This window comes from Saccopteryx bilineata, chromosome 8, assembly GCF_036850765.1.
Source record: "Saccopteryx bilineata isolate mSacBil1 chromosome 8, mSacBil1_pri_phased_curated, whole genome shotgun sequence".
In the NCBI taxonomy this organism is placed as follows: Eukaryota; Metazoa; Chordata; class Mammalia; order Chiroptera; family Emballonuridae; genus Saccopteryx; species Saccopteryx bilineata.
Window position 1 is genome coordinate 50129008 of NC_089497.1, and position 144179 is coordinate 50273186.

General features: G+C 40.0%; 2 protein-coding genes across 3 annotated transcripts; one reads left to right on the forward strand and one right to left on the reverse strand.

Moving 5' to 3' along the window:
* Window positions 1-13981: 13981 nt before the first annotated feature.
* Window positions 13982-55487, reverse strand: RABL3 (RAB, member of RAS oncogene family like 3). 2 transcript variants are annotated; one of them, XM_066241433.1, is made up of 9 exons: window positions 55411-55467; window positions 51993-52084; window positions 42325-42439; window positions 33285-33414; window positions 27965-28079; window positions 23896-24046; window positions 19721-19792; window positions 15802-15840; window positions 13982-15231 (listed from the first exon to the last, which is right to left on the reverse strand). In XM_066241433.1, the coding sequence occupies exons 2-9, from the start codon at window positions 51998-52000 to the stop codon at window positions 15166-15168; spliced, it is 696 nt and encodes a 231-aa protein (XP_066097530.1). In that variant the 5' UTR covers window positions 52001-52084; window positions 55411-55467; the 3' UTR covers window positions 13982-15165. The 2 variants fall into 2 exon arrangements, with proteins under 2 accessions (XP_066097530.1, XP_066097529.1); XM_066241432.1 differs by lacking the exon at window positions 42325-42439 and having other exon boundaries at window positions 55411-55487.
* Window positions 55488-55631: 144 nt separating this feature from the next.
* On the forward strand, window positions 55632-112320 carry GTF2E1 (general transcription factor IIE subunit 1). The gene is made up of 5 exons (XM_066240764.1): window positions 55632-55741; window positions 60596-61073; window positions 88666-88867; window positions 93614-93855; window positions 110552-112320. Exons 2-5 carry the CDS (start codon window positions 60626-60628, stop codon window positions 110971-110973), a joined length of 1314 nt encoding a protein of 437 aa, XP_066096861.1. The 5' UTR covers window positions 55632-55741; window positions 60596-60625; the 3' UTR covers window positions 110974-112320.
* Window positions 112321-144179: the final 31859 nt, after the last annotated feature.

Consider the following 144179-nt stretch of genomic DNA (forward strand, 5'->3'; position numbering starts at 1 on the left):
CAGAATGGAACGCAGAAAGCCAAACAACGCTGGGAGCGTTGGAGAACCAGTTTATTGCGCCGGCGGTCTCAGAGGAGGTTAATACTCCAAAGCCTGAGCCCCGCCTGGCGGGATCTTTGGGGTTTTAAGGTCACACGGTGGGAGGGGGTTATAGGGTATGAGGAGTGTGGAAGCGGGTTTACAGAAGCTAAAATGGTGGAATTAGTAAAAGCAGAACAAAGAAGCAGTAGCAGCCATATTAAGGTGAGGCATTTTGCTTTGTCATTATGGAGTCATAGCCATGTCATTCCCCCTTTTGATGTCCTATTATTCCATGGGGCATCATTATACATGTCTGAAAACACTCATTAGGACATGAAGGCGTGGGGGCACTTAGGGGCAGGGTAAGGCTTACTAGCATGAGTTTGATTAGGATTTTGTAAGGAGTTGTTTTAACAGAAAATTTCCAAAAGAGTATATAGTAACAACACATCCTACCATTAGTATGTAAGTGACTATTAATAACAGTCTCTCTAATCGACACCAATCCGCTAGAGCACTTGTAGCTAGCCCTATGCCCAGAAGTAGAGTCAGGGTCCCAACCATGATCAGGAATGGCAGCTGGCAGCTCATTACAGTCCTGGTTGCTCCTTGGCCTCCGTGGTCCTTCACAGTGTCACCTGTAACAACTTTGTGGGGTCACTGTGTGCGGCCTAGGTCTCTGGTGGGTCCTCATTGTTGGCGTTTTTGACTTGGGTATGGTGAATCCAGGGTGCCGTAACTGCAATTTTAATGGCAATCTGAGTAGCGAAGACAGCTATATGTGGGCCGGTCCAAACAGGTGGGAGTGGTTTCTTTTTCTAATCCTTTACCCAGACTAAGTCCCCAGGTCAATAGGGGTGGATCTAGTTTCCCAGTGGAATGGGGCCCTCTCTAGAACATCCCGGGCTGTCTTACGGAACATTTTGCCTAGCATCTGGAGTTGGGTCGAGAGGCTTAATTCTCCTACCGGACAGGGGTCTCCTTTTAGCTTATTAATGATGGATGGGGGCCTCCCATATAAAATCTCAATGGGGGAGTGTCCTGTGGGTCCAGGAGTGCGTCACAGCCACAGGAAGGAGAGGGGTAGCATGTCTACCCATGGGAGGCCTGTCTCCTGGCAGAACTGAGCTAGGGTGGTTTTTAGGGTTTGATTCATGTGTTCAGCTTTCCCTGAGCTCTGAGGCTGGTATGCAGCATGTAGCTTCCAGTTGACTTTTAATACTTTTGCTTTTGCCTGAACAATGGCTGACACAAAGGGAAGCCTTTTTTTCCGCTTGGTCAGTGAAACGGTTTCCCAAAGCTTATTGAGTCGGTTCCTGTTTTTGTTTGTTTGTTATTTTTGTTTTGTTTTGGTTCCTTTTTGATATCCTTTGCAGTGTATGACTGCTACTCTTTTGGGTTTCCACACTGCTTCCAGTAGTTGAAGAATTTCTTCTTTGTGTTTGATTTCTTTACCCCTGGCCATAAGTAGTCCTCTTCCCTTATAAATCGCCCATGCACATGTAGAATTGCGAAGGCATATTTAGAGTCAGTGAAGATGTTGACCTTCTTCCCCTCTGAATATCATAGTGCTTGGATTAGCACTCATAGTTCTGCTCTTTGAGCAGACCATCCCTGTGGTAATACCTCTGCCTTGATGACGCGTCACTGCATATCCAGCTTTCCATTCCCCATTTGGATGAAGCTACTCCTGTCTGTGAACAGTTCTGGTTCAGGTTCAATAAGGAGAGGGTGTCTGTCAAATCAGGTCAGTTTGAGTAGCCCTCATCTGTGGTTTCTTCACAGTCATGATCTGGCAGTCCGGCCTCCGTGGGGAAGAATGTAGCTGGGGTCAGTGTGCATACTGTTTCTAGTGTCACCCACGGGTTTTCACACAATCGTCTCTGGTAGTGGGCCATCCTGGCATTGATGAGCCACTGGGACTCCCAGCTATTCATCAAGGTTGTCACCCGCATGAGGGACTTCTACATGGATGTTCTGGCCTAAGGTGAGCTTGTCAGCCTCTCTGACAAGTGTCACCATGGCGGCTTGTGCCTGGAGGTAAGGGAGCCACCTGGCGGCCACTGGGTCAAGCTGTTTAGACAGGTCGGCAGTGGTCTCAGCCATAGCCCGACAGTCTGAGTGAGGACCCCGAGTACTACATGGTCTTTCTCGCAGACGAAGAGATTGAATTCACGACTTACATCCAGCAGTCCCTAGCGCCAGGGCACTAGTGAGCAGTCTCTTTAGTTCCTGGTATGTTATCTCCTTTCTTTTGCACTAGTCTATGGGTTTCTCTTCTAGCCTGTTGAGAGGTTCATATAGGGGCTTCGCCTTTCCTGAGAACCCAGGGATCCAGATGCGACAGAACCCCGCTGCTCCGAGGAACTCTCAGACCTTCCTTTTGTTGTCCGGTCTAGGGGTTGAGTACATGGTTTGCTTCCTCTCGGGTCCTAAGGACCTTCAGTGATGATGAACCCGAGATATTGGATCCAGAGCTGGCATATTTGGGGCTTTTCCTATGATATAATACTTTATGCTCTGCATCGGTCAGTAACTGTAGCAGAATTCTTGTGCCTCTCCAGCAGTCTTCTAGGGAGTCCCCGGACAGGAGGAGATCATCTACATATTGTAAGTAGGGCAAAATTTAGTTCTTCCCCTGGAAAGGTCATGAGGTCAGCAGCCAAAGCTTCACCAAGCAGAGTGGGTGAGTTCTTGAATCCCTGGGGCAGGCATGTCCAGGTTAGCGGAACTTTCCTGCCCATGTGAGGTTCTTTCCATTTGAATGCTAATAGGGGCTGGCTCTTTGGGGCCAATTGTAGGCAGAAGAAGGTGTCCTTAAAGTCCAGACAGATGAACCAGCTCGCTCCCGGGGGAAGAAGACTTGTGAGGGTATAGGGGTTTGGAACTGCTGGGTGCAGAGGAATAGCTGCTCTATTGACCACTCGCAGGTCCTGGACTGGCCAGGACCCCCCACCCCCATTTGGCTCTTTCACTGATAGTAGAGGAGTGTTCCAGGGGGACTGACACTCTGCTAGAATCCCGGCTTCTTTGAGTTTCTTAATATGTTCCTATGTCCCGATCCAAGCTTCCCTGGGCACTGGGTATTACCTTTGCCTTGTTGGGATGACTCTAGGCTTTAGATCTACCACAACAGGGCATGTGGTCCTTAGCTAGTCCAGGGGTGGGGGGTGTTTTCTTGGCCCAGATCAATGGAAATTCTCCCAGCAGTTTGAGAGGGTTTTCTTCATTTATCTCTTGAGTATGGAGTTTCCACTCAGTCTCCCTGGGAACTGTCACAGACATTATCAGGGTTTCCTTTGCTCCCAGAGTCAGGTTGGCAGACTTCCCAGGAGTAAAAGCTATTTGGGGTCTGGCTTGGTCAACAGGTCCCTCCCCAGAAGAAGGATCGGGCATTCAGGCAGATACAGGAACTCATGAACAACCTGGTGTCCTCTAAGTTGGCACACCCAAGACCCACAGAAGGGGCAAGCGGTTTGAGTGCCATGGCTCCAACTATGGTAGCCTCCCATTCAGTAAAAGGTGCAACCGGCATGGTAACTACGAGTGTTCTGTTCCTGTGTCCACCATAAAGTCATTGGCTGGCCCCCCACTTTTGGGCTCTGGGGGCCTAATTTCATGGAGCCCTGTCTCACCTAGTTGGAACCAATCCTGGCTAGCCTGGGTTCTGGTTGATCAAGTCACGGACCGCTGGTTCTGGTTGACACTTGCCTTTTCTTGACTGAGCAGCTTTGGCAGCAGGGCCGGCTTTCCGGTTGGGGCATTCATTTTTCCAATGTCTGGTCTCTTTGCAGTATGCACGCTGATCAGGTCTCAGGGGCTGGCCTCTCCTGGTTCCACCCTTCCGGGGAGGTCCAGGCCTCTTAAATCGGGTCAGGGTTCCCCAGAGCCATAGCCAAGAGGGAGAGCTTTTGTTTCATTCTTTTATCTGCTTCGTCCTGAGCTTCCCGGTCCTGGTTGACGTAGAACTTGTTGTCAACCTCTAACAACAGGGTGCCATTCATTCCAGCAAAGCCTTCTTATTTCTGGAGCTTGTGGCGGATGTCGGGATAGGATTGAGCTACAAAGGCAGCGTTGATCATTTGTTGATTTTCAGCTGTCTCAGGGTCGAATGAGGTGTAAACTCAGAGTGCTTCAGAGAGCCGTTGGTAATAGTCAGTGAGAGGCTCAGCAGGGTTTTGAGTCACGGAGGTGGTTTTGGACATATTGGTGGGCTTCTTAAGCCCCGCCTGGACTCCGCAGAGAAGTGCCTTGCGGTACTTCCTTCCTCTGTCAGTGTTAAAGTCCCAGTGTGGTTTGGTGTCCGGGGCTGCAGCCTTCCTCCATGCCTCCACACCGAGGGTTCCTGCAGGAGCTCGATCTTATAGCCAATTCCGCGTTTTGGTCAGGATTCACCTTCACTTTTCAGTGTTGGACAGGGTGAGAAGCAGCTGGCGGCAGTCGTCCCAAAGGCTGATGAGTTTGGAAGATGGACTCTAGGAAGTTTACGAGAGTCCGAGGCTTCTTAGGAGAGCGTGTGGTGCTCCCAGTTCAAAAGTTCCATGGTGGTGAAGAGTTGATAATATAAGACGGGCTTTCCCGGTAGGATGTTGACATCTGTTTTTAGTTGCTGGGATCTTCGGGTCTCCCAGAGAGGTATCTGGTAGGCAGATGTTTGTTGGGTCAATCGCAGGCATCTCCCGATGGTTCTGGGTCTGGCTGGTCAGGCTCGGGGTCGGGTGGTGGGGAGACCCATGGTGGTGGACTTTCGGGCAAGGTAGCTGGTGCTGGTGGGGTGGCTGGGACCTAAGGTGGAGATGTGGGGTCCTCTTCTGGGTCTCCTTGATAAATGGGTTTCTTTTGCCTGGGTTCCCCTGGGGACTGAGTTTGGGCTACAAAGATTCTACTCTGTCCCTTTTTATTAATGCAGAATCGAACTCATGGGACCAGAGTCTGTGCTATTTATAACCAAAAATACATATAAGGAAACTGACCTGGGTGACCAGGGTTGCCTGTCATGACCCGGAACATTGCCTGAACCATTGGCAAATCTAGGGTGCCTTCCGAAGGCCACCCAACCGGAAATGTGGGCTACTCTGCAAAGGGTACAGAGCTTTCCAGGGTTAATTTCGTACCATAGTTGCCAGAGAAGCCCCTTTTAAAATCCCTGCACATGCAGTCCAAGACGGTGGGTTTGGCCTGACCAGACCCCGTTTCCACCTCAGTCCTCCCCTTGTCCGGTGCCGCAAGACGGACAGAGGTTGGATGCCCCTTCTTCAGGGACCGCTCAGATGCCTGCTTGGCTGCGTCTCTTGTGAGAATGTAGGCGTGTCTTGGCTAAGGTGCACTCGTATAAGCCCAGAGCCTGGTCGCCTCTATGAAAAGCGAGTCACCGCTATGTCATACAATGCCGCCATGGAACGGCAGGTTAGGGCCCATTCCGACGCTGTAGCTTGTGCCTTGGAGCCACAAATAGGTTCTCACTCACTCACACATGCACTCGGGAGTTATAACATTTTCACTCCTTTCCGGGAGCACTCCTATCTGGTGTCTCAATCCTGAGACTGTGGGAGGTGGTCAAGCTCCCCTTCCGCCCGGACACAGGCCTGACTGTGGAACTGGTCCTGGGACCTTACTTTGTAAGGTCCAGAAAGGTTAGTCTGTCTCTCCGTTGAGTCTGGTTGGGTTCAGGTACTGTCCGGGCGTGGGGGGTGGGGGTGGGGGGAGGGGGTGGGGGGAGGAGGTCTCGTGCAAGTTGTTGGGTAGCGCAGCCTCGTTCACGTGGAACATCCCGCAGTCTGGTGGCTCCTGCTGCCGGGCCCGTAGCACAAGGGGCCAATGTGGTTGGCTTCCCGGTCAGGTAACCAAGTGTTAGGGCAGAATGGAATGCAGAAAGGCAAAAGACACTGGGAGAGTTGGAGACCCAGTTAATTACGCCAGCGGTCTCAGAGGAGATTAACGCTCCAAAGTCTGAGCCCCACCTGGCAGGGTCTTTGGGGTTTTAAGGTCACACTGTGGGCTGGGGTTACAGGGCATGTGCAATGCAGAAGCAGGTTTGCAGAAGTGGATTATAGAAGCTAAAATGGCAGAATTAGTAAAAGCAGAACAAAGAAGCAGTAGCAGCCATTTTGCTTTGTCATCATGAGTCATAGCCATGTCACACTCTCTGGAGATCAGTGAGAAAATGAACTGTGCTCTCACACAGGTGTTTACACACAGCTGCTTCAAACAGGGACTGGGTCTAGACATCTCTCCACAGGTCCCTCCCAAGGATGAGCTGGGTGAAACGTTCAGAACTTAAAGCACTTGTTTCAAGAAAACTGACATGTTTACTATTATTGCTCCTCTTCTTAAATTCTTATAAATTAAGAATCTTTTTTTTTTTTTTTTTAAATAATGCCTTTATTTCTCTGAAAACAGACCAAGAGATTAGTTTCTAGCTACTTTTTCCATGACTCCCTTGTCCTTCGTCCTGGCTATCCTCCTTAGCCATGGTCAGGTATCAGCTTCGTGGTTAATTGTATTCAGGAAGGAAGAAACCATATATCGAATGCGTGTTCTTGCCAGATTTTTCTACAGACATTACTTCATTTAATTTCACAAAGGCAATCTTGTAAACCAGGCTTTATTATTATTACAAAGCAAGTGCAACAGACCAAGCAGAAAACGTACATGGATTGAGTAGGCCAGGTGATTTTTCCAGATAAGACTTTTATATGAAGCTCCAATTTTTAAATATTGGTAACTGAATGAATGAATGAATGAATGAATGAATGAATGAATGAATAAAACCACTGTGGAAGATTGCAAAAAATGCCTCTAATTCCCTTTCGTCCTTGATGCGTGCCACTTTGCAATGCGACTTTGCCGTTCCACCAGGAGATAGTCTTTTTTTTTTTTAACCTCCTTGAATCTTACTTTGGTTAATAGCAAGCATGACATAAGCAGAGCTTTGTAAAGTGCTTGGGCCTTAAGATTTGTCTGTTTCTTGCTACGTGAGACCACCACACAAAGCTGGGCTAGCCTCCTTGAGACTGAGAGGCCATGTGGAAAGGGAAGTTCAGCCAATAGCCCAGCATTAATGGCCAGGCCTGTGAATGAGGCAGTCTGGCTCCAAATGACAGCAGACACATGTGATCCTAGGTGAGACCAGCAGGTGAAACACCAGCCTAGTCCAAATTGCTGACCCAAAGAATTGTGAGCAAACAGAATGGTGTCTTTTGGACTACTAAGTTTCAGGGTGGTTTGGTTAAGTAGTGATAGATAACTGCTACAATTATGTCAGAGAACATGCATGTAGGTTTGAAATGGCTATGGGCTGCCAGTTTAGACTCTCTGCTTTAGATGACTGGATCCAAGCAACCTCCAGAGGAGGTCCCAGGCTCCAGCATACCACAGCAGTAGGAGAATGATGTGCCTGTGTATAAGGTGTCAATACAGAGAAAGCCAGACCAAAGGGGCCATGTTGATAGAAACAAGTCACAGGTTGATAGTACACTATGGGGATTGATACCTGTGGACCAGGCACATCTCAGAATGTATCAGCACAGACAGATGACATTGTCATATTATATGAGCTTTCCTGGAATTTGTATGCAAACCTGGGAGGAAGGGGCATGTGGACCCTACCTTTACTATGGCTGAGTTTTTATGTTTCCTGTAGTATACAGACTAAAATGTAAGTTCAAAAGTGAAAAATGAATTAAAGAAAAGTATTTTTTGCAACTGAGTCTATGAATACATTGGATCTTGAATTTCTGTTTATCCTAAAAGTTAGTCTGTGGTGGTTGGAAAAATAAAATAAATGGGAGCCAGTACCAGACAAATGAAAAGCTGTACTGCTTTTCCATATGGAAAAAAGCTTTACTTTTCCATTAACTTCCTTTTCTCTTTCCATTGAATCGGTGTGGAAGGCAGATGGAAAAGGTGTTTTGGTTCTTCCCAAGGTGTGAGAGATTTCCTGAAGAGAGTGGTAACAGACCCTTGACTGGGCGAAAATTACTTTAAGGGGCCTGAAAACACAATTAAATGAACCTATCACCAAACTTGGAGAGATTTCTCCAAAGTGGGTTAACTATTTTTTTGTCCTTTTCTGATTTTGTAGCAATAATTTAATAAAACAAGTAATTGCTTTGTAACTACTGGTGCCAGGCACTAAGCTATATACAACCAGGGGAATATGAGAATAAAAAAACAGAGGGACAGAGAGTTCTGACTGGCTTTCCGTCTTAATGTAATTACACACTCATTCATTTCGCAGTCATTGAGGGCCTGCTGTGTGCCAGCTCCTGTGAGATGTGGGGAATACAAAGAGGACTAGACTCAGTCCTGTCCTCTAGCAAGGCCGCACACCGGTGACAAGTGATCAGTAAATGGGCCATTACATCAGATTGCCACATGTGCTGAGACAGCACAAGCCCAGGGTGCTATGGGAGGGATCAAGGGGCCACCTACTCTTGACAAGCAGGGCAGGGAAAGCTTCCCAAAATGATGATGCCTGAGCCAAGTCACGTAGAGTAAGAGTTGGATAGGGCACTGAGCAGCGGGAAGAGGATGTGCGAAGACAGAGAGGGAGAGTGCACTGCATTCAAAGAACTGTGTTTAGGGCAGTGTGACTGGAGTGGAGAGTGGAGAGGGTCCAGTGGGGGAAGGCTACCAGGAAGAGGAAATTATGGCAGACATTTGAAGTGGAGGAATAAGGGGACCTTGGCTGGGTATGTCTTTCAGCATTCGAAGACACCCAGTGGATGGAGCAGGTTATATGTAGGGGCAAAGTGGACCAGAACAGACACAGTATCAAAGTGGCGGGTAAAAAGAACAAGGATGCTAAAAACCAGGCAAAGGAAGATGGATTCAGTGAACGGCCATGGGAACATGTGAGGTGAAGAATTTGAAAAGGACCAGGAATTAGAGATACCAGGTATGCACTTCTCCTAGATTCTAGTACAAGATAGGTTTACTCTCCACAGAAACTCTGGAAGAAAGGTCAGAAAAGCTTCAGACTTACAAACCCCAGGGACTAGGCACTAGGACCAACACCAAGTGGAACAAGTAGTGATGAAATCTCCAGCCTCCTTTTCCCAGTGAACTTCCAGAATGCTACCAGCAAGTGTTTTACCCCCCAGACCAGACTGGAGGACTCTTCTCTAGGACAGTGGCTCATAAATACTATGCATTTTCATAAATAATTATTAAATATAAAAGGTAAAGTCTTTCTGGAAACACTTCTTTTAATGAGGTGGATTGCTCCCTTCCCCCATTAATTCATATATCCATAAATTAATAATTGCTTATTTTTAGAATGAGATAGGATTCAGCATTATTTAATCTTATTTTTTGGTTTCACAGACACAAGCACTGAGCAAATTTGTTCACAAAAATAGTAGCTATGTCTGGAAGGAATTTTGCTATGGTATCACTCATTTCTCCTCCTGAATTAAATACTAATAAATACACAGTGTTCTCATTAAACATTATTTTTTTATTTTTTTTATTTTTTTCATTTTTCCGAAGCTGGAAACGGGGAGGCAGTCAGACAGACTCCCGCATGTGCCCGACCAGGATCCACCTGGCATGCCCACCAGGGGGCGATGCTTTGCCCCTCTGGGGCACCGCTCTGTTGCGACCAGAGCCATTCTAGCGCCTGAGGCAGAGGCCACAGAGCCATCCCCAGCGCCCGGGCCATCTTTGCTCCAATGGAGCCTAGCTGGGGAGGGGAAGAAAGACAGAGAGGAAGGAGAGGGGGAGGGGTGGAGAAGCAGATGGGCGCTTCTCCTGTGTGCCCTGGCCGGGAATCGAATTCGGGATTCCTGCACGCCAGGCCAACGCTCTACCACTGAGCCAACCGGCCAGGGCCTAAACATTATTTTTAATGACCTATCAACAACTCAGTAAGGTTCTTCTTTAATTTTGTTGCAAAGAAATAATTGGAAACCTGATTGGAAAAGGCTTGGTTACCTACCTATTGGAATCACTGACTTTAACTGTTACCTTTTCATTTAAGATGTTTTGTCTCTAATTCATTTACTCAGAAAGGGTTGGGAAAATAAGAATTTTAATATTATACACCTTTGTCTGTATAAGTATATTTGATAAAAATGTTATTTTTATATTTTGATAGACCAAGCAAAAAGCCATACCATGAAAGAATGTGTCACAGCCTTGTATATTTCTTATAAAGCTCTTTGCTTTGTTCTCAGAAATTTTTCCTTAAGAACTCTGCATTTTCAAAAATAACTGTAAGAAGTAGCACAGTTGGTTAGAGTGTCGTCTCCACACACCAAGGTTGCGGGTTGATCTCTGGTCAGGGCACATACAGGAATCAAGCAATGAATGTATGGATAGGTGGAACAACAAATTGATCTCTCTCTCTCTCCTTCCCTTTCTTTCTCTAAAATCAATGAATAAACTTAAAAAAAAAAATAACTGTAAGAAGTGGAAAAAAGTCCTTAAGTGAAACCAATATTCAGTATTGTCCTTTTGTTCGCATCCTGAAGATAATTACAACTTGGGGCATTACACCAGGTTCCTATTGTACTAATAGTAAGATGTTCCTTTTCTCTGGTGGGAAAAGAATGATTGTGAAAGTAGAGGTAGAAAATAAGAACTAGGGCCCTGGCCGGTTGGCTCAGCTGTAGAGCGTCGGCCTGGCGTGCGGGGGACCCAGGTTCGATTCCCGTTCAGGGCACATAGGAGAAGCGCCCATTTGCTTCTCCACCCCCCCCCTCCTCTCTGTCTCTCTCTTCCTCTCCTGCAGCCGAGGCTCCACTGGAGCAAAGATGGCCCGGGCGCTGGGGATGGCTCCTTGGCCTCTGCCCCAGGCGCTAGAGTGGCTCTGGTCGCGGCAGAGCGATGCCCCAGAGGGGCAGAGCATCACCCCCTGGTGGGCAGAGCATCGCCCCTGGTGGACGTGCCAGGTGGATGCCGGTCCGGCGCATGCGGGAGTCTGTCTGACTGTCTCTCCCCGTTTCCAGCTTCAGAAAAATACAAAAAAAAAAAAAAAAAAAAGAAAAAAGAAAATAAGAATTAGCATTGAGCTGCAATCATAAGCATTTCGATTTTAAAATACAGAGGGGAATTAATGACCTGGAAAATGGTTCCTGTAAATCTGTCTGCACCCATGTTGCTCCTGGAGAGGGTATGTGAACTCACCCAGTTGGAAGACCACTGATCCACACCAAGAAAGTGGAAAGCCTGACATCCACAAAGCTGGGGATTGTTACAGGGTCAAGTAAAGGAGGGTGACAGGCTTACAGAGCAGTCACTCCAGAGGATGGAGGACTCCAGGACAGATGTCTCCAAGACAGAGATGGAACTGGTAGATTACCTGATGATGTACTTGATGACACTGTGCAAGATTTTACACCTTTGTTGGACTTTGGGGGTTTCATTCTTCACTATTACTTATTGATGACCTTGGTAAAGCTTAGCGTTGGACTGCTGAGACAATAATGTGGTACTGTTGGTTGAAAGCAAATTCCATGTGTAAGTGGACCCATACAGTTCCTATCTGTGTTAAGGGTCAACTATACAAAATCCTGGTCCTACTCCATGTGCACAGAATTGGGAGAGGGGGGTCAGATAAGTACTGGAATCTGCATTTTAAAGAGGATTCTTATGCACTTCTGAATTTGGAAGCCATTGCTTTAAGTCCTTAAAGGGAGGTGCTGATTAATTGTAACTGGAAGTCAGATCCCTGTCCCGCTCTCCGGAGCAGCTCTGGCAGGCTGCAGCTCCACCTGTGCATCAGGCCTGCTGTGGAACACTGCAGGCTCAGGGCTCTCCCAGCGCTAGGTTTCCTGAGACCCTTCCTCTCCTACCAGGGATTTCACTCAGGCCTGGGACTATGGACAGATACATTTTTTTTTTTTTTTTGTATTTTTCTGAAGCTGGAAACAGGGAGAGACAGTCAGACAGACTACCGCATGCGCCCGACCGGGATCCACCTGGCACGCCCACCAGGGGCGATGCTCTGCCCCTCTGGGGCGTCGCTCTGCCACAGCGACCAGAGCCACTCTAGCGCCTGGGGCAGAGGCCAAGGAGCCATCCCCAGCGCCCGGGGCCATCTTTGCTCCAATAGAGCCTTGGCTGCGGGAGGGGAAGAGTGAGACAGAGAGGAAGGGGGGGTGGAGAAGCAAATGGGTGCTTCTCCTATGTGCCCTAGCCGGGAATCGAACCCGGGTCCCCCGCACGCCAGGCCGACGCTCTACCGCTGAGCCAACTGGCCAGGGCCAAGAGATACATTTTTTATTTCTTTCTCTTTCTTCAAAACAATATCCTCCTTTGAATTTAAACAGATATTAAATCAATGCAGACATCCTGCTAGACCTTTAATATTCTTCAAATAGATGCTATCTGTGCTTTAAAATTTTCAATTAAACTAACGTTTACTAAACACCCATACAAGGCCCTCTCTAGGTTGGGAGCTATAGCCCGCACTATTGAAATGAAGACTCAGATGCTCTGATTTCAGCAGCAGTTAGCTCTTTGTTTCAGTCCAGTGGGCCGGCGCATATACTCCACTTTCAGAACGGACAGAAAAGGAGCAGTGTCAGTCAGGCCCTTGGATTATATCATGGAGGTTTCAATTTCAGAGACTTCTGAGAACCGAAGATAAAGCTGATATGGATCAAACCTTTTAGGCATTCTTAGATCAACCCAAATCCTTCCCAACTATGGGTCCTGCCACCCGAGGGACAGATGACGAGGCCACATGCCTGCACATCTGGTTGCCTCCACAATGAGTAAGGACGTTGGCTTGGCCGCTAAATCACAACCAAAAAAACCCAATGTTCTCCATTGCTAGCAACATGTTCCATCAGAAAGCATGAAAATTAAAGATTGAATTAACACTTTTTAGGAAGTATTTTGGTATTTACACTTTTTTATTATTTAAAAGTAATTTTTATGAGCAGGTCTAAGGAAGTCTCAACAAAAATTATACTTCAAAACATTCTTTTTGGCCTGACCAGGTGGTGGCGCAGTGGATGGAGCGTCGGACTGGGATGCGAAAGGACCCAGGTTCGAGACCCCGAGGTTGAGTGTGGGCTCATCTGGTTTGAGCAAAAAGCTCACCAGCTTGGACCCAAGGTCGCTGGCTCGAGCGGGGGACCCAAGGTCGTTGCTCAGTCTGCTGAAGGCCCGCGGTCATGGCACATATGAGAAAGCAATCAATGAACAACTATGGTGTCGCAACGTAAAACTGATGATTGATGCTTCTCATCTCTCTCCATTCCTGTCTGTCTGTCCCTGTCTATCCCTCTATCTGACTCTCTGTCCCTATAAAAAAATTAAAAAAAACAACAACATTCTTTTTGAAGAACTCTGGCTAATAACACTCATTTTGGCAAACAACCTTATTTTGTTGCTACTAATACTTGTAACAAACTTAGATTATTAAAAGTTATATTTTTATTAGAAAGCTATAATTCAAAGTGTCAAGCCTGACAGCAAAAAGAAATGGAGTTGAGGAATAACGCAGTTTTTCAAGGTCGACTCTAAAGAGAACATAAAACAACCAGGATAGATTTTTTTTTTTAAATTGAGGAAGAAAGAGGGGTAAGGAAAGAGGTACTGACTTACTTGTTAAAGGAGTAATACAAAGAGCTTTAGCTGGTTTAGGACTTTATGTATTCATTTGGTTTCTTCCTAACTGCACAGCCTGTCACAACACACACTTGTGACAAATTTCACATACAGATCCTGATTTGCATAGCTCTCCTTTCTGTCAGAAGAGAAACCAGGACTAAGTCTTGTGGGGGAGGATGTGAAGAAAGAGTGGAGAACATTCTAGCTGATGAAAAGTGCTTTAACCACCCCTTTCCAAGTTCTGAAGACTGCTTTACTAGAAGCTCCCAACATTCTTATTCTGCCCTCCTCTTTCGGCATACCTTGATTTCCAAAGTACTTCTGAAATTTAATTAAAATGGAGTGAATTTATTGTTTTTCCCCTAGTTTTAAAGTGAGAAGCTGAAACTATGTATTTAATATTACATTTTAATATGGAGCAAAATCAGAGTGCTGAGACCCACAGGTGAGCCAGATAGAGAATATGGGTGAAAAGGTATTGTTGAATAAGGCAGCAAATTACAGTTTTTGGAAACAGGTTTATATATTTAAGAATATATAAAGAGAGAATTAAACAAGCAAAAAAGATGGGTAAAAAAGTAATGAACAATTATGCATATACAACCCCCCCCAAATCTGGCTTATGAAATATAAGAACTCATATTCATGTAAATATGTATGTTGCTGTGGAACTTCTTTTTACTTCTTTCCATAAATATATTGTTGACACAAAGAATAATATTCTTAGTTTACAGACTACAGTTAAGAGACATTTCAGAAGTTAATTTTCTTTCAAAAAAATAAAATCTGAAGAGGCTGTAAATCTTTCTTTCTGCCTTTGTGCGGGTCTTAGATTTCACCCTGTCCATTTCCAAAGAAAACAGTCAGAGGGCAGACAGCTGTAACCCAAAGAGTGAAGGATTTAGTGAGCTGTCAATTTCTTGCAGAGTTCTTCTTTTCTGGTACTGCTGTTCTCCATGTATTATTAATCTATTTATATTTAACTCCAGCCATTAGTCCTCCTCTTCCAGCCACTGAACCATTTGCAAAGGAGAGGAGAGGGAACAAGGGTTGCTATTATTAGGCATCTCTGTGTGTGATGAGGGTGGAGACAATTAAATAACACCATTCTGCTCCTTTAAAAATGACAGAGATGGTTTGGGGTGGACAGCTCAGGGCTGGTTAACATAACCTTCCCCTCAAGAAGGTGAAACAATAGAGACACATTTCTGAAGTACTTAATTAAGCCTTCAGCAAGGAGTGTGGGAAAATTACCCTCCAGTTCTAGGCAAGAGTAAATTTTCTCTGCAGCACCCTGTCACTGCTCATTTACTGCATCATTCTGACAACAGCTCATACTTCCACAAGGCTTTTACATAACCTATAAACAGGGACAGAGGTGAGGAACAGGGAGGATGGGGACAAAGTCTGGGCCTCCCCCACTGTTGCTTCCTTTCAGTTTCCCATTAAAGGGTGAGGGTGAAGGGTGGCATTTTAAGATGATTTCATTAAAAGGCTGAGACATCAATAATTGACACAGCAAGAAGAATGCTGAGAAACTGCCACTGCTTGCTCACTCTTCCAAAGGGTGCGTGTGATTCAGTCATAATGAAAGCTCTTTAATGTTCCTCCTCCAAACCTCTTTCGATCAGGAAAGCCTGGAATCTGTAGGCAAGAAAGATCATCACGTTAAATCTTTAGTAGGCAGAGTTCAAATGCTAATAGCCTTTAAATTTTTTTTTTCTTTAAAACGTCAGTCTGTTGTTTCTGAAAGAACCACCATTCTGTGGTATTATTCAGAAAACCACAGCAGATTAAATAATAAAAATAAATTCTACCAAAATGGAAAACATTTGCTAACAAATTGGTGACAGTGTCATCTAAATCAGAGAAGATGAAGGTGACTCTCATAATATCTACCCACTGGACTTTATGTGAATTATTTGCATTGTGACAGACTTTGGATACATACTTTGGAGTCTCAAGCAACTGATTTTCTTCTATTATTTTATAATGTAACCTTATCCCTGGAGAATTATTATTTTATTTTATTTTTGTTTCTTGGCCTTTACTTTCCCTGGATCTGATGTTCTTTTGGATTAAACAGAAGAAAATCAGTTGCTGTGCCTACAAAGGGACTTACCCACTTTTTTTTTAACCACGCTCAAAATAAATGTGGAAATCACCTCTCTACAAATTTAAGAACTATTTTATAAAGAAAAGATAGTTACCGACCTGATTGTTGTCTCTTGAAAAGTATCTCTTCTCTATGACCTGTGAAAAACAAAGATTTGAAGGGTTTGGCACACATACTTGAAAGAAGTGGCTACCTGTAACGGCCACACAGGACTAAAAGTCATATATCCAAATCATGAGTCTTCTCAATAGCTATAGATATCTGATACAATGAGTTGCATCTGGTCCTAATGAGATCAGGATTGTGGGAGTATTTCTGTAAGAGCCTGCCTCTTTTCAGAAAGTATAAATAGATTTTTAAAAAATGAACAAACAAAAACGACTAAGAAATCAGAGAATGACATATGATCCCACGCAATTCTTAGTATATAGCAGGAAATTTGGCTCTAAATTTCCCAACAGTCAGCCCCAAAAGGTACCAAACAGAACCCATAAAATAAAAGCAAAGCACGTGCCTACTAGTAGTATTCCTTAAAGATGAGTCTGTAATGTAGTGAACCACCACATCCCTCTAGTAAACAGTGATGAATTCTGTAGGGCCTGAGTGGAGACAGGTGACACAACATCCAAAGTAGTCCAGTAGCTTCTCTTTATGGACTTAATCTGCAACCTTAATTCAGAGTATCAGAACTGTCTCTACTTGGTCAGTAGGGGGAACACAGTGAAGCAGTGGCTGTATCTGCCCAAATCCATCACTTACTGTCAAGGAAGCTCTCAAATGACACGCCCTGACGCAGTGAGTTTAAGGAGCACCATGTTTTCAGATGATGAAAGACATTTAAAAAAAAATAATGAATCTGTGCCAACACTTGAGAAACTGCAATGATTATAAAGGCAGTATTGTTTTCTTTACACCGAGCTGTTGTGATTAAAAAAAGTTAATCAGATCAGAATACATACAGATTAGCTGGAGATTTACTCTAAGACACTGGAATCTAGAATTATGAAAATAAAAATTCCTCTCAATAAGCTCTGAGCATTTTCTTCCAGGCCTGTGCCAGCTTACTCTCACTGGCCTGAGAGCCAAAATATCTGTAATTTTCTATCTTTGAAAGCTATGGCTGGGTCACTGTTAGCCACAAGAGAGCTGGGGTAAGGTTGCATTCACTGGTCCCACAGGAAGAAAAGCTCGTTCATGATCAATACACATCTCAAAATACTTGGTCTTACAGAAAGCAAGAGGGGCTGATTCTCTTTCCTCTCTCCAAGGCAGGACAGGAAAATCCTATCCATCTAGAGTGGGGAAGAATTACTACTAGCCAAGGAAGTCTGGAGGAGGAGTCATATTCTCTCTTGGAAAAGAAATCTTTACATTAAATTCTCGCAGATGTGATGTATAGGAACCTGGGTGAAATCTAGCTGTCTCTTGTCTCAGGCAACCACCTCAGTCTGGAGGTCGGGCAACCTCCTAATCCACATGCCTTTTGTTGTGATTTAGGCGAGTAGTTTTCAACCGTCTTACACTTGGGAACAAGTGAAAATGGAATTATTTTAGGGACTGCTAAGGCAGAAATCACCCTGACCATCAGTGAACTTGATGAAGATCCTTGGGTCTATAATCTTCATACATCAGGGTGGTTAACTCTTCCACGAACTGGCATGAAATTTCTGGCGAACCAGTTTGCGAACTGGCAGTTGAAAGACACTGATTTAGATGATGAAGAGAGAAGTTACCTTTTTGCTTTGGCTCATAATTACCTAGCCTCAATTTGCAATGTCCTCTTACTAAATCTTGCTCTCTTTTTAAAACCGATTAAATTCCCGCTGATTGTTTTTTTAGAGTAAGCTTTGACTAACAACTTGGGTGACACCAGTCTATAACCCATTGCTTCTCTAGGATATAACTTATTACATTTAACATTGTGATTTCAAAATTACTAAATTATTTAAAAATTTAAACAGTATAAGGCCCTGGCCGGTTGGCTCAGCGGTAGAGCGTCGGCCTGGCGTGCGGGGGACCCGGGTTCAATTCCTGGCCAGGGCACATAGGAGAAGCGCCCATTTGCTTCTCCACCCCCCCCTCCTTCCTCTCTGTCTCTCTCTTCCCCTCCCACAGCCAAGGCTCCATTGGAGCAAAGATGGCCCGGGCGCTGGGGATGGCTCCTTGGCCTCTGCCCTAGGCGCTAGAGTGGCTCTGGTCGCGGCAGAGCGACGTCCTGGAGGGGCAGAGCATCGCCCCCTGGTGGGCAGAGCATCGCCCCCTGGTGGGCGTGCCGGGTGGATCCCGGTCGGGCGCATGCGGGAGTCTGACTGTCTCTCCCCGTTTCCAGCTTCAGAAAAAAAAAAAATTTAAACAGTGTATCGTGGGATCTTTCCATGTCAGACACAGATCTATAAGCTGTTGCTCTTAGGGGACAGCAGTTTGTATCACCTGGGATCTTTCCATGTCAGACACAGATCTATAAGCTGTTGCTCTTAGGGGATGGCAGTTTGTATCACCTGGGATCAGGGACCTAAACCAAGTAAAAGTTCTTACATTTTAAGTTTGAAAACAATGGAGACAGAAAGTGTGGTTCCGTGCAGTGCACCCCATTTAGAAAATGCTAATATTTGTACAGCACACTGGAATAGATGGAAGAGGCTGCCAATCACCCAGCCCCAGGGGCTCTGGTTGCTTTGAGAACTGAGGGGAAATCAATATCTCAGCACACCTGCACCCTACTTGCAACACACCAGTTAGGCAGTTCTGCAAGAAAGCAAAATTTCCCAGTGATTTCATATTAAGTAAGAAAGGGTGTGGGGCTTATCTTCTGCTGACATATTGGATAAAGGGCCAGATATTAGGTCTCTAATTGCTGAAAGAAAAATGATTCATAAAGAAGACCTATGAAGCCCTCACCGGTTGGCTCAGTGGTAGAGCATCAGCCCAGCGTGTGAAAGTCCCAGGTTCGATTCCCAGTCAGGGCACACAGGAGAAGTGCCCATCTGCTTCTCTACCCTTCTCCATCTCCTTTCCTCTCTGTCTCTCTCTTCCCCTCCCACAGCCAAGGTTCCATTGGAGCAAAGTTGGCCCGGGCGCTAAGGTTGGCTCCATGGCCTCTGCCTCAGGCGCTAGAATGGCTCTGGCCACAACAGAGCAACGACTTAGATGGGCAGAGCATCGCCCCCTGGTGAATCCCTGTCGGGCACATGCAGGGGTCTGTCTGACTGCCTCCCTGCTTCTAACTTCGGAAAAAAAAATAATAAAAATAAAAAAAGATCTATGAGGAGAGAAATGTTTCTTGGGAGAGTAGACTTAAAAGAAAATATAATGCAGGAATTAACCTTTTTCAGTTACACGTACAGAAATACACTACATCCAATTTTACTTTACTACACAATTTCATCATTGGGCAAGCAACTTAAACTTGGTCAATACTTTGTGCAATGCAGCTCTATTGCCTTGTGAAGGAAAGACAAACAGTGCTCTAATTGACTAGCATGCTGAGTCATTCTACATTTTCATTCTACAATAAGATGATGTTAGCAAGAGTTAATAATTGGAATACAAAGGTTTCTGACAGGTAAACAACAGAGAATCAAGAGGATGACATGACCTTAAAAGTAATAGTAAAAACTATTTATATTAATAGCTGGGAGAGCAAAAACAACTCAGGGCCAACTAACTCAGCAGGATCCCCTCAGTTCAGTGTCTTTTGTAGGGGTTTGGGGTGAATAAGAACAAAAGAGCTAGAAAACAGAAAAACGTAAATTGTTTTAAGGCGGGGAATTAGGTGTCTTTTAAAACACCCTATTTAAATACGGCAGCTTTCATCCTTTGCTTAGAGAACACTGGTGATAGAATAAAGACGTCAGCAGGCCTTGAGCAATTATACCAACAGGAAAGAGAGATCAAAACAAATATTATTCAATCTGTGACGTTCAGATCGAAGGCATCAAAGAACAAAGCATGCTACAGAAAAACTTAAACTCTCATAATATAAATAAAGTTTAAAAATAACTTAATTGAGCCCATTACCTTATCAAAAAACCTACTGAGCTTGACAGCATTGGAGGAACCAGCAGCTAAGTACCGTGGATTTGTGCAATCCTAGAGAAAAAACCATAAGACCTACAGTTAAAAGTTAGAAAACATAAGCTTGTTGTCAGTTATCACTGTTCCTACATTTCTACAGTAAATACACTCTCACAAAATATTCATAGAATTTTCAAATTACAATGCATAAAGCAAAGAAGAAAGGAAGATAAGGCCACTTTTTGTCACTTAAACAATTTTAGAAGACACTGAACCAATGTATTCATCATCAAATAATGTATAAAGGAAAACAGGGTTGCTAATATCTTACTAATAAAACCAAGATAATGATAAAGTGATCTACCTACATTTATTCTGAAATGCAGAAATAGAGCCATGAAAATCTCAACAATTCACTTTTCAACACTAGTTACTCACCAGTGCTCAACCAAGTTCTATGCAGATCAAACAAATAGTAGAAAATATGAAAATAAGGGTTAAGAGAAGCAAAGAACAAACAAAACAGTTGCCAGGGATTTCTCACTTGCTGAATACAAGGCAATACATCTCTTGGTAGGCCATAAAAATAATAACAGACAATAGGTATACTTTTGATAAATAATGAATTAATTATTAAATATCATCATTATTAATGGTAAATAAACAATAATGAATAATAGATATATTATTATTAAATAGGACTTATAAAAAGAATGGGGCCCAGAAGAGACAAAACAATCTGGAACATTAAGTCCTTATAATGACTGGTAAAGCCCTTACAAGGCTTACTGCCCTTTTCCTGAAATTCCGGTGGTGTGTGGCCTTTGCTTGTGATTACTGACTTGCTGTTTCAAAAGAAGGAGTATTTTGATTTTTACTTCAAATGGCACATAAGACCAAACTATGAGGATATTATGTCCCTTGCAAGAATGATATTTGTCTTTCAGGCTGTATCCCTTGGTAAATTACTGAAATTATCTGTTGCATTTATTGTTTTGTAATAGCTAAACTTACATGATTCCTTTCCAATGAATTTTTAAACAGTCCCTTATTTTATCCATACACAATATTTCAAGGCTCACATTTTAAAATTTGGCCAAAATCTTATAATACATTTTCAAACCACAAAAAAAATATATGACAAAACTTTTCAAAGATCACAGAATACTAAAAGCCAGCAAGCTCTGAATCCTAATATTTGTCATACCATTTCTAGACCGTGTGACAGTGATTAGGTTACTAAATCTTTAAAGTGGGGCTCACCTATGAAATGAGTAAACAAGACTTAACTCATAGGTTTTTTGTGAAAATTAACTAAGATAATATATGTCTGACACATAGCAGTTGCTGAGATATTAGTTCCCTTCTCTCTTCTTTCCAAGAAAATACTATCAGACTGAATTTTCAGACACAAAGCACCTAACACAAAAGATAATTCCAGATATGGATTAAATAGACTGAAATATAATTGTGGAAACTACTGTATTTGAAATAATGTTCGAACACATTTATACAGCAGTTGGGCATAGAGCAAACCTTAGATGGACCGGTGTTAGATATGTTTTACAAAATGGATACTGATTACAGAATTGTCAGAATGTCAAAAGACTTAGAGATGATTCCAAAAAGAGTTATAAAACTAAATACAAAAACTAAACCAAGCAGAAAACAAACAAAATCTCCCAAAACCTTCCTTCTAAGGCTGCACAATTTCAGCTTGACCAGGCTAGAGAAATTCTATGATTTTAGGATAAGAATTTTAAAGCTGAAAGAGCCATCAGTTATTGATCATGGCTGAGGGTAAAACCTGAAAATTAATAGCTCTAAATAGCTTGTCTGAGCTTGAGAAAGGAACTAGGGAAGATGTTTCAATATGATCACTTTGAAGTAAACATATAACAGAAAAATTTATACTAGACACAATAAGTCTAACAGGATTTAAAAAATAAGTAAGCTTCTCCCTATTAATAATTTAACAACTACTTTTTTTCAGGCACAAGATAACTGATTCCTTCTTGGATGTACACATACAGTAACCAAAGATGCTAGCACAAATATTGTTACACTAGTTTTTTATTTGAAGCTTTCTTTATATTTACTTGTTGACTCCTTTTGAAAGTCGTATCATCCAATTTTCCTCCTTTTTAATTCCCTGCACACTCAAGAGCCCTTTGTTATTTCTGCTGTGTTCCTGAAGCCATACATGGATAAAAGGCTGACAGTATGTTGTATGTGCACTCTGTGGATACTAAGTGTTCCACAGCATCACCACCTGAGTACCTTTACCTGACTTCGCGAATGAAGTAGGAAAATCTGTATCTAGCCACTAAAAAAGACACATCCCAAAACACATTAAAAGTAATTAATGGAACAGATTAAGTATATTTAATGGTAAATTTCACTTGGGAAATAATGTTCAAATAAAGTAACCTCAGTATTTCTTCAACAAGGATATTATATATTCTAAGTAGCAGGAATCCTTTAGAAAATCAGTCCAGTGCGGACAACCTGGGGCATTTACACTGAATATTTCATGGTAGCAGCCGAGAAATATTAGGCACTCCACTGCAAGTAGAAAGTCAAAAACACTGGAATGGCAGACAGAAGGTGACTCTTTGGGGGTTGAGGTGGGGTTCAATCAAGCAGTGTTCACAAATGTTGATCCACAGAATGAGGGCGTCAGAATCTCTTGAATCTTTTTTTAAAATTAAGAGTCCTGGTTCTCCTGCCAGACCCTATGAATTAAAAGCTCCTGCTATGGGGAAGTTATTAAAATTTTTTCACAGGTACTATTTCTTTGTAATATGAATATGCAGTCAGTTTTAGGTAACTGTTAATCTAGATGATTTCCTTTTTTTTTTTTTTTACCTCTTCTTTTTCCAAGTGAGAGGATAGAGGAGGGGAGATAGAGAAACGGACTTCAGCATGTGCTCTGACCAGGATCCACCTGGCAACCCTGTCTGAGGCCAATGCTCTGCCCACCTGGGGCCATGCTCACAACTGAGCTAGTTTTAGCACCTGAGGTGGAGGCTCCACGAAGCCATCCTCATTGCCCAGGGCCAACATGCTTGAATCAACCAAGCCATGGCTGCGGGAGAGGAAGAGAGAGAGAGAGAGAGAGGAAGAGAGAGAGAGAGAGAGAAAGAGAGAGAGGTAAGCTCTGCAATTTAAGAAGCTAAGAGGCTTCCCTAAAGCAAGAATAATAAGGTACAGTATTAGTAACCTTTCTTTGTCACCTAAGTTTACTTATTTTGATTTTGGTGTGATTTAAAAAAATCTTTTCAAGCCTGACTGGTAGTGGTGCAGTGGATAGAGCTTCAACCTGGGATGCTGAGGTCCCAGGTTCAAAACCACAAGGTCGCTGGCATAGGTACGGGCTCATCTAGCTTGAGTGCAGGCTTACCAGTTTGAGTGCAGGGTCACCATCTAGAGCATGGGATCACTGGTATGGTCACTGGCTTGGCTGAAGCCCTACTGCCCCATCAAGGCACATATGAGAAAGCAATCAATGAACAACTAAAGTGCCACAACTACGAGTGATGCTTCTCATTTCTCTCCCTTCCTGTCTGTCTGTCCCTCCCTGTCTCTCTATCTCTTTCTCTCACTCAAAAAATAAAAAATAGGCCATGGCTGGTTGGCTCAGTGATAAGAGTATCAGCCTAGTGTATGGATGCCCTGATTTCTGGTCAGGGCACATAGGAGAAGCAACCATCCGCTTCTCTCCCCCTCCTTCTCCCATCCCGCAGTCAGTGGCTTGATTGGTTCTAGCCATCGGCCCTGGGCACTGAGGGTAGCTCGGTTGGTCTGAACACTTCAGCCTCAGGTGCGGAGCAGATTCTGGTTGGGGTGCATGTGGGAGTCTGTTTCACCATCTCTTCTCCTCTCACTTAAATAAATAAATAAATAATAAATAAAATATTTTCAAGAAAAGGTCCATGATTTTTATATTATTCATAGAACAAAGTTGAAACATTTCAACAGATCAACATACAAGGAAGCTAAAGAGACTGTGCCTATCTGATAGTTTATGTTGATTCCAATTTTCACAATATTTTAGAAAACCAAAACAGCCTGGTTTCAATTATAAAGTTTCTTTTGTGAGAATATATGACTTGTAAAGGCTTTGGTTTTGCTTTCAACTGACAGTGATACAAACATGCATTAGTGAAAATACACACCAAATTAATCTCTTCTGCATTAAAATCCTCAGCCAGGAAAGCAGTCCTAGTTAAAACTTCATGGCGCTTGGTTTCATGAATCTGGTCCAGCTTAGTCCCTATTACCAACAGCGGGATTTGGTTATCAGCAAACTGTTCCCGGTCATAATCCCTGTGATAAATAATAAGAGGTGAATAGAATTTACTTTTCTTTGCTGTAGATGTGTAATACTTAAATGCAAGTAGCTTATACTATTTTACTGATAATTCATTGACTCTTACTCATCACCTATAAACCTACTTTAATTTCTTCCATCTATATATTTTATCAACCCATTCTCACCATCTATAGAGTGCCAACTATTCATCTATCTACTCAAAATTTATCTGCATGAGTCTTTATAGACTACTTAAATAATTGAGTGCCCACCAGGTATAACAAGGTAGGCTGAGTTGACTTCTCCCAAAACTGTCTTCTAAGGCTCAAGAACTTTTCTGTATAGATACAGAGTGGATTCAAACCTCAGTGGGGTGAAAACTTTAGAACCCATCATGGCACTCAAGCCTCATGTCAGAGGGGAAAATGACAAGCTTCTGGGTACCTACACTACAGGAGTATCCATAAGCTCTATACTACCACACACATTTTTGTCTATGAATAATAAGAAAAACATTGTTTAAGAAAAATAGGAAATAGGGATGCAGAAGGCCAGAATAAATCAACCATAGGTGATGCTATAGCCTAGGGAAAGACGGCTTCAACATGTGGAAAGGAACAAAAATAGCTGAGTCACAAATTGAATAGTAAAGACTAAAGTACCAAATGGTTGTTTGTCCTGATAAGAGAGCAATGGGAGACAGAGGACAGGCAATATGGATCCATTAGGGTCACTGGCCATTACAATTCTCTTTTTATTTATTTTCTGACACACACACACACACACACACACACACACACACACGAAGAGACAGGAAAGAGAAATGAGAAGCACCAACTCATAGTTGCTTTCATTTCAGTTGTGCATAGGCTGCTTCTCATACATGCCTTAACCAGGGATCGAAACTTGAGCTCAAGCCGAGCCAGCATCGTCGTGCTCACGCAAGTGACCTTCGGGCTCAAGTCAGTGACCTTGGTCTTTTCATGCCAGTGGCCTTTGGGCTCACGCTGGCGACCTGTGGGACCATGTCAATGATCCCTCGTTCAAGCCAGTGAACCTGCGCTCAAAGCAATGAGCCTGCGCTCTTGCCAGTGACCTCAAGGTTTCAAACCAGTGATCTCAGCGTTTTGGTTGACACCACCATCTGTCAGGCAACAATTCTTTTCTTCTATTTCTACCCGAAGGATAGAGTGGTATTCCTTCTATTACCAAAAGGAACATAGAGACCAATATTGTTGAATTAATTTAAATTCTATTCACATAAGAGAAATAAAAAGTTTGGACTTTTGACATGTTCATAAGCTCAATTTACTAGTCAGCAAAATCTGGTTTCAAACACCTTAAGACAGTAAATCAATACTGCATAATCCAATCAATACAACCCAGTTGAGACTAGCTTTTTTTCTTGCTTTGACATTCCTTTTTCTTTGAATAACCTAAACTGGGGCTGTGCAAAATTAACATATCTTTTTTCCTTTCACAATAATCTTGCAGACCCTCAGTTACTGTTCAGCCTTAGAACACAATTGTTTTGAACTATGTAACCTCCCATTTCATAAAAATATTATCATGCCGGTTATTGCATCAAAGCCAGTAACAGTTTGAGTTCAAGGCCTTTGATGCTTTTTTAACCAACATCAACCCTGATTTAGGAGAAATAGTGCAAAACTGAAAATTGCTTTCTTAGAGATAAAGGGTTAAGAGTGTCCTCCTTTAGGACTATTTCTTCTTCCTAACTCTGGTTCATATATAAATTTTTGTATGTAATTTATCAAACATCATCTTTGATACACATATATCACTGTCACTTGCAGCCTTGCATAATCTCTTGCACATCAACAGACATGTAATATACATGTAATTTATAACATGTCGCACATATATGGTACATTAACATACATTATATATGTATCATAACATATATATATTATAATTTTAGAGAAGATTTAGAATTCAGAGAAACAAATATAACAGATACTATAAGCATACAATCAGCAAAATCCCGAATACAGGAAATTCTACAGGACAAAGAAGTCATCTTTTTTTTTTCCCAGAAATAAACTGCTGAGGGTAAAAAAATAAAAAAAATAAATAAAAAAAGGAAGAGGAAGTTAACAGGAAAAGAAACCAAATATAATGAGTGGACGTTATTTAGATACAGTTTTGAATAAGCCAACATTTATTAGACATTTGGGAAAATTAAAGTTATATTTAATATTAAAGAATTTTTGTTCAAGTATAGCAATTATATTTTGGTTATGTTAAAAAAGTTTTTAACTTTTAAAGTTATACACTAAAGTTCTTTATATATAGATGAAATGATATAATGTCTACGATTTGCTTCAAAACATAAAGAGACACACTGTGTTCATAAATTGGAAGATGTAACAAAAATTCTCCCCAATTTGACCTATAGATTTATTGCAATTCCAATCAAATCCAAGCGTAATTTCTGTCCATATAGACAGTTGATTTCAATTTTATATGGAAAAGCAAATTAGACTAGCTAAACAATTTTGAAAAGGAATAAACTGAAAGGATCACACTGCCTAATTTTAAGACTTACTCTGATGCTACAATAATCAATAATGACAATAATGAATTGGTGAAGGGACAGATACGCAAGTCAATGGAACAGAATTAGGGAGTCTAGAAACAGACCCATATAAATATGGTCAACTGATTTTCTCGGCAAAAGAGTAAAAGCAATTCAATAACAAGAGGATGACCTTGTCAACAAATGGTATTGGAACAATTGGATACTCATATACAAAAGTAATCCTCAATTAAAACTTCCCATATTAGCCCTGGCCGGTTGGCTCAGTGGTAGAGCGTCGGCCTGGCATGCAGAAGTCCCGGGTTCGATTCCCGGCCACGGCACACAGGAGAAGCACCCATCTGCTTCTCCACCCCTTCCCCTCTCCTTCCTCTCTGTCTCTCTCTTCCCCTCCTGCAGCGAGGCTCCATTGGAGCAAAGATGGCCCGGGCGCTGGGGATGGCTCCTTGGCCTCTGCCTCAGGCGCTAGAGTGGCTCTGGTCGCAACAGAGCGACAGCCTCCAGAGGGGCAGAGCATCGCTCCCTGGTGAGCAGAGCGTCGCCCCCTGGTGGGCGTGCCGGGTGGATCCCGGTCCGGCACATGAGGGATTCTATCTGACTGTCTCTCCTCGTTTCCAGCTTCAGAAAAAAAAAAAAAAAATAATAATAATAAAAAATAAATAAAATGAATAAAATCTTAAAAAAAAAACAACCTCCCATATTATAAGTAACTCAAAAAGCAGCACAAATCTAAAAGTAAACCTAAAACTATGAAATTTCTAAAAGAAACATAGGAGAAAGCCTGCATTTTCTAGGATTAGGCAAAGAGTTCTTAGACATGATACCAAAAGCTACAATACATAGAAAAAACTCAGAAATTAGACTTTATTAGCATGCAAAACTTTGTGAAAGACATCGTTGAGAATGAAAAGGTTATCTACAGAATGGGAGAAAATATTTGCAAATCAAACATCTTACAAAGTGCTATTGTAGAGCAGGGGTAGTCAACCTTTTTATACCTACCGCCCACTTTTGTATCTCTGTTAGTAGTAAAATTTTCTAACCGCCCACCGGTTCCACAGTAATGATTTATAAAGTAGAAAGTAATTTTACTTTATAAAATTTATAAAGCAGAGTTATAGCAAATTAAAGCATATAATAACAATTACTTACCAAGTACTTTATGTCGGATATTTGCAGAATAAATCTTTATAAAACAACTTACTATAGTTAAATCTTTTTATTTATACTTTGGTTGCTCTGCTACCGCCCACCATGAAAGCTGGAATGCCCACTAGTGGGCGGTAGGGACCAGGTTGACTACCACTGTTGTAGAGGCTGTAAACCTGTGATTGCTATAACATTTCAAACCAATTATGAAATAATCTGGGCTTACCCGTTTGTTACCAAGACTCCAGTTGGCACTGAATCTCTGTTGAGAGCTTCCAATGACCAACGGTATAAGTTTTGGGATGACTTCTTATTTGTTAAGTCATGTACTAAAATAATACCTGAAACAATCAGAGAAAATAATGTCAATATGGTAACAATTTTCATTTCAAAACTAGCAAAGTGAGCTAGTAAATAACAAGCATAAAGTTGCTTAGTGAGTCTGACTAGGTGGTGGCTCAGTGGATAGAGCTTTGGACTGAGATGCAGAGGACCCAGGTTTAAAATCACAAGGTTGCTGGCTTGAGCGTGGACTCATCCGGCTTGAGAGCGGGCTCACCAGCTTGAGCAAGGGGTCGCTGGCTTGAGCATGGGATCATAGACATGACCCCATGGTCGCTGGCTTGAGCCCAAAGGTTGCTGGCTTGAAGACCAAGGTTGCTGGCTTGAAGACCAACATTGTTGGTTTGAGTCCAAGGTTGCTAGCTTGAGCAAGGGGTCACAATTGTTATTCTTCACTTGAAAAAATGTTTTCCTGTAGATTACCAGGGCCTGCCTAATCAACTCAAAAGTCTTAATTTTTTAGTTCTTTTTTGTGTGTGACAGAAACAGAGAGAGAGAGACAGAGAGAGGGGCAGACAGGGACAGACAAGCAGGAAGGGAGAAACATGAGAAGCATCAATTCATTGCAGCTCCTCAGTTATTCATTGATTGCTTTCTCATATGTGCATTAACCTGGGGGTAAGCTCAGCAAGTACCACTTGCTCAAGCCAGAGACCTTGGGCTTCAAGCCAGCAACCTTTGGGCTCAAGCCAGCCACCACAGTGTCATGTCTATGATCCCACGCTCAAGCCAGCTACCCTGCGCTGAAGCTAGTGAGCCCATGCTCAAGCTGGATGACCCCGCGCTCAAGCCAGCAACCTCAGGGTTTTGAACCTGGGTCCTCTGTGTCCCAGTTTGACACTCTATCAACTGTGCTATCATCTGGTCAGGCAATTTTTTAGTTCTTTGAGAGATTTAGTTAAAAGAGCAAAATAAATATGCCACAAGAAGGGGATCATAAGAGATAGTTAAGGATATGAATAGTAGAAAATAGACTGCTCACAGAAATTAGGGGATATTTTCAAAATGGATATGAAGCAATGAAATATCCCCTAATTTTTGTGAGTGGTATAGATAAACTTTTGAGAGGTTGAGAAAAATAATAAAATGTGATAAGGCTCAGAAATACAATTAAACAAAATAAGATCCTAGACAGAAAGGCAAAGGAGGTAATTATTATAAGATATAGACAAAATAGAAGCAGCTTGCCTAGTGGGATTTAGGATATCTTGTGGTCAAAACCTATAGTTTTTCAGACCCCCAATCCTTTTGTATCATCTAGGTTTTACTGTGAAGAGAGGACATAAAACTGATGATTCCTCCACAGTTAAGGTGTAAGCTATGCCAATTTGAAAAAGAAGAGTTAGAATTATTTGGCTCCTCTAGTTTTTACAGATGTTTGTGCCACGAAGGCTTTTGTGCATGTTAGACCTAACTTGTTCAAGCTGGCTCAGGTAAATGAGTTATCTCTCCTGGCATCTTGAATAATCAGAGCTCTGACGATTGTCCCCATATCCAACTGCACTCACTCTACCTTCCTCAGTGAGGTCTTCTATTAGACATCAAGGACACATAGAGGATAGATTTAAAAAAAGGAATAGGCCCTGGCCGGTTTGCTCAGTGGTAGAGCGTCGGCCTGGCGTGCAGGAGTCCCGGGTTTGATTCCCGGCCAGGGCACACAGGAGAAGCGCCCATCTGCTTCTCCACCCCTCCCCCTCTCCTTCCTCTCTGTCTCTCTCTTCCCCTCCCGCAGCCGAGGCTCCATTGGAGCAAAGATGGCCCGGGCGCTGGGGATGGCTCTGTGGCCTTTGCCTCAGGTGCTAGAATGGCTCTGGATGCAACAGAGCAACACCCCAGAGGGGCAGAGCATCGCCCCCTGGTGGGCAGAGCGTCGCCCCTGGTGGGCGTGCCGGGTGGATCCCGGTCCGGCGCATGCGGGAGTCTGTCTGACTGCCTCCCCGTTTCCAGCTTCGGAAAAATGAAAAAAAAAAAAAAGGAATAAAGAGCTACCATTAAAGAATGTAGCTAACATGTTTTCATCACTTACTCACTATGTCTTATGCTTTACATGTGTTATCTAATTCGATGTTCAGACAGTCCTATGAGGTAAGAACTGCCTTTATTTTACACATGTGGAAACTGAAGCTCAGAGAGATTGAGTAACTTGCCCTAGGTCACATGGTAAGTGGGGTAGCCTGAATTTGAACTCAGCTAATATGACAGTAAGAGATTGAGGCAAAGCAGAATGAAGTTTCACTTTAGGGCCTAGGAGTAGCAGATATTACTCCTCTCCCTATTTCCCAGGTATAGATATCACAAAAGTATAGTGCGACTTTTGTTTCATTGGGAAAGGCCTAGACAAGCTATTAGATGGACTGGGAGAAGTTTATTTTTTGAGGATCTCTGTTTAAGACTGGAACTTTTAAAGGCATCTGAACACCTTTTTCTTTATTTTTCCTCTTTCATTTGGCCTGAGAGTTATTGTTTTGTACACTATGAGATAGGAGGGCCACACTGGGGCCCAGAAGAAAGAAATTGGGTGACAGTTGATCAGAATACATTCTAATTTTAAGAGAGAGAGAAAGAGATAAAGACATACTTTAGAAGTTTCTTTTGGGGACTGATTACCAGTCCAGTTGATCACAATGGGAAGAAGGCAGGGTACTAAGGGCAGAATGTTATTGCTATGAATAAAGACTATGCATTTGAATGGAAGGATCTGCTCTGTTTCTTAGGGTATCTTAGGATATAAGGATGGTATACGGAGTACAGAACCTTGAGTGATTCTACCAAGAGAAATGTTCCAGAGCTAAGGTAAACAAACAAACAGAAACCCAGAAAAATGTTTAGGTAACGGATTTTTTTAAACTTCAAGAAACAAATATATCTGAGTCTTATCTGTAAAAATAATCAACTATAGGCAATTATTTCAGTACCATTCAAGGAAGAGAGAAATCACTAATGAATAGTAGGTATAGAAAAGATAGTCAAATAAGTGGATTTAAAAGGCTTTCTTCTTTAGTTATTTAAGTTTATGACTCAATCCCATAAAGTTTCTAGGATTTAAATGGTTTGTAACTTTATTATTTATAATTTATCTTTACATTTATTTTACTCTTAATTTTTCTCAAAATGATCTAAATAAAAGTTCAAAGGTGTTATATACTCTAACTTCTCTTTACTAGATCAGATTGATGTCTACTTTGAGAAGTCATTTGGCTGATTTAAACCAAGTTTTATTATTTGATTCTAGGTCTAAACCAGGCTTCCCTTCCCCTTCCTTTCTTTTCTTTTCTTTTCTTTTCTTTTCTCTTTCTTTCTTTCTTTCTTTCTTTCTTTCTTTCTTTCTTTCTTTCTTTCTTTCTTTCTCTCTTTCTCTCTCTCTTTCTTTCCCTTTCTTTCTCTTTCTTTCTTTCTTTCTTTCTTTCTTTCTTTCTTTCTTTCTTTCTTTCTTTCTTTCTTTTTTCTTCCCTCCCTCCCTCCCTCCCTCCCTTCCTTCCACCCTCCCTCCCTTCCTTCCTTCCATCCGTGAGAGAGAGAGAGAGAGAAAGAGAGGACAGACAGGGAGAGAGACAGGAAGGGAGAGAGATGAGAAGCATCAACTCATAGTTGCAGCACCTTAGTTGTTTCATGGATTGTTTTCTCATGTGTGCCTTGACTGGGGTCTCCAGCCGATCCAGTGACCCCGTACTTAAGCCAGCAACCTCAGGCTCAAGCCAGCGACCTTTGGCCTCAAGCCAGTGACCATGGGGTCATGTCTATAATCTCACGCTCAAGCCAGTGACCCTGTGCTCAATCTGGTGAGCCTGAGCTCAAGCTGAATGAGCCCATGCTCAAGCCGGCAATCTTGAGGTTTCAAACCTGGTTCCTCAGTGTCCTAGGCTGACATTCTACCCACTGTGCTACCAGCTGGTCAGGCCAGGATTCTTCTCTTTCCGTAATTTTTTTGTTTGTTTATTTTTAAGAGAGGCAGGGAGAGAAACAGGAACATTGAGCTACTCCTATACGTACCCTGACTGAAGAATCCAACCAGGAACCTCCATGCTCTGGGAAGATGCTCCAACCAACTGAGCCATCCAGCCAGGGTGTCTTTCTCTCCTTTTTTTCTGAGAAGTCACCTAACACTATCTTACTACTTTTCTCAGATACATACATTCTTTTAATATATGCCATTCTCATGTTCTCTCTTGCATGACAATATCATACATTAATGTCACTATCTTATAATTGTGTTTTAATTCTGAGTGTTTTGTTTCTCAATTAGATTGGGATATTTTCAGACAAAATTATGAGCTAAATGGGACATAGGCCTGATGTAACATAACTCATCCTGTATTCTATGGTATGTATCCAATGACAAGAACCTTCTTTACTTCCTTTTATAGTATACACAATAGCTTATGATATGGGAAGATAAGACAGTGAAAGAGGAATATAAGGAAGGAAGAAGGTACTTAGCAACTGCAGTGCTTACCTAATAGTGACTGAGTATAAATGAGTATTAGCTAATAAGCACACACAAGAGGGAAAGGGTGAGATGCCATATCTTTTGGTACGTCAATCAAAGACAAGTTGATATTACATTTCAGAGTAAAAAAAAAGAAAGGTTTAAATTTAAAAAAGAGAAGAGAAACTCTATAGGTAAGTCATAGGTGTCAGTGGCTTAGTCTCTTGGCACGGAGTAGACTCTCTGTTACCTGCCTCCACTTGGAAATCTGCTCCAGGAATTTGCATCTGTGTAACTGGAGGAAATTTTTGCATCCCTAAAAACACTCTTGGGCATCTCTTTATAGTTAAGTACATAGAACTGTCTCCAAGAGGCAGATGAAAAAACTCTTTGTAACTATGATACCTGGCTTAAGACTATGGGATTCTGGTAAGTACCATTGTACTCACCCAGCTGACTAGATAAATAGCACTCCCAGGGGACAGTGTTTTGAAAGTTCCATGTTTCATGTCAAGTACCCAAAATACAATTTTATTTCTCAATATTTAGTTTATGACAATAATAGAAATAAAAACCCTTAGACAAAGCAAATGTTTAAGGTTCTAAATTACATGGTTAGAATCTAGAAGCACAAACTGAAATGTGATATGCAGATTTAAATTAAGAGTTGTGAGTAATTAAATCTTTCTTAAATTGAATCTAGCATCCCAAGCATTCCATATCAGATGATCTGTACTCTTAGACCATTAGTAAATGGTAGAAATAAAAAATGCTTTACCATTCACAGAATTGTAGAATACTGCTCGTGTGCTTTTTACACTGCTAGCACTGCCCACAGAGCCTCCAACATCCCATAATTCTATATAGTAGGTCTTCTCTTCCGGGGTTCCTTCTTTGTAGTCATGAACCTAAAAAATCAATGCATCAAAAAAATTATTATAGCCACTTAGGACACTGGTAAGCACCCTCATTCCAGTTTAAAACATTGGACTTTACATATTAGCATCTCACCCTGTCTCTGGTCACCACCTCCTATCTTACAAGCTTCCTCCCTCTGATACTCCAACTCCAATAATAATCTTTGACCTCACAGGACTCTGTATGTTAAGGTGACCAACTGTCCTTTAGAAGGACAGTCCTTTTGTAAGTTCTGTCTTCCCCTCAAAGTGTCCTCCTACATGTCCTCCTTTTGATACTGGAAGCATCTGTACATGTCCATATTTGATCAATGCAGAGTCGATACACTGTGTGTGATATGACATATTTGTATCTAAATGAGTACTTTTTCCTACAGTTATTATTAAAAAGTAATAGGCATGTAAGCATAATTACAATATAAAATATTACAAATGTTTTTATTATACATTTATCATATTATAGTGTATTATTGTTGCAATGAATAAAATGTTTCTTTTATTTCTTTTTTTTTTTCTTTTTTTTTTTTTCCTAAAGCTGGAAACGGGGAGGCAGTCAGACAGACTCCCGCATGTGCCCGACCAGGATCCACCCGGCACGCCCACCAGGGGGCGATGCTCTGCCCAACTGGGGCGTCGCTCTGTCGCGACCAGAGCCACTCTAGTGCCTGGGGCAGAGGCCAAGGAGCCATCCCCAGTGCCCGGGCCATCTTTTGCTCCAGTGGAGCCTCGGCTGCGGGAGGGGAAGAGAGAGACAGAGAGGAAGGAGAGGGGGAGGGGTGGAGAAGCAGATGGGCGCCTCTCCTGTGTGCCCTGGCCGGGAATTGAACCCGGGACTTCCGCACGCCAGGCTGACGCTCTACCACCGAGTCAACCGGCCAGGGCCTCTTTTATTTATGATATCATTTTCTTCAATTTATTTTTGTCCTTTTCATTGTAAAAAAGTTGGTCACCTTACTATATGTAGCTAATTGCTACTAACACCTTTCACAAATCCCCTTCCATATCCTAATCTGCTCTTCCTAACTAAGCATAAATTCCCTGATTTGTCATTTTATTCACTCCTTTGCCCCCACTCACATAGTATTTACCTGACAAATAACTCTAGTTATATTCACCTTCTCCCTGATTTCCATGTCTACAACCCAGCTAGCTGAATGTGAAGCTTGGAAAAATACATATTCAAGCTGACTGGATTCATTTTAAATTAAAGTATATCTTTAGAGCTGTCCTTCAGTCAGCTGCATAGTTCATTTCCTCTTTTGCTATCCTAGATAAGGTAACTATTATTTCACACTTTCTCCTCTTTTTCAAATTTCCAATATCTCTTCCTTATCCTCAAACACAGCTAATAACCTTGCTTCCTGTGACAGAAACAATCAGAAGAGAACTTCTACCACCCGTTTTCCCATATCTCTCCACCTCCTTGCATGTGCCTGTAAATCTACTTTCCCTCCAGCTATTAGAGATAGGCTGTCTGTGTCCCTAAGGACCAATACTGGCCTCTCATACACGAGATCCCATCTTCTCTTTCTTATCAAAGATGTAGCTCCTCTAGCTCCTCTCATCATCAAAATTTCCCTCTCAGTTGGGTAATTCCCACCAGCATATAAACATGCCATAATTGTTCCCATCTGAGAAAACAATAACCATTTTTTGATTTCATATATTCCTCTAGCTACCATGCCGCTTCTCTGTTCCTTTTATTTTACTTATTTATGATATTTATTTTTATTGAAATGTGTGTTCACCCTTCCGCACCATTTATTCCCTCTATCCTCTCCTACCTCCCCACCGCCTTTCCCTCTTCTAATAATCACACTGTTGTCTGTGTCTATGAGGTGTTTTTCTGTTTTGCTTAATCCCTTCCTCTTTTTCACCCAGCCCACTAACTCCTCTCCCTTCTGACAGCTGTCAGTTCTCTGTATCTCTGAGTCTGTTTTTATTTTGTCTGTTTTGTTCATTACATTCCACATGTGAGATCATACGGTATTTGTCTGTCTCTGACTGGCTTATTTTACTGAGCATAATACTCTCCAGGTTCATCCATGCTGTGGCAAAAGGTAAGATTTCCTTTTTTTATGGACCAAGTAGTATTACATTGTGTAAATGTACCACGTGTAGCACAGCATTTTTATCCACTTATATACTGATGGGCACTTGTGCTGCTTCCACATCTTGGCTATTGTAAAAACTGCTGTAGTAAACATAGGGGTGCATATATTCCTTCAAATTAGTGCTTTGAGTTTTTCTGTTCCTTTTCATAGGGAAGGCCCTCGAAAGGACTTTTGAGTCTATTCTCAACTGTCTTACATTCTGTTTTGAACTCATTCCAGTCACACTTTTGCCCCAATCACAACCTGAATTATTGCTTATCGGGGCCACCAATGGCTTCTTCCACAGTGCTAAATCCAGTGATCAATGAGCAGTTTTTATCTTATCCTAACATTTGACACAACTAATCACTCCTCAAATTGCAATACTTTCTTCACTTAGCCTCCAGGCTACCACAGTCTCACGGTTTTCTTCCGCCTTCACTGGCTAATCCTTTTCAGTCTCCACTGGGGTTGTCCTTATCTCTCTAATCTCTCTATCCTCTAATTGTTGAAGCATTCTCAGATTTAGTTTTTGGATCTCTTTACTTCTTCTGTCAACACTTGCAATTGTCTTAGCAATTTTAGCTAGTCTTATGATTTTAAATGTCATTATTATGTTGATCAATTCCAAATTTTTATCCATCCTGGACCACTTCCTTGAACTTCAGACTATCATAGCAACCAGACTATAATTTGGATGTCTAATAGATACCTCAAATTTAACATATGAAAATATTTTCCTAGATCCTCGCTAGTTGGCTCAGTGGTAGAACATCAAACCGTTGTGTGTAAGTCCCAAGTTTGATTCCTGGTCAGGGCACACATCACTCCACTCCTTTCTCTCTCTATTCCCCTCCCACATCCATGGCTCCATTTTGCGAGCATGTTGGCCCCAGGTGTTCAGGATGGCTCCATCAAGCCTCCACCTTAGGTACTAAAAAAATAGCTCATTTGCAAGTGGCACCAGATGGGCAGAGCATCAGCCCCAGACAGGAGATGCCGGGTGGATCCTGGCTGGGGTACATGCGGAGTCTGTCCCTGTATCTCCCCACTCTCACTTAAAAAAATAAAAAAATAAAAAAAATAAAAATAAAAACAATTTCCTGATTATCCTCCTATTCTTCTCCCAGTTTTGTCTCAGTAAAAGCCAATTCCATCTTTTCAGTTACTTGAAGGGCAAAAAACTTAACAGTGATCCTTAACTCCTTTCATACGGCAAATTGGAATTGTCAGTAAATCCTTTTGCCTTTGCCTTAAAAATATATATGAAATCTGTTCCTTTCTCATCATTTCCACTGTTACCACCCAGCTCAAAGCCTCTATCAATTTCCTTGCATGAATTAAAGTAATCATCTCCTAACTGACCTTCCTACTAGAATCTTGATGGGCTTACAGGTTCCCTGCCATCCTCCTCCCAACATTCGTTTTCCATACAGTAGTTAGACTGATCCTTTTAAAATGCAAGTTAGGCCCTGGCTGGTTAGCTCAGTTGGAGTATTGTCCTGAAATGCCAAAGTTATGGGTTTGACCTCCTGTCAGGGCACATTCTGGAAGCAACAAATGAATGCATAAATAAGTGGAACAACAACTGAGTGCTTCTCTCTCTCTTCCTTCCTCTCTCTGTCTCTCTAAAATCAAGCAATAAAAATAAGTAAATAAATAAATAAATACATAAAATGTAAGTTAGGTCATATCACTCTTCCACTCTTAGGTAAGAGTAAAATCCCTTTTGTTTTTTGTTTTTTTTTTCATTTTTCTGAAGCTGGAAACAGGGAGAGACAGTCAGACAGACTCCCGCATGCGCCTGACCGGGATCCACCCGGCACGACCACCATGGGGCGACGCTCTGCCCACCAGGGGGTGATGTTCTGCCCATCCTGGCGTCGCCATGTTGCGACCAGAGCCACTCTAGCGCCTGAGGCAGAGGCCACAGAGCCGTCCCCAGCGCCCGGGCCATCTTTGCTCCAATGGAGCCTTGGCTGCGGGAGGGGAAGAGAGAGACAGAGAGAAAAGCGCGGCGGAGGGGTGGAGAAGCAAATGGGCGCTTCTCCTGTGTGCCCTGGCCAGGAATCGAACCCGGGTCCTCCGCACGCTAGGCCGACGCTCTACCGCTGAGCCAACCGGCCAGGGCAGTAAAATCCCTTTTGTATGGTCCAGACTCTATAAGCTTGTATTATATAATTGTTTAGAAACAAATTTTGATATATGGCAACCTTATCTATTAGAATAAAATCAAGAGCCAGATTTTGGTATGGTGGTTCAGGGGTGTGTATCAGAATCTTCCAAGATTAAAAAAAAAAGTAATATACATACTACCCTGATGGGTAGAGCATCAGCCCCAGACAGGAGAAACTGGGTGGATCCCGGTTGGGGTACATGCGGAGTCTGTCCCTATATCTCCCCTACTCTCACTTAAAAAAAATTAAAGTTAGCTCAGTTTGTTAGGGTGTCATCCTGATACACCAAGGTTGTGGATTCAATCCTTGGTCAGGGCACACACAAAAATCAACCAATGAAGGCATAAATAAACAATAAAATCAGTGTTTCTCTCTCTACCTTCCTTTCCCTATAAAATCAATAAAATATTTAGAAAAGAAATATACATGGCTACAAAAACAAAAATAAACATATGGGACCACAGCAAATGAAAGAGCTTCTACAAAGTAAAGGATACCATCAACAAAAAAAATGCAACCTATCAAATGGGAGAAAATATTTGCAAATGTATCTGATTAGGGTTTAATATCCAAATATAGAAACAACTCACACAGCTCAATAGCAAAACAAAACAAAAACCCTACAAAACAGTCCAATTAAAAAATAAGCAGAGGAACTAAATAGATATTTTTTCGCCAAAAAAGACATACAGATGCCAACAGAACACAAAAGGGTGCTCAATATCACTAATCATCAGGGAAGTGAAAATCAAAACCACACTGATATGTCACCTCATGGCTGTATAATAAAAAAAAAAAGAAGAGAAAACTCATTGGCAAGAATGTGAAGAAAAGGGAACCACTGTGCAATGTTGGTAAGAATGTAAATTAGTGCAGGCATTATTGAAAACAGTATGGATGGTCCTCAAAAAAATTAAAAACATTAATACCTTATAATTTAGCAATCCCAGGAAATGAAAACTGGATCTCAAAGAAATATCTGCACTCCCGATGTTCACTGCAGCATTATGCACAATAGCCAAGATTTGGAAACAACCTAACTGTCAATGGATGAATGGATAAAGATGTGTATATACAATAGAACATTATATACAATGGAATATTATCAGCCATAAGAAAGAAAGAAATCCTGCTTTTCTATGACAACATGGATAGATCTTGGGGGAATTATGCTAAGTGAAACAAGCAAGACAGAGAAAGACATATCTTGCATGATATTACTGGTAAGTGAAATATAAACAAAAGGTCAAAGTCATTGAAACAGTAGAATAATGGTTCCAGGAGTTGGAAAATAGGGGAAATAGAGAGAAGTTGGCAAAAGGGCATAATCTTTCAGCTGTAAGATGAATAAGGTTTGAGGATCAGAGGTATAACATGGTGACTATAGTTAGTAATAATATATTAGAAATATGCTAAAAATAGGATTAATGTTTTCTCTCACACACAAAAAGATGAGTATGTGAGGTGATGGATGTGTTAAATAACTGGATGGGAGAAATCCTTTCACAATGTATATGTGTATCAAATCATCACAAATATACTTTTAAAAAGAAGAAAAAAGTCCTTAAAAAGAAAAGAAATATACGTGGCAGATTTAGTGAATAAAAACATTTGGGGGTATTAGGTATGTATACTTTGAACAATTTTCTAAATAATTTTGTCATAACTCCTAGTTAAGAACTTCTGATTTTACAGAATGGAACTATTTTGTTATCAGGAGGCCTAGATTATATTCCTTGATTGCCACTGATCATCCTGGATATCTTTTTTTTTTTTTTTAAAAAGATTTTATATATTGATTTCAGAAAGAGGTGAGGGGGGAAAGAGGAGAGAGAGAGAGAGAGAAAGAGAGAGAGAGAGAGAGAAAAGCATCAACACATAGTTGCTTCACTTTAGTTGTTCCTTGATTGTTTGTTGTATATGCCTTGACCAGGCAAGCCCAGGGTTTTGAACCGGTGACTTCAGAGTGCCAGGTCGACACTCTACCCATTGTGTCACCACAGGTCAGGCTATTGTTGAGATCTTTGGGTCTAGTTTCTATAGAATAAAGGTGCTGTATTATGTATATTATGTGGGTTTGAAATAATAAAAAACAATACAGGTCAGTAGTTAAAACAGATGTCATAAAATGTACTAAAAACTCACATTCTATATTTAATTCTAGAACATTTTACATTTTTTATTCATTCGCAATTTTTTTCCTCAAATCCTTTTGTCTAAGAAAAGTTTAAATAAATAAGATATAATATAGACAGCCAAATTGTCATTAAGAGAAGACAATTATCAGACTGACAACAAAGAGGACAGGAAAGTCATAGCAACTGGGACCATTTTGTATAATGGGAATTAATTCTATATACTGTGATAAAAGGTATTACTACTTGTTATATGACATAAATAACTGATAATATGCAATCATGCTAAGGCATCAGTAAAAAGGGTAAATGATATGAGTTGTGTTTAAGAAAGAAAGGAAACATATTTTAGCAATATTTCTAAGCAAAACCATTAAAACAAGCAATACAAAGTGTTATAAGGAATCAGTTATCTGCTAACAAAAAGCTCAGCCACAGCCTGACCAGGCGGTGGTGCAGATAGAGCGTTGGACTGGGATACGGAAGACCCAGGTTCGAGACCCTGAGGTTGCCAGCTTGAGCCCCCAGGCTCATCTGGTTTGAGCAAAAGCTCACCAGCTTGGACCCAAGGCTTGAGCAAGGTTACTCGGTTTGCTGAAGGCCCATGGTCAAGGCACACATGAGAGAGCAATCAATGAACAACTAAGGTGTCGCAACGAAAAACTGATGATTGATGCTTCTCATCTCTCTCCATGCCTGCCTGTCTGTCCCTATCTATCCCTCTCTCTGTCTCTGTAAAATAAAAAAATAAAAAAAATTTAAAAAGCTCAGCCATATTAGTGAAGCTTCTTTGATCCTGTCTCCCTTCCCTTCAAGACCCAAAACCAAACAGGGTGGTTTAGGTACTCCTGTTTGCTCCCATAACACCCTGTATACAACAGTAATTTCTAACCACGTTGTCTTATTTATCTGCCAATATTTCTTCTATGACTTTGAGTGTTAAGGACAGGGATCATGTATTATTCATCTTTGTAGGCCCAGAAAATAGCATAGGACATAGTACATATTAGATGCTTGGCTATATTTGTTTAAATCAATCAATCAATCAATCAATCAATTTAGGGTATCTCATTCTCCAATGTTTTATGATATTCAGCTTATTATTTTACTGAATACCAAGTGCTTCTCAAGTACAGTTCTGAGAATGAACTAAATCAGAACTAAGAGGAAGCTTGTTAAAAATACAGATTCTTGGACCACCCCTAAAGCTTCTAGGTGGGGCTCAAAAACCTCTATTTTTAAAGAAAGCTCCCTAGGCGATTCTGTTACACAGCCTAGCAACCATTGCAGCACACCACTTTTATCTCTAAAATTATTTCAATGTCAAATGTTACCTCCCCTAAAAGACTATAGTTCTTTTTTTAAAAATATTTTTTACTTTATTTATTCATTTTAGAGAAGAGAACGAGAGAGAGAGAGAGAGAGAGAGAGAGAGAGAGAGAGAAGGGGGAGGAGCAAGAAGCATCAACTCCTGTATGTGCCTTGACCAGGTAAGCCCAGGGCTTCGAACCAGTGACCTCAGCATTCCAGGTCAATGCTTTATCCACTGCACCACCACAGGTCAGGCTACTGTAGTTCTTCTAAGAATAGTCATCATGTAATACAGTTCCCAGGTAGCAAGCCCTCTTCACTTTGCAATACACCAAGTCTGCTACCCAAAACTTCTGACTACACATAGTCCCAAACCAGACTGACAAAATACCTTCCCCAGTCAAATCTTTCATTGTTTCCCTCTAGCATTAGAAAAAAAAAATGTCCTTCCTTTCCAACTTATTCTATTAATACTGTTTAGCTTAATTCAAATAAAATGAGCCCTAAGAACTTTAAACCAGTGACCTGTAACTTGTAGTTATAACACCCTATCTTTTACATGGGTGAGTGATCTCCAAGGGAAAGCCAGACACTATAACAGGTATTGCTAGTGACACAATAAATGATTCCTTAGTGCGATACTCAGAACCCAACTTGATGGGGGGGGGGAATGTAAAACTATAAGCAATGTGTTTTATACTTAAATGGGTCATCAAGGATTTAATAAAGTTGTTACAGACTTTACAATTATACAAGGAAAAATTTCTCAACAGGCAGCAATTGTATGTGCTGATGATCAAATAGGAAAAAGAGCCATACTCTTCAATGCTACTGCTGTGTTGGTACTTCTCATTTACTTAACTCAACTTTTTATTGGAAACCAAATCAACACTAAATATAAAGGGTTTTGTCTCATTTGAAGAGTTAATTCATTGCTTGTAACTTTTAAAAAGCAAAAACAAATTTAGTGAAGCAACTCATACACATCAAGAAAGAATGCTGAACATTATAGATGCTAGTAAGTTTGGTTTAGTAAATATGCCTGCAGAATTATTGCTAAAGAGAAGCAGAAAGGGTCTTAGGAGAGAGTGGGGAGAAAAGAGAGAAAGATAGAAAAGAGCAACTCAGAAAGTGCATCAGGGAGCACGAACTGGATTTGTTTTGGTCACGGCTCTACAGGCATACCTCGAAGATGCTGCACGTTTGTTCCAGCCACCGCAATAAAGCGGTCACAATAAAGTGAATCACAATGTTTGTGCTGGTGGAGGGTCTTGCCTTCAATTTGTAAAAATCACAACATCTGTGAAGCACAATAAAGCAAAGCACAATAAAATGAAGTATGTGTGCACTTCCTATTCCCTACAGTGTCTGATACCCAGTAGGTATTCAATATACGTACTGAATGAATGAATTATGAATGACTAATATAGAGGTTGCCGCTAATTACCTCTCCTTTCAAGTAATCATGTTTTGCATTCAGCCAAACTCATTTCAGTTAAAAACAAAACCAAAACCAAAAACACCCCATTTACTTTTCCCTTCTGTTCCGTAGTTGTCTACTCCTCTATTTAACCTCTAAACTTTGTGAAAGATTGACTTAAATCTTTGTCTCTATTTCCTCTCTGCCTATTCACATAATTTGGGTTCTGCCACTAAGATTCTTGCACTTTTAAAGGTCAGCACTGACTTCATCATCACAAATTCAATTTTTCTCCTTCTCAGTACTTACACCTCTATAGTATTTCACACTAAAAATCGTGAAATTCTCATGTCTTTGCTGTGGTATTTCATCAACTTGGCTATCCTCCTACCTTCTGATCAATCTTTTTCTGACCCGTCTTTCACCTTCAATTCTCTAAATATACCCCAAAGTTCACAGCTCCTCTCTTTCTAAATGTTCTTTTTTTGAAAACTTCATCATCTCCCATGATTTAGGATTATCTTTATACAGATGATTCCAACTCAGAATTTTCTCTTGAGCTTCAGCACCTTGTTTTCAAAAGCTTTCTGGACAGCTCAGGTGGATAACTCAGATACTGCCCTTCATCATGTCCAGAACTGAATGTATTACTATTTCTTTCTCTTTCACCTATAAATATATATTCCCCTTCTTGGGAAATAGTCCATTCATCCATTGCCAGGCCACTCACTGCAATCATTAATACTCAGTATAACTTTCCATTCTTCACAAGCATCTCACTTTCTCACTTGAATTGCTAGAACACTAATTTCTATGTAAGTGCTGTTTATATAAGAACTTTCTGTGATAATGAAAATGTCTAATACAGTAACCACTAGCAACATACGACCACTGAGCTGTTGAAATGTGGCTAGTTCAACCGGAGAACTAAATTTTAAATTTTATTTAATTTAAATTTAAAGTGCCACATGAGTCTAGTAGTTACTGTAACTTAACAGGGTTAGAATATTTTTTTCTTACTGCTATTCTGGAACACAAAGCAATAGAGAAGAGTGATCAAGAGCACAGGCTCTGCACTAGACCGCCTGGGTTTCAGCTCCCAACTCCATCATTTACTAGCAATGTGGCCTTGGACAAGTCATTTAACATCTCTGTGCCTCAACTGCTTCACTGGCAAATAGGGACACTAATAGTAACTACCTTGAAGGGTTGTCGTGAGAATAAAATGAACTGGTATGTAAAATAGGTGCCTAGTCTAACTAAAGTGTTTGCCATCTTTTATTATTAGTAGTAGTGTTATTATTTTAAAGATCATTTCTCCACAGTACCTGCACATTGTTATGCTGTCCAAAGAGGAATTCAATAAATATTGATTGTATCAATGGGTAAATTATACTTAAAATCCCATTAAAATGAACTAGAAATGACAAATCAATTTCCTTATTTATAATCTGTGAAAAGATCAAGTTTTGTAAGTTGTTTGCATAAATAAGAGTACTTATGCATTTATATTAGTCCCATTAGACTTGGGGCAACAAAATCAGAAGACAGGAATAAATAAAGATACCACAAAATAAAAACTTTCTGCCTTTAGTTCAGTTATTAACACCTCTGCAATGCATCTTAAATCCAAAATGTTAGTAATTACTGAGTACATTCATTAAGTTCATTAGCTTCATCTAGTACTTGAAATTAAACAATTACATTATCACCTTTATTGTTGCTATTTTTAGTTGGCTCTTAAACATGTAAAACGAGCTCTGTGTGGCAGCTGTTTGTGTATCCGTGTCTACACTGATTCTGGAGGTCCCCTTTCACAGGCGTCAATAACAACGGAGCTATGAAGCTGAAATTGTAATATGAAAGCTGCTAGGAAGAACGTGTCCTTCCAAGCTACTTAGGTAAAGGCTTTAGCAGACATAATCATCCTTGCTAAGAAGGAAGAAATGTTCATTTTATTATAACAATAGTCAAAAAGATTTATATACCTACGACAACTTTACTTGAGATTATCACTTAAAAATGCCTTTCATTTATGTTGTCACTCAAGAAATGCATTCTTCTCAAAGATGGAAGACGGATCAGCTGCAGATACGATGAAGAGGAACAAGAGCATGGTTGCTTTCAACCCCACAGGATCCATTCTTCCACAATATGCAATTCAGGACAGGCTGGCTTTAAAGGAGTCTAGCAGTACCACACTCATTCCAGTGAAATCAGTCACATTACATAATACTTGTTTTGGACTCCTGTAGCCTTTATTCAGTTGGGACTACAGAGAGAGTTCAAAAATATGCAGTCTAGCGTAAGCTACTAAAGGAAACTCCAACTTCACTTTTTCCAAAAGTATGGTTTCCAAAGGAAATTACTACTGTTCCTTCTAAACCTTGGTCCGACTCACGAGAACTAACCAATCTCACGTTGGTCTGGTCTCTGGGACTTGCACAGACACCCCTTACAGACACAACCAAACCTCCACCTTCATATACGGTGGACTTTTGGGGCAAAGTTTCTCTGGAAATTTTGCTACCAGCTACTCTCAAGGCATTTTACATCCCTGTCATCCCCAGTCACCATATAAAGTGGGCCTTGCCTGGCTTTTCACATTCTCGTCCGTCCCCGATTGCTTTTTGCTTCTACTACCCATCATTCAACCCCCAATTATTTTCTCCCTTTAAAGCTTTCCACTTTTCTCCTGGAGCCTCACTCCCTGGTGACAAAATTCCAAATTATTCTTATCCTCAAGGTCACTGTATCAGCCGATGCCAGCCTCTATTCCTGCCGCCCTCTGGGATGGATGCAGTTCTCTTCCTCAGTCTGATCACCATGTTGCGGTGACAATGACTACTCAGAGCAGCACACCTGTCACTTGGTTCCTGTTCCTCACATGGGGCACCACTTGTCCCCGTGACAATGAACTACTCGGAGACCAGATAAAATGCACAGAGGAACCGAGGGGAGGCAACAGTCCTGGACCGCAGATCCAAGCGTTAAAGCCCCGTCCCCAGCCTTACACAGATTATTAATTAGACAGTACAAATCACTGAAGGAAGCAGATAGCAGAACTTTTAAGGAGGTGAAGTAAAGGACAAGGAACATGATGACTTCTAATCTCTGTTCTGAGAGTCTAAATGTTTTCTTGTTGCTAAATCTTATCCTGCTGTTTTGCTGTTTCTAGCATGCTCTGTTTCCAGTATGGGTCAGAGAGGCCCCTGGACTCTCGTCTGCTCCATGCTTTCGCCCTAGGGTGCCTCTCTGTCTCTATTTGTAATCCTAACTCTGTATATTTTCACAGCATATTCCTACACCCTTGTAACTGAAAAATAAAAAAAAATTGCCTGGCTTACTCTTTAAAACTACTTCCAGTACATTATTCCTCTGTCCTTATGTTTAAAAAACTTACATTATTTAAAGGCTTTGTACCATCCACTTGTACTATCTTCTCTCTCTCCTTGCCTTATTATACCTACTAGCTTCCTATCAGTAGCAGATTCACACTATTATCTGTGTGCTGCAAGTCTTGTCATTACCCAATTCTATATCCACCTGGAAGACTGATTCCATATTCTAACCCAGTGGTTCTCAAAGTGTGTGCCAGGGCACACTGGTGCACCCTAGAAGATTTCCAGGTGCGACCTATGATATTCCAGAGAAATATGTGCCTGTTGGGGATCAAAAAACAACAGGGTTTTTGGAGTTTAGATTGTTGGGGGACAGAGGTGTGGGGAATTGGCTATAAACTGACAGTCTGCCCAACCCCCCACCTCACTTGCCTGATTAGGTTGCAAAAGGCTGTTAAGCTGTGGTGCTGGATTGTTTACACTACCCCCCATGTTCCCCAGAAAGAAAAGTTTCTTCTATCCTTTGTTTGGTGTAGAGTTAAGATGATATGTATGGTGGGGGTTTTCTGCATTCAACACAATTAAGAGTAAAAAGAGAGGAATTCTTCAATTTGTTGACAAGGAAATGAGAGTTTGTCTTTCAAATATATGCCCAAACATTGAAGAAATTGCTAGGACATATCAGGCTCATGTTTCTCATAAACACAAGAATGAAAAAACTTAATACATTTGTGCCGGGACCTGCCAAATTTACTAAATTTTACTAAGAATGTATCTGTAACTTTTTTGTTGTTTTTTTTATTTTTAACCCCTCTTTTTTTTTATGAATTCTAAAAAGCATAACTCAAAAAATGTAACATAAAAATGTTTTTTAATGTCAGAATAAATTTAATTTTGTTATATTTATTTTGTTTAATTACCATAAAAGCACTCTTGGACTTTATATTTTTTTCTTTCATATTTGACTTAATTATTATAACGTAGTTCTCAGAAATTTGTATATAGTGCATCTACAATTATTTATAGGATTTTAAGTGTGCCCTGACTTCAAAAAGTTTGAGAACCACTGTCCAAACCAGTGCTCCTCAAATACTATTCACCTATCAGAACAAACTTTAACTATACCCTACTTACAAGAGATACACGTACTTATATGTATTTGTCATTGCAAATGGCAGGATTTCTTTCTTTTTATGGCTGAATAATATTCCATTGTGTGTGTGCACGCTTGTATATAATTTTCTCTATTTATCTGTTGATGGACACTTAGATCTGAAAAGTTCTCATCACAGAAAAATAATTTGTAACTATGTGAGGTGATACATGTTAATTAAACTGAGTGTAAAAAACATTTTGTAATATGTACACACATTGAATCATTATGTTGCATTCCTTAAACTAATACAAAGTTATAAGCCAGTATATCTCAGTAAAAATGGGAAGAATAAGTAAGTTGGTTACTTACTTTATTATTAGGCAAAATAGATTTCAAGGCACAATGTATTACCAGATTTGGAAAGAAACATATAACAATGGTAAAGTGTTAAATCCTTCAGGAAGTTTAAACAATCTTAAATTAGTACACATCTAGTAATATAACCTCAAGATACATAAATGAAAATTTAACAGTTAAAATAAGAAAGGACAAATTGACACTAATAGCTGGAGATTATAACACTCATTCCTTAGCAACTGATGAAACAAGCAGACAAAAAATAAATAAAATTTGAACAAAATAATTAACTAACTTGACCTAACTCATACTTGAACATTGCATTCAGTAACTACAGAATATGTATACTTTTCAAGTACACATGAAACATTTACTAAAATTAACCATACAATGGGACATCAAGCAAATCTCACCAAATTTCAAAGGATGAAATCATACAGTGTGTGTTCTGAAGACAATGAAAGTAAGCTAGAGAGCAATAATTAAAAGATAATAAATATTCTCAAATGTTTGGAAATTAAGTGTCATATTTCTAAACAACCCTGAGTCACAAAATAAATTATAATGAAAGTCAGACATTTTGAACTGAATGATAATGAACAAAATCTCAGAGGTGCAGCTGAAACTGTCTAGTTAAAAATTTAGAGCCTCAGAGTTCTGAAAGGAAGCCTGAAAAAAAAAATCAATGAAGCAACTACCCATTTCAAGAAGTTAGAAAAAGACGGCAAATTAAACTGCCAAAAGGTATGGACATCTTAAAGAAAAGAGATGAAATTAATGAAATAGAAAACAAATATATATATATATATATATATATATATATATATATGATATAGAGAAAATCAACAAAGCCAAAAACTGTACTGATAGACCTCTGACAAGACAGAAAGAGAAAAGCCACAAGTTACCCATAACAGATACAAAAGAAGCAATACTACCAAAGATCCTATAGATATTGAAAGACAATAGAGGATATAAAAACAACTTTTTGAAATGGATACATTCTTTCAAAAGCATGTTGCCAAAACTGACACAAAGATAACAGTCATTTTCATATATATATATATTTTTATGTATTCATTTTAGAGAGGAGAGGGAGAGAGAGAGAGAGAGAGGAGAGACAGAGAGAAAGAAGGGGGGAGGAGCTGGAAGCATCAACTCCCATATGTGCCTTGACCAGGCAAGCCCAGAGTTTCAAACCGGCGACCTCAGCATTTCTAGGTTGACACTTTATCCACTGCACCACCACAGACCAGGCTCATTTTCATATTTTAATGTTATTTAAAAACTTCCCACAAAGAAAACTTTAGGCCCAGATGGTTTCACCTGTGAATTCTTTCAAATACATAAGAAATAAATAACATAAATCCTACATAAATTCTTCCAGAGAAACAGATACATAAATAACACTCCCCCCCAAAAAAAATAACACTTCCCAACTCATTTTATGAAGTTAGCATAACCCTGACACCAAAATTCCACAAGATGATAAGAAAGAGAAATGACAGATTAATATTTCTGATAAGTTTAGGTGCAAATATTTGAAAAAATATTAGCAGACTGAATCTAGTGATATATAAAAAGACTAACACATCAGGATCAAGTTTATCCCAAGAATGCAAAGTTGGTTTGACATTTAAAAACATCAATCAACACAATTTATCACAGTGACAAAATAAAACTAAAGTATTATGATTATCATGAAAAAGACACTGATAAAATGCAACACTAGTTCATGATGCAAATTTTCATCAAAATAGGAACAGAAGGGAACTTCTGTAATCTGATAAAGTGTATCTACAAAAAATTCTACAGCAAACACCAGACTTAAGGATACACAGAAAATGTCCTGAGACTAGGAATGAGACAGAGGTGCATCCTGTCACCATTTCTATTCAACATTGTACTGGAGATTGAGACAGTTCAATAAGATGTGGAAAAAAACCCCAAAAGGTAAATGACACGAGCAGACTGAGTTCTAGGTGGGGCTAGGAGGGGCAGGACAGGGGCAAAGGGGTAGGGGGCAGAAAACTGAACTAAACTTTAATTTTAAATTGTAAAGCACTAATCCTTAACTTTATTAAGCTTATCTGATCCTTCCTACAAATCTGAAGGCTACATAAAGCAAGTATTATTTACTTCTACTTTGCAAATAATATACTAGGGCTCAGAGAAGTAAACTGATTAGTCTTAAGGTCACTCTTTAAGAAGCAAAAGGCAATGAGGACTGACCCAGGCAGTGGGAGTTTAAAACTAATTATTTTTTTCAATGTGTCATCTCACAGGAAGGGAGCTAGAAAAGTGTAAAGGGAAATTTTATCTGGAACATAATATTGGGTCTCCCAAACTTAAATAAAGCTGTCACTGAACCCATTATCTAGAATCTGTTCTTCTTCCAAATCTAAAATTTGGGAACATGGTATGCTGAAATGGCAGACAGGTCCCCTCTGACTTTTCATCCACAGAAATGCCAAAAACATTAAGAAATAAATAAAGAGGACAAGGCCAAATGAAAGGAAAATCCCCAGATGCTAGAAATGAAGAAAGAACTTAAAATCTGAGAAGTGGGAACTGACCTAGATTCCGATATAGCTTCAGGGTCTGGTCCCTGGAGTTTTAGTGTCCATCCAGGAATAGAGGTTTGTTTTCCAGCTCTTAAGGCGAGAGTGAGAGTATATGTGGGTGAGTGACAAGGACCAGACTGTGGTTCTCGACATGAAATCTGGACCCTTGATGAGCTGCCCAGTCTGTAGGAAAAACTGTACCCACTGGCTCAGGAAAACATAAAAAACTTTCTGTCAAGGACCTCAAGCAGCAGTGGTCGAGAATAGATAAAAAGGCCCCAAGAAATGGAAATCACAGGCCCACGCTATAGTCAAACACTAGGAGGACTGACATGTACTAGATGGCATGGAAACTCCTAGCTGAGAAATGACAAGGACCACTGAAATCCCCAAGGCTCTGCAGCAACAGAAATGAAAAGGCACTGACAACACTTTCACAACACAGTACACAGGACTTCCACAAGGAAAAGGAAAAAGAAAAACACCGCTCAAGATACGATCGTCTTAAAAAAACTACAAACCAGATACACTTTCATGAAGTAGAGTCAACATATACAGCAAGCAGAATATCTATCAATTACCCAGTAAAAACAGGTCATTCCAAAAGAAACCATAAAATAGTATGCTTAAAATGATTTTAAAAAAGAAAAAGGTAAAACCATAATGAAAGATTAGGATATTTTGAAAAATTCTGACATTTGCAAAAAAAAAAAAATCCAAAAAGAACATCTAAAGACTACAGTTACTAAAATGAAAAACTGAAAGCAGATTAGATAAAGCTGAAGAGCTTCTTAGTTAACTGGCAGATAGGAGTACATCATCCAGAGGAGAAATGAAGAATAGAATACATGGAAGTGCAATTAAAAGATAGGACAAAAGTCTAATAGAAGTTCAAAAGGAGAGGACTGATGGAATGAAGGAAGACAGAAAATGCCTAAAAATTTTGAGAAATGAAGACAGCCTTGTTTTCTGCATAAAATGACTAGTAACTAACCCGCACCTAGACACAGGCTAGCAAATCTACATAACAACAACGATTTCTCACAAAAGATTTCTTTTAATCAGCAGCAAAATAAATCACAGATTGTGGAACAACAGCTTCAAAAGAACTAAGGGAAAATAATTGTCAAGCTAACTACCATCCCTTCCCTATTTATTCCTTAACTCAATGGAGAGAGGCGTGTTAGCAGGAGACACCTGGACTGGAACAGCATGAATTAGCAACATCAACAATATCTGGGAAGATACTTCCTTCAGTAGAAACTGCACATGTGTTTCCGAAATGTGAGGTGGAACAGATGACCTAGATGTAAGGTTATAGAACCTTTTGCCTTTACACTATTTTTAGCCAAAAGCTGGATATCTCAGTGGCAAAGACTTAAGTAAAATTATTTATGAAGTGTGTAAAGTGAACTCTACATATATAGCACAGCAATTAAAATCGAAGTCTCTGGAACCAGACGAGTGGGGATCCAATCTTCACTCTGCTTATTAAGCACTGTGTGAGTTTGGCCAAGTTAGTTTAATTCTCTCTGCCTTAGTTTCTGCAGCTATATCTCATAATTTAAAAAAGATTAGATAAGCAAAGGCATGTAAAGCATTTGGCATAGGATCTAGCACAAAGCAGGTGTTCAATAAAGCCCAGTTATTATCGTTACTTAGTTTTGATCACTGTGCTGTAATTTTATTACATAGTTTAACCAAGATTTTTTTTTTTTTTTTAAATGTGAGAGGAGGGGAGATAGACAGATTCTGGCATGCACCTGGACGGGGATCCACCCAGCAACCCCTCTCTGAGGCTGATACTTGGACCAACCGAGCTATCCTCAGCGCCCAGGGTCGATGCGTGAACCAATCAAGATACTGGCTGCGGGAGGGGAAGAGAGAGAGAGAAAGGGGAGAGGAAGGGGAAGAGAAGCAGATGGTGGCTTCTCATGTGTGCCCTGACTGGCGATTGAACCTGGGACGTCCACATGCTGGGCTGACGCTCTTTATTCACTGAGTGAACCATCCAGGGCCATTGAACAAGTTACTTTTAATATGACTACTAAAAAAGTAAAATATAGGCAACATACTCTGACATCTACTGAGCAGCCCACCGTCCATGATGGATTTCCCAGCACTTGATTTTGGCACAGAAGATGAACTAGTGAAGACTTCCCAACACCTGTAAAAGATATAAGAATGGTAGTCATATTAAGAGACATGCTGAAATCTGTTATGGCATAAGTATAACTGAGAATGTGCAGTAGTAATGGTATGTGAAGTATGCTTGTTTAAAGGGTTTTCACACCATACCAACCATTTAATAAGCTTTATTAATAGACAGATAGTCAAGGAAAGTGTTCTCTAAAATTTCACATAAAGCGGGCTTGTTAAAACACAGAATGCTGGGTCCTGCCCCCAGGGTCCTATTCAGCAGGTCTGTCTTGGAGGTCAGATTTTTGTACTTCTAACAAACTCCTTACTGACGCTGATGCTACTGGTCCCAGGGCTTCACTTTTAGAACTACTGTTCTAGAGCAAGTTCATATGAACTAATCCTTTCCTTTTGAATGATTTAATCTATTCAGCCTATAACAGAATTGTAGAATTTTAACAGATCTTGGAGGTAACCCTCTATCCTGATCACCGATGGAGAGGTTCCTTCCATTGCACTGTTAGATGGTCTTCCATATTATGCTTGAACACTGTCAATGATAGGGACTCACCATTTCACAATTCCTTTATTTAGACACTCCAGTTATCCCATACAGTGATTTTAAAAAAAAAATTTTTATTTATTCATTTTAGAGAGGAGAGGGAGAGAGAGAGAGAGGAGAGACAGAGAGAGAGAGAAGGGGGGAGGAGCTGGAAGCATCAACTCCCGTATGTGCCTTGACCAGGCAAGCCCAGGGTTTTGAACTTGCGACCTCAGCATTTCCAGGTCGACGCTTTATCCACTGTGCCACCACAGGTCAGGCCCCATACAGTGATTTTTAAAAGACATCCAACCACTTGGCCCAGCTTCACCCTTTGGAGAAAAGAACAACTCTACTCCCTCTTTTCCATTTACCTGAAGGCAGAATTTTATTTTCCTTTAACTTTCCTGGGTTCAGCGCACTCTGTATGAGGAGGAAAGAAAATGAGTTCTCCCTGTACATTGATGGAGTAGCTCATTCAATTAATAGTGTTTTGATGCCATTATGACAAGCATGGTTGGCAAATGCATCATTAGTTGTTTCAAAAACATCTCTTTGTGTGCACTTACATTTATGAACCTATCATTTATGTTTATTTTTCATTATTTAAAGGTATATTTACAGACAATCAGAAAGTATTTTAAGAAAAGAAAAAAAATTTCACCCAAAGAGCTGTATTGTCAACATGTGGGCTTAATTCCATAAGCAAGGTTTTTCTATAATCAGATATATACGATATGTAGTAACATATAGTATATATGTTACATACTATATCTCCTATACATATACATAGTATAGTTATTTGTGATTAACTTTGGGTGACAAAAGTTGGCCAACACTGGATGAACTCTAAATAGTAAAAAAAAAAATTGAAGTACCACAAATAATGGTCAACTATTCATTTCTTTAAGAATTTTGGGAAGTTTTGATTTTATATTTTCATTATTAGAACTAAATTAGATTTGAAAAATGCATTGATTTGCTGAGGGTAAAAGGCCCAATATAATAAGTAAATACCAGCTCCAAATATAGTTGTTGGTAAAGTATTAAGCTCATTCCTTATCTCTAAAAGAAAAAAGAGAAGTCTGTATGTGCATGCTAGTAAGACTTTCAGGATTCCTTACTAAATTATCAAATATCTCTATAGGATACAAACCAAATATCTAAATCCCAAGTCATTTCTTTATGTATTTGTGAAATCCTCAAAATTTCACAAGGGAAATAAGCCTTTATTCAAAAGTAAACTTTGAAGTTTGACTACAAAGGCAGATGAAGTGTAAGAAGTATATATATACATTCTAACCTGTTTAATAGCAAATTACTATTAAAAGGGTACTACTAAAAAGGCAGTAATTAACTTTGCACATATAGCCTAATATCAGTGAATGTGTAACAAGATCAGTCACTTTTCTGGTAGGCATGTCTTCTGTTTTACAACTAAACTATAATAAATAAACAACAAAAGCTTACTAATTGCCTGATTTCTTTTCCACATTTAATGCAGCAGTCAAGTCAATCCTGTTACATATAATGCATTGATTCCACAGTTATAACCCCAGCACCGAATACAGTGCCTTCTCTCTAGTACATAAGTATTTTTGGGGAGAGGGAGAATCTATTAGTTTCAACAGCATCTAACATGAAGGGATTGTTAGATGCACTAGGAAAGGGAATTATAAGAGGAGAGTACCCATTTCAAATATCATGAAACTGTGTTAGCTCTATACTGTACTGTATTCCAGTTTTGAATCCTACTTGGTGATACTCTTGCCAAATCCCTTTAGACCGTCATTACTTTCTTTATCTGTAAAATTAAGTTTTGTAACGGTAGTTTTCTAGCTCTTTGGGGTATGTTCTCTCCACCTCCAAGCATCTGGCACAATGTTATTGCTCACAACACACATTCAAAAGCCAACTCCAAAAAAGCACATCTATAAAATGCAAGATTAGCATTTATTCCAAGTTCATAAGGAGCCCAGAAGCAGAGGTTATGGGGAGAGGAAGGGTAGTGAAGTGGGACGGGGAAACGCAGACTTCCAATTCTAGTTCTCAAATGTTCCAAAGTGACAAAAGAAAAATTTTACCACTAGGATTAAAATAGGCTCAGCATTAAGTCCTAGTTACTTCGTAATATGGCCCTTATCTTAATTTCTCTATTTCTTACAATCTAGCACGTAATAAGTGTTCAGTTAAGATCAGAGAGAACAAAGAATCCAAGCCAGTTATTAGTAAAACTGGACTGTCATCCAATATTTCATTTCATAATATAGCTTAGTGTTTAATTAAGTATGTGGCCTCTGGGTTCAAACCGGTTCTGTCGATTATACCTCTCTGCCAAACTTTTTCTCCTGCTAATAGGGCTGATCTCCAGATTAAATGAGTTACTATATGCAAAGCAGTTAGAACAGTGATTTTTTTTTTTTAAATGCATATTTGACTTCCTTAACAACAACAAAAAAATGTCTTGAAGGCACGGCCCCAACTTGTTTCCTTAGCACCGTGCCCCATTGAACACTCAATGTCTGCATATCGTATGAAACAAAGGAATTGACGCTACGCGCTAGGTTACGATCGTCCAGGAGACCGACGTAGAAAAGCCGCGGAAACCGAATAGGGCCGGGATTCTGCGCCCCCCATCCGCTCGAGGCCGCGGCTTCGTCAAACAGAGCAAAGTCCTCTGGGAAGTGTAGTCTTTAGGTCTTGAGAGGTGTTTCAGCCACCGGCTGAAGCCAGTTAGTTGGCAGGGGAAGGGAGTAAGAGTTATCGGATAATTAAAAGTGTTGGGAGCCCAAGAAGTGGGTTAAGCTGCTCACCTGAGTCTCCCAACACCAGTACCTTCACTCGATCCAGGGACGCCATCTTCCTACTGCCTTCCTGGAGTTAACACCTGTTCCGGATTGTAGGCCAATCAGAGCTGGGCATGAAGGGCAGAGCCCTCAATTTCATTGGCCAATCCCAGCGTGACCGTCTCATTGACGTCTGCACTGTGTTGATTGGCCGGCCTGGTTAAAAGTAGCTGGTAGTTTTCAAAGCTGGTCGCAGAAGTAAGGCGTGTTCTTTGTCGCACGAGTGTCGAGGCTGGTTTAAGCCGGTAGTTGAGGCGCTGGGGGCAGCTGTAGTGCGAGTGTTCGAGGATTCGCTTTGGTAAACTTTGTTCCCTCTTCCTTGTTCTGCGATCCCTCACCCGGAGCCGCATTTCAGGGTTTCTCCTTTTTGTTCTCTTCTTCTTAGCGACCCTCCTCCCCTTAGCTACTTTCTTGACTTGGTTCTCCAAAGAACCACTGACCCCGGAGCGGCCCGTGTGCGACCCCGGGTAGGACGGGCTTGGCTCCTCCGCGTGTGGCCCCTGGACTCAGCTGGCAGAATCCGCGGGACTTGGGGGTCTCGCAGTGTGGGGAGGAGTGAACTTGACTGAACCAGGCTCGTGGAGGGCAGCTGGGGCCAGAGGTTTCGCGGTGCTATGCAGCTTTCTTAATGTATGAAGGCGTGGAGAGTACCATGAAATATAACTCAGAAAACTACATTTCAATGTGTAAGATCTGAATCCTTATAGGACTGGAATACTGAACTAATATGCTGGATTAATAAACTGGATCATCGCACCCTCTCCTTCTTTTATGTTATACCCTGCAGTCTGCATAATCTTTCAAAATAGCGAATTTGACCCTATTGCTTTCTGCTTAAAATCATTGACGTTGAAGAAGAGGGTTTCCAATAGCATGCCTTTTTCTACCTAGGAAGCAACAGTTGGAGGAAGTAAATTGAGGGGAGAGGACTAGCAGAGAGGGCATATTGCAAGAACACGTGCATGGGAGATCTGAAAGTTTTATGCAAGCACTTGACTAGCTGTGCTGGATTCGAGAGAGTTAATGGAGAACACAATATCCCTGTTCTCAAGTGACATAAAGTACAAGTCAATTCATTGCAACAAAGAAGTTTGGGAAAGGGATGGGGATTTGAAAAGGGATCATACTAAGCTATTAAGGGGAATTTGGGATGGTCTCTCTGAGGAAATGTCATTTGGATGTGCCAGATGATTAGGAGAAGAGGGCGGGCAGAGAGAACAGCATATAAAGGCCTGGAAGTGGGGAAGGCATGTGTGGCGGATGGAATTGAGTGTACCAGTGTGGAGATAAGACAGAGAGAGTGCAGAGAATTCATTCATTTCAACTTTGTTTCTCCAATTCTGAGCCCGGTACACAGTAGTTTTTCAGTGTTTGTGTGATGAGTACATAAGAATAAAAAACAAGATCTTTGGGGATCTGTGCCAAGGAGGGAGGGAGGTGAGACTGGGAGGTGACTGAGAATCTGAGGCAAAAATGAAGAAGAAAGGGCTTGCCTTGAGAGGTCACACACTTAAAAATTTCCAGAGGCCAGCCAAGCTCTTTCCCTGTTTAAAAGTAGCAACTGCTTTTTAGCTTACTTTTTCCATGTGGGAACCTGGCCTCACTTCGCCTCAGAAATTTCCGATTTTCAAGAGGAGCCGAAAGTTGAGGTTTATGTGAAATCTCACTGTTTTAAAATGTTGACAACTAAGAAAAATTTCAAGCCATTTTTTGAGTCAATGTGGCAGAAGTTCCAGTTTGGGACCTCTGACCTAAATAATTTAAGAAATCCAGAGGGTGAGTGAGAGATTCAGTGTATGTGGAGAAGAGTGGTAGAGGAGAGAAGGCAGGAAGGTCGATTTTAGAATATAGAAATTTCAAACAAGGGCATGGCTTCTTTCCTGAGTTCTAGTTTAATTTGTTCAGCTACCTGCTGGACATCTTCACAGGAATATTCTGCGGTATTTCCTCAAAGACAAACAACTAAAAGTGAATGCTTCATTCATTCCAAACCTAAATCCTCTTCAGGTGTTGAAATATTTTTCATAGTATCTAGTTGCACTGGCTTAAAACAGATAGTTACATCTTATTGTAAACAGATAGTTACATCTTATTGTATTAGTAACATTATTTAATAGGTATAGGGTTTCAGTTTTACAAGATGAAATGTGTTACTGAGATGAATGGTAGTGAATGTATTTAATACCACTGAATTGTATACTTAAAAATGGTTAATTGGTAAATTTTGTTATGTGTAATTTACCACAATAAAACATTATTTACAAAAACCAAATAGCTATTTAAAATTTTTCTACTTTTTTATTCAATTTCCAGTATATTATTGGGGACTTTTGATTTTGTTTCTGTAATAAGTTTCATTCATGCTGTTCTCTTGCAATTTTTTTTTTGTTCTCCTTCTTAGTTCAGGTGTGATTATTGTAGCTCCAAATACTTCCACAGGGCATGCATTCCTTGTATTGTTGTAAGAGTCACTTTTCTAAACAGGGAGTCTTATTATGAATGCCAGTACTTAATGGAGCTCTTATAATGCCAGAAATATAAGATGTCAGTTCTGTAAGCAGCATACTTTACATGAATTATTTCATTTAATTCGTACATAGCTCTATGAGGAAGGCACTGTTAATTACTTTTTATGTGTGAGAAAACAGACTGAGAATTTTTAGGACCACAGGCTAAGAAATGGTGGAACTGGGATTCAAAATAAGAAACTGTTTGCCCACAGAGTCCTCATTTCACTCCCTTGCTCCAATCTTTAGGACCCCCTAAGTTGTTTAGGCAATGGAAACAGGCCAAGTAAGTGGCACATGGTTCTCCAAGTGCAGGGTATGCATTGGCAGGATATGTAATAGCCAGTCACCAGACTTGTCTGGAGCAGTGGTCAGGGACTTTTACTGTTTACTGGCATCACCTAAAGAGCTTTTAAAATAAGCTGATGCCTAATCTGACCCCCTCACCCTGCAACCAGCCGAAACAAGCTCTGGGAATGGGGCCCAAGTGACTACTTTTAAATGCTCCCTAGATGATTCTACTTGACAGCCAGGGTTGAGAACCATTGGTTCCAGAATATGGAGTATGTACGATGGGAGGTCAGGGAGGGGAATGCAATAGTAGGAAATAATATTGGAAAAGTAGGTTATTTTGACATTTGCCTGCCATTCTTTGGTCTGTTGGATGTTTCTGAAGCCATATTGTGTCTATGGTTGAGCATGTAAAAAACAAAAACAACAAACAATTGGGTTCAGGTACAATGTGTCAATCAAATTGGAAAGAAGAACAAAATGCATCTGGTGGTATACTATGATACTACTTTGGTGTTGACCTCAGGCACTTGCTTGGCTCTCTTGAGCCTTGGGAGAACAGGAAGGCTGTAGAACCACAGGTTTGGATCCAGGTGCTACTTTGTCTCTTGTGTAGTCATGCCTGAATAGTTACAATATGAAAGATATATTTTATTGTACATGTAGAGCATTATATTTGCCCCACACTCATATATGTATCCATTGGTTATTTAGTAATATCTTCTAGTGTAGTTCTGTGGATATTAAAAATATTTCTTTATAAAATGATACTAAATCTGATAGGGTTGATAACCACTGATTTTAAATAAAAGGTTCAGTAGAAATTAGTGTTAATAACAATATGATTCCCTATTGAAATATTTCAACAGTTATGTCTCTTAAAAATTTCTTTATGGTATAGGGAATTTCATTTGATACAATAATTTATGTGGATAGTTTGACCATTTTTATTTTGGGACATTAAATCATGGAAGCTATTCTTATTAACAAGTACAGTGCTTCCTAAGCACATTATTTACATTTGCATTTATTTATTACAACAACCTCATTGAGATAATTGATATTATTTCTCAGAGAGGAAAGTATGGCTTGTGGTTTAAGGAATTTACTCAGGATCACACAGCTACTAAAACACAGAATGTCTAACTCTGAATTCCAAAGCCCATGCTCTTTAATAATTATGACAGTCTAGCCCGGGCCATTTTGGACTTCTAAAAGATAGCTTCTGGGTCATGACATAAGAATTGGATACAGTTAATTTGTTGTGCAAGGGGTGCAGTATTTAAGGATATCTTGGGCCTCTTTTTTTTTTTTTTTAAAGGACTGTATAGTATTTACTTAATTGGTCATCAGATTTAATTTTTCAAGCTTGGTAAAGCCAACTGGATCTAAGTGTTAACCTCTTATAACAGTAATTTTGCTAAAGATGCTACTTGGTGATGATTGCTTACGTGTTTATTGGTGTGCTGTGATTTTATTGTGAAAGCTTGACAGTGTAAAACATTTGAGAATCTATTTTGGTAGAAAAATTTTACTCAAGAAATAAAGACACTAAGGATATGCTAACTACTAGTTGGAAGGTCTTCAGTATTCTCAAAGATCTATACCATTAAGAATAAATAGTGAGCCCTGGCCGGTTGGCTCAGCGGTGGAGCCTTGGCCTGGCGTGCGGGGGACCCGGGTTTGATTCCCGGCCAGGGCACATAGGAGAGGCACCCATTTGCTTCTCCACCCCCACCCCTCCTTCCTCTCTGTCTCTCTCTTCCCCTCCCGCAGCCGAGGCTCCATTGGACCATTGGAGCAGGGATGGCCCGGGCGCTGGGGATGGCTCCTTGGCCTCTGCCCCAGGCGCTGGGGTGGCTCTGGTCCCAGAGGGGCAGAGCATCGCTCCCTGGTGGGCGTGCTGGGTGGATCCCAGTCGGGCGCATGCGGGAGTCTGTCTGTCTCTCCCCGTTTCCAGCTTCGGAAAAATGCAAAAAGAAAAAAAAAAAGAATAAATAGTGAGACTTCATTTAGTTCTTTGTGTTTTTCTTTCTGAAATAAAATGGGCTTGATATGTATCATTCGTGTAAGTAATAAGTTAATTTTTTGAATCAAGCACACTGTAGATCATGAAAATAGCCATTTAAGAAATATGTCAAGCATTTTAGGTGTAATCTTATGTATTCTAGAGGAAAATCTTGTTCCCTGTTAAATGCTTAAGCATTATAAGTTTCATAAAACAATGTTTTGAGTACCTTTATGGCACTCCCAAGATTAGTGGTAGCTACCTAATGGGTTGATTGTTCTAGATTTAAAATGATTACTACATCCTTATTATGCCTAAGTAATCTTCTCTTTTTTTCTGAATTCAGTACATTTAAAGTTGAAGTTTGCTGCTAAGGATGGCAGACCCAGATGTCCTCACCGAGGTTCCTGCAGCATTGAAGAGGTTAGCCAAGTATGTGATCCGGGGGTTTTATGGCATTGAGCATGCTTTGGCCTTGGACATCTTGATCCGGAACCCCTGTGTGAAAGAGGAGGATATGCTGGAGCTGCTCAAGTTTGATCGGAAGCAACTTCGATCAGTTTTGAATAATTTAAAGGGAGACAAATTCATCAAATGCAGAATGAGAGTAGAGACTGCTGCAGATGGGAAAACCACTCGCCATAACTACTACTTTATCAATTATCGTACTCTTGTTAATGTGGTAAAATATAAATTGGACCACATGAGAAGGAGGATTGAAACTGATGAGAGAGATTCCACCAACCGGGCTTCCTTCAAATGTCCTGTCTGTTTTAATACTTTTACGGATTTAGAAGCTAATCAGCTCTTTGATCCCATGACAGGTGAGACTTTTCCAGTTTATGAATCTTTTAGATAACTTTTAAAAGTAAAACATATATCCTTTTCCTTGAATTGATTCATCTAATTTTTATTTTTTATTATTTACTTATTGATTGATTTTTTTGTTTTTAGAGAGAAACCTTGATTTGTTGTTCCACTTTGTTGTGCATTCACTGATTGCTTGCTTCCTGTATGTGCCCTGACGGGGGGTCAAATGCGCAACCTTGGTGGATCTGGACCACGCTCCAACCTGGACAGGGCCCTCTAGTGTTTAACCCTTTGGGTAGTGAGCTTTTTTCATGGTCACTGACCCCCAGGAGTGAGTTTTTTTTTTCTTCAAAATATGAAATTAGTTCCAGTTACAGTTTTATTAACTTAAAATCATGTTTGTTTTGATAAGCAATTTATGGAAACAAGAATATACATTTGTCTTTTATTAATGTTGCCTTACACATTTTTAAAACAAAAATGTACAATCGTACTCTGGATGATCAGAAGGCACGAGGATGTACATGAATGTTTGTAATACTCAAAGGGGTTAAACTAATCATGCATATCATTATAAAAGTGAATGGATTGGCATGAATCATCACAGGTCTTTCTTATTCTTACTGTTCTGTTTTACTGTCATTCTACTTTTAGAAGCTCTTACAAAGCCTTTCTCCTTCACAAGGGAGTGTACTCTTCCACCCATGGCCTTCCTACCTGTGGCCTTCCCACCTTTCTCCACCCCTTATTTATAGCTACATCCTAATCTGAAGGATTGATTTCTCTACCACTTTGAGGCTATTCTGCGCTTCAGGATGATGCTCTAACCAACCAAGCTATCCGGCCAGGACAAGGCTATTCTGGAAACTTTACTTTTGACCTCTTCATTCAGCAAATATTTGAGCACCTACTTGTGCCAGTTACTGGCAGACAGTTACAATACAGTGTATATAGATGTTTTGTCACTGGAAGATACTGTCAGGAGTACATAGCTAGGGCATCTCATCTGGAAAACTTCTGAAAAGCTTAAGTAACAGTTGAGACCTAAAAGATGAGAGTAAGCCAGATGAAATGAGAGGGGCACCTTTTCCAGGTTAACAAGTAGATAGATATTTAATCTCTTCGTCATTCATTAGTGGAAGAAAATTGTCAATAAGATATGTAATTTGCTTCATTTAATAATGCTATTTTTAAGGATTTTATCAACCAGAATTTACAAAACACATTTTCTAAAAGTATATATCTAGCATTAACATGAAAAACTTTAAAATGCTGGGTTGTATGGTTATTTTATCATTTGTGAACTGGTAAATAGACTGTAGCAGTGGATCAATTTGATATTTTCGAGAGGTAAAAATGTATAGAAAGAGCCATTGCTATTAAGTTAGATTGTCCCTTTGTTATGGTGAATTCAGGAGTATATAGGTTACTTTTTAAATTCTAGATCTGCCTTTTAAACTATGAAAAATGTAACTGAAACTCTTACACATGAAATTTTTTTTTCATAAAAAGTTACAGATTTATGTGCATGGTTAATTTTCTAACTTTTGTATGTTATGTATTGTACATTAAAATTTTTCAAAATTATTTTTAAATGGGAAATGATCTCAGTGTTAAATAAGATTATTAACCAAAAGAGCTAGTAGCCTATGACCTTTTCTTTCTTTATTTACCGTGAAGCTATCATTTTGGATGAAAAGTCATTTAAAGAATTCCCATTTGTGCTAAGTGCTTATTTTGTCTGAACCTGTTTACCTTGAACAGGCTTAACTAGGAAAGATCTTGGTTATAAGAAAATCTTAACCATCTTGAGAATAAGAATTGCTTGAGGAAATTGTAGAATATGTCTGAAGCTCTTTCGAAATAGATTGGGAAAACCTCATGATTTTTGCTGTTCACTCTAACAGTTTTCTTAAAGGAGCTCTGGGTTTTGGTTTTGTGATTCTCTGCAGATGTTGGTATTACATGGTCCTCTTCATCACTCTTGACTGCAGTGGAAGCTGTAATCCAGTCCCTCAGAGAGGGTAACTTAAGTAATGTGCTTCTACTACATTTATGCATCATTTGATTTTTATTTAATTTTATGAAGCTTCTAAAAGGAAATTACTCTACTACTTATATATCCATATTTAGGAGTCTGATCCATGATGCTCTTTGAATTTCACCTAAGCTTAGTGTCTGAATGAAGCTAGTTGTAATCAATAGGTGGGTGGCCGGTGGAAGAGATGGCCTAATATCCAAATATAGTCAGGGCTACTTGAATCAGGGAGTTGCAACAGGGTTTTTAGGACGTACCAGAACATTTTATGAAAGAGAGCTGAAATTGATATAGTTGTTCTGTGGCCAGTCTGAAATAAGACTTTTTTTTTTTTTTTTTTTTTTACAGAGAGAGAGAGAGAGAGAGGGATAGACAGGGACAGACAGACAGGAACGGAGAGATGAGAAGCATCAATCATTAATTTTTCGTTGCGCATTGCAACACCTTAGTTGTTCATTGATCGCTTTCTCATATGTGCCTTGATCGCAGGCCTTCAGCAGACCGAGTAACCCCTTGCTCGAGCCAGCGACCGTGGGTCCAAGCTGGTGAGTTTTTGCTCAAACCAGATGAGCCCGCGCTCAAGCTGGCGACCTCGGGGTCTCGAACCTGGGTCCTCGGCATCCCAGTCCGACGCTCTATCCACTGCGCCACTGCCTGGTCAGGCTGAAATAAGACTTTTTAATGTGAAGATTATGATTAGCATGAAAGTGGAAAGAAGGGGTTTGAGGACAACTAAAATAAGTCATATTAACCTTGGTATTACTTGGGGGGGTGGGGGGGGGGATGCCCTGGAGAATGTTCTTGCCTTTTGATTATAATTTGGCTTTTCCTTTGAACTTCCCTTTAAGAAGAGAATGTACTGATTGGGTGATATGAGACCCAGTCTTGTCAGTTTTGTTTTGTTTCTCACTATTCATAACTTGATAACCTCCTGTGGTATATACAGGAGTTTCTCTTTTGAAGCTTTTTCTCTCTGCTCCCTGTTTTGCTCAGTATTCATTCTCTTTCCTCTCATTTTCCAGAAGATGGGAAATAAATATTTGGTATGTTTATCAGAGGAGGAAGGGGGGACTTCTTCTGCTGTAATATAAGGCTTTCTTTAAATTAATAGATTACAGTTTTCATTCTATGTTCAGTATGTGCAGTCTTGTACAAAGCTATTCTGTTTCCTGTTTGCTGTTGAAGATTAACAATATTTCTGACCAGATGATGAGGGGGTATCTGATGGGCCATCTGCATTCCCATCTTACAGTTACTAGGCAAACGGTTACATTAGCGAATAGGAGGTATTCAGGAGTTAGAGCTGAAGCCTTCTATTACTGATCCCCTGATAAAAGTTCTTAAGTCAAAGGTACGGGCTGCTCTCTGACACTGGATGGTAATAGTGACTCCTAGATGAGTGTCTGGAAATGCTGGGCTCAGGAAACTCTTGAGTCAAGCAAGAATAACATTTTATCAAGGTTAATTCATACATTAGCCAGAGATCTTCCTACTTCAGTTTATAGCTTTCCCCTCTCTTTTCTCTTAAAAAAAAAAATTATAGGTTTTCTCCATACTTTCCATTTTGGTTTTGCCTTAGGTGTTCGAGTTCAATTCTTTCCTGATGTTTGATGGTTTTATGTGTGAAGTAATAGAAAAATATATATTGGTCTCTGCCCAGTTCCTTGGACAGATCTCCTAAAACCCTTGTAATTTCTTAAGTGATAATAGCACTGGAGCATCTCTTGTGCTGTTTGGTCTCTGCCCCCTGTTTCTGACATAGGGCTCATGGAAAGAGGCCTGGGTGATAGGAATGTCTTTTGTTCTAGTGAGGCAACTCTAGTGGGTTTCTGGATGAGGGCTGGTCACCGAAAGACCAAGTCATGATTAGAAGCTTGGAACTTTTATCCCTGTCCCTTCTTCTCTTGAGACAATAATCCATTACGCCTATGTGAGGATGACTCCATGAACTCCCCGAAGTATGAGATCTGAAGAGCGTCCAAGTTGGTGAACACATGGAGGAGCTAGGAATGTGGCATGCCTGGACGGGGCGTGGGAGATCTGAGCGCCTCCCACATGCTTGCCCTGCACAGCTCTTTGATCTAGTTATTCATCTGTATCCGTTATCACATCCTTTAATAAACTGGTAGACATAAGTGTTTCCTTGAATTCTGGAGCTGTTTTAGCATATTAACCGAACTCAAAGAGTGAGGATCATGAGGACCTCTGCTCTATATCCAGTTGGTCAGAAGTACAGGTGATAACCTGGGCTTGCAACTGGTTTCTGAAATGGGGGCAGGTGAGCAGCCTTGTGGGACTGAGCCCTTAGCCTGTAGAATCTGATGCTATTCAACAGTGTTAGAATTGAGCTGAATGGTAAGACACACAGCTGGTATTACAGAGAATTTCTTGGAGGGAGGTAAGACCTGCACACATTTGGTGACCAGTAGTGTCAGAAGTGAAGTATTATGTGTGACTAGTAAAGGAGACGTGGGGAAGAGACACAAATAGAGAAGAACTGGGCTTTTCCCTACATAGAAAGGGGGAAAGAAATGAAAAAAAAAAAAAAAAAAGGGGGGAAAGACCACTTTTTCCGTTACAATATGTATAAATACTTATTTCATTAAAATGGAATTGCCTAGCCTTAGCCCACTGGCCTCTGGTTTCAGAAACTTGATAAGGCAAAACTAGCTCTTTTACCTCCTGAAATATTGGGGTTTTCTGTTATCAAAACAAAGGCAATATGACATGAAATTCCTCAGATCAGCAAAGTAGCATCTTGTGGTTCATAAATGAATGGTTTTAGATTTAGTAAGCTTTCTGACCAGGTAAATAGACTTAGTAATTCTACTTCAGCAATCTCAGCCATGGTGATTTAGTTAGTGGCACTATTAAATTCAGCAACATGCTTCCCCAAAAGGGAGGGGGAGATTGTATTTGCTTTTTAGATGTTAAAGCTGGATAATCTGGAAATGACTGTATTTTCCAATTTTTTTTTTTTTTTGTATTTTTCTGGAGTTGGAAACAAGGAGGCAGACAGCCTTCCGCATGCGCCCGACCGGGATCCACCTGGCATGCCCACCAGGGGGCGATGCTCTGCCCATCTGGGGCGTTGCTCTGCTACAACCAGAGCCATTCTAGCGCCTGGGGCAGAGGCCACAGAGCCATCCTCAGCATCCAGGCCAACTTTGCTTTAGTGGAGCCTTGGCTGCGGAAGGGGAAGAGAGAGACAGAGAGGAAGGAGAGGGGGAGGGGTAGAGAAGCAGATGGACGCTTCTCCTGTGTGCCCTGGCTGGGAATCGAACCTGGGACTCCTGCACGCCAGGCCGATGCTCTACCACTGAGCCAACCGGCCAGGGCCATATTTTCCATTTTTAATTAAAAAATTATGCAGCCATAAAGCCAGAAAAAATTTGAAGAGAAAATATTGCCTATAAAACCACTAGCTTTTGCATATTACCTATAAAAACTACTGGCTTTTATATATTACTGGTAGCCAAAAATAGTTTGTGATCTCTTGGTTCTTAATGTACCAAACTCCTATCTCTATCTAGTGTTCAAAAAATGTTTTAATAGATGTAATTCCACCCCCACCCATTTTTCTTCCTATACGTTTTCAGCATTTTGATTTTATCTATTTTTCCAAGTGTAGATACAATGCTTGGAATCCTTGGAATTCCTGCTCCAGTTTTTTCTTAAGGATTATCAATGGTGGGAATATTGGGTGGAAGACTATACGGTCGTTTTACGGCTTCTATAAAGGCATACATGGTGCTGTTGTTAATTGTGGATAGAATAAAATTTGTTAGGTGGTTGAATTAGAAACAGTTTGGGTGCACCTGTTACTGAAATCACCTAGCGATCTGGGAATCCTATTTTAAATAAATATCGAAATAAATTTATAAAAAGGAAATCTTGTAAGTATGTAAAATTTTAGGACTAAGAAGTTAGAGATTATTTTGTCCATTTTGCCTCATCTGATTATGTGGGGGTGCATGTATACACGCCTGTGCTGTGCTGTAGGGTTTGCAGTGTTCTTACAAAGTATAAATAAGCCTAGGGCTGTGTAAATTCTAGGACACTTTAGGTTGAATATTAGGGGAAAATCTCATAGCTTTCATGGAGATTCAGCTTGTTTTGTGTAGCTCCATAAAAATAATGTAGAGACAAATTTTAGAATTAGTGTAAAAGAAGTCTTTAATAAGTAACTCTTTTTTTAAAATTAATTTTACTAGGGTGACATCAATAAATCAGGGTATGAATGTTCAAAGAAAACATGTCCAGGTTATCTTGTCAAACAATTATGTTGCTTACCCATCACCCAAAGTCAGATTGTCCTCTGTCACTTTCTATCTAGTTTTCCTTATACCCCTCCCCCTCCCCCTTTCCCTCTCCCTCTCCCCGCACCCCCCCCCCCCCCCGTAACCACCACACTCTTACCAATGTCTCTTAGTCTCGATTTTATATCCCACCTACGTATGGAATAATGCAGTTTCTGTTTTTTTCTGATTTACTTATTTCACTTCGTATCATGTTATCAAGATCCCACCATTTTGCTGTAAATGATCCGATGTCATCATTTCTTATGGCTGAGTAGTATTCCATAGTGTATATATGCCACATTTTCTTTATCCAGTCATCTATTGAAGGGCTTTTTGGTTGTTTCCATGTCCTGGCCACTGTGAACAATGCTGCAATGAACATGGGGCTGCATATGTCTTTAAGTATCAGTGTTTCTGAGTTTTGGGGATATATACCCAGTAGAGGGATTGCTGGGTCATATGGTAGTTCTATTTTCAGTTTTTTGAGGAACCACCATACTTTCCTCCATAATGGTTGTACTACTTTACAGTCCCACCAACAGTGAATGAGGGTTCCTTTTTCTCCACAGCCTCTCCAACATTTGCTATTACCTGTCTTGTTAATAATAGCTAATCTAACAGGTGTGAGGTGGTATCTCATTGAAGTTTTGATTTGCATTTCTCTAATAACTAATGAAGATGAGCATCTTTTCATATATCTGTTGGCCATTTGTATTTCTTCCTGGGAGAAGTGTCGGTTCATGTCCTCTTCCCATTTTTTTATTGGATTGTTTGTTTGTTGTTGAGTTTTATGAGTTCTTTGTGTATTTTGGATATTAGGCCCTTATCTGAGCTGTTGTTTGAAAATATCATTTCCCATTTAGTTGGCTGTCTGTTTATTTTGTTATCAGTTTCTCATGCTGAGCAAAAACTTCTTAGTCTGATGTCCCATTCATTAATTTTTGCCTTCACTTCTCTTGCCTTTGGAGTCAAATTCATAAAATGCTCTTTAAAACCAAGGTCTATGAGTTTAGAACCTATGTCTTCTTCTATGTACTTAATTGTTTCAGGTCTTATATTTAGATCTTTGATCCATTTTGAATTAATTTTAGTACAAGGGGACAAACTGTAGTCGAGTTTCATTCTTTTGCATGTGGCTTTCCAGTTTTCCCAGCACCATTTGTTGAAGAGGCTTTCTTTTCTCCATTGTGTGTTGTTGGCCCCTTTATCAAAAATTATTTGACCATATATATGTGGTTTTATTTCTGGGCGTTCTATTCTGTTCCGTTTGTCTGAGTGTCTATTTTTCTGCCAATACCATGCTGTTTTGATTGTCATGCCTCTATAATATAGGTTGAAGTCAGGTATTGTGATGCCCCAGCTTCATTCTTTTTCTTTAGGATTGCTTTGGCTATTTGGGGGTTTTTATAGTTCCATATAAATCTGATGATTTTTTGTTCCATTTCTTTAAAAAATGTCATTGGAATTTTTATGGGAATTGCATTAAATTTGTATATTGCTTTGGGTAATATGGCCATCTTGATTATATTTATTCTTCCTAACCAAGAACAAGGTATATTCTTCCATCTCATTGTATCTTTTTCGATTTCCCTTAACAATGGTTTATAGTTTTCATTATATAAGTCCTTTATATTCTTTGTTATGTTTATTTCTGGGTATTTTTTTTGTTGCAATCGTGAAGGGGATTATTTTTTTGAGTTCATTCTCAAATGTTTCATTGTTGGCATATAGAAAGGCTAAAGACTTTTGTATGTTAATTTTGTATCCTGCGACCTTACTGTATTGGCTTATTGTTTCTAGTAGTCTTTTTGTGGATTCTTTGGGGTTTTCAATGTATAGGATCATATCATCTGCAAAAACTGATACCTTTACTTCTTTTCCGATATGGATGCCTTTTATTTCTTTGTCTTGTCTGATTGCTCTGGTTAGAACCTCTAGTACCACGTTAAATAAGAGTGGAGAGAGTGGACAACCCTGTCTTGTTCCTGATTTAAGGGGGAAAGCCTTCAGTTTTGTGCCATTTAATATGATATTAGCTGATGGTTTATCATATATGGCCTTTATCATGTTGAGATATTTTCCTTCTATACCCATTTTGTTGAGAGTCTTAAACATAAAATTGTGTTGTATTATTATTTTATCAAAAACCTTTTCTGCGTCTATTGATAAGATCATGTGGTTTTTGTTCTTTGTTTTGTTGATATGGTGTATTACGTTAACCGTTTTATGTTCTTCAATTTTTTGGAAGACTTTCAGTAGAATACGAACCAAGTCTTCTTTGAATGTTTGATAAAATTCGCTAGTATAGCTATCTGGGCCTGGACTTTTATTTTTGGGGAAGTTTTTAATAGTTTTTTCTATTTCTTCTCTACTAATAGGTCTGTTTAGGCTTTCTGCTTCTTCTTGACTCAGTCTAGGAAGGTTGTATTGTTCTAGGAATTTATGCATTTCTTCTAGGTTGTTGAATTTAGTGGCTTAAAGTTTTTCATAGTATTCTACAATAATTTTTTGTGTATCTACGATGTCTGTGGTGATTTCTCCTCTTTCATTTTGGATTTTGTTTATATGAGTTCTTTCTCTTTTTACCTTGGTAAGTCTTGCCAGGGGTGTGTCAATTTTGTTGATCTTTTCAAAGAACCAGCTCCTTGTTCTATTAATTTTTTCTATAGTTTTTCTGTTCTTTATTTCATTTATTTCTGCTCTGATTTTTATTATCTCCTTTCTTCGACTGGTTTTGGGTTGTCTTTGTTCTTCTTTTTCTAGTTCTTTAAGGTGTGAAGTTAAGTGGTTCACTTGGGCTCTCTCTTGTTTGTTCATATAGGCCTGAAGTGATATGAACTTCCATCTTATCACTGCTTTTGCTGCATCCCATAGATTCTGATATGTCGTATTGTCATTTTCATTTGTCTGTATATATCTTTTGATCTCTGCGCTTATTTCTTCTTTGACCCATTCATTTTTTAAAAGTATTTTGTTTAGTTTCCACATTTTTGTGGGGTTTTTTTCCTCTTTTTTGCAGTTGAATTCTAGTTTCAAGGCTTTATGATCAGAAAATATGCTTGGTACAACTTCGATTTTTCTGAATTTGCTGATATTGTTTTTGTGGCCGGACATATGGTCAATTCTTGAGAATGATCCAAGAGTACACTGGAGAAAAATGTATACTCTGTCACTTTGGGATGGAATGTCCTGTAGATGTCTATCATATCCAGGTGTTCTAGTGTTTTGTTTAAGGCCAATATATCTTTATTGATTCTCTGTTTGGATGACCGATCTAGAGCCGACAGCAGTGTATTGAGGTCTCCAAGTATGATTGTATTTTTGTCAGTTTTTGTTTTAAGGTCAATAAGTAGCTGTCTTATATATTTTGGTGCTCCTTGGTTTGGTGCATATATATTAAGAATTGTTATGTCTTCTTGATTTAGTGTCCCCTTAATCATTATGAAATGGCCATTTTTGTCTCTGAGTACTTTTGCTGTCTTGTAGTCAGCCTTATCAGATATGAGTATTGCTACGCCTGCTTTTTTTGGATGTTATTTGCTTGGAGTATTGTTTTCCAGCCTTTCACTTTGAATTTGTTTTTATCCTTGTTGCTTAGATGAGTTTCTTGTAGGCAGCATACCGTTGGATTTTCTTTTTTAATCTGTTCTGCTACTCTGTGCCTTTTTATTGGTGAGTTTAATCCGTTTACATTTAGTGTAATTATTGACACTTGTGAGTTCCCTATTGCCATTTTATACATTGCTTTCTGTTAGTTTTGTGTCTTGTTTGATCCTTCTCTTTTGTTTTTCTATCTTTTGTTTTTATTTGGTTGTATTTTATACATCTTTCCTTCGTTGCTATCTTTTTTAAATCATGTGCTTCTGTGGTGGTTTATTCAATGGTGGTTACCATTAAGTAATGAAAAGGGTTCCCACCCTGTTCATTGTAGTGCACTATCTTGTGAGTACTTTTGCACTCCATCGTCCTTTGCTACTGTTAATCTCCATCCTCTCCCCCCCCTTTTTTTGTTGTTGTCACAGTTTAAATTTGGTTTTATTGTGTTCTTGGTGGAGCTTTTACTTGTGGTTTTTTTTTTTTTTTTTTTTGTTCTTTGTATCTGGTTGTAGAACCCCCTTTAGTAATTCCTAGAGTGGGGGTTTTCTGATGATAAATTCCCTCATCTTTTCTGTATCTGTGAATGTTTTTATTACTCCTTCGTATTTGAAGGATAGCTTTGATGGGTATAGTATTTGTGGCTGAAAGTTCCTCTCTTTCAGGACTTTAAATACTAGGGTCCATTCTCTTCTAGCTTGTAGAGTTGAGAAATTCTACATTTCTGTTGAGAAATCTGATAATAATCTAATGGGCCTTCCTTTATATGTTGTATTCTTCTTTTCCCTGGCTGCCTTGAGAATTTTTTCTTTGTCATTGGTTTGTGCCAGTTTCATTATGATGTGCCTTGGAGTAGGTTTGTTAGGGTTAAGAAAACTCGAAGTTCTGTTTGCTTCTTGAATTTGAGGCTTTAATTCTTTCCACAGGCTTGGGAAGTTCTCATCTATTATTTGTTTGAATATGTTCTCCATTCCATTTTCTCTCTCTTCTCACCCTGATATACCTATTATTCTTATGTTATTCTTTTTGATGGAGTCAGACAATTCCTCTAGGGCTATCTCATTTTTATTTAATTTTTGAGTCTCTTTCTTCTTCTCTCTGTTGTGCCTCAAGTTGCTTGTCTTCTATTTCACTAATCCTACCTTCTATCTGGTCTGTTTTATTAGCTAAGCTTGTTACCTCATTTTTCAGCTCGTGAATTGAGGTTTTCATCTCTGTTTGATTTGTTTTTATAGTTTCAATTTCCTTGGTAATATATTCTTTGTGTTCATTGAGTTGTTTTCTGAGCTCCCTAAATTGCCTTTCTGTGTTTTCTTGTATAGCTCTGAGTATTTTTAAGATTTCTATTTTAAATTCTCCGTCATTTAGCTCCAAGATTTCTAATATATTAAGTTTTTTCTCCATAGATTTTCCTCATCTATCTGTGTTACCTCTTTTTCTTTTGTATCCATGATGTTTCAATTTTCTCTTCCTTAATGGCATCTGAGGGTGGTTTTGTTGATAGTTTTAATGAGAATTAATAAAGAATAAAAAGTTACAAAAATAAAAATAAAAAATAAAAAAGGATTTAAAAAAAAATTAAAAAAAAAAAAGTTATTTCCCACCTGCTTTTTTTCCACTCCTCTCCTCTCTCCTCCTTCTTGAGAAAATCTTGTGGTGAACTGTGTATTATATTGTGCTAAATAGAACAAACAATACTTATAATGGAGGGCCTGAATTGGGGAGAAGTAATAAAGGGGCAAAAAAAGGGAGTATGGACCCACAAAATGCAAAATAGGAAAAAATTTGGGTCAAGAATAAAATGATTTGCTTTTAGGTGTTGGTTGACTGAGAGATATAATGAGAGGGATAAGAGGGAAACAGGAAAAAGGGGGGGAATTAAAAAATTACTATTGTATTTAGTAGAACAAGAACTAGATAAAATGGAGAGCCAGGGTTGGGAGCACTGTTAGTGAGTTAAAAAAACGAAGTAAAAAAAACCCCAAAATGCCACACACATAAGTTTGAGTCCCAGATAAAATAATTTGTTCATTATTGAGGATTGAATGAGAGGAGATGTAAAGCAGAAAGGAAGAAACCAATATAGAGGGAGAAAAGAAAGAGAAGAGAGAGAAAAAAAAGAGGGAACCACTAAAAGAAGAAAAAAGAAAAAGCGGAGAGAGAGAGAGAGAGAGAGAGAGAGTTAAGGGTTTTGGAGTGGAACCTTCATAGAGAGAAAGGAAGAAGAAAGAAAAGATAATGGAAGATGTAACACTTATGGGTAGTGTAGTTCAAGGAGAGGAGAGAGTAAGACCGGCAGAGAATTAAACAACCAAATTGGAAGAGGAAAAAAATAATCAAGACATGAAGATAAGAGAAACAAATGAACAAATATAATAAAATGGGATAGGTTATAAAGTCTGTGGATTATTCTTGATTTTGAGAGGTTATCTTCTTGCTTTTTCTTTTCTCTCCCTCTTCCTGGTCGGTGACTCTGTACCCCGGGTTCTGCCCCTGTGGCACGCTTAGGTAGAGATTTGCAGTATATAAGTCTCTATGGCAATGTCATATATTGGGCTCCAGTCTCGTTGGCAGTCGAGGCTCATTAGCATTTGTAGGCTCCGACAGTGAGGGAGTCCATGTTCTTGGAACCTCTCTCCTAGTCTTTCCTTCCTGAATTAGTAGCCTGATAATCTAGCTATGGGGTTGCTGCTTCCTCTGCCTGGGGAGCAAGAGCCTCAAAGAGCTGGCAAATCCCCACTCGATTCCCACTCCGCGCAGAGCTCTGGGTAGGGCTCTATCAGTCAGAGCTGCTAGCATAATCAGGTGGGGCTTCCACCCACACAAAGACCTCTGACTCTGCCCCTCTGTCCGGTAACACGGGCGGGCGCCAACTCCCAGGGCACTTGGAGGAATCTCTCGCTCACTATCTGCACGCACAGACCGGGATATGGAGCAGGCCGCCTCTCACTCCGAATGAGACCCTCGCCCGCACGGAGAAGTTCCAACGTTGGAATTAGCTCTCGCTCCCTCCCTGTGTGTGGCTTTTTCGGGGTGCTGGGGCGGCCCCGAGATTCTGCTTTCGGCCCACACAAAGGCCCCAACTCTGCCCCTCTGTAGGGTAACACGGGCGCCTACTCCCCGGGCTCTAGGAGGAATCGCTCGCCCACTATCTGCGCGTGCCCACCAGGAGATCAGGACGAATGGCTGTCCCAAGCGCCTTTCTTTGTCTGGATTTGGTGCGAGTGTTAGCTTGTATTGACTGGGTTGCCACAGGCACAGTTTTTTCTCGGCTTGGATCTTCGTGCCACAGCCTGGTTCGGCTGTTTGTGCTGCGGCCTGGATCTATTCACCCCCTTTGCCCACCTTAGTTCCTATACTCTCAGTCCCCAGTGAAAGAAGCCCTTATTTAGGTTAGTGAGGAAGGCGGAGTGTTTCTTACTCCTTATTTCCCTTAGTTCCTATACTCTCAGTCCCCAGTGAAAGAAGCCCTTATTTAGGTTAGTGAGGAAGGTGGAGTGTTTCTTACTCCTTATTTCCTTCAGGATTTGATTATATATTTAGCCAATTTTTTGCTTGACCATACCTTCGTGTGTATTGCAGAACATCTGGAGGCTCCAAGGATAGATTTTTCTGTTTCTGGTTGTAGATCTTGTTGAGTTTTGGGGGAGATTTATCAGTATCACTCCTTATAGCGCCATTACTGTGACGTCATAATAAGTAACTCTTAAAATAAGTATCTAATAAGTAAGTTTTAAAGATAGACAATACAAATATTGATCAATCTACGACCTATGCAACTTACGACCATTTGACTTGACGACCACAATCGCTAGCCACGACTGCTCCACGTCTGGCAGCGCAAGCATTGCCCAGCTGGGTGTACGACAGTGCGGACCAGCTTCCGGCAGCACTACCATCTCCGCGTGCACCATTTCAACTGTTATCCCAGACTCGGTACAGCAATTTGTGTTTTGTGTCTTGGGTATTTTTCATCAAACCCCTCCCAAGATGTCTACCAAGATGAAATTGTCTTTGCAAATATTAAACCAGTTGTACTGGTAATGCAGTGTTTTACTTAAACCTGATGAATATAAAAATAAGAAACAAAATGGTGTAGAGATGATACAAATGGCATAAAATGAACAAAGAAAATTATTATAATAACAATAATGGAAGAAAATTATGATACAATATGACTTAAAGATTTTTATAACATCATTTCACAGTACTGTACATATAGCCTACTCAACTTACGACCAAATCATGTTACGACCAGTCTGTCGGATCCAATCATGGTCCTAAGTTGAGCACTAGCTGTAATGAGAATTGTTGGAGTCCTAGTGGTTAGTTCTGAGTCACTCAGAATGTTCAAGCAAACTTCATGTCTACTTGAGATATTCATGTATAAATTTGGGACTAAATCAGGACTGCCTTCCTGCCTTGTAATACATGCAAAGCTTTTTGTTTATAGACAGATCAGTTTTCTTATTAAAATTCCTCTTCAATTCCCTTAATCTAACATTTTTAGACTTAACAGTCCTATATTTATGAGACTTTTAAAGATTTATTAGTGTTTATCTTTACAGAGCAGGCTACGTTTTCTTGTCTTCATCTCTTTCTACTTAAGACAGGAGATGTCCTATAAAAGCAATGTTTTTAATTCCTGAACTGCTAAAAACACAAGCAAATAGAAAAAATTTTTTCTAGGATTATTTTGCTTAATTGCTGAGTTGTAATCTTGCCCAGGATGGGTTCATTAAACCATGATTCTAGAAAGCTTAAAGGTATGGATTTTGGGGAAAGGGGGGTGATTATTAGAACAAGTTAAAAAAATAAAAACAAGTATGGAAAGAAGAAACAAATGTCTTACCTCTTTTATTCCCCACCACCCAAAAAATACCCTTTAGGTTGGATTCTTAAAAAGTTTTTGCTGTGTTTGGGCTTGCAGATTTGAGAGCTTTTTTAAAAAAAGTCATTTACATTTTCTTTTTTGTGTTTTGATCCTGATTATATAGGAACTAATTTACTTGTGAAGAGTTCATTTTAGTTTTGATGCTGGCATACAGTATTCTATTGATTACCATTTTTCAAGTAGTCATATCAAAACCACAGACTTTTTGCCTGCTCACTGCATGTTGAGATGAATTTGATTTAGGTCTAATTTATAGAATTTATTGTTAGCCTTAGTATTCACCCAAGTACCATACTTAAAAACGTTGTTTTCCCTCCCAGGCATAGTATATTTTCCTTTTATAAGAAGAGTTACAGAATTAGAAATGATGCATGATTAGACCAAATCCAGATGTGTCCATTTAAGGGAGGCCAGAGGCCAATTTCATTGTTAAATTGAGTTTGGAGTGTGTGATGTGTTATTGTGTATGTCATTAATATATTTGAGATCTTCTGAATTTGAAAATACATTAAACCTGCTTATTTTTTTTCCTTTTGCAGGCAAATGAATGATTATTTTACAGAGATAGGTGTTCTGTAGTGACTTGTTAAAGGATGATTTTTTTAAAGTCCTTTTTATTATAGGTAAAATAGTATAAATATATAACTATGTACCTGTCCTATCTGTTAGCATTTTATAATAGTAATTCCTTATTTTCCCCCTTTTATTGAATTTATTGGGGTGACACTGGTTAACAAAATTATACAGGTTCCAGGTGCACAATTCTACAACACATCAGTACACTGAATTGTGTTCAGTGTACCAAGTCAAGTCTCCATCCATTACTGTTATCCCCCCAAACCCTTCTTTACCTCTACCCAGATTCCCTCCCGATAGCAATTCCTTTTTCCATACATTTCCCTGTGCCCAATTTTTATTTATTTGTTTATTTATTTTGGAGGGACAGACAGACAGGGAGGAAGGGAGAGAGATGAGAAGCATTAAGTCATACAACTAGTGCTCGACTTACGACCACCATTGGATCTGTCATAACACAATTTGGTCGTAAGTTGAGTAGGTTAAATGTACAGTACTATGAAATGATGTTATAAAAATCTTTGTCATATTTTATCATAATTTTCTTTCATTATTGTTATATATCAAATTTCTTTGTTGATTTTATGCCATTTGTATCATCTCTACACCATTTTGTTTCTTATTTTTACATTCATCAGGTTTAAGTAAAATACTGCATTACCAGTACAACTGGTTTAATATTTGCAAAGACAATTTCCTCTTGGTAGACATCTTGGGAGGGATTTGATGAAAAATATCCAAGACACAAAACACAAATTGCTATACCGAGTCTGGGATAACAGTTGAAGTGGTTCACGCGGAGATGGTAGTGCTGCCGGAAGCTGGTCCGCACTGTCGTATGCCCAGCTAGGCAATGCTTGCGCTGCCAGATGTGAAGCAGTCGTGGCTAGCGATTGTGGTCGTCAAGTCGAATGGTCGTAAGTTGCATACGTCGTAAGTCGATCAATATTTGTAGTTGTGGCACTTTTGTTGTTTGTTGTTTATTGATTGCTTCTTACACGTGCCTTCACCAGGGGGCTCCCGTCAAGCCAGTGACCTTGGGCTTTAAGCCAGTGACCATTGGGCTCAAGCCATTGACCATAGGATTGTGTCTTGATCCCGTGCTCAAGCCAGCAGCCCTGTGCTCAAACCAGATGAGCTCACACTCAAGCCAGCAACGTTTGGGTTTCGAACATGGGACCTCAGTGTCCTAGGTTAACACTATTCACACCGTGCCACCATTGGTCAGGGTCCCCTTGCCCAATAAGACTGAAGAAATATGTTTTATCAAATGAAGTTTGTGAATTAGAATAAAAAGTGACTTTTTGAGACTAGCATTTTATATATGTGTCTGAACATTTTGAGTTATGAAAGTTATAACAAAGGACTTGATAATGCTTTTTAAAAATTTTAAAAAGATTTTATTGATTGATTTTAGAGAGAGAAAAGAGAGAGAGAGAGAGAGGAAAGGGGGGGTGGGATGGAGCAGGAAGCGACAACTTGTAATAGTTGCTTCTTGTATGTGCCTTGGTCCGGCAAGCCCCAGGTTTTAAACTTGTGACCTCAGCATTCCAGATCGATGCTCTATCCACTGCACCACCACAGGTCAGGCAACTTGATAGTACTTTAAAAGAATAGCCCAAGAATGACTGTATAACTTATTTGTATTAGTTAAGAGGGAGTTGGGTAGTTTTAGTCAAAATAACATTTGTTTTCTTCTAAAAATACGTAACTAATATGTGAGTGTAAATTTAGAAAAACCTGTAAAATCAAATGGCAAACCTAATTTTTCCTCTCTATACTCTGCCATTCAACCCAATTCCCACTCTCACCATCTTCCAAAGTATTAACAGCTATTATGTTTTAGTTATCCTTCCAGTTCCTTCACTTATATCCTCTACCCTCTCAACACCAGCTGCCGCCCCCAAGCCCTTTTGAAATCTAAGAAAGCCAAGTGATCCTTATTGAGTATTTTGTTGTTTTAACAGCTTATGGTTATTAGTGCTTGGCCAACTTCTGATAGTATTGTCAGGGTTTTTTAGAGCACTTCTATTGGGTCCTTTTGCATAGTCAGTATATTCAGTTAACCTGTTATTTCCAGAAGGTGTTTTTTATTTCCTTTTTTCTCTTTTAAAGCAATGGTTATAAGAGAGTTAAGTGACAGTGTATTAGGATTTCAGAGCCCCGACTTCTAATCTTGGGCTATGTTAGTAACTATTAGCTTGGGCAAACCCATTAATCATTCTAGGCCTTTTTTTAGCATGTATAAAATGTTCAGTCTATTCTTTACCATATACAGTTTTTTCAACTCTAATTTCATAACACCCTTTGATTCAAAAATAGTTGACATTTTAAAAGTATAAAGGGGCTTGGGCTTGTTTTATCACTGCTCTTAGAAGATGATGTTAGTGAATTTTGGTTAATCTGAAAGTCTTGGTTAGGAATTGAAACTTGTGGTGATAGTAGTGTTGATCCAAAAAAAATGCTGTTTAATTATGCCATCTTCAGAAACACATTATGACATAGTGGAACATACTCACAATTTTTTGGCTGTCATGTTTTTCTAAGCTCCCCAGTTCACTCCCTTTCCCCATATATGCACAGTGTGTAAAATATTCAGTGGGAGGGGAAACTGTCCACCTATGCTGCCTGAGGTATATGTGGTGGTTGGATTTTTACAGTGTTGTAAAATTAATCCCATGTGTTAGTGATATGTCTTGAAATTTTAATTTCTTCGTTATCTTACTAAAATCCCAGGAGATTTAATTCTTCATTTTAACATGGAACTGTTAATCTTTTGTTTTATTACTTTTTCTTGGAAGCTTTTCAAATGAGGGTGAGTTTATTCAAAGTTTTTTTCATAGGCTTGTCCAGAAAATTATCTAAGCCATTATCTCTAGATTAGACTTTGCATTACTCTCAGCTTTCTGTCTTGCACAGCAGCCAGTGACCCTTCTAAAGAGCATGTCGGGTTATGTCACTCTTTTTTTCAAAATCTTCCAAAGGCTTTTCCCCTCACTCAGGAAAGTCAGAGTACTTAACAGAACTTATACAGTTTTTGGTCTACCTTTACTTCTCATTTTAGAGGCTTTATTTCTACCACACTTCCATCTTCACTCCACAACAGCCTCATTGACCATCTTATTTCTGTCTTGCATGCAGCAGACATGCCTTCACTTTCCTTGCCTTTTTACATGCTGTTTCCTCTTCCCCAAATGTCCCCATGACTGGTCTTTACTCACTCATTGCTGTATCAGAGAGGCTATCCCTGAGTTTCCTAGAGTAATATCCCTTTCTTTTTCTTTTTTTTTTTTAATTCAGTGAGAGGAGGGGAGGCAGAGACAGACTTCTGCATGTGCCCTGACGAGGATCCATCTGGCACACCCCCTAGGGGGGTGATCGATGCTCTACCCATCTGGGGCATTGCTCTGTTGCTCAGCAACCAAGCTCTACTTAGCACCAGAGACAGAAGCCCTGGACCCATATTCAGCACCGGGGGACCCACCTTCCCCATCTTCACCCACTTGCTCCAATTGAGCCACGGCTGTAGGAGTGGTAGAGAGAGAGAGAGAGAGGGAGAGAGAGAGGCAAGATGGGGAGAGGTAGAGAAGCAGATGGGTGCTTCTTCACTGTACCGAGACCAGGAATTGAACCTGGGACATCCACATGCTGGGCTAACACTCTACTGCTGAACCAACTGGCCAGGGTCAGAGCAATGTCCCCTTCTATCATCCTCCTTTTTCTTTCTCCTCTTTCCCTGCTTTGTTTTTCTTTTTATACTTATCAACACCTGATGTTATTTTGTGACATAACTACTCCCCACTGTCATGTGTGTTCCACAAAAGTGGCTCAGGAGATCATTGGCTGGACTTATTATTATTATTATTTTTTGTATTTTTCTGAAGCTGGAAACGGGAAGAGACAGTCAGACAGACTCCCGCATGCGCCCGACCGGGATCCACCCGGCACGCCCACCAGGGGCGACGCTCTGCCCACTTGGCTGGACTTATTGAGGCAGAAATCCTTAGTGGTGAGAAACCTTGGGACGTCAGCCTCACTGTGCCGGGGGGAGGGTCTGCAGCAGCAGACATTTAATCCTCCGTGTTCCTTAGCCAGCTTGAGGACTTGCTGCCCCGCGACTGCCACTGCAGCACCTGTCCGTGTCAAAGGCTTATTTTGATTTGGTTTTTTTTTTGTAGGAAAATGGCTGAATAATATTCCAGTTGCAACTAATACCTTTGACAAATTTTTGATAGTGAATTCTGGACATTAGCTGATAACACACTGCTCACAAAAATTAGGGGATATTTTATCGCTTCATATTCATTTTTGAAATATCCTCTATTTTTTGTGAGCAGTACATATACCTGAGGGAAGAGGGAGAAATACAGCCCTAAATTGGGGAATTGACTCATACTGTGCTTTTTGCCCAATTATAAAGTTCCAAAGCATTTTCCTCTTTTTAAACTAAGGAGCATTTCATTTCTTATCTCATTGTGGAGGGGCATGGACTTTCATTAGAAGCAGCCCGAGTCATGTAATTGAGACATCCATACACTACAGACTAGACAGCCTGCAAACATAGTTTGGAAATATCTATTTGTAGATCTTTTTTCTCCCTGTTTTTAATGCCTGTTAGTTACAACTAGATAAATTTTATTCTCCTGGCAAACTTGCTACATTAAGACTCAGCTAGCCCTGGCCGGTTGGCTTAGCGGTAGAGCGTCAGCCTGGCATGCGGGGGACCCGGGTTCAATTCCCGGCCAGGGCACACAGGAGAAGCGCCCATTTGTTTCTCCACTGCCCCCCTCCTTCCTCTCTGTCTCTCTCTTCCCCTCCCACAGCCAAGGCTCCATTGGAGCAAAGATGGCCCGGGTGCTGGGGATGGCTCCTTGGCCTCTGCCCCAAGTGCTAGAGTGGCTCTGGTAGCAACAGAGCGACGCCCCGGAGGGGCAGAGCATTGCCCCCTGGTGGGCAGAGCGTCGCCCCAGGTGAGCGTGCCAGGTGGATCCCAGTCGGGCGCATGCGGGAGTCTGTCTGACTGTCTCTCCCCGTTTCCAGCTTCAGAAAAATACAAAAAAAAAAAAAGACTCAGCTAAGTAAATGCCGCCTGTGTGGTAGGCCCTTAATATTTGTTAAATAAATTCTTTGTTACAAGTCCTCTCTCTGTTCCATATTTTAAGAAATTAGAGCCTATGTGCTATATATACATAGAGAAGGTTTCCTAAATTGTATCTGGCAGGGATGACAGATGTTGGGAAAGTTATATGTAATTTAGGATGGTACTGTGAATTTAGTCTTTTGAGTCAGAAAGATTTGTGTTTGAATCCAGACTTTGTGATTTTTTTTTTCTTCAGTTATGACCTAGTAAATTTAACCTTTGAGTCTTTATTCCCTCATATGTTAGATTTGGATAATACTGTTGACACACACTTGGCTATGATGAATATATGAGAATGTTTATGAAGTAACTTTCTTAGTTCTTTTGTGGTTTGTGAATGTAGATGATCAAACATATGTGCTATTACTGAACTCTTTTTCCTTTTCCTTTTAATCTCATCATTTGTCAAACTGCCTGAAGAATCTTTTTTTTTTTTTTTTCTGAAGCTGGAAACGGGGAGACACAGTCAGACAGACTCCCACATGCGCCCGACCGGGATCCACCCGGCACGCCCACCAGGGGCGACGCTCTGCCCACCAGGGGGCGATGCTCTGCCCCTCCGGGGCGTCACTCTGCCGAGACCAGAGCCACTCCAGCGCCTGGGGCAGAGGCCAAGGAGCCATCCCCAGCGCCCGGGCCATCTTTGCTCCAATGAAGCCTTGGATGCGGGAGGGGAAGAGAGAGACAGAGAGGAAGGAGGGGGGGGGGGGGGTGGAGAAGTAAATGGGCGCTTCTCCTATGTGCCCTGGCCGGGAATCGAACCCTGGTCCCCCGCACGCCAGGCCGACGCTCCACCGCTGAGCCAACCGGCCAGGGCCTGCCTGAAGAATCTTTATAGCCTTCATTTTCTCCCTGCTGCCACATTTTTGGATCTAGCATGTACGTTCTCTTTGGTTTGAATCTGCTGTTTCCAGTTTCTGCCTACTTGGTTTTATGAGTGGTAAGGGGAAGATGGCGAAGAGCTATGAGCTTTAAGTACAGGTCTTCCTGTCCTGCTTGAGTAGTATCTTCTGTGCACGGTACTTAGTGCAGAGTGATCCAGTTACAAGAACTGGGGTATTTATCATATTGATTGCTTAACAGTAGCACTCCACTAAGAGAATGCATTAGAATTCCATGTGGAACTTTTAAAATTTACATTTTTGGGCCTCATTCCAGAGCTGTTGAATCAGCATCTCTGGGGTGGACCTGGGTGTTAATTAAAAATTTCACTAGTGAATTTTATGAAAACACTTAGTTAAGAACTGGCTTAACTAAGTATTGGAAGACCATCTCAAGCCAATAAGGCAGATCACTTTTTATAAATATTAGTTTTGATGACCTCATGTTCTTCTCCAAAATCTTTCAATCACTTTTGTGTTACTAAAGAAGAAAGTCAGAAGAAGCTTGGCATTCAAGACTGCTTATGGCAACTATAGTTTATCTATCCTGTTCTTTTTTTACCATTCTTTTTGATAACTATATTTCCTTTTTTTTTTTTAATTCAGTGAGAGGAAGGGAGGTAGAGAGACAGACTCCTGCATGAGCCCCTGCTGGGATCCACCTGGCAAGCCCACTAGGGGTCAACGCTCTGCCCATCAGGGGCGTGTTGCTCTGTTGATCAGCAGCTGAGATTTTTTAGCTCCTGAGGCAGGCCATGGAGCCATCCTCAGTGCCTGGGGCCAGCTCACTCCAATTGAGCCATGGCTGCAGGAGGGGGAGAGAGAGAAAGAGAGAGAGAGAGAGAGGAAGAGAAGCGAGAAGGGGTGGGGTGGAGAAGCAGATGGGCGCTTCTCTCTTGTGCCCTGACCTGGAATCAAACCTGGGACATCCACATGCAAGGCTGATACTCTACCGCTGAGCCAACCAGCTAGGGCTTTGATAACTATTTCTAATAGACTAATTGTAATTATCATTATTTTCAACTATCTACTTCTCTTATGATGATCTAGAATGTCTTGTTCTCTTCCCCCTTCCCTTGATCTCTAATAACTACTTTTCTTCTAAAGCCTACTTCAAAGGCATACTTTCTCCATAAACCTTTCCTGGTGCCCTCAGCTAGAAGTCACGTTCCCTCTTTTAACTTCAAAATATTTATATACTTTATTTTTGCACTAATCCCAGATCATGTTTATCTCTAGATACCTTTGATCTCTGCTAAACTAAGTTTGTTGATGACAGATTCTGTGTTCCACCTCCACTGACTCAGTAAAATGGTACTTTGTACATAGTATGTGCTAAGTTTCCCACTCCCATCTCTGATTTGGGGAAAGCTTATGTGTTGTTTTTTAATGTTTAGTGAAATTTATCAAAATGTCGCTGGTATGTTAAACTAGCCTTAAATCACTATCCATAAAAATGTAGAATTTCTTATTTTTCTTCTTATACTCCAGATCTGGCTTTTGACAAGTTTATTCTTGTTTATAACTTGTGTTTTGTGATGAACAAAGGACACACAGATGTCAGGCCAGCTTTTCCTCTTCTATTGTTTGCCAGACATGGTGATTGTTGGAAGACTATAGTTCTCCATAGTTCTCTCACATATTATACATGTCTTGCAAGCAGAGGTACTGTCTGACTGCCTGTTTTGTAGACTACCTTTTTCAGGGATGTTTATATAGTGATAGAAGATAGAGATATTGTTTGGAAGATAGAGATATTGTTTCCAGAGCAAAGGGCAAGTTTACTTACAGTTCAGAATGATAAAAATAGATTTAGACTCCCAGTATGAAAAGATGATCAATGTCACTAATCATCAGAGAGATACAAATTAAAACTACAATGAGATAGTTTTAATTTAATCTCATACCTGTCAAGAATGGCTATCATCAATAAATCACCACACAGCAAGTGCTGGTGAGGATGTAGAGAAAAGGAAACCCTTGTACACTGTTGCTGGGAATGCAGATTGGTGCAGCCACTATGGAAAACAGTATGGAGGTTCCTCAAAAAATAAAAAATGGAACTGCCTTATCACCCAGCAATTTCACTTTCTGGATATATTGCCAAAGAAATCCAAAACACTAATTTTAAAAGAGATATGCACCTCTATGCTCATTGCAGCATTATTTACAATAGCCAAGATATAGAAGCAACCCAAGTGCCCATCAATAAACAAGTGGGTAAAAAAAAAGTAATGAGATTTTATATGTATATATGTTGTACAGTGGGATATTACTCAGCCATAAAAAAGAATATGAAATCTTAGCACTTGCAACAGCATGGACCTAGAGAGGGTATTATGCAAAGTGAAATAAGTCAGACAGAGAAAGACAAATACCATATGATTTCACTTATATTCAGAATCTAAAGAACAAAATAAACAAAACAAATACTCGTAGATACAGAGAACAAACTGAGGGTTGCCAAATGGGAGGAGAAGTAGGAGGCTGGGTGAAAAGGTAAAGGGATTAAGAAGTATAGATTGATAGTTGTAAAATAGTCATGGGGATGTAAACTACTACAGAATAGGGAATATAGTCAGTAATATTGTAATAACTGTATGGTGCCAGGCAAGTACTTGTAAATTATATGATTGTCTAACCACTGTGCTGTATTGTGTAGTGAATGTCAACTGCAATTGAAAAAAAAAGTCTCCCTCCAGAGCATTTTTTCAGTTCAGTATAGTAAAGATAACATCTCCAGAGTAAAGGACTGGCAGAGTTATGCCAATTTAAAATAGCTGGGTTCCTTAACTTTAAGGTTTCTCTCCTATAACATAACCCCCTACATGTACAGTTGTTATTTTGCCCTCTTGGTCTCACCCTATAAGAATTAGGGATTTACAGCACTGTCACACAGGCCGACACTGGCTACTGCTATTGCCATAATAAAGTTGTCTTAGACCTAGGAGTCTTGTGTCTTTCTCCAACATCTGAGAAAATGGCAGGACAATTTGTTAACTTATAAGTAGGATAAATTGTCAGCTTCTTCATAGTTCTTGACTGTAATATTTAAGCTACTATTTTTAGAACTGGAAAATTGGCCCTTCTACAAATAACTCTTGGTAAGTCTTAATCTCAGTTAAACCTGGGTCTTTGGGAAGTTACCTGGATAAGGGTAGAGTTCAGGTCCCTTATGTTCCCCCCACAAACCAAATTTATTCAAGTTAAAGCACTTTTATTGTGAGACTGCCCTTCTATCAAATGATGAAGTTAACAGTAATCTCTAAGCATTGCTATTTTATGTGGATGAACAACATTGACAAGGGCATTTGTTTATTTAAAGCTGAAGTTTGGAATGTATCTTGTCTTCAAAAGAGAAATGGAGCATTTGGGAGGACACTTTTTAATAAATTGGTATAATAATTTTAATGATATATAATCTAATAAACTAGATAAATATTAATATATAATATGTTTGATAATGCAAATTTTAAGGAAAAAGGGAGGACAGGACAATATTGAAACTTTAGGTAATGTTGATTTGGGAAGCCTTACTGAGGTGACTTTTGAGTGAGGGACTGTACTAAGTAAGGAGACTAGCTACTCACCTATCTGCAGGAAAAGCATTCTGGGCAGAGGGAACAGCAAGTACAAAGGCTCTGCAGCAAAGTGTGCATGGTGCAAGACTTTAAGGAGCCAGGTTTGTCATTGTTTGAAGACATGTCCAGAGGATTATAATGTTGCCTTTTGTCTTACCTGTTTTTTTGCACTTTAGTCATAACACTTGCTTTTATGTTTATATGTTAGTTACTTCTTCACTTGTAACATGGAGTTTCTTTAAATATAATTTTGAAAACTACTGAATTAGATAACTTTTTCGCAGTATTCTCTAGGTTTTATTGATAGTCTTTGTAAGTACCCATCTTTTTTCTTTTTAAATTGCTTTTAGAGTGAGAGAGGAAGAGGAAGGAGGAGAGATAGAGAGAGAAACATTGATTTGTTGTTCTCCTTATTTATGCATTCATTGGTTGATTCTTGTGTGTGCGCTGACCAGGATCTAACCTACAACCTTGGCGTATTGGGGTGATGCTCTAACCAAGTGAGCTACCCGGCCAGGGCATAAGTGCCCATCATTCATGTTTAATGTAAGTCCTATATCAGCATTATTTTTTAAGTTCAGCATGTATTTGAGAGCTGGTTTAGACTTTATTTTATATAGTTTCTTTTTTAACTCCTGCATAGATTATATTCTTTCTATTTCTGTTGGAGAGAAAAGGCTGCAGCAGCCTGAAATAGTAAGAAAATAATCTGAAGTAGCATACCAACTAAAACCTCTCTACTGAAGGTCATGAATTACCCTTTAAATATAAAAGCTAGTTTTCAATGATTTTTGACCTAGAAAAATTAACACCAAACCGCTTCTTCCTTGAAATACCATCCTATCCTTGTACTATTTCTGTCTTAAGGATTTCTCTTTCCTTGGATTTATACTTCTCACTTTCCTTAATCTCTTTGGATACTCTGTTCTACTCTGTGGCCTCAGTGACCATCTGTATGTTGTTGATTCTAATATAATTTCTAGTCTACATGTCACTTTTGAGCTTTAAGCAGCTGTAATATGTTGTCTTCTAAGTCATCCATTTGGATGACTGTTGGACAACATGACTGAAATACTTAAAGCAAGTTTCTATCTTTTCCCCACAAAGAAAAAAGAACTTACATTTTTTGTATTTATTTTGGTAAATAGTATATTTGTCCAGATGGTTAAGCTAGAATCTTTAGGTTGATGCCCACTAGCCAGTGACCATCAGTAACACACCCATAGGTAAACAAAGTTGGGTTTATTGATGCTTTCTGCAACAAGAGAAGCCACATGCTATGGGGAATCATCTAGTGTCCGAGTAAGACTGTGTAGGACAGGGAATCTAGGCTTTTGTTAGGTAATTTTGGGGAGGATTCAGGGAAGTGAGATGGGTTGCTTTGGATAGGGTGCTGTAAAGAAGTGAGGATAATTCTATGATTTTCTTAATTAACTTTTATCTAGGAGGAAAGAAGAACAAGGTCAGTTTAAAACTGTACTTGGTAAAAAAGCAGTAGTCCAAGTTAGCTGAGATTCATTTTATTTTTTTGTGGTTAGACAGAGACCTTTTTTAGTCTGTACTTAGACTCAGACTTGCCTTTGCATCATTTCCATTATGGTCACAGAAGACCTTCCTTACTGATATTGGTAATCTGTGAGATCCCCTCACAGCCTGATTATGAGTGCTGGGCTATCTCCTAGCCGGGAGGGGTTTTCTCTCTCACTTATTCGGAATAGGTGTAAAAGATTAGGTACCATTTGGACAGCAGGCAGATGGCTGAAGAGTGTTTTAGACAGGATATGTGAACATAGAATTTACATTATATTGGTTATTTCCGTGTGAGAAGCAGTAAAAAGCTTATTCTACTTGAAATATATCAGCAAGTTCTAGTGCTGTATTGAGACAGAGATGCTTAGTTTATTCCTTACCATGGAAGAGGGTTAGGGCATGGGGTTGTCTATCAATCACATATGGAGCTTTTTAAAGCTAAATGTTTGCATGTTTACACTGTGCCAGGCAGTAAGTACTTCTGTGGTCTATTTTAAGCCATTACTCAGGTAAATTGGGATAGACATGAAGGATGCATATATCCCTGGCATTGGTAATAAGAGCCAAACTGGAGATCCAGGTGGGGCTAGTGGTATAGACTATAATGTTTAAGAGTGTGAATCTCAGCACAACTAGTAGTTGTATGCCTTTGGGCAAGTTACTTAACCCCTTAGAACCTCAGTATCTTACAGATTTAAATAAGCAGTAATTATACCAGCTTTTGGGAAAAGGTACAGGTTTCACTGGTAAATGGTGAAAAATTTGGTGTTAAGTTAAAATAAGTATAAGTTTGTTCGAAATATGATTAAAAACTGTGTGCTACGCTGCAGTCACGGGGTAGAAAGTACTTTGAAATGCATCAAAAATGAGAGATGGGTAGAAGTGTGATAAATCAAATATGGCAAGATACTGGTGGGCATGTGGATGCTCACTGAAAAGCTCAACTTTTCAGTATTTTTGAAAGTTTTAATAGTAACATGTTAGAGGAGTGGAGATATAAACTGTTTTCTAAAGGCTAATCTTGAAGACTTTCTCTTCCTTGACCTGAGACTTTTTTTGTTTCCTCTGTAGGAACTTTCCGCTGCACTTTCTGCCATACAGAGGTAGAAGAAGATGAATCAGCAATGCCCAAAAAAGATGCACGCACACTTTTGGCAAGGTTTAATGAACAAATTGAGCCCATTTATGCTTTGCTTCGGGAGACGGAGGATGTGAACTTGGCCTATGAAATACTTGAGCCAGAACCCACAGAAATACCAGCCCTGAAACAGAGGTGAGTGCAATCCCTGTGCTCTTCTTACCAAGAACACTTTAGGCTTGCCCTTGTTTTAACTGCCTGTACTTTGAAGAGGAGACTAAAGACTAATGTTTCATAGATTCTAAGCCACACTTGCCTTATTAACTTCTGCCTGTGATGAAGTTTGTTTGTGCTGAATGCAGAACAGTGTGGGCCTTAGGCAAAAATCTTTAAATAGTCAGATTTGACTTCAAGTACTCACTCTGCTTAGGCCTGCCCAGCTCAGCCAATTGTTAGCTAAACCTAAATTGGTAGTGCCTCTTGGGGATATTTGACTTTTTCTAGCCAACTTCTGAAGGCTGAAGTTCTTTAAGGCTGTGGTTTTCAAATTTCTGGTGCTGCCAGAAAGTTCATGCTGGTCTGCAAAAGTATTAACCACCCTGATATCCTATGAGAGTTATAACCCAGTGATTATAGGCTACAGTCTGGCAGACCAGCCCCAGTCTACTGAATGGAAACCACTGCTTTTAGGAATACAGCATTTGCTTTTTTGTTTTTGAAGCATGTTAATCACACCTTTCTTGCCTGCCTTGTTTTCAGTGCGGCTTCCTTGAAAGTGAAGTAAAGTAGGTGTTACTTATGGGTTAGTACTTCTTACTATGGCCTCCTATTTTTTTGGAAGTATCCTAATTGACTTGCAGAGGAAGCCTTAGTTTGCCATGCTGTAACATGTGGTTTCTAGTCTTTGAAAAGCATAAATGAGAATTGAAGTCAGTGAGTGTTTTCCTACTCTACCTGTTTCCTTTTTCCGTCTAGTGTTAAATTAAGAAGAAAAAGCTGAGAGCTTAGAGTTTATACCCTTTCGTAGAACCCAGCAGTCAGGTTGTAAATGAACCGTTTTTGAGCACTTTTAGTGTTTTATACCCTCTGGTTCCAGCATTATAGAGAAACCTGTCCTGGCAGTCCTGAGCAAATTGAGTTTCTTTTGGGTGGTTAAAAACAATCTAGCTGTACAGAAAGCTTTGTATTTGTACAAGTTACGAATTTACTAGTCTAGCACTGTGGATCAGTTAGGCTGCCTTTACCTGTGATAACTGAAAATTGAACTAGAAGTACCTTTAACAATAAGAAAACCTCTCTAGCATGACCAGAATTCCTGAGGAGTACAGGTCAGAATTTATTTCACAACTCAGTTATATCTTCAAGAATTGAGATTTGTTCCATGTTTATAATCTGCTGAAATCAGCCTGTTGGTTGTCTTCTCGGGACCAGGAGGGGAGCTAGCCTAAGGTAGTCATGCCTTTCTAGGTGTCACATGTAGGTGAAAACGTCCAAATGCAGAAAAATGGACTGTCTCTTTCTGTGTTCTATTCTAAGATTGAAGAAGGCTTTCCTGGAGTGCAGTCTTCATCCTACTGTATTTCCCAGTATCTCACTGGCCAAGATTACTTTATGTGCTTATTTCTAAATCAGCATTGGCAGAGGTCATGAGATCACATGATTGGTGCTTAAATAGTTAAGGTTACTTACCTCCGAGGGCTAGGGAAGGTCCTAGAGTCCTTTGAAGCAAATAACTGTCAGTATTTGAATAAAATCAATAAGCAAAGAAAGAGGAGCCACAACTGGTAGGCAACCATTATCAGCCACATCACAGATAGCTTTAAATTTCTGCTATTGATCTTTTTTTCTCTTAGCAAGAATTTGTTTTTTATATCTTATTCTGTTTTCTTAAGTAACACTATAACCCTAACAGAGAAACCTATGAGGGAAATTGACTTGATGAAAATATATAGTTTTCTCAGCCTTTGGTATATTTCATGTTGTAATATGCTTCAACATTCTCTTTTTGCAGTATAATACTATCTATTCTTGTGTTTCTTCTTTGAACTGTAGTTATTTTTCTACTTATTAAGATGTTTTCCCACTATAGTAGTATTTATGCACTACCACCACTGGAATCCTCTCTCTTATGTTCCCCACCTACCCCTGTCCACCTCCCATTCTAGATCTTTATTTAGATATCCCTTGCTCCATCCCAGAGACAAGTCTGCCTGGTGAAGTGACTCCAGAGGCCCTAGCAACTCGCTGTATCAATTAACCTGGCTTCTTGTTAAGAATAATAATCATTCCAGGGATGAAGAATCAGGAAAGAGAGAGAGGAGATAAACGGATCAGGAAAGAAGCTATCCAACAGCCTGGTCGCTAGGGAAGAAAGGGTGAAATGGAGGCAGGCAGAAGAGATAGAATGAGGTACCTGGAGGGTCCGGCCAGGGCCGCGTGCAGCTGCTTTCATGTGGCAGGAGAAAGACTACTGGAGCTTTGTTAGAAGGTGTTAACCTGGCTGAGATGGCCTCACCAAGCACTTCACAGGCTCCACTGCCTGGATGTAACATCCCGGAAGTGGCGCCGATATAACCTTTCTGTACTATAGGATCTGTTTCACAACATAACAGAGCTGTAATAGCCATCCTGCCCCAGATACAAGAAAATGCAATAGAGCAGAATGGGAGCTCAGAGGCTATAGTGATTCATTGATGATTTTTTTAAAAAAATAAATGACATCATTGTTAGTTTGGTTACTGATCTGTAACCAATTAAATTCTAGCTTATCCCTAGACCAGGAACCAGAAACTGCCTCTGCAGAATCAGCAGACTGAAGCCGAGAGCTGACGGACAGCTCCAGCCTTTTCAGCAAGTCTTTATTAAATGGAATTCCTGTGCTGTAGCATCTCCTTTTTCATCATCTCTTATTTAATACAGATCCTTAAATTTCTAGTTTGAAATAATATTCCTCCTCCATTCCTGAGCAAGAGTTAGATCTTTTAGAAGCTCTAAATTTTCCTTAAAAATATAAAAGATTCAAAACTGAACTGTCACTTTCGTCAATGTTAAGTAAAAGGTGTGCTTTCTCTCCATAGAAGAACTTTAAATATATGCAGAAGGAGTGAACCTCTGTGTCTCTCATCTTGATTTTTAGTGTCACATTTGCTGATAATTTAGATTTGTCTGTATCTGTGGTGAAGGTAGAAATAAAATCTGTGTAGTCAGCTCTTCGGGGTTAAAAATATATTTAAAATTTTTTTTTCCCCAAATTTTAAAATTTCTTTGACTTGTGGTCAAATCTCTTCTGCTTCAAACAAGAATTAAACCAATCTTGAGTTTCTGTCTTAACATTTATTTTAATGGCCCTGTTCTTTTTCCCGACTTTTCTTGTTCTTCTAAACTCGGAGTACTGAATACTTACTGACTTTCCAAGTTAACACTAAAGATGGCATGGATGAAAGCCATGTACTCAAGATCATATAGAGAGAAACAGTAGCTTCAGACAGAGTCAGTGAATCATTTAAGAGTCTGGAAGGAGACACAAAAAAGGACAGGGGTATAGTTAGCCAGGTCAGAGCTGGAGAAACTTGAATGTATAGAGACAGAAAGGGCATATGGTTAGCTCAGGGAGACACATTTGGAGGCAGACAGGCATATAGAGCAGGTTCAACGCAACAAGATAAGGATGTTGGTTGAGGGTAGAAGAGGCTGTCAAAGGAGTCATGGAGGCAGCTGGGTAAAAGGCTCAGGATGCAGAGTGAACACATAAACATATAGACACAAATCAGGCCAACAGAGATGAGAAAGGAAAGTGAATGCCCGAGGGAGACTAAAATTCAAAAAGCCAGTTACAGTTAGCAGAGTCAGATTAGCAGAAGGCAGTGACCCATCATTTTAGAAGACTTCGGAACAGGAGAAAATGGGAAGAGAATGACTAGGGACAGATGAGGATTAAATTGAGACAAACAGTTAATAGTGCTAATAAAGTTACATCAGATGAATGCAGGAAAAAAAAGAGAAACCAGTTATTTGCCATTGTAGCATAAGATTGTAAAATACAGCAAGACAAATAGGTGGACTGGGTACAGAGAGACACCTCGTAAACCTAGACTAAGAGTGGGTAAAAAGGCAGGGGGAAAGGATGGTTTATAAGCAGCCCTAGGAAAAGCTAGAGGCAGTAGCTGGCACACCTGGATTAAATGACTGCGTCAGCTTGGATTTGACAACTGGAAAGAGTGCATTTCTGTATAACAAAAGTGGCAGCGGGCCTGTAGATGTCCTGAGGGAGAGCAGGAGGGATGGGATAAGCCCAAGATTACCTCCAGAATATGGACAGGAACAGTGTTCTGAAAAAGAGATATAATGAACCAATCAGATACATGGACAGAGGTGTCCATCAGAGAAATTTGAATGAAACATGAGGCAGAATCAAGTAGATATAAGTGGACCTGGGAAGAAGTGAAGAGCAATGGAGCAAGCACAAATGAAGCAGTATCAAAGAGGAGAAACAGCAAATGGCTTGTGTGAGAGAGAAATGGTACAGGACATAAAAACTGGTGAAGAAGTAGTTGGTTAATCTCAAAATGAGACAAGATTCCACACAAGATAGTAGGGCCAGGTTCCTTGGAAAACATTTAGAGAAAAATGGGAGAGAAGTAAAGGAGAAACATGGGGCCAAATGAGTAAGTAGTGTTATTAAAGCATCTTAAACTTTTATAAAACTTCAGTCGTTTATATACACCAGACAACCAGTGTTTGAAGAACTGAAATGCAAATATGATGTGTTGTATAACCCACGTAGCTTTCATCCTGAGGTATGAGAGTTTTCTCAGAATTATTAAAGTTTTTGTGCACGACTGCTAGATAATATTTATTCAGTAACCACCTATGTTGTTACCCTCATTTTGCAATACTGAGACTTGAATATTTTTCTTCCTGTCCTCTAATCTTTTTATATAGCAAGGACCGTGCAGCAACTGCTGCTGGAGCTGCTGGCCTGGCAGGTGGGCACCACCGGGAAGCATGGGCTACCAAAGGTCCCTCCTATGAGGACTTGTATACTCAAAATGTTGTCATTAACATGGATGACCAAGAAGATCTTCATCGAGCTTCACTGGAAGGGAAATCTGCAAGAGAGAGACCCATTTGGTTAAGAGAGAGCACTGTCCAAGGAGCATATAGTTCTGAAGAGATGAAAGAAGGTAAGAGAAGTCATTAAAATGAGTATGTCCTAAAAAAAAAAAATAATAAAAAAATAAAAAAAATAATAAAATGAGTATGTCCTGAGTTTAGTAGAAAATGAGTTTAAGTTAGCAATGAATGCCTGGGTAATTTTTGGTTTTTATTGGTAATCCATTGTATCGGTTTTCCAAAAACAACTTCATTATAACAGGCGGTAGGAGATTGAGCAATAAGCCTTGAAACCAAACACTATACTTGCATTATCCTTTCACTTAGTTGAAGAAACAAATACAGCTTTTGAATCAATCAATCAATCAATGTTTATTTTTAATTGAGATAAAATTGGATTATAACATTATATTATTCACATGTACAACTGTAATTCTCCATCCATATATACATCTGTAATTCTACATCTGTATATACTACAAAGTGATCACCACCAAAATCTAGTTACCATCCTTCACCATATAGTTGGCCTCCTTTACCCAGTTTGCCCACGCTCTAACCTCCTTCTCCTCTGGTAACCACCAATCTCTGTGTCTCTGAGTTTTGCTGTTGTTTTGTTTTGTGTTTTTTTAAAAAACTTCTCATATGAATGAAATATACAGTATTCGTCTTTCTCCATCTGATTTTTATTTAGTGTCATATCCTCATGGTCCGTCCACGTTGTTACGAATGGCAAGATTTCATTCTGTTTTAGGGTTGGGTAGTATTTCATTCTGTATCTATACCACATCTCTATCCACTCATCCATCGATGGATGCTTTAGTTGTCTCCATTTCATGACCACTGTAAATAATGCTTCAATGAACATAGGGGTGCATATGTATTTTTGAATTAATATTTTTGTGTTCTTTGGATAAATTCCCAGAGTGGAATAACTGCATCATATGGTAGTTCTATTCTTTATTTTTTGAGAATTCTCCATATTGTTTTCTGTAGTGGCTTCACCAATTTACACTTCCACCTACAGTCCCTTTTCTCGTATTCCCTCCAACACCGACTGTCTCTTGTCTTTTTGATAATAGCCATCCTAATAGGTGCGAGGTGATGTCTCATTGTGGTTTTGATTTGCATTTCCCTAATTACTAGTGAAATTGAACATATTTTTATTTGCCTGTTGGCCATCTGTCTTTGGAAGATGTCTGCTCAGTTCCTCTGCCCATTTTTTAATTAGGTTGTTTGTTCTTTTGTTGTTGAGTTGTATGAATTATTTGTATATTTTGCATGTTAACCCCTTGTTGGACATATGATTTTCAAATACCTAATTCCATTTATTAGGAAACCATTTTGATAATGCTTTCCTCTGCTGTGCAAAAGCTTTTTATTTATATGTAGTCCCATTTGTTTTTGCTCTTGTTTCTGTTGTATTTGGAGTCAGATCCATGACTCCAAATACAAATATTTATACAATGTTAAGACTGAGGTCATAGAGCTTACCATCTATGTTTCTTCTAGGAAGTTTCTGGTTTTAGGTCTATGTTCAAGTCTAACTTTTCCTGAGTTAATTTTTGTGTATGGTGTAAGATAGAGGTCTAGCCTTATCCTTTTGCATGTAGATCTCCAGTTCTCCCAACACCAAACTATTCTTTCTTCATTGTATGTTCTTGGTCCCTTTGTCTTAAATTAATTGCCCATTTGTGTGTGAGTTTATTTCTGGGTTCTAGATTCTGTTTAATTGATCTGTGTGTCTGTTTTTATGTCATATTGTTTTGATTACTGTGGCTTTATTCTGTAGTTCGAAATCAGTAAGAAACCTGATAACTCTAGCTTTGTTCTATTTTCTCAAGATCGTTTTGATTATTTGGCACTTTTTATGGTTCCATACAAATTTTAGAATTATTTGTCCTAGTTTTATGAAAAATGCCATTGGAATTTTGATAGGGCTTGCATTGAATAGGTAGATTACTTTGGATAGTATAGACATTTTAACTATCAATTCTTCTAATCCATGAGTACGGAATGTCTTACCATTCATTTGGATCTTCAGTTTATCTTATCAATGTATTACAGTTTTCAGTGTATAGGTCTTTCACCTCCTTGGCTAAATTAATTCTTAATTATCTTATTCTTTTTAAGACAGTTGTAAATGGGATTATTTTAAAATTTTCTCTTTCTGAGTATATTATTAGTGTATAGAAATGCCACAGATTTCTCTACATTGATTTTGTATCCTGCAACTTTACTGAATTTATTATAATTTTTTTTTCTGGAGTCTGTAGGGTTTTATATATACAGATTGAGGCAAGAGTGGGTTTACAGTTGTGAGTGTATGAAATAGTTTATTCTTTTTGAGGGGGAGAGAGAGAAAGAGCCAGGAGAGGAGAAGAGAAGGTGGGAGGAGAGAAATGAGAAGCATCAACTTGTAATTACTTCACTTAAGTTGTTCATTGATTGCTTTTCATATGTGCTTTGATGTGGGTGGGGCCACTCAAGCCTAGCCAGTGATCCTTGCTCAGGCCAGCAACCTTGGGCTTCTAGCCAGCGACCTTGGAATCATGTCAATGATCTGTGTTCAAACTGGTGATCCCTCACTCAAGCTGGCAAGCCTGAACTCAAGCTGGGATCTTGGGGTGTCCAACCGGGACCCTCAGCCCCCCAGGCTGACGCTCAAACCACTGTGCCACCACCCATCAGGCAACACAGAGTTTATTCTCGTATTATTATTTATTAATTATTGTGTTAATTTTCATACGAACAACTGTAAACCTACTTTCACCCAAACTTCTATTAGCGTGTTATCTGTGAACAGTCAGAGTTTTACTTCTTCCTTTCTGACCTGGATGCCTTTTATTTCTCTTGCCCAGTTGCTGCATCTAGGACTTCCAATACTATGCTGAATAAAAGTGCTGAGTAGGCATCCTTGTTTTGGATCTTAGATGAAAAGCTTTTAGCTTTTCACTGTTAAGTATGATGTTATTTGTAAGCAGAGACAGGAAGGAAGGTAAAGAGATGAGAAGCATTAACTTGTAGCGGTGCCACTTTAGTCGTTCATTGATTGCTTCTCATATGTGCCTTGACTGGCTGGGGGGTGGGCTTCAGCTGAGTCAGTGACCCCATGCTTGAGCCAGTGACCTCAGGGTTTCAAACCTGGGTCCTCAGCAGCCCAGGTCGATTCTCTATCTACTGCACAGGGTCAGGCCCTTACCTGGTTTTATACCAGGATAATGCTCGCCTCATTAAATGAGTTTGGAAGCTTTCTCTCCTCTTCAGTTTTTCTGGAAAAGTTTGAAAAAGATAAGTATTTAATCTGAATTTTTTATATAGAATTTATCAGTGAAGCCACTTTGGTCCTGGACTTTTGTTGTGTTATTGGGAGTTTTTTGAGTACTGATTTGATCTCCTTACTAGTTATCAGTCTATTCAAATTTTCTGTTTCTTCATGAATCATTCTTGGTAGAATGTTTGTTTGTAGACATTTCTTCTGGATTGTTCAATTTCTTCGTATATAATTGTTTGTGCTGATATTTCTGTAATATTAGTCTTGACTTCTCTTTCATTTCTGATTCTGTTTATCTGAGCTGACTCTATTTTTTTTATTTTTTATTATTAAGTGGGAGAGGTGGGGAGGCAGACAGACTCCTGCTAGCACCCCGGCAAGGATCCATTCAGCAAGCCCGCTATGGGGCATGCTCTGCCCATAGGGGGCTTGTTCTTTTGCTTGGCAACCAAGCTATTTTAGCTCCTGAGGCAAGGTGAGGGAGCCATCCTCAGTGCGGAGGCCAACATGCTCGAACCACTTGAGCCATGGCTGTGGGAGGAGGGAGGGGGAGGGATGGAGAAGAAGATAGTGGCTTTTCCTGTGTGCTCTGAGAATCTAACCCAGACTTCCACACGCCAGGCCCACACTCTACAGCTGAGCCAACTGGCCAGGACTGAGCCTTTCTATTTTTTTTAGTTAATATAGCTAAAGGTTTGTCAATTTTTTTATTTTTTTATCCTTTCAAAGAACTAGCTCTTAGTTTCCCTGATCTTTTCTAATTTCTTTTTGGTCTCTATTTTATTTATTTCCACTCTTGTCTTTATTATTTCACTATTTCTGCTAACTTTGGGCTTTGTGTTTATTTTTCTAATTCCTTTAGGTGTAAAGTGAGATTGTTTGAGATCTTATTTCTTGAGGTAGACCTTCTTGCTATGAAATTCCTCTTAGAACTGCTTTTGCTATAGATTTTGCTGTGTTGTATTTTTATTTCTGTCTAGGTATTTTTTAAATTTTTTCTTTGATATTTTTGTGATAACTTATTGATTGTTCAGTAGCATGTTTTTTAATCTCCACAGTTTTTTGAGGTTTTTTCTTTGTTGTTGTTTTATTTTTGTAATTGATTTTTAGTTGTATGCCATTATGGTTGGTTGGAAAAAATGTTTGATATGACTTCAGTCTTGAATTTATTGAGACTTGTTTTGTGGCCTAACATGATGTTCTGGAAAATGTTCTAAAGTGCACTTGACAAGGATGTGTATTCTGTTGCTTTTGGATAGAGTGTTCTATGTATATCTATTAAGTCCATTTTATCTAATGTGTTGTTAAGGTGGATGTTTCCTTATTGATTTTCTGTTTGGACATTCTATCCATTGATGTAAGTAGAGTGTTAAATCCCCTATTACTACTATATTGCTGTTAATTTCTTCCTTTGCTCTGTTAATACTTGTTTCATATATTTTGTTGCTTTTGTGCTGGCTGCATACAAATTTATAAATGTTATATCTTTTTGCTGGATTGATCCCTTTATCATTATATAGTACCCATTTTTGTCTTTTATTACAGTCCTTGTTTTAAAGCCTATTTTTCTGAAATGAATATAGCTACTCAGCTTTCTTTTCCTTCCTATTTCCATGGAATATCATTAAAAAAATTTTTTTAATTTATTGACTGATTTTTAGAGAGACAGAGAGGGGAGAGTGAAGGGAAGCATTCATTTGTTGTTCCATTCAGTCGTGCATTCATTGGTTACTTCCCATGTGTGCCTTGACCAGGGTTTGAACCTGTAACCTTATTGTTTTGGGATGACACTCTTAACCAACTGAGCTAACCGGCCAGGGCTTAAAATTTTTTTTATGAGTTTATTTGAGTCAAACAGAAGGTATACCTGGAAGCAAGATCTCAACAGATAGCAGTATGCTTCCTGCATGGAATACCTTTCACCACCCCTTTACTTTCAGTCTCTGTGTATTCTTCGGAAGTGCCATGGTGGAGGGCAGGGCCATCACCTGGCCAGGCTGAAACAGGCATCAGCTGTGGCCATCTGTGCTAAGACACCTACCAGTGCCAACATTTGCAAGGTAGTATGATATTACAGAAATGGTGCCCAGTTGTGTCTCCATTCTCAGGGAAAGTCCCAACAGTTTTTTATCTTTCTGGCAGATGCTTTCAGATTAGTAAGTAGGTTTTCTTCCTATGTGGTATAGTAGGTGCTTTCCAAAGTGGCGGTTTTGCACTGTTCCCAGGGCGAGTGAGTTTATGCACACATCCTTGAAGTGCAGGTGCTCTGTTCCCTACAGTTCTGTGGATTTTCTGGACAGACTCCCCAGTATTCCAAGCCAGGTGTTTTGAGGGTTCATCTCTTCTGTGCAGGATCGGGATCCCTCTCAAGCGGGGATATCTGTACCTGGGTTGTGTGTGTGGTTTTTTTTTGTTTGATGTTTTGTTTTGTGAGACATTGTCTCTGCCTCTTATCCATCTTGATGCTGCCCATTTATCCTTCATTGTAGAGGCTATGTTCATTCATTGTTCAGGTTTTTTTCCAGAGAAAATTATTCCATATGTAGTTGTAGATTTTTTGTGTCCATGGGAGGAGGTGTGGTCAGGATCATAGGAATATGCTGTCATTTTGAACTGCTCCTGAATCTCCACTTGTAGATTTAAGAAATAACCATCTCTTAATTTTTTTAAAAAGTGCTATTGTGTTCAAAGTGGCCAAATTCATCTCTTCTTTTTTCTTTTGTTGCCCTAGTTTATATACACTTCTATTTCTCTGAATTGGGAGTGATAGCTATATACTAGTCCAAGCTTTTTTATGTTGTCTTATAAATACCCAGAGTTTGTGCTATCCAAAATATATAGAAAGATACCACCTGAGTGAAAGATCAAGAATACTAACCATCTATGAAGATTGATGCAACTTTATGCTAGAAGATTTGGGAGATCTTTGAGCACTAGAGTAACTGTTAGGGCATCTGTTCAGAGTATCTGGTCTGCCATACTGCCAGAGTGCCTCCGATTCTACTGTCTCAAGTACTCATTTCACTCTTCTTCCTTCTAGGGTCTTCGTAGGTAATCTCCCGTGGTAGCCTTTCCTCTCTTTAAACTCTTAGCATTTACACATACATAATTTATTGCCCTTTAGGCTACCTCAGAATTAGTATTTCCTTGAACAATCCTTAATACAGCAGGCACGGATTTCATGTCTATGAAGTGAGTGAATATAAAAGAAAAACAGCCCTGGCCAGGTAGCTCCGTTGGTTAGAATGTCCTGGTGGGCACATACAAGAGTCAACCAATGATTTTGGCCTTTCTAGTAACTTCTTTTTCCCTCCACAAATAGCATTTCTTTACTATGTGTATTAAGAATTGTAAAAGTAGTGTGGAATTGAGTAGTGATGATAAAAGCCGGTGATATCTCTAGTGTGATTCTCTTTGGTGTTTTCATTACAATAAAAAAAAAGTTTTTGGCAACCATACTTCACTGTCCCTCCTTCCCACTGATTATGTGGCTATGATATTTAGTTATTTTGATTCAGGTTGTTTAGATTATATAGTAATTAGGCTATCAGCTATATAATAGGCTTGTTTTCCCCAACTTGGCTTCTTGCCTGTTCTTGAAGCAACCAAACCTTCTTTTCTTTGAATTTAGAAACAAAATCAAACACAACTGTTATTAGCCAATATTATATACAGTTAGGCTCATAAGCTTAGCATATGTTTACAATTCCTAGAATTTGAATGATAAGGACCTTAAAAAAGTCACTTAATCTACCCAATGAAGTTCTGTAAAGATTTCTTTCTGTATAAAATAGGATAGTGTTCTGTCATATCTAAATGTCTTTGTTAAGTTTTATGATAGTCAAATAGGCTTTGTCCAGTGAATGTGTGGGTTGAGTCTTACTTATCCTACCTTTAATTTTCCTCAGACTTCAAGTCATTTTAGTATCTTTCTGAATTTCATAGACTTCAATTATGTCCTCTTTACTATATTGAAAGTTCTCATTTCTTTTGATTCTGCTTTTCTTACAAATAGTTCTTTTTGCCTAATCCCTCTCCCTGCAGTTTTTGTTTTATTTTAATTGCCTTCTTCTGGTCCATCTCCATTCATAATGTACTCTACTTGAGACCTACTGAGTAGCAGAATACATGTTGTTCATGCATGGATTCATCCTTAATGATTTGAGTTGTATTTCCAATTACCTTCTGGTTTTTACTTGACACTTGGTTGCTTTGGTTCTGGAAGCATATTAAGAATAACAACTTTAGAAACATGTACAGGGTTTTTGAAAACCTCTCCTGCTGGTATCTGATAGCTTGGGCCACATCTTTCAGTATACCTTAGGTTGGGTTGGGAACCTTTTTGGCTGAGAGAGCCATGAATGCCATATATTTTAAAATGTAATTCCATGAGAGCCATACAATGACCCGTGTATGTTACACATTATCCAATGAAAATTTGGTGTTGTCCCAGAGGACAGCTGTGATTGGCTCCAGCCACCTGCAACCATGAACATCAGCGGTAGGAAATGAATGGATTGTAATACATGAGAATGTTTTATATTTTTAACATTATTTTTTTATTAAAGATTTGTCTGTGAGCCAGATGCAGCCATCAAAAGATCCACATCTGGCTCGCAAGCCATAAGTTCTCAACCCCTGCCTTTGGTTATTTTTCTAGAGGCAGATTTCCTTATACTTGCCCACATAGAAATAAATCTGCCACTTTTCTGCCCACTTATACAAACTTCAGCTTTTCCTGTATTTTTTTGCATCAGCTCAGCCCTTAAATACCCAGAATTGCTTGAGAAATTTAGGAGTATTGCTAAATATTGCTAAAATATTAGCATCATTAGTGAACTTGACAATTTCCCAGTATATATCTTCTGCTTAATTTTTTACTCTATTAAATAAGACTGTTTCTAGAACAGAGATTTGCTGACTTATTCTCATATTCTGTTTTTTTGTCTTCATCTATAACAGAACAATTCTGTTTCTCCCCATCCCTTTTAAGGCCCTTGTCAGAAATCTTTCAGATAAAATTTCATTTAGTTTACAAAACTAACTTGTTTTTTCCCTCATTTTATATTTATGTTAAACATTAATCAAAATACTATTTGTTAATAATACTGTATTAAACTTTTTGGGAAATTTTTTTTTTCATTTTTTTTTTTTATTAAATTTAATGCAGTGACATTGATAAATCAGGGTACATATGTTGAGAGAAAATATCTCTAGATTATTTTGCCATTTGATTGTGCTGTATACCCCTCCCGCAAAGTTAAATTGTCTTCTGTCACCTTCTATCTGGTTTTCTTTGTGCCCCTCCCCTCCCCTAACCCCTCTCTCCTTCTTCACCCCCTCCCCCCTCCCCCAACCCCCCCCCCCCCGCCCCTGTTGCCATCACATTCTTGTTCATGTCTCTGAGTCTCGTTTTTATGTCCCTTCTATGTATGGATTCATCTCAGTTTTTTTTCTGATTTACTTATTTCACTCCGTATAATGTTATCAAGGTCCATCCATGTTATTGTAAATGATCCGATGTCATCATTTCTTATGGCTGAGTAGTATTCCATAGTATATATGTACCAAAGTTTTTTAATCCACTCGTCCTCTGACGGACACTTGGGCTGTTTCCAGATCTTCGCTATTGTGAACAATGCTGCCACAAACATGCGGGTGCATTTCTCCTTTTCGAGCCGTTCTATGGTGTCCTTGGGGTATATTCCTAAAAGTGGGATAGCTGGGTCAAAAGGCGGTTCGATTTTCAGTTTTTTGAGGAATCTCCATACTGTTTTCCACAGTGGCTGCACCAGTCTGCATTCCCACCAGCAGTGCAGGAGGGTCCCCTTTTCTCCACATCCTCGCCAGCACTTATTCTGTGTTGTTTTGTTGATAAGCGCCATTCTGACTGGTGTAAGGTGATATCTCATTGTGGTTTTAATTTGCATTTCTCTAATGATTAGTGATGTTGAGCATTTTTTCATATGTCTATTGGCCATCTGTATGTCCTCTTTGGAGAAGTGTCTATTCATCTCTTTTGCCCATTTTTGGATTGGGTTGTTTGTCTTCCTGGTGTTGAGTTTTACAAGTTCTTTATAAATTTTGGTTATTAACCCCTTATCAGACGTATTGTCAAATATGTTCTCCCATTGTGTAGTTTGTCTTTTTATTCTGTTCTTGTTGTCTTTAGCTGTGCAAAAGCTTTTTAGTTTGATATAGTCCCATTTGTTTATCCTGTCTTTTATTTCACTTCCCCGTGGAGATAAATCAGCAAATATATTGCTCCGAGAGATGTCGGAGAGCTTACTGCCTATGTTTTCTTCTAAGATGCTTATGGTTTCACGGCCTACATTCAAGTCTTTTATCCATTTTGAGTTTATTTTTGTGAGTGGTGTAAGCTGGTGATCTAGTTTCATTTTTTTGCAGGTAGCTGTCCAATTTTCCCAACACCATTTGTTAAAGAGGCTGTCTTTACTCCATTGTATTTCCTTACCTCCTTTGTCAAATATCAGTTGTCCATAGAACTGTGGGTTTATTTCTGGGTTCTCTGTTCTATTCCATTGATCTATATGCCTGTTCTTATGCCAGTACCAGGCTGTTTTGAGTACAATGGCCTTGTAGTATAACTTGATATCAGGAAGTGTGATACCTCCCACTTTATTCTTCTTTTTTAAGATTGCTGAGGCTATTCGTGTCCTTTTTTGGTTCCATATAAATTTTTGGAATATGTGTTCTATATCTTTGAAGTATGTCATTGGTATTTTAATTGGTATTGCATTGAATTTATAAATTGCTTTGGGTAATATAGACATTTTAATGATGTTTATTCTTCCTAACCATGAGCACGGTATATGCTTCCACTTGTTAGTATCTTCCTTGATTTCTTTTATCAATGTTTTGTAATTTTCCGAGTACAAGTCTTTAGTCTCCTTGGTTAAGTTTACTCCTAGGTACTTTATTTTTTTGGTTGTAATTGTGAAGGGGATTGTTTCCTTAATTTCTCTTTCTGACTGTTCATTGTTGGTGTATAAAAATGCTTCTGATTTCTGAGTATTGATTTTATATCCTGCCACTTTGCTGAATTTATTTATCAGGTCCAGTAGTTTTTTGACTGAGACTTTAGGGTTTTCTATATACAATATCATATCATCTGCAAATAATGATAGTTTTACTTCTTCTTTTCCAACTTGAATGCCTTTTATTTCTTCTTCTTGTCTGATTGCTGTGGCTAGGACTTCCAGGACTATGTTAAATAAGAGTGGTGAAAGGGGGCACCCCTGCCTTGTTCCTGATCTTAAGGGTATTGCTTTTAATTTTTGCCCATTGAGTATGATGTTGGCTGTGGGTTTCTCATAGATGGCTTTTATCATGTTGAGGTATGTTCCCTGTATTCCCACTTTGCTGAGAGTTTTGATCATGAATGGGTGCTGGATTTTATCAAATGCTTTTTCTGCATCTATTGAAATTATCATATGGTTTTTCTCCTTCTTTTTGTTTATGTGATGAATCACATTGATTGATTTACGAATATTGTACCAGCCTTGCCTCCCCAGAATAAATCCCACTTGATCATGGTGTATGATTTTTTCCATATATTGTTGGATCCGGTTTGCTAATATTTTGTTGAGGATTTTAGCATCTATATTCATCAGAGATATTGGCCTATAATTTTCTTTCTTTGTGTGGTCTTTGCCTGGTTTTGGAATCAGAATTATGCTCGCCTCATAAAAGGAGTTTGGAAGTCTTCCTTCCTCTTGAATTTTTTGAAATAGTTTGAGAAGGATAGGAGTTAGTTCTTCTTTGAATATTTGGTAGAATTCCGTTGTGAAGCCATCGGGCCCCGGACTTTTCTTTGTTGGGAGTTTTTTGATAACTGTTTCGATCTCCTTTGGTGTAATTGGTCTGTTTAAGTTTTCTGATTCTTCCAGATTGATTTTTGGAAGATTGTACGTTTCAAGGAATTTGTCCATTTCATCTAGGTTGTCTAGTTTTTTGGCATACAGTTCTTCATAGTATTTTCTTACAATATTTTGTATTTCTGTTGTGTCAGTTGTTATTTCTCCTCTCTCATTTCTAATTTTATTTATTTGAGTCCTCTCTCTCTTTTTCTTGGTGAGTCTACTTAAAGGTGCATCAATCTTGTTTACCTTTTCAAAGAACCAGCTCCTAGTTTCATTGATCCTCTGTATTGTTTCTTTAGCCTCTATGTCATTTATTTCTGCTCTGATCTTTATTATTTCCTTCCTTCTACTACATTTGGGCTTTACTTGCTGTTCTTTTTCTAATTCTTTTAGATGCAGGGTTAAGTTGTTTATTTGAGCTTTTTCTAGCTTCTGAAAGTGTGCCTGTAGTGCTATGAACTTCCCTCTCAGCACTGCTTTCGCTGTGTCCCATAAATTTTGAGTTGTTGTATGCTCATTGTCATTCGTGAAATAAATGAATTCGTAAAAGAAATAAAGAATTTCTTTATTTCTTCTTTGATCTCATTCTTAATCCATTCATTATTTAACACCCTGCTATTTAGTTTCCATGTGTTTGAGAATTTTTGAGCTTTTCTGCTGTGATTCATTTCTAGTTTCATGCCGTTGTGATCGGAGAAAGTGCTTGATATGATTTCAGTCTTCTTAAATTTGTTGAGAGCACTTTTGTGCCCTAACATGTGGTCTATCCTAGAGAATGTACCTTGAGCACTTGAAAAGAATGTATATTCTGCTGCTTTAGGGTGAAAGGTTCTGAAGATATCTATTAAATCGAGTTGATCTAGTGTTTCCAATAAGTCTGCTGTTTCTTTGTTAATTTTCTTTCTTGAGGATCTATCTAGTGATGTTAGTGGGGTATTGAAATCCCCTACTATTATAGTATTGCTGTTGATCTCGCCCTTTAAATCCATCAAAGTCTGTTTTATATATTTGGGTGCTCCTATATTAGGTGCATAGATATTTATAATAGTTATATCTTCCTGTTGGATTACTCCCTTTATCATTATGTAGTGGCCTTCTTTATCTCTTACTATATCCTTTGTTTTAAAGTCCAATTTGTCTGATATAAGTATTGCTACCCCAGCTTTTTTTTCATTTCCATTTGCATGAAACATTTTTTTCCATCCTTTTACCTTCAATCTGTGTGTGTCTTTTGTTCTAAGGTGTGTCTCTTGTAGACAACATATGTATGGGTCCTGTTTTCTTATCCACGCAGCTACCCTATGTCTTTTGATTGGATCATTTAATCCATTTACATTTAAGGTTATTATTGATATATAGTTGTTTATTGCCATTTTCTTCTTTAAAGGTGTATTCCTTTTTCTTTTTTTTTTTCTGTATTCTTTTCCCACTTTATCTGTTTACACCAGGCCCCTTAATATTTCCTGCAGCATTGGTTTGGTTGTAATGAATTCCTTGAGTTGTTTTTTGTCTGGGAAGCTTTTTATTTCTCCTTCAATTTTAAACGATAGCCTTGCTGGATAAAGTAGTCTTGGTTGTAGGTTCTTGTTCTGCATTACTTTGAATATTTCTTGCCATTCCCTTCTGGCCTCAAGTGTTTCTGTTGAGAAGTCAGATGTCATCCTTATGGGGGCTCCTTTGTAGGTGATAACTTTTTTTTCTCTTGCAGCTTTTAATATTTTCTCTTTATCGCTTAGCTTTGGTATTTTAATTATGATGTGTCTTGGTGTAGGTTTCTTTGGGTTTCTCTTTAATGGAGTCCTCTGTGCTTCTTGGATTTGTGAGAGTTTCTCTTGCATTAATTTAGGGAAGTTTTCAGCTATGATATGATTGAACAAAGTCTCTATCCCTTGTTCTTTTTCTTCTTCTTCAGGAACCCCTATGATGGGGATGTTATTTCTCTTCATGTTGTCACAGAGCTCTCTAAGAGTTTCCTCTGACTTTTTGAGTCTTTTTTCTCTTTTCTTCTCTGCTTTCATGCCTTCATTCCAGTTGTCTTCTAACTCGCTGATTCGATCCTCTGCTCTATCTATCCTGTTTTTAATTCCTTCCATTGTGGTCTTTATTTCTGATATTGTATTTGTCGTCTCCAACTGATTCTTTTTTATACTTGCTATTTCTTTATTTAGGTTTTCAAACTCCCCCTCCATTGTTGTTCTAAGATCCCTAAGCATCCTTACAATCATTATTTTGAACTCCGCATCTGGAAGTTTGATTATTTCCATATCACTCAGTTCATCTCTCGAAAGTGTCTCTTGTGGTTTCATTTGGATTGCACTCCTTTGTTTTCTCATCTTCTTCTTCTTTTTTTTTTTATTTGTAGAGTTGATTGAGTCTAGGCTTGGTGTTGTCTGCCTCCAGTTTTCAGTTGTGTTATTTTTAGGTCTTCGTGGGTTGGTATCAGCTATTATTTACAAATAATCCACTTTCGGATTTGGGCAGCTTTGAAGTCTTGATTTGTTTGTTTTCTTAACAGGTGATAGTCTTGTTAACTGATCTCAGCAGGGGGCTTCCTTGAAACTGTATCCAGGAATGCTGTGGGTGTAACCTGAGACGCTGAAGGTCTCTTCCTCCAACTAATCTCACTGGGGGCAGGGTTTTTTCTCTCAGCTTCAGTAGGGGGAGGTGTATCTCAGATCTCCATGGAGACCTGAGTTACTGCCCCTCCTCCCCACTTCTTGTTTTCAGCTGTGTCTTGTTGTGCTGATTGGAGCTGGATAGATGTCCGGAGATCTCTGATCCGGAAGCACTTCAGCTCTGTTTTGTGAAAGGTTCAGTCCCTCCCCCAGCTATGGCCGCCTCCAGCACGAATGAGTCAGCTTTTTTATTTTGTTTCTTGCATACCTTAGCCCCTCACAGTCTGTCCCTCTCCCTGTCTTTTCCACTTGGGAGATAAGCTGGTCTTTTCAACCCACCTTGCTCCCTGGTCGCCAGGTAAGTGGCTGTGAGCAGTAGTTTCTGCTCTTTTTCCTCTGTGAAATCCTCTCTGGGCTCTCAGCCTCACCCCCCTCCTTCCCTTCCTGTAAGCAGAGGAGATTCAGGCACTCCTTACCAGGATTATTGTGGCTTCCTCTTTGCTCCTTGGTTTTTGAGAGCCGTTCTTGCAGTTCAGTGTTGGTTTTTCATGCTGATTTTTTCTAAATTGATTTGTATTCCAGTTTGGTGTTGAGAGCTGGGTGTCTGTGCATCCGCCTACTCCGCTGCCATCTTCTCTCTCTTTGGGAAATTTTTAAAGAAGCAATGATTGCCTTAGAAATGTGTGCATTTCTTGTCTTTTTTTCCCTGTCGAATTACTGCCTTGGCAATGAGGGCTCTAAGGGGAGGCTAAGCCTTTGGCAATGTTTTAAAGTACTTAAGTTAGATTTCAATTCTCATTTTTACATCCATGTTGTCAAAAGCCTATTATGTCTGACTTAAATTTTTAACTTCTCAATTCCTGTTTTTCATCCTCTTATCTGCCCAATATCTTATCTCAGGAGTTCTATACTTTTAAAATTATCCAAGGTTGCAGCTAATCCATTCTAATATGTTAATCAAAAGGTGCTTTTATCTGTAGTCAGAACTGACCTTCTCAGTGATGATGGTGATGATAGATAACATTATTCTAAGGGCCATGCCTGCTCTAAGCATTTCAAAAATATTCACTAAACTAACTCCCACAGTAACCCAGTGAGGTAGATACTATTATTCCTTTTCCATTTTTTAATTGAGAAAATTAAAACAGAGATAAATGAAGTAACTAGGCCAAAATCACACAGCTAAAAAATGACAGAATCAAGGAGTTAGTTCCAAATCACACTTTTAATTCTTATATATTTTAAAACTTTAAAAAAAATTTTAATTGATTTTTAAAGAGAGAGGAATGGGGGAGCAGAATAGAGAGAGAAACATTGATTTGTTGTTCCACCTATTTATGTACTCATTGGATGATTTGTTTTTAAATTTCTATTTACTTATTGATTTTTTTTTTAAGTGAGAAGAGGGGAGATAGTGTGACATATGCTCTCATGTGCCCCGACTGGGATCCACCAGCACCCCCAGTCTGGAGCCAGTGGTCAAATCAACTGATCTATCCTCAGCACCCAGGGCCGATGCTCAAAACAGTCGAGCCACTGGCTATGAGAGGGGAAGAGTGAAGAAGGGGGAGAAGGAGGAGAAGAGAAGCAGATGGTTGCTTCTTATGTGTGCCTTGACTGGGGATCGAACCCGGGATGTCCATATACCAGGCCAACTCTCTATCCACTGAGCAAACTGGCCATGGCCCTAGACTTCTTTTCATAAAGAGTTCAAAGTGTGCTTAGTTTGTTTCAGGAAGCTAAAATTGCCATATATTCACTCACCCATCAAATACTTATTCAGTGACTAACAAGTGATAGGCACTCTTCTAGGTGTGAGGGACATATCACTGAATAAAAAAGATAAATAGCTGTTGTGGAGAACCTCCATGCTGAGAAAGGGGGTGCCAAAGACAGTAGACAAGTTATTTATTATGTTAGACAGTCTGCTAGGGGAGAGATAGAACGTTAGGAATATAGAAGTGAATTAAAAGGTGACATTTGAGTAAAGACTTGAAAGACCTAAGGGTGTTAGATGTATGGTAAGTTTCCTAGGTAGAATGAACAGGTGGTACAAAGGCCCTGAGGTAGAACTGTATGTGGTGTGTACAGGAATAACACGGAAGCCACTGTGGCTGGAGCAGAATGAGCAAGGGGAAGGAAAAGAAGCAGGTAGGCAAGTGGGGCTCCAAATAATGGAGGGCCTTATACACCTGGCTTTCACTTTGAGCAAAATGAGGAGCCATATTTTGATTTCCTATTATGCCATCTACTATACTTGGTCTTTCATAGACATTATTTCACATGCTCTTATCTAGAGCCCAGGAAGGTAGATGCTTTTATCATCCCATTTTATCGAAACAGATACTGAAGTTTAGAGACTAAATATATCGATTAGGGTGGTATAGCTTTACATGTGAAAGAATCAGGATTCAATTCCAGGCTGTATTTTTTTTTTAAGAGAGACAGACAGACAAACAGGAAGGGAGAGAGATGAGAAGCGTCAGCTTGTATTTGCAGCACTCTTTAGTTCATTGATTGCCTCTCCTATGTGCCTTGACCAGAGGGCCCCAGCTGAGCCAGTGACCCCTTGCTCACGCCAGCAACCTTGGGCTCAAGCCAATGATCATGGGGTCATGTCTATGGTCCCACACTTAAGCCAGCGACCCCGCACTTAAACTGGTGAGCTTGTACTCAAGCTGGTGACCTCTGGGGGTTTCGAACCTGGGTCCTCAGCATCCCAGGTCAATGCTTTACCCACTGCATCACCACCTGGTCAGAATAGGCTGTGTTATTTTTAAAACCCATGTACTTAACCATTACGCTACTTAAATTTCCATTTTGTGAGAAACATTTTGAATATATTATGCACTGCAGCTCAAAAAATTGAATCGGTGAAGTCTTTTCAGTGTTATTTTATAATATTATTGTGTATTTGAATATATTAAAATATATTTTATTAAAAAGGAATGCCTTTTATATTCAAAGATATTAACTTTCTGGGTTTTCCTTCCAGGTGGCATAAATATAGATGCATTTCAAGATCGTGAGGAAGGCCGTGCAGGGCTGGATGATAATGAGGAGGTTATGCGAGCACTGCTCATTCATGAGAAGAAGACCCCCTCGGCCACTGCAGGCTCGGTGGGGGCGGCTGCTCCTGTGACCACTGCCAATGGCAGTGACTCGGAGAGCGAGACCAGTGAGTCAGATGACGACTCCCCACCTCGTCCAGCAGCAGTGTCCACACATCATCGAGAAGATGAGGAAGACGATGAGTTTGAAGAAGTAGCAGATGACCCCGTTGTCATGGTGGCAGGTCGTCCATTCTCCTACAGCGAAGTGAGCCAGCGGCCGGAGTTGGTGGCACAGATGACACCAGAGGAAAAGGAAGCTTACATAGCAATGGGGCAACGCATGTTTGAGGACCTCTTTGAATAAACTCTCCTTACCTTTTCCTCTTTTCTCTAATGCTCATTTCAAAAAGGAATTCCTTACCTTGAAGGTAACTATTTAAGTGGCTTCCTGTCCTTCTTGATATAAAGTGACTGTTGATCATGTGCAAAAAACAATAGGAGAGAAAAGTTGATTTTTATGACATAAACTTTCCCAAAAGGTAGGTTGGCTATAAGTATTCCTTTCCCTGCTGTTACTACAGTATTTATTGTATTTTATTATCTAACCTTTTTCCTGTTTAAGACACTGTCTTCTCACTTGTGAAGTAAGTGTGGGACATCTGCTAGGGAAATTGTTGTCTGCCCGCAGAAGCCCGGTGATAGGTTCACTTTCTTTTTTTCAATCTAAACTGAGTAAGCATTGCAAACAATCCTGATATTGTTGCCAACCACAGCAGTTTGCCAACAGCAAATCATTTGATGAGGGAAGAAAACAATCTTAGAATTTCTTTCCACTCACAGTTGAGCTGAGAATGGTGTCAAGAGAGGGGAAGTGCGAGCCTGCAGAGGAGGGGTGGAGATGCCCGATTCTCATGATTAGTATCGAAACCAAATTTGTGTATTTAGAACTGACCTGACTTGTAGATTCTGTTGTTTTGCTTATTGCTTTTTGGTTTGTAGGTTGGATGATAGAAAACAGAAAGTGTGCTAGGTAAATCTTTATGAAGAATTAGAAAAAAACATGGACATAGGGCAAGGAATTCATATAAAGGGTTGAAAAGTGAAGAGTACTGGCAATAGGTACCTTTTAGAATTGCCTGAGTTTGTGCTGATTTGGAAATCCTTTATCGAAAGGTGAGACTGGTCTCTCCTTTTTCTGCAGGGATATAAATTGTTTAATGAGGGCATGCCAGTGGAAATCAGCGTGTAACGGTTGCTCCCCTCTTTTTCTCTCTCAGTACCATTGAATACCATCTTTGTCTCTCTCTTGATTGTGGTCAGTCATGGTATTTTAGAGTACATCCAATGAATTGAACATTGTAACCTCAAGGAACGTAGGTTTTTTTTCAGTTCTGATACGTAGCATGGTATTATTTCGTAAGGCAGGGCTATAAAGTTAAGGAAGTACATACAAGGATCTATAACAATTGTATATTTTGTAATATTTCCTCTTGCATTGTAATTTCTAAGTATTTATCATTTTATAGTACATGCATGAAGTTGATAGATTTTAGAGTTATCTGAGCCTTGTATGAAGTGATCTTTCATTTACCTGGGTTGTATTAATGACTGAATATTGACAAACTATTTTATATTGACTGAAATTTGTTAATTTCCAGCTCTGTAACATCTTGGAGCATAATTAAAATGTATACTCTTCTCATTAAAAAAATTTCAGACTTTTTCTCTTATTAGTCATATTTTAAATAATACATGTAGTTGTACGTGGTCCAAACTTTTTTTGGCAGTAGTTGACTTAAGAACGACTTTTATGTATGTACCTTGAACACATGGGCTAGCCAACTTTTAAATACTGTTTTTTTAAAACAATTTTATAGTTCTAGCATTAAATTTGTTTAAATAGCAATCAGATGTTAAGTTTTAAAATAGTTGTACATTAACTGTCAGCTTTTTATTTAAATGAATAAATGTTTCTCATTAATTTTTCCTGAATCTGATTTGCATGTTCTGCTTCCTAAAGCTACTGTTCTATTTTTCTTTCCCATTATCTGCTAACTTCTTAAAGAATCATACATACTTCTTTCAACTCCATTTTGCAGTCTGGGCTTTTGCCCAATTTCCACACTGAAACAGCTTTCTTTAGTCCTAATTGTCCGACCTAACAGCACTTTCTTCCTTTCCATTGGCTCCTCTTCATTATTTGATGCTATCAATTCATTTTTTTCTCCTGGAAATATTTTCATTGGGTACCCTAGCCATTGCACTGACCTGGTTTTCCTTACGTAATTGGCTATTCCTTCTCAGTCTTTAGACTTTAGTTCTTCCTCTGCTATGTGTATCAGCATATCTCAAGGCCTAGTTCTTTTTTCTTTTCTCTGTGTATGTGTATTTGTGTGTATGGGTATGGGATTTATGTAATGGGAAAATGTCAAAAGTATGAATAAGTGTATTTTATTCATAGCAGCAGTGTTTGAAATAAAATGGATTCATAGGTATACTAAATAGGCATTCATCAGGAATTAAATTATTTTCCGACAAAGCCATTTAGCCATTAAAAAGAGTGTCTAGATAGGAAAAGATATCTAGTATGTTAAGTATAGAATTATGCTGTTTTATGCCTGTATGGTTATTTGTGTGTGTACATGTGTGTGTAAAGAAAAAAGTAGTTAATATATGTGTTTAAACACCAAGTTCTTTACATATATTGACTCTAATCTGTATAAACTGTGAAGTAGAGATATGTATACAAAGATGTATATAATTAGAGTTGAGAATTATAGTTGTCTTGATGTGTTACAGAAAAGGTATTTATTTTATTTCCATTTTGAAAAAAGAATCAAATAGATGTTTAAAGAAATGCATGTAGATGATACCTGATAGAATTAAAGAAATAGAGTGACCAAAGTAAGCTTTTTATATTAATACTAGGATTTTTGGATGTGACGTTTTTTAATCTGTGTTTTATCATTTCCTTAAACATCTCTGAATTTATACTCAATATTAATAGAAATATATAACTTAATATATAAAATTTTGTACACTACCCCACATTTTAATAACATTTCTAGAGACTCAATAGATTTTGATATTACTTTTATCTGACAGGTTTATGTCTGTTGAGTGGCCCAGTAGTCTGGTCAGAAAAGCCAGTCAGTAACAATGACCAAAAATGAGCGTCCTGCCAATTAGCAGCCTCTGAAGCTCCCAGAAGGACATGTAGTCACAGTGGTCTGTGGACCTCAGCATATGTGGAGTTGTACCATCCACAGCCTGTAAGGATGGCCTGAGTGAGACTGGCTAGATTAGTATCTAGCCAGTGTCAGCTGCCCAGGTGTCTCACTGTCCTTTAAGATTTAAGTAGAACAGTTTTATCCTCACATCATGGGGTACTCCTTCAGTATCATTTTCTTTTTGGAGGGTGGGTGCAGAAGGTTTTAGAGGTTTATACCCTCCTGCTCTGCCTCCCTGTCTCCCTGGCCCCACTTCTCAGCACCACCGTGCTGACTCCCAGTGTCACCAGTGCGAGGCTGTGTGACAGATCTCCACTGGAGTTTTTATAGTGATGGGCAGGGCACAGGCAGTGAGAGGGGTTTTTGTCTCAGCACTGTATCAACAAGGAATAGAAACGTGGATCATATACATTCTTGTTCTTAGCGTCTCTTACCATTCTCACAGGTTTCATGTCAAGTAAAATCCTGGCTTTAAATCTTGCTAAGATTTCAGTTCATTTTTGCTTCTCTTCAATTACCCCTCTCTTTTTAAAGGCCTTGGAAAGTTATAGAGTATTAGAGGAAATAGTTTGGTTCTTTGTTTCAGTCCTGTTTCAAGCAGTGCCTTTAAAGCTCTTCTCCCATACAAAGTGGCCTATCAAGATGTTTCCCTCAGCATCTCCCCGCTTCTGGGAGTCAGCCTGGGAAGTTCACTGTGGTTTTAAAAGGAACTTTTTTCTCTTCCCACTGCACTAAAAAATATTACTCATCGTACTTTGTTATAAGTAAGGTGATATATAAATAGCCCTGGCCCCAGGTGATCCATAACCTTGTATCTTGTTGAAAACTGCTTTCATTCAATCTGCCCTTGAAGTTGAAGCCCTTTTCTTAATAAGATGCTCCTTTTTTTTAAAACACCTTAAGGACCATTACATTTAAATCGTTAAAAGAAAATACCCAATTTGGCATAGGCTGGAAGGCAGGAGGCAAGTTCGAGTGCCAGCTCCAGGGAACTAAGTACTTGCACTGGGATCTGTTGCCCGATGGAACCTTCCTGACTGGTTTCTTAGCTGGTAATAATGAGAGGATTATGCTAGGATCACTGATGATTTCCTCTGCTCTGATATTTTAGGAAGGTGAAACAGTTTTATTTATTAATTAATTTATTTTAAATTCTTTTTTTATTGAATTTATTGGAGTGACAATTGGTTGGCAAAACCATACAGGTTTCAAGAACACAGTACAACTCAACAAAGCATCATCTGCACACTGCGTTGTGTGCTCATTGCCCCAAGCAGGGTCTGTCTGTGTCTCGCCTTTCCCCACTTTTGCCCACCTCCACCTTCCCCCACCCCATTGAAGGAAGGAAGGAAGAAGAGAGAGAAGCCTCAACTCATTGTTCCACTTAACTGTTCCATTTAGTTGTGCACTCACTGGTTGTTTTTCATAGGTGCCTTGACTGGGGATCAAACCTGTGACCTTGGCATGCCAGGACAATGCTTGATCCACTGAGCCAACTGGCCAGGGCTAAAGTCATTTTCAAAGTGGTTAAGTAGCAAGTGAGTGGTGAGGAAAGAGAATTAAGTTACAATCATCATCAGAGATTTTTATTCTGAGATTTTTAAACAGCTTTAAGAAAAATCTTTTTTCTTGGTAGGGAAAATAGAATAAACTCTTAACTAAAAGCCAGAAGAAGCATCTTCTTAAAGAAACCTTTGGTTTGTCAGTTACACAGAATACAGAAAAGGCAATACTCCAAATATTTTCCCCACATTGACTATTGCTCCAAGACAGCATTTTTTAAAGTTTTGATAAATTTCTGTGTCTGTGTTACATATATGTTTTTTTTATTTTTGCTTAATTCCTTCACCTCCTTTTACCAGCTCCCTAACTCGCCTCCCCTGACAGCTGTCATTCTGTTCCATGTATCCATGTGGAGGTAATACATTTTAAAATGAGGGCAAATAATGGTAACAAACAAAAAAATACGTCCTCTGATAATGCTACAGCAATTCAAACCAAGTGAAGGACATTTCAGCCGAGGGAACAGTTTAGATGGCAGGTTTAGGGTTTAGAATGCACGAGCCACAGAATAAACAATTGCTAATTAGGTTTCTCTTTTCCTGCCTTGCCGAGATATTTAGATAATTGATTCCTAATCATCTGAATGACCTAGGAAGACATCATTGAATATTTTGTAACTCTTTTTGGTACCCTTTTAACAGAATTGGACACTGAGTGGGAGTAAGGTTGGAAAGAGCAGTTAATTTTCTTTGCTACCAGTTGGCTTTATGGCTAGATTCCCAGCCGAGACCACAAAAGAAAGACTTTGTATATGTACTTCCTTTTTTTTTTTCTTTATTCCTAAGTTTTAAAAAGTAAGAAATGACAATGAAACAAATAATGAAAATCTTTAGAATTTAGATATTGGTATAGTTCCAATTTCTGTTTGTTTAGTATTTTGTTTCCACCAAAGCTATTTCACATGTATTAGCTATCTTAGCTGAGCTGGGCTACTATTACTTTTTTAATATATATATATATATATATATATATATATATATATATCTAGGAAAACGAAAAAGATTTTCAGAAAGAAACCAGCACTGTGGTAAATTTACTATCCTGCTGGCTTTTTATATTATAAAAGAAGCAAAATAAACTGAACAAAATATAAGTACAAGTACGCTCAAAACATGGAAAGCCAAATGGCTTGAGAAGGGGAAAGAGTCATGAAATTTTGCTCCTTTCTTTGAAGAGCGAGAGGGTGAGCTGATTCTGCTGTGCCCCCAGAGGAATGAGTAAGTACTTGTAGCTTTTCTGGAGGAAGAGCTTCCTGTCTTGAGCACCAGAGGCTGCCTTCCTTTTTCCAGTTGCAAAGCTCATAGGTCTAGTACATGACCGAGTTTCAGCAGTCAACCCTACGTTTCCTGTCCACAGTATTTCCTACCTCATGTGAGTAAGTCTGAGCCTGGAATCCTGTTAAGGCATGTAAGATGGGCATACAGTTTATTTGGTGGTGGTTATATGAATATTGTTTTAAAAATTCATCCAATAAGATATATGCATATATTAAAAAATGAAAACTCCCTACAAAGTCAATCCCCATCTCACTACCCCAGGTAACTATTAGATACTAATAATTTAATGTGTGTCATCCCCCACCTTTCCTAGGCCTTTAAGAAACAACATGCCCACAGATATTCTGCAATGATCTTTAAATACATACAATCACATACACATTGCCATTAGCTTTTAAAGTATCTTTAAAAAGATGGAGATCTTTTTGTATCAGTATATTTAGATCTGCTTCAATTTTTAAAATAAGGACTAGATAGAATTTTACAGTATGGTTGTATAATGGTTTGTGTAACAATTTCCTTATTGAGTGGCATTTATTTTTTATTTATTTATTTATTTTTGTATTTTTCTGAAGCTGGAAACGGGGAGAGACAGTCAGACAGACTCCCGCATGCGCCCAACCGGGATCCACCCGGCACGCCCACCAGGGGGCGACGCTCTGCCCACCAGGGGGCGATGCTCTGCCCCTCCGGGGCGTCGCTCTGCCGCGACCAGAGCCACTCTAGCACCTGGGGCAGAGGCCAAGGAGCCATCCCCAGCGCCCGGGCCATCTTTGCTCCAATGGAGCCCCGGCTGTGGGAGGGGAAGAGAGAGACAGAGAGGAAGGGGGGGTGGTGGAGAAGCAAATGGGCGCTTCTCCTATGTGCCCTGGCTGGGAATCAAACCTGGGTCCCCCGCATGCCAGGCCGACGCTCTACCGCTGAGCCAACCAGCCAGGATGAGTGGCATTTAGATAAAGGTCCAGTTTTTCAACTATTAAAATGCTATAATGAATTATCCTCATATTTTCACACTCTGAGTATTTCTATAGGATAAAATCATAAAAGAGCCAGAGGGCACTTTGATATTGTCAAATTGACCTTTGAAAATATTGGAGAATTTTAAGCAGGGCTATAATTTGTAGCATTGATGTTGCATTGGAGTTTAAACCTGGAGATTGTTAAGTCCATTTCAATAGTCTTGATGAGTAATTTGGTCTAAAAAATCTTCCAGGTCAGTGGGGATGGAGAGGAGCAGACAGATATGAGAAACTTTGGGAAGGTAGAATTAATGGATTTGTTTACTGGGTAGGCTAGTGCCTTGGATAAAGTTTTATTTATCAAGATGGAGATGCAGGAGGAGGGGCGGGTTTTGTTCTGTTTCAGTTTCTGATCACAGTCACAGTAAATGACACCACCATTTCTCTAGCTCAAGCCAAAAGCCTAATTTGTAGTAGGTCAGCTTTTCTTTTCCATCCCACATCCAATTCATTACCAAGTCCTGTCAGACTCAAAATCTAATCTAATTTATATAAATCTGATTTTGAAGGTAAAGCCAATAGGACTTGCTGATAAATTTAAAGTATATTCTAAACTTGAGATCTTACTACTTTCACCACTGCCAGCCTACTGCAAGCCACTCGCGTTCACCTCGGTGACTGCAGCCTTTCAACTGGTCGCCCTACCTACTTACAGCCCCCGCCCCAGGGATGTTGACCACTCCCCACACAGAAGATTTTTTTTTCTTCTTTTTAAATTTATTTATTGCTTTTAGAGATAGTGGAAAGGAGAGGGACAGAAACATCCATTTGTTTCTGTATGTGCCCTGACTGAGGATCAAACCCACAACCTTTGCACAGCAGGATGAAGTTCGAAACAACTGAGCTATTTATTCAGCCAGGGCAAAATATTTTAAAAATGTTAATTAGATGAGCATCTCCCAAACTCCCTACCTTCTTAAATCCTTCATTGAGTTTTCTTTCTCCTTAGAATAATATCTAAATTCCTTACCCTTTCCTATGGGCCCTTAGTGGTCTGGCCCCTGGCCACCTTTTGACAAGATCTCCTACTATTTATTCTTTTTCTTGTTAACTATTCTCTAACCACTTTGACATTTTCTGTTTTGCAAATATGCCAAGCTTTTACCTGTATTAGGTCTGATATAGGACCCTGTACTGTCTTCTCTGCATAAAACGTTCTTCACTCCTGTGCCTGTTTCCCTGTTGTTTCATTCTCAGCTTAAATGCCACCGTCTCTGTCTGCCCTAGCGAAAGGAAATCTCTCCCATTCATGCTCATGTTTTTCTATTTTATTTTTCTTGTAGCAAAATTTCTATTTGAAATGAATTTATTTCTTATTTAATTATGTCTATCAACCTCTCCTCAAAGACTAATAGGATATTAGCATATAGAATTAATTCTGGTTCGTAGTAGGCTCTCAGTGTTGAATGAATGGGTGGGCTAATGAATTAATACTAGAGTAACATAGCCTTTACTCCATGAAGGCTGATCATTTTGCTCCTGCTTGAATTTCAAATATAGGTATATTCTTTTTTTTTTTTTTAATTTATTTTTATTTTTTTCTGAAGCTGGATACGGGGAGAGACAGTCAGACAGACTCCCTCATGCGCCCGACCGGGATCCATCCGGCACGCCCACCAGGGGCGACGCTCTGCCCCTCCGGGGCGTCGCTCTGTCGCGACCAGAGCCACTCTAGCGCCTGGGGCAGAGGCCAAGGAACCCGGGCCATCTTTGCTCCAATGGATCCTCGGCTGCGGGAGGGGAAGAGAGAGACAGAGAGGAAGGGGGAGGGTGGAGAAGCAAATGGGCGCTTATCCTATGTGCCCTGGCTGGGAATTGAACCTGGGTCCCCTGCACGCCAGGCCGACGCTCTACCGCTGAGCCAACCGGCCAGGACCTTTTTTTTTTTTTAAGTAAGAGAGAGAGAGAGAGAGACAGGGTCAGACAGGAAGGGAGAGAGATGAGAAGCAACAACTCATAGTTGTGGCACTTTAGTTGTTTGTTGATTGCTTTCTCATATGTGTCTTGACCAGGGGGCTCCAGCTGAGCCACTGATCCTTTGCTCAAGCCAGTGACCTTGGGCTCAAGCCAGGGACCTTGGGCTTCAGGCAAACTTTGGGCTCAAGCCAGCAACCATGAGGTCATGCCTATGATCCCACACTCAAGCCGATGACCTCGTGTTTAAGCTGGTGAGCCTGCTCTCAAGCTAGCAATCTTGGGGTTTTAAACCTGGTTCCTCAGCCTCCCAGGCTGATGCTCTATCCACTATGCCACTGCCTGGTCAGGCTATTCTCTATTTCAAAACAAAACAAAAACCTTTTATTTATTGATTGATTTTAGAGAGAAAGGAAGGGAGGGGAGAGAGAGAGAGAGAGAAACATTGATTTTTTTTATTCTACTTATTCATGCATTCATTGGTTGATTCTTGTATGTGCCCTGACCAGGGATTGAACCCACAACTTTGGCATATTGGGCTGATGCTCTAACCAACTGAGCTACCCAGCCAGGACCTATATGTATATTCTCTTTTATCAGTTAATTAGGTTCACTTGTCATTCATGATACCTAGCTTTATCTCCAGGACTGAAAATAGAGGAGGCAGTATTTAGCTTCCTGGGCACAGCCAATGAGATGGCTAGGAGCCTCAATTCTGGGGAGCCGTTAGCTTTAATGTTCATGCAAAAGGGAGTTTAGTAAGTACTTTGTGTATACTGCACTATCCAGTAAGGTAGCCACTAGCCACAGATGACTATTTGAGTACTTGAAATGTATCTAGTGCAAACGGAAATGGGCTATAAATATATATAATATACACACCAAATTTTGAAGACTCAGTATGGGAAAAAAGAATGTAAAATATCTTACTAAAATTTTTAATTTTGATTATATGTTGCAATGATAATTCTGTAGATATGTTGGGTTAGGGGAAATATACTATTAAAAATAATTTCACCTGTTTATTTTTATTTTATGTGGCTGTCAGAACATTTAAAATCGCATATATGACTCACATTTGTAGCTTGCATTATATTTCTATGGTGCAGTGCTGGTCTAGGACATTTTCTTCAGGTGCTAGAGTTACATGTATTGTACTTAGCGATTATGCGCATTTTCCTCTCATACGAGTTTTGAGCTGGATTCTGTGCCCACTTTCCTTTCCTCTCCAGCCCTCTACCAGAAAGTTAGGCTTTGTTTTGTTTGCCAGCTTTTTGTTCATGGGACAAGAATGGGTTTTGCCAATTTAAAATTTCCCTTTTAGGGGTGGGAGTGTGCCGCGGACCAGCGCAGCTAGTAATTCTGCATCCTGAGGAATAATGGTGTGGAATTAAGAAAATAGACTCACCCAGAAAAGAGGATGGGACTGGGAGACCTCTTCGATGCTGATGGCAATATCAGAGAGAGCGAGCCCCTGTCTTTGCTTTATTATATAGTGTAGACAATGTTTTTTTTTTTTTTAGTTTTTTTACAGGGACAGAGAGAGAGTCAGAGAGAGGGATAGATAGGGACAGACAGACAGGAACGGAGAGAGACGAGAAGCACCAATCATCAGTTTCTCATTGCGACACCATAGTTGTTCATTGATTGCTTTCTCATATGTGCCATGACGGCGGGCCTTTAGCAGACCGAGCAACCCCCTGCTCGAGCCAGTGACCTTGGGTCCATGCTAGTGAGCTTTTTGCTCAAGCCAGATGATCCCGCACTCAAGCTGGCAACCCCCGGGTCTCAAACCTGGGTCCTTTTGCATCCCAATCCGACGCTCCATCCACTGCGCCACTGCCTGGTCAGGCTAGCAGAGACAATTAAAGCCTTTAATCCAATATACAAATAGGGAAGTCTCTGATACAGAGCCACTCATCTGAGGCATAAATTGGATTCCTCATAGGAGTATACCACCCTATATCATGCAACAGTCAAGGGTGTGGAGAAAAGCTTAGTGTTGAAAAGATCTCAGTATTAAAAGATCTTAGTATTAGAAGAGTGAGAAAGGCTCAGTTCTAAACCAAGCCTTAGGCTACAACGACCCTGCCAGCCTATAGCCCGTCTCCCACAGGAGTGGCTGGGGTGAGGTGCTTTTTGTTTGTTTGTTTTTCCTGATGTACGGTGAAATGTAGGGATGTCAGCAATGGCGACAAGGCACCGAGAGGTTTTTCAACCCATGTTGTGACGTTGAGAGTGCTGCTGACTTCTGGGTAACCGAGGCACCTGAGCGCCCTGCGACGTCCTGCTGGAGACGGAGGAACGAAGAGCCAGTCCCAACTCACGGGAGAGTTGGAAGCTCAATTTGTTGCTTTATGTGTGTTATATTAATATATAATACATATGAAATTGCTTATGTGTTTATTGTCTGTGTCTCCCCTTTGCTAGAATGTAAGCTCCATGAGGGCAGAGACTATCTTTCCTGCTCACTGTGGTATTCTGGCTCGGATCCCTGGCTCAGTGCCTGGCACATAGTAAGAAGTCCTCAGTGCATATTGAATGAGTAAGTAATTATGTTTATTGAGTCCAGGCCTTTGAATAAAAGACTGTCATCTTCAGTTTCTGTCATTACTTATACCTAATGTTTGTGATGCTAATTTGTATTATTATTCTCCTGTTTGAAGTGCTTACAGATGGTGAGTGCTGAGCTATGTAGCAGAGGGCATTTTCTCAGCAACTAGTGAACCCAACTAACCAAAAGTACTCTAACAAATACATCTAACCCAAGGCTTTTGTGTGAATTTGTTCACTTTGTCAATGTTAAGGTCATCCTTTAAAGAGGAAGTTTATAAAGAACAAAGATCTAGGAGTTTTGTCTCATAGAAAATTGATGATACCATGGTTTCCTTCGTGACACCAAAGACCCAGATTCCTTTTGTCTTTATGCTCAGCCATTCTTGGCAAATGTTTGTTGCTTCAAGGTCACATAATGGCTGATCCACCTGCCACTTCAGGTAGAAGGATGGGAGAGTATAAGGGATAAAGGTATATGGCAGCTGAGTCAGTAGCCCCTCCCCCCTTTATTTTAAATTTGTTTTTATTTATTCACTTTTTTTAGAGAGGGAGAGAGAGAGAGGAGAGAGAGACAGGGGGGAGGAGCAGGAAGCATCAACTCCCATATGTGCCTTGACCAGGCAAGCCCAGGGTTTCGAACTGGCGACCTCAGCATTTCCAGGTCGATGATTTATCCACTGCGCCACCACAGGTCAGGCCTCCCCCCTTTATTTTAAAATATTATGGTTAAATTCACGTGACATAAGAGGAAACATTTTAAAATTAACAGTTCTTTGGCATTGAGTGCATTTATTTGTTCATTCCACTTTCAGTAGACATTTAGATTGTCTCCACATTTTGGCTATCATGAATAATGCTACTATGAACATTCGTATAGAAGTACTTAAGTACTTGTTCTCAATTTTAGGGGTGGGGGAGTGTTTACCTAGGAATGAAATTGCTGGGTCATATGACAAGTCTATGTTTATGTCCTTTTTTAAAGCAATACCTCTCCCAGCACTGTGTGCAATAATTACTGTAATTCACTGGGAAGTAGACAGGGCCTTGTAACCAAGATGTGTGTCTTGGATGTGAGTCAACAGAGAATACCAGGATTCTAGGATGTGTGATCAGAGAGCCTTTCCTGGCAACAACTACAGAGGACAGAGGAATAGGAGGCATGCCTATGAGGTAAGAATTCAAGAGTCCTGGATTTTCTTTCTTGAATTAGTTTTGCTGACTTGCCCTTGACGTCCATTCCTGGGATTCAGATACGTAGTCACAACACAGAGGAGTCCTGGCTTTTTCCAGAGTCCTAACCTGGAACTGTGATCTCTGGGCTCCACTTCTCTGTCCACAGCCAGGCCTTGAAGTCCAGGGTCGGAGTAGGCCAATGTCTTCATTTGTTTAACCATGAGGCGAGGCCCTTCTGTTTGAACTGGCTTAGAAATGTATCAGTAGCCGGCTGGTGGTGATGGCAGTTGTTAAGATCCCAGGGATGGATCCAGAACTGAATTGCCTCTCACAAGTATTTGCTCAGTATGAAGTCGGTTTAATGAGCCCTTTTCCACTAGCCTCAAAACCGGGAGGCTGGCAGCTTTTCATTTCAGGGCAGTGGGTCTAAAGAATAATTCTGACAAGAGAACCTTTTCCTGCTGTTATGTACCTGTGTGTAGGCATAATGTATATGTAGGAGGGTGGAAAAAGGCAAGACAGGGTGGGCCTTTATGTTTAGTGGGTGGGTGGAGAGGACCCGTTGTGCTGTGTATGTCAGCCACATTTCGTAGCTCCTTGACTGACTGTAACTCCCAGTAAATTTAGTGATAATTTCTTTGCTGCTTTTTCCACTGAGACTCATGAAGCTATAAAAATACGGCAGTGTTGTGAGCATCTATGTCCATGTCTCCTGCATCAATCTAATTCCTTTGAAACGGATACAGTCTTTTTCCTTCCTCCCTCACCCCAACAGTTAGGGACAGAAACACCTACAAGCAAAGAACTAACTGAAATCCTGTGACAGTGACTCTTTTGCCGCCTAAACTACTATGTCTCCATGGAGTTCATTGGGCCACGTTGGGAATTCTTCAATATGTCTTCACTGTGTTTTGGTTGACAGGTCTCCATGTTTCAGCCCCTGTGTCATTTATCACCTCCCTACCCCCAAGGTGTACGTGGTAATCCCTCTCCAGACTTGCCTTTCTCCAGGGCTACTTTCCCTCTGCCTTGAGTTCTCCCTTAACTTTCTTTCCTCCTCTGTCCCGTGTCCTCTTTCCTCCAGCCGTCACTTCTGGAACAAGCCTGCTTCCTGAGGTAGAGGATGTGGGCGGTTTTTATCGGCTCCCCAACAGTTTGTGTTTCTTCCTACTCTCCACCCATGTGATTCAGCGGCGCTGGATGCCAGTCATATTGATTGATTCAGATAATCCAGTCCAGACAATAAGTTTCTGCAGGATTTTCATTGAAAACATACTCTCTCTTTATTTATTTATTTATTTTTTTCATTTTTCTGAAGCTGGAAACAGGGAGAGACAGTCAGACAGACTCCCGCATGCGCCCGACCGGGATCCACCCGGCACGCCCACCAGGGGCGATGCTCTGCCCACCAGGGGGCGATGCTCTGCCCATCCTGGGCGTCGCCATGTTGCGACCAGAGCCACTCTAGCGCCTGAGGCAGAGGCCACAGAGCCATCCCCAGCGCCCGGGCCATCTTTGCTCCAGTGGAGCCTTGGCTGCGGGAGGGGAAGGGAGAGACAGAGAGGAAAGCGCGGCGGAGGGGTGGAGAAGCAAATGAGCGCTTTTCCTGTGTGCCCTGGCCGGGAATCGAACCCGGGTCCTCCGCACGCTAGGCCGATGCTGATACTCTCTCTTTATACTAGAGCTATTAAACTAACCCTAACTACCAGGTAACTCACCAGCATAAGTGGTAGCTGCTGGGGATTGTCTTTGCAATAGTTGGAGGACAAGCTGCCTGAAAATGAAACCCATATGGAAAGGAGAGAGACAGGTTTCCAACCACAACACCTGAGCACCTAAATCCTGCTGCATTTGAAGCCATTCGTACCATTGCAGTTACTTCTGTAATGTGAGTCTACATTTTATTTCATTCTTAGACCAATTTGAGTTGAATTTCTCATCCTTTGCAGTTAAAAGTCTTGACATTTAATATTAGACAATGCCTGTCAGCCCACTGACACCTCCATTTTACTCGGTCTTTCCCTCTGCGCTTTATTTAGAGACATGTCTCACCTACAACCTTCTCAACTCTTCCCACTGACCCTCGTCGTATCTAGGGCTTTGTATTGTAGTTTAAGGTGTTCCTATTTCACTTGGTCTTCACATAAGTCTGAGAAAGGTAGGGGAAACATTATTCTCTTTCTTCAGCTGAGAGAACAAGTTGAAAGAATTTTTTTTAATTTTTTATTTAGACAATTAAATTTAACAGGGTGACATTGGTCAACCAGAGTACACAGATTAAGAAAAGACATCTCCACATCATTTGGACAGTCGATTATGCTGTATACCTATCACCCAAAGTCAAATCATCCTCCTTCGCCCTATATTTATCTCTCTTTATACCCCTCCCCTTCCCCTACCCCTCCCTCTTTTCCCTTCCTCTCCCCCTGATAACCACTGCACTCTTATCTGTGTTCATGAGTCTCAGTTTTCTGTCCCACCTATGTATGGAATCATACAGTTTAAGAGGGTTTTCCCATATTATTTATGGTAACTGCTAGGACTCAAACCCAAGTTTCCTGACTGCTCATCTAGAAGAGTTTTTTCATACTGTGTTGCCTCCCTTGGGTAGAAACCTGGTTCTAATGTAAACTCAGCCTGTCCTCTTTCATGGAAACCTTCCTCTAACACCTGTTGGCCCAGTGGGACAGAAGGCCTCATATTTGTTTCTGTAACTTTTTCACATTGGTTGTCCTCCATTTTCCATCATTTGGATTCAATTTCCTCTCTCTGTACCATCTGCCACAGGTCTTTGTTACTGTAATAGGTTATTTTTCAATTATTTAACCTTATTTAAAAATATAACTGGTTCTGGCTTATATTATGACTTGGCTTCTCCTTGACTCTTTTAACTCCCCAACTTCTTTAATATCCCAAGGCCTCCCGCAAGGCCTGTCAATTCATCTCTCATCCCTACACATCCTCCTGACCTACCTCTGTGCTCCCACACCTAGGCTGGGTGTGTAGCAGCAAAGATACTAAATCATGTACTACCAGCCTGGGAACTGATTTGCATCCGGGCCGTTCCTCCAGAGGGCTGCAGTGATTGCTTCTCTCCTGGATCTTCAACAATCTGTTTATGATCTTTTATGTCTGAGATTAGTTTGTCTTCATACAGCTTCTATAGTAAACAGTGGTTGCCTAATCAGAATTCATTGCTGCCTTCCTAATACCACCTGATTATTGCTAATGGGTCTTCTTCCCAAGGAAGTACATATGCTTCAGAGAAGCTAACTTTATATTATCATCTATGCAGTTGGTCCTGATTGAGCCCAGAATAATTGTCGTAATTTGGGCTATTCATAAATATTCTAGTTCTCCTAAATACACGGTAGGATTGCATTTACTAGCTTGTATGAAGTTAGATGTGGTCATGTGACTTGCTTTGGCCAATAGAATGAGTAAAGGTGACATGTGACATTTCTAAGGAGAAGACTTTAAGAGCCAGTGTGTGATTCACCAGGTCTTGCCCCTAAGGCAGTGATTGCTAAAACATGTCAAGTTGACACCTCCATCAGCCTTGATCTTAGAATGACTATAATGGTAGGGCTCCCCCTGCCAATCTTTACTGGCATGTAATGAGCAAGAAATACATTTTTTGTGGTATTAAGCCACTGAGATATGGGAGTTGGCTGTTATTGCGGTATAAGCAGGCCATCCTAACTGATATAGTAATCCCATCCTCTTACCAGTGCCTGGGTCAGGAACCTAGCTTAAGCAAAACAATCCATGACATTCCTTGGTCAAGAGAATGGTTGAGAAAAAGGCTTGTAATGTTGGTACACTGAGATGAGAAGGGAGGTTTGCTGGGGATTTTTTTTATTATTATTATAAATAAATTTTAATTTTAATGGGGTGACATCAATAAATCAGGGTACAAATGTTCAAAGAAAACATGTCCAGGTTATCTTGTCATTCCATTCTGTTGCATACCCATCACCCAAAGTCAGATTGTCCTCCGTCACCCTCTATCTAGTTTTCTTTGTGCCCCTCCCCCACCCCTCCCCCTCTCCCTCCTTCCCTCTCCCCGCCCCCCGTAACCACCACACTCTTGTTCATGTCTCTTAATCTTGTTTTTATGTCCCATCAATGTATGGAATCCTGCAGTTCTTGTTTTTTTCTGATTTACTTATTTCACTCCATATAATGTTATCAAGATCCCACCATTTTGTTGTAAGTCAGGGGTCCCCAAACTACGGCCCGCGGGCCACATGAGGCCCCCTGAGGCCATTTATCCAGCCCCCGCTGCACTTCCAGAAGGGGCACCTCTTTCATTGGTGGTCAGTGAGAGGAGCATAGTTCCCATTGAAATACTGGTCAGTTTGTTGATTTAAATTTACTTGTTCTTTATTTTAAATATTGTATTTGTTCCCTTTTTGTTTTTTTACTTTAAAATAAGATATTTGCAGTGTGCATAGGAATTTGTTCATAGATTTTTTTATAGTCCAGCCCTCCAATGGTCTGAGGGACAGTGAACTGGCCCCCTGTGTAAAAATTTTGGGGACCCCTGTTGTAAGTGATCCGATGTTATCATTTCTTATGGCTGAATAGTATACCATGGTGTATGTGCCAGAAAAGTTCGCATGGCACTAGAATTGTTGTCACAATTCTATACTTTACAGCTCATGTCCAAGTCCCAATGACCGCTGCTTCTAGCTGGTAATGATTCAGGTAGACTGGAAAAGCCATCTGCAGCATGTGTGGAGATGGAGCTTCTGTTCTCCTCTGCCTGGAGAGATGAGACCAGGTTGCTTTTCCCTGGAGCTCTGTAACTGTGGCTTGGTAAAAAGAACCTTAGGATACACTAATCTGGGTGGCAAAGATAGATTCATAATAGAAGTTGGCAAAAGGGGGAAAGAGAGCTCTAAATTAGGAGTAGGTCCCAGCCTGAAATATGAGTGGGGCATTGAGGTAGGAGGAATAAAGGTGCTGGGGCTTTAAGGAAAGAAGTTTCCCACGTTGAAGTAAAGCCACCAGGATAGATGGGTTCTTTCTTCCTCTGGACATTACATGTAATTCTGAAACCTGGAATTACTAAGTCATCTTGCTACCAGCCTGAGGATAAAGTCTACACACAGAGAGAGTAATACCAAAAGAACAACAAAGAAATGATGCCAAAGCTCTGATTAATTATAACCAATTATTATCCAACCTTTGGACTTTTTCAGTTGGAAAAGCCAATAAATCTCTTTACTGTTGAAGCCATTTGAGTTGGGTTTTCTGTTACATACCTCCAAAAACTGTAACTTCCTTTTTCGGTTCTTATCTTTACTTCTGACTCTTTAATCCAGTCTAAGAGAAATAATAACTAATAATGTCCATCTATAGAAGACTTACTATGTGTCTGGTACTATGCTAAGTGCTTTCCAGAAAGAGATTTTTATTCCATTTCAGAGTAACACGTATATGTGTGAGCTCCTTCAGAGCAGGAATCTTTTAAAATTTATATTTGTTTCCCCCACAATGGTGATCTGGTGCAAAGTAGGTGCTCAACAAATATTGATTAATAGAATAAATACAAATCGGCCTTTACCCTTAAAGCGCTTACAGTAGTATTGACTCCAAGTCTTACAAACCTGAAAGATTAGAGATATATACAAGAGAGTATAAGCTATTAGGTACTAAATTGAAGTTCCAAAAGGCATGTTATTAACAAATAGTAGAGGCTATGAAGGAAGGATGTTATTGCCTGGAGGTTGGGAGCAAAGGTTTCAGAGATCAGATTTGATCTCAAAAGAAAGAAAGGAAAGATTATATTTGGATAAGCATTTCAGAATGGGAAAGTGGCTATTACTTAGAGGAACATGAGGCATGAAAGATCATTCAATATAGGTGCCCAATAAATGTTAGATCTTTTATTTTTGTCTCATCGTGAGACAATAGAGAGCCACTTCCTATCGAATTGTTTGATGTGGGCTTGATATAAAAGAGGTATGGCCACTACCCTGACTATTTAGCTGCTTACTTGCTCAAACCCCTTGCACACAGCGGACAAAGATGTTATAAAACAACCAAGATATCCATCCATGCACATTTTCTCCGTGGAGAAAGACTCTTCTAAGGGCTTGTCTGCCAAGTATTCTACTTCTTTTTCGTGTTCTTAACTCAGTTCTTGGTGCATAGTAGGCCCTTAGTCCATACTGGCTTGAGTTGATGCAAGTTGTTTGGTTTGGAGAGAAGTTATTTGCCTAGTGAGCCTGGTTTCTCAGCACATCAACACTTCATCATACCCCTGTCAGTTCAGATTCTCAATAGGGTATCTCAACTACATGCTATTAAAATACCTAAATAGAAGCCCCATCTGTTTGAATAGACTGAGCCTGATGAATCAGCGAGAGAGGTGGGAGGCTGATCCAGCCAGACATGAACCGATCCGGTGGGGAACAGGCAGCTCTCTCTCCCTCCGCCACCCCAGAGTGCTCACAACAGAACGTGCAGGTTTATAAAGAGAAAGCTGGATCAAGCAGTTAGGACAACATGAATGCTGAAGCAAGCCACGGGGCAGGGGCTGTGGGCTGATTGGCAGAGGTGTGGCGGGAGCCCCCGGCCCGGCTGTCAATCACACTGGAGCATTTTAAAGCAGGTGAAAGAGGAGCCCAGGCATTTGCCTCTTTCATAATCCCTGCACCTCTGGAATCTACATTTTGATTTTTATGCAATTGTAAAAAGCATAAAAAAAACCCACCAGGATTTATTTTGGGAACTGTCACTGGTGAAGTCACCAAGGACTTAAAGACCTAAGATAAAATACAATGATGGAAAAGTGTTGAGGAAGCTGCATCCTTTTCTGATTTCCCCAAGGATTTTCCACAAACATCCATTCCTGATGAGATGTCATCGAGCCCTCATTGCCAGACTGTCTCGGCTGCCAAAGTCCTAATCACAGTCCGTTTTTCAACTACCACAATCTTCTTTTCTCCACCTCTCATTAAATATCCTGGGTGTGGGCTGCATTTTTTGCTGCTGCCATTAAGGAAGGAAAAAAGATTCGGCGGGGAGGGTCACTCTCCACTGCATCAACACACATGTTGAAAAATGTTCTTTCTTATGATCTGCTCCTCTTGCTAGCAGTTAGCATACAAGGCCATGCACACAACAGGTACTCAATAAATCATCTGCTAAATCCAATCATGTCTCAGTTCCTTTGGTTAAGAAAAGGTTTGATGTGTTTCTTACTATCACCACTGGTATGATTTATCTTCTACTCCTCTGTCAACTTGCTCCTCCACACGTGTCCTTAACCCTGTTCACCGTACTCGCATGTAGAGACAGCCCCACTCTGTCCTATTCAGGTGTTTCTATTGCTCCTTTTATAAATGAGAGGGGACCAGAGAAGAGTATAGGAGTCAGAAGGATTCTGGTTCTAGCTGTGCCATTTACTTTGAATATGAGATAAACTCAGATTCCTCATCTTTGAAATAAGTATAATAGTAATATATGTCTGAACCTCCCAGATTGGTGCAAATATCAGACAGGCAATATATAATGTGTCTGTAAAGTCATGGTGCACTTTGGTCACAGGAAAGCAACCAAAGATGACAGAAAAGTGAAATCTGCACCAAATAAAAGGAAAACCCTCCCAGTTTCTGTAGGATGATGTGGCAGCATGTGCGCATGCGCAGATGATGACGTAACACCGTGTATACAGCGGAGCAGCCCACAGGCATGCCAGTCGAGATGTGGACAGTACAGAGGAAAGTTCAGTGTGTTCTGTGGCTTGCTAAATTCGAATCCATAAAGTGCAACGTGAATATCAGCGCGTTTATAACGAAGCGCCACCACATAGGAATAACATTACTCGGTGGGATAAGCAATTGAAGGAAACTGGCAGTTTGGTGGAGAAACCCAGTGCTGGTAGGCCATCAGTCAGAGACAAGTCTGTAGAGGCTATACAGGATAGCTACCTAAGGAGCCCTAAAAAATCTGTGTGTGAGCCACATGGAACTGCACTGAATAGGTATGAAACTGGGAGAGTTTTCCTTTTATTTGGTGCAGATTTCACATTTCTATCATCTTTTATTGCTTTCCTGTGACCGGTCAAAAGTGCACCATGACTATATGGACACACTGTATATGAAAGCCCTATGAGAACAGAAAAAGTGTTTTAAATGACGGTTCTTATAAATTCCTAATCCCTTCTTCCAAATTCATGAACCCAGTAAAGCATATGTGGTATTATCAAGGAATTCTTCCACAGTGTGTTTCACTGGAAAATGGGCTCCTTCTCACCTCTCTTCCTCAGAAGAGGCTAACTGGCTGGCTTCCTGGGCCTGAATGGGACACTTACTCTGATGAATTCACTGGGGTCCAAGGTCATGCCCTCAGCTCTGCAGCCTCAGAAAGTCACCTTGGCAGAGCCTCTGAGCTGATCAGACTCAGGGATGCTGACTCATACTAACTCACAAGAGACTGATATATAACCAGAATGCCAGTTGATTAATTTATAGTGGGAAACATTTGACCTGATCCGTCCCTTTTCTCCATAGAGGCTAGTTGTGAGGGAAGAGAGATTATCAGAAGGTTCTCAGTGAGCAAGGGACTTTGACAAGGGAAGTCAGACAATTCAAACGTTTAATAACATCAGGCTCTGCTCCTCAGCTCTGCTATCTTCTCCACAGGAATCCACTCTCTAGGTGGTCTAGATGTTTCTGGCACACTGGCAGAGAACCCAATTCCAGAATCCTGTTTGAATCATCCAGACTGTGCTAAATGTGCCCCTTTGTCCACTTTTCCTTGGCTGACCAACCCTCTTCTGACCTACACATTGCTCTTCATATGTGCTAATCCTTTTCAGAGCTCTTGCTCTATAATCGTGGTTCTCAAAGCCAGTCTGCTGGCCAGGGTTGTGCTTATTGACACAAAAGCACCTGGTGGAGGAGGGGTTACAAAAAAATACAGACTTTTTGCCTTTACTAGAAATTCTAATTTATTGGTTTTATGGAAGGGTTTAAGAATCTAGATGTTTACAGGGAGCACAAGTGACTCTGATCATTAGACAGGTAGGGAACCACAGATATAAAAGTTTTATCTGGCTAAGAATTATACTGTTGCTTTAAGATGACTTTGCATATTCCAGTTTAATCCATTATGGATTGATTGTATAGATTAACTCTCAGAACAAAATGTTATTTCTTAGTTTTTAAGGGCCAGTCACTGTTGCATCATTGAAACAACTTTCCTCCCTCCCTCCTTTCCTTCCTGCTTTCCTTTCTTCCTTCCTTTCATCCTTCCATAAATATTTATAAATACTGCATAAGGAAGCTTCACTAGAGAAGGCTGTGGCAATCAACTCTCCCAGTGCCAAAAACAAAAGCTGCTTTTAGGTGATAATAGACTTGGAGGATTAGGACGTATAATCCTGGTGCTTTAAGACCAGCCAATAAAACCAAGGCCTCACATTGAACAATCTAAAGACAATTTCCCTGTGGTAAGTAACCCTGGGTCTTGGCATACTTCCTAAGCTGATGTCCTCTGGAAACAATCTAGAGGCTCACCAGTGGCCTTGAGGGAAACTACATGTTCCCATTTTACTCATGGCAAAGAAAACAGCTGTTTTCACCCTGGCTGGTTGGCTCAGCAGTAGAGCGTCAGCCAGTGTGTGGAAGTCCTGAGTTCAATTCCCTATCAGGGCACACAGGATAAATGACCATCTGCTTCTCCACCCCTACTGCTTCCCCTTCTCTCTCTCTCTCTCTCTCTCTCTCTCTCTCTCTCTCTCTCTCTCCACCTCCCACAGCCATGGCTCTAATGCAGTGGTTCTCAAAGTGTGTGCCAAGGTGCACTGGTGCACCCTAGAAGATTTCCAGGTGTGCCCTATGGTATTCCAGAGAAATATGTGCCTGCTGGGGACCAAAAAACCAACAGGATTTTTGGAGTTTAGATTTTTGGGGGACAGAGGTGTGGGGAATTGGCTGTAAGCTGACAGTCTACCCAACCCCCCACCTCACTTGCCTGATTTAGGTTACAAAAGGCTGTTAAGCTGTGGTACTGGATTGTTTACACTACCCCCCATGTTCCCTGGAAAGACTGGAGACAAGTTTCTTCCATCATTTGTTTGGTGTAAAGCTAAGATGATATGTATGATGGGGGTTTTCTTCACTCAACAAAATTAAGAGTAAAAAGAGAGGAATTCTTCAATGTATTGATGAAGAAATGAGAGTTTCCCTTTCAAATATATGCTCAAACATTGAAGAAATCACTAGGACACATCAGGCTCCTGTTTCTCATAAACACAAGAATGAAAACACTTAACACATTCGTGCCGGGACCTGCCTAATTTACTAAATCTTGCTAAGAATGTATCTATATATATAATAAGATAACTTTTTTGTCTTCTTTTAAATTTTTTAACCCTTCTTTTTTTATAAATTCTAAAAAGCATAACTCAAAATATGTAACATAAAAATGTTTTTTAATTTCAGAATAAATTTAATTTTGTTGTATTTATTTTGTTTAATTACCATAAAAGCACACCTGGACTTTATAGTTTTTTTCTTTAATATTTGACTTATTATAACATATTTCTCAGAAATTTGTATATAGTGCACCTACAATTATTTGTAGGATTTTAAATGCGCCTCAAGTTCAAAAAATTTGAGAATCAATGCTCTAATAATGGTTCAAGCAAGTTGGCCCCAGGCACTGAGGATAGCTCTATGGCCTTGCCTCAGTTCTTAAAGCAACTCAGTTCTAAAATCGCTCAGTTCTTAAAGCAACAGAGCAGTGGCCCAGATGGCCAAAGCATCAGCCCCAGACAGGGTTTGCCAAGTGGATCCCAGTCGGGGCGCATGTGAGAGTCTGTCTCTTGGCCTCCTTGCCTCTCATTTAATAAAGATAAAAGAAAGCAGGTGTTTTCCTCTCAAACATGGTTCCCATCTTACTAGCATTGGGCAGTGGCTTGCTTCTAGTGGAGCACTAAAATCAGAGAGAATCCTCTAGGGAGTGGGCCAACATGCAATGGACATCTCAGTATACTGGGTATTGCGCTTTCATAGTTCATATGCCAAATGCATCACAAAAACTACTGATAGGGGTTAATAGCCCCCACTTTCCAGATAAAGAAATTGAGACTCGAAGGGATTGACTTTCTAAAGTTACTTGCAAGCGATAATTAGTAGAATTGGGATTTGAACCCAAGCCCACTCTGTTCCAAATTCTATGTTGTTTCCATGATCCCTTGCTGCTTAGTAAACAAGGGGTTTGGAAGTGAGAGTTTTGCGCATAAGATTAATTGTGATATACATATGTATTTACAGATAATAAAGTTTCTTTATATAGAATTATACATAGTATATATATCCTTTTCATATATTTATTTCACAATGACAACTATCACATTTCTATATATAAAATATACTAGCATCTCAACATGCATTTGGTTAAATAGCTAATTCTGATTCCTTTCTGGGGAAAAAAAAGAAAAGACTAGCGTTGTGGATAGAACTGGGAGTCAGAATACCTGGTTTATAGTCCTGGCTCTGCCATTTACTCGCTGTGTGTCTTGAAAAATTCCCTGTTTCTCTCTGGGTCTCAATTTTTTCATCTGCAAAAAGAATCTAATCTAGATTTATAGATTAGACTAGATCTCTAACATGCTAAGATTCTGAAAACCTTGTGAGAACCATTACCATGTTTCTTAATTGTTTAAGATTAAAGCATAGCAAATGAATACTAAAAAAAGAAAAAAGCTGAATACATATATGGTAGAAGACTATTTTAAAATAACTAATATTTACCGAGCACTTTACAGATGCCAGAAATTACATATACTAATTAGTTTACAAAATTTTATTCATTCTTTTCACATCAACTCAATTGGTATTTATCCATCTCTGAGGAACAAAGAAATAAGTAATCTAAAAAAAAAAAAGAAATAAGTAATCTGCCCAGGATCACATGGCATTAGGTAGAGAATCCACTACTGAAATTTAGGCCTGAGTCTAGGGCCAGCAGCTAGATATGGTGCTAGCCTCTACTCTCTGGATATATGCCTCCCACTCTGACGACTGTGGAGGACATTTCTTCTTATTTATTTATTTTTTTCTGAAGCTGGAAACGGGGAGAGACAGTCAGACAGACTCCCACATGCGCCCGACCGGGATCCACCCAGCACGCCCACCAGGGACGACGCTCTGCCCACCAGGGGGAGACACTCTGTCGCGACCAGAGCCACTCTAGCACCTGGGGCAGAGGCCAAGGAGCCATCCCCAGCGCCCGGGCCATCTTTGCTCCAATGGAGCCTCGGCTGCGGGAGGGGAAGAGAGACAGAGAGGAAGGGGGGTGGTGGAGAAGCAAATGGGCGCTTCTCCTGTGTGCCCTGGCCGGGAATCGAACCTGGGTCCCCCGCACGCCAGGCCGACGCTCTACCGCTGAGCCAACCGGCCAGGGCCTGTGGAGGACATTTCTTAAAGTTCCATCTGAGATGACCTGACCTTGGCATATGAGGAAAGAGAAGCCCACATGAGCCCATGTAAGATAATTTTCTAGAGACTATGATTATGATTACCTTCCTTTGGGAGGGCAGCTGTAAAAGCCAGACCATACATGTTCAGGTTCAGAAATATTTTTCATTTCAACTGTTTCAGAGAAAACATTATATTGTTCAGTAGGCCTTGGCCATGAAATTGTTTCTTTTCCTTAGTTTTATTAGTATGCTTTGTTTTCCCAATATTGAGCTCATAAAAGTTGGACCCCGATTTTTATGACTAGGTCTAAATAGGAGGAAATAAATCAAGGAGGGAAGAACTCCTTTTCTGTCTCGTACTGATCCCATGAATGTGAAAGGAAGAGGGAGGAAGAGGAAGACAGAGAACTGTCACAGGACTGAGTCTTATATGGACTGGAGAGGTTTCATGTGACATCCATCCAGTTCAAATGATGCTTCGATGTCATCTATTGCCTGGAACCTTCCTGGACAGGGAAGTTGGGGAGCTAGGCTGAGCCATAGTCTAGGAGGAGTTATAAGCATACCATTAACCTCGTCCATCCCAAGGATGATACCTGAGTCAAACCACAAGAGTGTCAAATCCTGGGACCAAGGATAGAAGAACAGGGAGAAAGGTGCAGGGAGGGTCACCACTTTTCCCTGTTTTTTTCCTTGCTCACTACCCACATTAAAGCGGCCTCTTTTTCTTCTTTGTGTGCCTGATATTATGTGTTGTTCAGGTGGGTTAGATAAAATTGGGGAAAAAAATCTATTAATTGCTCAAACTAATTTAGAAGTCACTCTGCAGTGTGTACCCCAGCCTACACTCTCAATAATGTCAGCCAAGTTGGCTTCACTTCTGCAATGTGTCAACAGGTTAAATGGCACTTATACTAAACCTACAGGTGACACAAAGCTGGAAAATATAGCCACAGAACTAAACCAAAATTCAAAATTGTCCAGACAGTCTGGAGTGTCTAATGCAATAAGATGAAATGTATCAGAAAATTGCAGAATTCTATATTTTAGGGTAAAAAAGAAAACCAGCTATTCAGAATGGAGGAGTTACCTGGACAGTGTTTGTTCATGTGAAAGAACTGGGGACTTTAACTACAAATTGAGTACTTGCCAACACTATGATGTGTCTGCTGAAAAAATACAAAAACCTGCCCAACCTTTGATGGCAGGAAGGGAAGTGAGGTAGAGATCACAGGCAGCCCTGGTCTTCAGTGGGCTGTGGTCAGACCACACTGAAGTACTAGGTTCCGTATTAGGCACCACAACTCTTGGGGGATATTGAACAACTAGGGCAAGGCAAATAGGATGGTGAGAGACAGGAAATCGAGATAATTGATACAAATAATCACACTTGGCCTGGAAGAGAAAAATAGTCAACCAAAGGAACACCCTATCATTTGTCTGTAAATATTTCAAAGGCACTCATGTGACAGGCAGGATAAATTCGTCCTTCCCTGTCAAGATGTAGAGCTAGACCAAGGAGTACAAGAAGGCAGATTTCAGTTCCACATAAGAGCTGTTCAACAGCTGAGCTGTTGTCCTAGAGAGAGGGAGCTCCAAGATTCTAGAAAGTTCTGTGACTAAGTCTGCCTTGGAGAACTTCACAGCAACAGAGGTGAAGTGAGAAATGGGGAAGCATTGCTTATCTTATTGATACTCCCTGGGCCAAAGCAGCCACCATTGTCCCTGTTTTTCCTAATTGGATTCATTTCTCTGACTTCACCTGATACTTCATTTTTTCCTTGGGCCTCGCCTTGGGAGCCACTGACATCAGCTGGAGGACCAGGCCTCAAAATTCAGGGCCTATGACTTTCTGAGCAGGAACCACCACTTTAAGAAACCCGAGCCCCTTAGGAATTCTTCCCACTGTGAGACTCAAGCTCTTGTACTCATCCATTTGCTTATTAACAGAAAGACTCACTTTGCTTTTTGAGCATATATTTAGCAATTATTGTGTCTGCTGCAGAAATACTTTTATTATTCCACATATTGTATTTTTATTTCTTTGAGTTTCATTTGGTAATTCCTAGACACTTTTTTCCTGCTCTTAAAAATGGTGAACAGAATTTTGATAATCTAGTAATTTAAATAATATATTAAACAAAGGAAAAAAGAATGAGCAGGATGTTTTTGCTCTAAGGCTTGCCTGTGCAGTTAAAATGAAAACAGAAAACTTCTCCCTGAAAGGTACATCCCTGCAGCCCTGAGACTGATCGCTGTGCCCATCACCCCTCACCTTATATAGCTGTTCCATTACGAAAGGCAGGCAGTCTCAATCTTAAAATTCTTGATCCAAGAGCTTAAGAGAATTATCTCCCAAACTAGTTTTTTTTTCCCCAGAAGAATACAAGACAGGCTTCAAAATCTATTGGACTAAAATATCAATTACAACAACAAAACAACAAATACTTTCATAGCACTTACTATAGCTGGCACTATTTAAGAAATTTCATAAAATAATTTATTTAATTCTTCACAATAATCCTGTGACAGGTGCTATTATTATCATCTCCATTTTGTAAATGGAGAAAATAATGACATAGAAAAGTTATGTAAATTGCCCTGGGTCACAAAACTAAGTAGAATGGAAGGCTGGGGAATTGAGCTCCTGAGTTCTGGCTCCAGAATCCAGGCTCTCAACCACCATGTTATATATACCACCATACCATGTAGACTCTCATTTTTAGAACAGTACAATTCCTTAAAATAACCCCAGGATTAAAGTTTCTAGTTTCAGCATCTGTTTTAAACATGTGTACTTATTCCATTATAAAAATAATAGTGTAGTAGCTCAGAGTCCTTCCTGATGGTAATGTCAGATAAACCTGGATTCAAATGCAGGCTATGCACTGATCAGTTAATTTCTTTAGTTTTCTTATATGTAAATCCATAGATTTGTAAAGAGGATTGTTGGGAAAACAGCCGCGTTAGGCTTGCTCGCTTGCACTTTGCATGATTTGTGTGTGGTGAGCACATGGCAGAACCACCTGTGTATGGACTACATAAGGCTATGGGTGCTTTCCCTCAGCGCAGATCACTGACCTGCCACCGTGAGGGGTGGATCACTTGCCCACTGCTGTGAGGAAACTCTTTGCGGTTCTAGTTTTACTGTCTGTTTGCCTGCAGCCGTGAGAAGCAGTTTTCCCTGCCAGTTTGCTCGCCCTCCGTTGCAAGACTCTAATGTATGCTCCCACTTTCATAGGAGCCCAACTCAAGATAGGAAAATATGGAAGAGACCACGTGGGTTGCCCCTGAAAAGAATGGATCAGAGAAGAATTGGAGGGCTCTCTGCACAAGTGCCTCAGGCTCAACTCTCAGAGATTTGTCGTTACTGTTAACAAATTGGGAGCTGGTATAAACAACATCACAAAGGTCTGTTTTGATTGGGACAGTTTTAATTCTACCCTCTGCTGGAATTCAGTGTGATCCTGCCTTGGCTACCAGCATTCATTACAAGGATGAAGTGAGATAAAATATGAAATGTGCTTAAGCAGGGTGCCTGGCCCAGAGTCAGTGCTCAGGAATTGTTAGTTAGCATTCATTACTACAGAAATATGGGAAGACTGAAAGTTGAAATAAGAACACACCAATAGTTCCATCACCTGAATGGATTTGAACTATTTTCATTTTGTCTTTTATCTGTGTGTAATGTTTTTTGTTCTTTATCATTCTAAAAGCAAGTCGTGGTAGCCAGGATGTCCTATTCACTGAGTCATGATGGGTAGTGGGGACAAAATATGGAGGTAAAAATTGGGGTTTATGTGTGTGCAGAAATACTCTGCATGATACAGAAGGGTAAATGAGAATGCCAAGGGGAGAAGGATTTCATCTTTGGATTAGATTTTCTGAGCAGTCCCTGTTAAAGACAGACAAAGAAGTCATTAAGGGCCCCAAATTTTAGAATTAAAACTGTCCCAATCAAAACAGACCTTTGTGATGTTGTTTATACCAGCTCCCAATTTGTTAACAGTAACGACAAATCTCTGAGAGTTGAGCCTGAGGCACTTGTGCAGAGAGCCCTCCAATTCTTCTCTGATCCATTCTTTTCAGGGGCAACCCACGTGGTCTCTTCCATATTTTCCTATCTTGAGTTGGGCTCCTATGAAAGTGGGAGCATACACGAGCCCACTTAAATGATAGTCCATTGTCCTGCAAATGTTTTAGTAGTAGGGAGTGTGGACCAGGAAGATTAGTTTCCCTGAGGGTTGGGTTAAGGATAGTGCCAGGGTCCAAGGAGAAAATACTTGACCACACTAATTTATATTCACAAGCTAATGTTGCTCAGTGATAGCCTAGGGAAGAATGTTACTTAGCACAAAAATCCAGGCACCAACGTTGCTATTTAATAATTTACTTTTCTTTGCTTATTTATATCCACTAGTTGGGTATTTTAGATTGGTTTTAAAGTTACCACTTATCTATTAAGTAAATCTGGACTCTTGAGATTGCAGGTCCTGTGTGTTGCCAGAATCAGAACTCAATAAGAAAGATTAATGGGTAAAAATAGTAGAATAAGGGCCTCTCTATTTCTATGGCTAATGTTTGGGAGAAAAATCCATACAACCAAAATCTTCTTCATTAGCCACCTATGGAGAGATTTTTCACCTGGATCTTATCAGCCATGATTACACCTTGCTGGTCCCATGGGAACTAGTTACTCAGTTTCATAAAATCTGTTAGGAAGGGTGAAAAAATAACCCTTGAAATTTAAGATAGAACTTGAGCACACCTTAGAGGATGTGCTCAAAGAAATATTACATGTAAATATTCTGTAAGCTGTTATTAGAAAGTCGGCCAGGATGACCCCTAGCAGGTGCAGAAACTAAACTGAGGAGGAGTTGGGGGTGAGGGGCGGGGGTTAGAAGGAGCAGCAGGTTTCCAGGCAGAGCCAGGCCCTTTCAGGGAACGCGGCTGGAAAAAAGCACAGGTAAGAAGAAAGAGACCCCGCCCTTGGAGTCCAGAAAGTAAAATCCGAGGAGCCCAAGTGTGATGTTCTGGCCTTGCCAAGGCACTGATGAAGGAGGTAGGGTGCATGGAGAGGCCTGGAAAATCCCAAGGAGCTAGAAGGTTCAGACTTAGGAGAATCTAAAGAGGGCATTCGCTGAAAGCATTTCAGGTTATTTGGATCCTGTATCAGTAATTTTTAACTTTAATTAAAAATAAATCTAATAAAAGTGTGGCTTAAACAAGATGGACACATAGCTTTCTCTCAAACAACATCAAGTTGGGAAGTCAGTAGTCCAGAGCTGCTATAGCAGCATCCCGATGTCATTGATGTCCTCGCCTTGTTCTTTCAGGTGCCCACATCCTTCCCCTGTAGTTTCCATATTCACGATGACCTCCTGGTAAGGGCTGAAGTGTGCAGCTCCAGCCATCGCACCTATCACACAGGAGGGAGGAAGGAGGGAGCGCACATATGCCGAGTGAGCCAGTCCCCTTTAAAGAGCATTCCCTGCCATATGCCACCCTGTGATTTCTGCTTATATCTTTTCACCACATCTGTTTCACACGACCAATCCTTAACAGAGAAGCTGCAGAAATATAGTTTTTAAGCTTCACACTGAGTTGCTGTAAGTAAAATTGGAGTTCTCTTGGTAAAGTAAAAGGGAATTACAGATATTAAATAGGCAAGTAGCAGTCTCTGCCACAGCCCCCCAACCACAGAATGACAAAATATAATTTTCAACTCCCAATTGTGTGCTGAGTGAGGCTCTAGATGTATTGGTGTTCTCTAGATGTGCTTTCACTGATTCTGAGGGAGACTGTGGGGCAGCCGTGTTAGGCTTGCTCGTGGGTTTACCAGCTGCAAGCACTTTGCTCGATTAGTGCATTAGCACGTGGCAGAGACATGTGTGCCTAGCCTATTTAAGGCTATGGTGCTTCCCCTGGGTGGTGACTCTCCTAGATTGCTCTCCTGCCACCATGAGGTGAGGTTTTCCTTGCTTCTTTGCCCTTACTGCAAATAGCAGATTTTTCTTTGTTTACTAGCTCTTTCCCTTTTGTTGTTTATTTGCTCCCCTGTCCTTGCGAGCCTCCAATAAACGAGTATGGCCCAAAGCTTTCCGACTCCGCAGTTTTTCTACCGCTTGCTCAGAATCCAATGTGAACCTGCCTGGCCTCCACCGGCATTAAAGAGAGCAAGACAGTTTCATTGCCAATTTATTCCAGCACTTGGTTTGCACTAAGTCAGGCTAAGGACAGATAACAATGCTACTAAAAAGGGATGCCTCAGAGAATAGCCTGGAGGAAGTAGATCATATGATTACAGTGGGTGGGTAAAGTGATGGGTCATGGCTTTTCTCGAATTCTGTTTTACATTTGTTTTATTTTAAATTTTCTCTTAAAAAATAGATGATTTTCTATTTTCCTATATTAAGACTCCTCGTAGAAGGAAGGCATTTGGGTCAGCCTACTTAAAATAAGACATATGCCCAATGTGCAAAGTAGGCCAAAAGGCCACAAAATGTGTTTAGGAAACAAACCAGGATGTTTGAGATTGGCCTTGTATGAACATATTGTGTGTGTATTATTAAGATCCATGTAATAGGATGACCCAGAATGAGCTGGCAAATGCCCCAGCAGGATAAAGAGAGCTTGTTGGGAAAAGAGCTGTGCTAGGCTGGCTCGCCTGCCCTTTGCATGACTAGTGTATGAGCACATGTCAGAGCTAAGTGTGTGTAGCCTATGTAAGGCTATGGGTACTTTCACTCGGTGGTTTTTGCTGATTGCTAGCCTGCCACTGTTAGGGGCTGTTTTGCTTTTTGTTTGCCTGCTGCTGTGAGAAGAGATTTCCTCTTGCCTGTTTGCTCCCCCCGTTGTTGCTAGAATCTATTAAATGTGAATGGCCCAATGCTTTCCAGTTCCTCAGTTCCTTTACTGTCTGCCTGAATCCATTGAGAACCTGGCTGGCTTTGGCCACCGGCATAACAGAGCTACCCCGGGGATGGTTATGGAAAAGCAGGTAGCAAAGTGGGAGGCCAGTGGGTAAGGGTCCTGGGTTTGAGGCCTTTCACCACTATGGCCTTTCTAAGGTGACCAATTGTCCTCCTTTAGGGAGGACAGTCCTTCTTTTGTAAGTTCCATCCTCCCTCGAAAAGTGTCCTCCTACACGTCCTCATTTTTGATATAGAAAGACTAATCTGTAAGTATTCCGTATTCGATTGATGCAGAGTCGATCCATTGCATGTGATGTGACGTATTTGTATTTGATGTGACGATTCGTCAAGGATCAGTACAGTGCAGCGAGACGCGATTATGAGACATGTGCGCTCCACATGGGAGACATTGAGAGAGCTCGTGATATACTGAGTGCACAAATGGCTTTGTGTATTTCTTACTGAAACCCGACATGGCACAGACGACATTGTGGACTCACTATTATTTCTTTCTCAGTGAATATTCAATCATAGATAAGCATAATTCATGTTTTATTAATTCACTATCTAATAATTTCCAAATACGTATAATATTATTTATAAGTATTTTCCCAAAATTTGAGTTTTAAAGTGGAAATCTAACCTCAAACCATATCTATTAATAACACATTTTGATTAAATAGTTGCATAAAACAGACATTTTTAAATTAGAAAATGATAAATACACCCAAATATCACACCAAATTAGTGGTTTTGCTTGATATTTAGTCTTACTAAATGAGTACTTTTTTCTTACAATTATTATTAAAAATTAATAGGCATGTAGCATAATTACAATATAAACTATTACAAATGTTTTTATTATGCAGTTATCATATTATATGAATGTTTCTTTTGTTTACGATATTGTTTTCTTCAATTTATTTTTGTCCTCCTTTTCATTGTAAAATGTTGGTCACCTTACCTTTCTTTACCCAGCTGCACAATCCTGGGAAAATTAACCTACTTTGTCCGGGTTTTCTTACCTATAAGATGAGAGAATAGGACAAGACCATCATTACAATTCTTTGCAATCCTGAACAGTTTTATTCTCTGTGATTGCTGAACCCAGAGAGAAAACTATAAAGTACGCATGAAGGAGGGAAACGTGAGGTGGGATGAGAGTAAATAAGTAGACTAACAAGTGAAAGGGTTTAGCCAAGAGCAGAAGGACTGGGAAGAGGAACATGAAAAATAGGAAGCCACCTGGGGTGATTTTAGGTGCATGGTAGCTTTATGGACCCCTGTGGGTTGGGGGTCTTACATAGCCCATTGATGAATTAAACATGCCGCTGCGATTCCGGCATCGGGGAGAGAGCCCCATGTGCACCTGGTTGCAGCTACCCAATTAAAATTCCTGAGAAAAGGAGTTGCTTTTATAACTACCTAAGTCAATGAAATGAACTAATTCCCTTAGAAAAACTTGAACTCAATTATTTTTAA

Excerpts from the sequence above, each read along its gene's own strand:
- GTF2E1 (XM_066240764.1), top strand. The coding sequence starts at position 60,626 with ATGGCAGACCCAGATGTCCTCACCGAGGTTCCTGCAGCATTGAAGAGG. Across the intron at positions 61,074-88,665 it reads GCTCTTTGATCCCATGACAG|GAACTTTCCGCTGCACTTTC; the intron begins GTGAGACTTTTC and ends TTTCCTCTGTAG. Across the intron at positions 93,856-110,551 it reads TTCTGAAGAGATGAAAGAAG|GTGGCATAAATATAGATGCA; the intron begins GTAAGAGAAGTC and ends TTTTCCTTCCAG.
- RABL3 (XM_066241432.1), bottom strand. The coding sequence starts at position 55,456 with ATGGCGTCCCTGGATCGAGTGAAGGTACTGGTGTTGGGAGACTCAG. Across the intron at positions 19,793-23,895 it reads ATGCAGAAGAGATTAATTTG|GATTGCACAAATCCACGGTA; the intron begins GTGTGTATTTTC and ends TTTTTTCTCTAG. Across the intron at positions 15,232-15,801 it reads TTTCAAGAGACAACAATCAG|ATTCCAGGCTTTCCTGATCG; the intron begins GTCGGTAACTAT and ends TCTTGCCTACAG.